The 138,892-nt window shown below is 42.6% G+C and overlaps 2 protein-coding genes and 1 non-coding gene across 4 annotated transcripts; 1 reads left to right on the top strand and 2 right to left on the bottom strand.

Annotated features, from left to right (window-relative positions):
* Window positions 1-6,401: 6,401 nt before the first annotated feature.
* Tmem217 (transmembrane protein 217) lies at window positions 6,402-6,974 on the bottom strand. The gene has a single exon (XM_027943510.2). The coding sequence runs from the start codon at window positions 6,972-6,974 to the stop codon at window positions 6,402-6,404; it is 573 nt and encodes a 190-aa protein (XP_027799311.2).
* A 32,919-nt stretch (window positions 6,975-39,893) lies between these two features.
* On the bottom strand, window positions 39,894-39,997 carry LOC114099439 (U6 spliceosomal RNA). Its single transcript, XR_003583899.1, has one exon. It is a non-coding gene; the product is annotated as a U6 spliceosomal RNA (small nuclear RNA).
* A 15,374-nt stretch (window positions 39,998-55,371) lies between these two features.
* Tbc1d22b (TBC1 domain family member 22B) lies at window positions 55,372-127,007 on the top strand. Of its 2 annotated transcripts, XM_027943676.2 has the most exons (13): window positions 55,372-55,574; window positions 68,482-68,538; window positions 78,962-79,269; window positions 81,656-81,835; window positions 82,318-82,388; window positions 84,395-84,523; window positions 85,760-85,825; window positions 89,729-89,843; window positions 107,471-107,577; window positions 108,050-108,125; window positions 110,599-110,726; window positions 110,995-111,090; window positions 124,972-127,007. In XM_027943676.2, exons 1-13 carry the CDS (start codon window positions 55,519-55,521, stop codon window positions 125,098-125,100), a joined length of 1,518 nt encoding a protein of 505 aa, XP_027799477.1. In that variant the 5' UTR covers window positions 55,372-55,518; the 3' UTR covers window positions 125,101-127,007. The 2 variants fall into 2 exon arrangements, with proteins under 2 accessions (XP_027799477.1, XP_027799478.1); XM_027943677.2 differs by lacking the exon at window positions 68,482-68,538.
* Window positions 127,008-138,892: the final 11,885 nt, after the last annotated feature.

Below are 138,892 nucleotides of genomic sequence, written 5' to 3'. Positions count from 1 at the left end.
TTTGAACTTGCGATCCTCCTGTCTCAGCCTCCTGAGCTGCTGAGATTACAGGCATGTGCCATTGCGTCTGGCTCTTTGTTAAATCTTGATAACACTACTAGACCACCTCATCCTCCACAGCATTTATCACACTGCATTAGAAGGTTTTTTTTTTCTTTTCCTTAATTTTTAAAAGTATCTTATTTATTCATTCTTTTATTTGTCTGGCTTCCACACTGGTGTGTTTGCCTATGTATCTGCAGTGCCACGCTAGGTCTCTGGCACCCAGTAGGTACTCATTAGATGTTTGCTGAGTGAAAGTTGAATGAATAGAATGCACCAGAGAAAATCTGCAGAAGGCAGAGAAAGAAGCTTGGCAGTTATTACAGTGTCCCAGGAGGGAGGTGTTGAGGGCAGAGAACAAGGCTGGGACAGTAGGGCTATGGAACTGAAGTGATTTATAAAAGCATCGCCTTGAAACTTACAACATAGGCATAAAGCAAAGAAGTGACACTGGGGTATGGGGCTCAATTTTTGGAGAGATCAGGCCAATACTCCATCTGTTTCTCTGGAAGCTGCTGTTTTAAGCAGGACAGATATGAGGCATGATTGGTGGGGGCAGGGAGGTATCAATTCAGCTATAAACAGCTAACGCATTGCCTCTTCTGCCTGCCCTGGGCTCCTCCAGATCTGGGGTACAGTGAGAGGCCTGTGTATCTGAAGTCATGCAGGGTCAGGAGGATGGTGGGAAATTAAGTGCAGGAATAACTTGGATGCACCTTTAAAACACTATACCAACTGGGCATGGTGGTCCACGCCTATAATCCCAACTACTCAGGAGGCAGAGGTAGGAGAATCTCAAGTTCAAGGTCAGCCAGGGCAGTATAATGAGACCTTGTTTGACAATAAAAAGAAAAGGGTTAGAGACGTTTTCCAGTGGTAGAATCCTTGCCTAGCATTTGCAGCATCCTGGATTTGATATCTAGTACTGAAAATAAATGAATAATTTAAAAAAAAAAGAGAGAAAAGAAAAGGAAGCATACTATTGTACTACCATAAGTTTCTTATATTAGATGTGGAGTAGCATAATATTACTTAAAGGTAGAATGTGATGAGTTACATATGTATACCACAAACCTTAAATCAAATACTAAAATAAGTCTGGCACAGTGGTGCATGCCTATAATCCCAGTGGCTCAGGAAGCTGAGGCAGGAGGATCACGAGTTCAAAGCCAGCCTTAACAAAAGCAAGGTGCTAAGCAACTCACTGAGACCTTGTCTCTAAATGAAACACAGAATAGGGCTGGGGATGTGGCTTAGTAGTCAAGTGCCCCTGAATTCAATCCTTGGTATCCCCACCCCGCCAAAAAAACCTAAAAGAACATAAAAATAATTATATTCCATAAAGTAAAAAAGATAAAATAGAACCATATGAAGTATTAAATTAATACAAAAGAAGACAGAAAATGAGTAAAAATAAATGAACAGATAAAGCAAATATAAAACAAATAACAAGATAGCCATTAAATGTAAATGGTTTAAATACCCAAATTAAAAGCCAGTGGTTGTCAGATTATATTTTATTTTTTTTGGTGTTGGGGATCGAATCCAGGGCCTTGTACATGCGAGGCAAGCACTCTATCAGCTGAGCTATATCCCCAGCCCAGATTAGATTTTATTTTACTTTTTTTTTTTAATTTTTTAATATTTATTTTTTAGTTTTCGGCAGACACAACATCTTTGTTTGTATGTGGTGCTAAGGATCGAACCCAGACCGCATGCATGCCAGGCGAGCACGCTTGAGCCACATCCCCAGCCCCCAGATTAGATTTTAAAAGTAAAAAAGCAAGTCCTGATTATATACTGCTTATACTAGGCATATGTTAAAAGTCAATTAGTTAATTTTTGGGCTGGGGATGTGGCTCAAGCAGTAGCACGCTCGCCTGGCATGCATGCGGCCTGGGTTCGATCCTCAGCACCACATACACACAAAGATGTTGTGTCCGCCAATAACTAAAAATAATTAAATAAATAAATATTAAAAAATTCTCTCTCTCTCTCTCTTTAAAAAAAAAAATTAGTTAATTTTTTCATTTCAGTAGTAGAGATTGAAAGCAGAACCTTGTGCAAATGCTAGGCATGTGCACTACCGCTGAGTCACACCTCTGCACAATAAGCATCTTTTAAATATAAAGACACAAATAAGTTAGAAGTAAAAAAAAATAGATAAATTTGTTAACACAAATCAAAAGAAGAATGGACTGGATGCATTAATACCAGACAAAATAAACTGTAGGGCAAAGAGTATTCCCAGAGTAAAGAATGTCACTTCAACCAAGTGCAGTGGCACAGACTTTAATCCCAGCTATTCAGGAGGGTAAGGCAGGAGGATCCCAAGTTTGAGGCCAGGGGATGGGGATATAGTTTAAAGGTAGAATCCTCCTGGGTTCAATCCCTGGCACCTCCTCTCCAAAAAAGTCAATTTAAATAATAAAGGGCTTATTTTTTTGTTATATCAAAAAGATAGAAATACTCTAAACATTAATGTACCCATTTACACTTCAAAATACACAAAGAAAAGGCTGCTAGTTGCAAAAAGAAATAAGCAAATCCATGATTATATTCAGAGACCTTAATACTTCTTTTTGACTAACTGATAGAAGTAGACAGAAGGGGCTGGGTTTATAGCTCAGTGGTAGAGTCCTTGCCTAGCATGTGTGAGGCACTGGGTTCAATCCTCAGAACTAAATAAAAATAAATAAATAAAATAAAGGTATTTTGTCCATCTATAATTAAAAATAAAATTAAATTAAAAATTAAAAAAAAGAACCTGGCAGAAAATTAGGAAAGACATTACAAGATTTGAACAATATTATCAACCAATTTGATCTAATTCACATTATGGAACACTGCATCTAACAATAGTAGAATATTCTTTCCAGGTTCACACAGAACATTTATCAAGATTAAATGTCATGGGCTGGGGATGTGGCTCAAGCGGTAGCGCACTCGCCTGGCATGTGTGCGGCCCGGGTTCGATCCTCAGCACCACATACAAACAAAGATGTTGTGTCCGCTGAAAACTAAAAAATAAATATTAAAATTCTCTCTCTCTCAAAAAAAAAATATTTAAAAAAAAAAAAAAGATTAAATGTCATAAAACTAGTCTTGGGGTTGGGTGTATGGCTCAGTGGTAGACTGCTTGCCTAGCATGTGCAAGGCCCTGGGTTCAATCCTCAGCATTGAAAAACAAAACCGAAAAACTAGCCTCAATAAATTTAAAAATGAAAAATGTATGTTCTCTGCTCATATTAAAATTACATTAGAAATCAATGATGGAGACGGGTGCTGTGGCACACACCTGTAATTCCAGCAACTCAGGAGGCTGGGGATCCAGGTTCAAGACCAGCCTTGGCAATTTAGCAAGACCATGTTTCAAAGTATAAAATAAAAAGGGCTGCAGATGTTGCTCAGTGGTGAAGCACCTGGGGTTCAATCCCTAGTGCCACTAAGAAAAGAAAGAGAGAGAGAGAAAAGAGAAGAAAAAATAATAAAATATAAAATAAATCTGACTATGATCATGAAGACTGGAATGTTGAAAGCTATAAAACATTACTGAGAGGAATTAAAGACTTGAATAAATGGGGAGGTGATATCATTCTCATGTATTAGAATTGAAAACATCAAGATTTGAAATCAAGATTTCAATTCTCCCTAAATCCATCTATGGATCCGGTGCCATCCTTCTCAACATCCCAGAGGGCTTTTTTTTTTTTTTTTAATTTATTCCAGCAGGCTTTTTAAAAATAGAAACTTCAAGCTGATTCTAAAGTTCCTATGGAAATGTAATTGGTGTGTGCTGTTGTTGGAATGTCTGCCCCTCCAAAACCCAGGTTGCAATTTAATTGCCGTCATGAAAAAGTGTCTAAGCTGGGAGCTTTGAGGGTCACAAGAGCTCCCCTCATGAGTGGCCTCGGGCTGGAACTGTGGGAGGGGCTTGCTGACCAGTACTCCCTCCCTTTTTTGCCCTTTTTTTGCCCATTTGCATCGTGAGGCCTTTCGTCATGTTTTGACACAGCAAGGCCTTTTCCAGTTGCTGGGCCCTCATTCCTACACTTCCCAGTCAACAAATTTCTGTTCATTTCAAATAACTCTGTATCAGATTTTCTCCTCCTTTTTTTTTTTTTTTTTTTTTTTTGTACCAGAGGTTGAACCCAGGTTCTTAACCACTGAGCCACATCCCCAGCCCTTTTTATATTTTATTTAGCATAGGATCTTGCTAAATTGCTTAGGGCCTTGCTGAGTTGCCGAGGCCTGCTTTGAACTTGTGATCCTCCTGCCTCATCCTCCCAAGTCACTGGGATTTACAGGCTTGTATCACTGTCTGCCTAACAACATTTTTTTTTTTTTTACTGTTGTTTAAGATGTTGAAGGACCTTGATTTTATTCATTTATTTTTATGTGGTGCTCAGAATCAAACCCTGTGCTTCACAACACATTTTTAATCGGCAAAAGATTTGAACAGACACATTGCCTAAGAAGATATAAAAGTGCTAAATCAGTGCATGAAGAAATGCTCAACATCGTTTGCTATCAGGGAAATTTAAATTAAAGTTGCAATGAAATACTCTTATATACCTACTAGAATGGCTTGGATAAAAAATTCCTGCCCATGTTAAACGCTGGGGAAGATGTGGAGGGACAGGAACTCTCATGGACCAGAGAGGGAATTTAAATGGGACAGGCACTCTGGGAAGAAAAAGAAGTTTCTTAAAAAGGGAAAATGGTATTTACTGAAGGTGAATGAAAGCATAAATCCATATAAACCTGCACACAAATATTTAAGTTGTTCTTATTCATGATTACTTAAAAAAAAAAAAAATAGGGCTGGGGTTGTGGCTCAGCGGTAGAGCACTTGCTTAGCACGTTCGAGGCCTTGGGTTCCATCCTCAACACCACATACAAATAAACAAAATAAAACTATTGTGTCCAACTAAAAAAATAAATATTTAAAAAAATAAAAGTAAAAAATTAAAAAAAAAAAAAAAAAAACTAAACAACAAGCCAGGCATGTTGGCACACACCTGTAATCCCAGCAGCTCAGGAGGCTGAGGCAGGAGGATCACAAGTTCAAAGCCAGCCTCAGCAAAAGGGAGGCACTAAGCAACTCAGTGAGACCCTGTCTCTAAATAAAATTCAAAATAGGGCTGGGGCTGGGGCTCAGTGGTTAATTGCCCCTGAGTTCAATCCCCAGTACCCCCCCCCCAAAAAAAAAAAAAAGTAAATAAAGAGAGTTGGAAGACAGGGATTACAGGGAAGTTTAGGATGATGTCTGCTCATGAACCTGATCTTGGTGATGGTTTTTCATGGGATGTACATATGCCAACATTTGTCCAATTACAGGCTTTTGTGTGTGTGTGACGGAGTGCACTTGAGTTGCAGACCGCCATGTTTATTTTTTTGAGGGGGAGAGTTTGTTGATCTGCAACAGTACATTTTATGATATGATTGGCTAATTGATTCATAAGTAGTAAATTAGTCTCTTCCATAAAGCTACAAAATCCTGAAGGTCAGGCTACACATCTTATACTTTTTTGGTAACTCCCACAGTGTACAGCACAGGGATAGTCATAGAAATAAATTTAATCACCTTTTAATTTTTTATTCCAGTACTGGGGATTGAACGCAGGAGTGCTCTACCACTGAGCTATGTCCCCAGTCCCTTAATTTTTTAAAAATTTTGAGACAGGGCTTTGCTCAGTTGCAGAGGTTGGCCTTCAATTTGTGATCCTCCTGCCTCAGCTTCACTGAGTAGCCATCGTGTCCCACAAATTTACCTCTTGTAATCAAGTCCCTTTAGTGCTTCTTGAATGCCAAAGGAGGGAAAGAATTCAAGACAGATTGAAGAATGATTCTCCTCTATTTTTATTGTCTTACTTATCTGGAATATAGTACAGAAGACAGAGGGGGAAACCATAGCACAAATCCACCCCAAGGCCAACAGTATCCTTTGTGCTACAACAATCTGAGTCTAAATACAGATGAGGCTAGCCTGAGATCACATTAAAAGAGCTGTGGGTTGAAGAGGAATGAAGACATACCAAAATAGAGCCGGCTGTTCAGCAAATCAGCTTCATTTCTGTACTTTTTCATTTTGATTTTGACTACAACAGAAAAGGAAGGCAGAATTCAAGGAAGGTTTGATCAATCATTAGGCCCCTGAACTCAATAAATGCCCTCAAGGAGCAGGATATGTCGTTTATGATCAGAATCACTTCATCTCTCCACATTCCCCTGGAAGAGTGGCCGTGGGGTCTGCACTTGCCAAACTGCTCAGCCAAAGGGGCGCGGGGAGAGAGCAAGAAAGGGGCTACCCTAAGAACCGGAGAGACCTGCCTCTTGGGGAAAGAAAGGCGCCCAGGTCATTCTTTATAGTGGTGGACAAAGCTCAGGATCTTTGACTTCTGCCGAGGAGTCTCTCTGCTGCCCATGGAAACGCGCCTGTTGTAGAAGACGATGTTCCCCTGGTTCTGGCTCTTGTAGATGATGTGGGCGTAGATGATGACGAAGAACAGCCCGTAGCAGTGCAGGAGGGTCCGCAGCACGAAGCCCAGCCAGCGCATGGCGCGCACCTCGGCGGAGCTGAACTTGTTGGTGAAGACCTGGACCACCAGGTTGACGGCCTCATAGAAGAGGATCCAGACCCCGTAGACCAGCAGCCCGCTGTAGATCTGCGCGTACACGGCGTACAGCAGGAGGCAGCTGAGGACGATGGTGACCGCGGACAGGCACAGCACGGTCGTGTAGCTCCAGCAGATGAGGAACTGCCTCGCGGGGTTGGGGCCCTCCTCCTGAAGGCTGATCTCGGAGCAGTTGCTGTGCCCCAGGTGCTTCCGCTCGAAGATGAGGTACATGTTGGTGGCCAGGATGGTGAAGACCCCCGACAGCACGGTGCCCATTTTGGCCGTCAGCCCGCACCACTGCTGCTGCTTCATGCCGAGGCCTCCTGCGGAGACAAACAACATGCCGGGCTCCAGGTCCTGCCGGTGCTGCAGAGAGCACACTGCCTGCCTCCTTCTCCACCGTGGGGATGATGGACACGGGGAGGCCAGGACACAAAGGCCGCCCGGGTGGTGGCTCCGGGCAGAGCGCTTGCCTAGTACTGGGGCACTGGGTGCCATCCTCGACGTCACATAAAAATAAATAAATAAAAATAAAGGTATTAAAAAAAAATGATTGTGGGGTGGGGAGGAGGGAGGATTCAGTCTGGAGCTGGGAGCAGCAAGCTGAGAAATTAAAGAGTGGTGATTCCCAGCCAGGCGTGGTGGCCATGCTTGGAATCCCAGTGGCTCTGGAGGCTGAGGCAGGAGGATCGCGAGTTCAAAGCCAGCCTCAGCAAAAGGGAGGTGCTAAGCAACTCAGTGAGACCCTGTCTCTAAACAAAATGCAAAAAAATAGGGTTGGGGATATGTGGCTGAGTGCACCTGAATTCAATCCCTGGTACTCCCACCTTACCCCCTAAGAAAGAATGGTGATTCTCAACCGTGGCTTGGCATTTGAATTGCTGGAAGTACCCACCCCAGAGCAATCAAAACTTCTCTGGGTTCAAAACCTCCTAGTAATTTTCATTTGTAACCAGTATTAGAAAACACCAAATCCTATGTGAGGCACTGGGTTTGATTCTCAGCACCACATACAAATAAATAAAATAAAAAATTTCATCAACAACTAATATATATATATATATATATATATATATATATATATATATATATATATTTTTTTTTTTTTTTTTAAATAAGAACATTGGGCTGGGATTGTGGCTCAGCAGTAGAGTGCTCTCCTAGCACTTGCGAGGCCCTGGGTTGGATCCTCAGCACCACATACAAAAATAAAATAAAGATACTGTATCCAACTACAACTAAAAAATAAAAAAAATAAGAACAATCAAAAAGTAGGAGAAAGAAAATAAACAGAAAGAACAGGCATCAATGAAACAGGAGATAAAGTAGAAGGACCTCTCATGGGCTAGATTATTTAATAGGGCAACTTGAGGCTAAAAACAACTAAAAAAGATAGTTTTTTTTTTGTTGTTGTTGTTGTTGTTTTGTTGCAGTGCCAGGGCCTCTAGCTTTCTAGGCAAGCACTCTACCACTGAGCTACAACTACAGTCCTGAAATAGTTTTTAAATATTTTAAAAGCACAGAAGTGCTGATCAGGTTTAGGACTTCAGCAAGCAAAACAGGGTATTTTGCTTTGAGGGTATTTGCCAGTTTGGGCAAACGTAAATTTCTTTTACCTTTTTTTTTTTTTTTTGTACCAGGGATTAAACCCAGGGGCAAACCACTGAGCCATGACCCAGCCTTTTTACTAAATTGCTGAGACTGGCTTTGAGTCCTCCTGACTCAGCCTCCAGAGTTGCTGGGATTATAGGCCTGTGCCTCCACGACTGGCAAATGTAAAAGGAATGAACAGGCTCCACCCAGGCGGCACATCTGTTGAGAGGTCTTCCCTCACATTAGCCATGGTCCTCCAAAGGGTACCAGTAAATCAAAAGTAAACTTGCCCCCTACATCTTTCTCCCGGGAGACTCTAAGTTCACAGTACACACTGAGCAGACAAGGGAAAAGTTCTTCTTGAGACTTTGTAACCATAACCAGTTTGTAAGTGCATGTGTATTTATAACCAAGTTATGTAAAGTTTTTTTTAAAACCCTTTCATTCATAAATCTCATTTACAGTTGTCTTGAACTAGAAGTGTCTCTAAGTGCCTGGCAGAAGCAAACTCAAATCCTCCCTGGAGGATGGCACCTCTTATGCTGGTCCTCATCCCAAAGTCACCATTAGCAATTTTTCAGGGATAATGACCAGAACATGGTAAAAAAAAATAACCAAGCACATAAGAACAAGGCGCTGTGAGAACCAGATGAAATACCATATAGCAGCAACAGAACTACAATAAATACAGATTATAAAACAATTCTGATATTATTTTTATTTTATTTGCATTATGGTATAATTGCCACTATAGCCATTTTTAAGAATTATTTTTAATTTTATTGAGTGATTGATTTAGACAGGGTCTTGCTATATTACCGAGGTTAGCCTCAAATTTGTGATCCTCCTGCCTCAGTTTCCGGAGTAGCCAGGATTGCAGGTGTGTGCCACCATGCCCAGCGGCCATCCTACCCATTTTAAGCATACAATTCAGTCGTGTTTATAGTTTATAGTTAATACTGTCATACAAACAATCTCTAGAACTTGTTCATCTTCTAAAATAAACTCTATACCTCTTAAGATATTCCCATTTTTTTTTCTCCCCCAGCTCCTGGAAACCACCATTCAACTTTCTCTAGAAATCTATATAAGCAAAGTCACATGGTATTTGTTCTTTTGCAACTAGATTGTTTCAATTGATATAATAACCTTAAGATTTATCTATGGGGGCTGGGCTTGTAGCTCAGTGGTTGAGCATTTGCATAGCAAATGTGAGGCTCTGGGTTCGATGCTCAGCGCCACATAAAAATAAAATGAAAAGGTATTGTGTCCATCTATAACTAAAATTTTTTTTTAAAAAATAAAAGATTTATCTATGCCATAGCATGTGTCAGGATTTCCTTTGATTACTATATTTAAGTAAATAAAAGGTAAAGTTGAAAATCTATATAGAGGTAGGAAACCATAGAAAATGATCTAGCAAGGGTTGAGGTGTAGCTAGGTGAAACAGTGAGCATCCAGCATGTGCAAGGCCCTGGATTCAATTCCCAGCACTACAAAAAAAATAAAAATAAAAAAATAAAAAAGGAAGGAAAGAAAGAAAAGAAATCTCAAAAGGATCCAGGGTTTTTAATTCAAAAGGAATCAAAGGAAACCCAAATCAAATGGATATGTGTGTGTGTGTGTTTGTGTGTGTGTGTTTGTGTGTGTGTGTGTGTGTGTGTATCAATATATAAATATAGGGGTTGGGGTTGTGGCTTAGCAGTAGAGCACTTGCCTAATACGTATGTGCAAGGCACTGAGTTCGATCCTCAGCTCCTTGTAAAAATAAAGAAACAAAATAAAAGTATTGTGTCTATCTACAACTAAAAAATTAAAAATAGAATTTAAAAATATATATATATGTAAATATATTGATTTTTTAAAATATATTTTTTAATGTGCTGCAGATTGAATTCAGGGCTTCATGTATGCTTAGTATGCACTTTATCACGAGCTACACTCCCAGCCTGGATTTATATTTTAATCATGGTAAAAGAAAACAACTGCCAACCCAGGATTCTGTAACCAGAAAAAATAAATAAATAATTTATTTATTTGTGCTGGGAATTGATCCCAGGACCTTGTGCATGTGAGGCAAGCACTGTACCAACTGTGCTATCTCCCCAACCCCAGAAAAAAATATTTTTAGAGTTTAAGGGCCATAGTATGATGATAACCTTTTCACAAAATTCGAAAACAACTAAAATGAGATAATATGTTATTTAGCCATACATATATATGTGGATAAAACTTTATTTAAAAAGCAAACCAGATAAGGTAACGTCTGCCTGTAATCCCAGGAACTCAGGAGGCTGAGGCAGGAGGATCTCAAGGTCTAGCAGCCTGGGCAACTTAGTGAGACTCTGCCTTAAAATAAAATAAAAAGTGACTCAGTGTTAGAGCACCCCTGGTTCAATCCCAGGAACTGAAAACAAAACAAAATAAAAGAGTGAGAGAATAATAAAGACCTCTGAAGTGTAAGAATCAGGGATAGGACAGGATGTAAAGATAACTGTAAGGGATTCTCAAGTCTCATCATAGTTTAAAGACACAAATTATTAAATAAAAGAATAAAAGTGCTGGCCATGGAGATGCACACCTGTAATCCCAGCAGCTGGGGAGGCTGAGGCAGGAGGATCATGAGTTCAAAGCCAGCCTCAGCAACTAAGCGGGGCCCTGAGCAACTTAGTGAGACCCTGTCTCTAAATAAAATGTAAAAAGGGCTGAGGATGTGGCTCAGTGGTGAAGCTCCCCTGAGTTCAATCCCCGTACCAGAAAGAAAAAAGAATAAAAGTGAGCCATACATGTACCAATGATGACTGCTTTTTATGACCTGGGATGATGAGTAATCCAACTCTGTACACCTAGTTCCTGAAGGAAAAAACAGATGGAAAAAAAGCCACGTAACCTAACCATGTAACCTAACCTTGTACTTTGCACCTGCTGCATAATTGCCTCATGTACCTACAATGGGCCGCAGACTTCCTCTTAGTCTTCTTTAGAATTCTCATAAAAAATTTGGGCTTCCATTGGTCCATCTCTGGAAAAGATTAGTAACTGTCTATCTGTAGCCATTTCCCTCTTCTCGCTTTTAGCTTAGAGACGTGGCCAGCCAGCCAGTGCTTAGCTTCCCTTGACTGTTTATGTGGCCCTGGGACCAAGGGCATGTGAGGGGAAGCCCTGTGTGCCACTTTATAGTCTTACTCATGAAAGAATCGAGGATGCGCTCACTTTCTCTCCTGCGTCCTTTTTCTTTCCTTTTGGTGCTGGGAATTGAACCCAGGCCTCAACCTGGGAGGCGCCAGCCCCTACCACCAGCTCCACTTCTCCAATCCCTCTTCCTTCCTATTTCTTAGCCATGGTCAGAAATGGTCAAAGAGCTGATCTTTGACCCAGACTTGGAAGCTCTTGCTGAATATGGAAGGCACCTTAATCAGTCATGGAGAATGGCTCCTTGAGAGAGAGAAGAAAGAAACAGTTGGGGCTGTGGCTCAGTGGTGGAGTGCTCGCCTAGCTCGTGCGAGGCCCTGGGTTCTAACCTCAGCACCACATAAAAATAAGTAAATAAAATAAAGATATTGTGTCCAACTACAGCTGAAAAATAAATATCAAAAAAAGAAAAGAAAGAAATTCTTCTTATAAATAATCTACTATCTTTAAACTTTTCTTTTTTATTATTATTTCTTACATACATGACAATAGTGGAGTGCATTACATTCTTAATTATCCATTCACAGCACAATTTTTTGTAACTCTGTATATAAAGTATGTTCACGCCAAATTATGCTATTATATATGAGCTCTCTTTTTTTGCATACAATTCTTAATACACCACCACAATTTTTCATATCTCTGTTTGTATATAAGGTATGTTGACACCAAATTCACATCTTCATACATGTATTTTATATAATGATGAGCATCTCTTTCCACTATCCTAGCTATTTCCCTTCTCCCTCCCTTTCCCTCCCACCCCTATTTCCCATCTAGAGGTAATTTTCCACCCATGCTGTCCCTCCCTACCCCACTTTGAGTCACTCCCCACCTTATATCAGCATTTGTTTTTTTTGGATTGACTAACTTCACTTAGCATAATCTTCTCTAATGCCATCCATTTCCCTGCAAATGCCATGATCTTATTCTTTTTTAGTGCTGAGTAATATTCTATTGTGTATAAATGCCACACTTTTTAAAATCCATTCATCCACTGAAGGACATCTAGGTTGGCTCCACAGTTTAGCTATTGTGAATTGTGCTGCTATAATCATTGATGTGGCTGTGTCCCTGTAGTATGCTGTTTTTAGATCCTTTGGGTATAGTCTGAGAAGAGGAATAGCTGAGTCAAATGGTGTTTGCATTCTCAGCTTTCCAAGGAATCTCCATACTGCTTTCCAAATTGGCTGCACTAATTTGCAGTATTTCTTTCTTTATTTTTGATACTAGGGATTGAACCCAGAGGTGGTTTAATGCTGAGCCACATCCCCAACTGTTTTTATTTTTAATTTTGAGATGGGGTCTTGATAAATTGCTTAGAGTTTTGCTAAATTGCTGAGTCTCACCTTGAGTTTGCAATCCTCCTGCCTCAGCCTCTGGGATGATAGGCATGCACCATGTCCGGCAAGGCCTTCTTATATACTACTATAGCTTAGCCTGTTCTTTAACATACTACTCCTTCACTAAAGAAATCCAATGAAGAGTAGTGACCCATTGGGATCTAGTACCTCCTTTTTTTTTTTTTTTTTGAACAACCCAGCAGATTTTTACTGTTTGCATTTTATCTCATTAGCCTATGCTTCTATTCACATTATTCTCATAAAGATGTTTCCTTGCTAGGTACAGTGGTGTGCACCTGTAATCCCAGCAACTAAGGAGGCAAGGCCTCAGTGTTATAGTTAAAGCTTCGTCCCAGGGTTTCATAAACTGACTTCCAGACCACTCACATATAATCGAATCAAGCCTTTATTGAAGCACACTGGTGGCGGCTGACCAGAACATAAAGCTGTTCCCCTGGTCAGCCCTGAACAGTTGCAAGGGCGCTCCTTATAAGCCTGAAAACCGCAAAAGGGATGTTCGAGGGTCCAGCCAATGCAAGCCAGCCAGGTTACAGAAGCGGGACAGTGCAGTCAAGCGGAGGGAAGCCTAACCAATCACAGTTAGCCCAGTCACCCCAGTTACAGAAACAGAGCCCCGTTACCCTAGTTACAGAAACAATACCCCATTAGGTAGTTCTGTGTTCTTAAAGGTTTCTATAGCAAAAGGAAAAGAACATCTTGCCCCAGTCATGACCCTTCCACTTGGCATAGTTGTTTTACAGGATGAAGTCATAAAACAAAATGGAGTCACATTTGCTTCTACTGTCACAGCAGCAGGAGGATTGCAAGTTCAAGGACAGCCCAAGCAACTTAGTGAGATCTTGTCTGAAAATAAAATAAAAAGGGCTGGGGCTATAGCTCAGTTGTAGAGTGTCCCTGGGTTGTTCAATCCCCAGTATCACCAAAATATATATATGTATGTGTGTATATGTATACATACGGGTATATACACATATATATGTTTCTCTTTGTTTTTTTTAGTACTGAGGATTAAACCCAGGGGTACTTTACCACACTGAGTTACATCCACAGCACTTTTTATTTTTATTTTATTTTAACTTAGTGAGACAGTATCTCACTAAGCTTAGGCTCTTGCTTAACAGTTGAGGCTGGTTTCAAATTTGCCACCCTCCTGCCTCAACCTCCTAAGTCACTGTAATCTCAGGATCACTGTTGTTTTTATAATTCATTTGATAATCAATCATGTATTGTTTTCCAATATCTTTTGTTTTGTTTTAATTGCTTTTTAAACATTTCATACTTACAATAATCATTTTAATACCTACTAATCAGGACATTAAGAGTTAGAGAAGCTAATTAATTTTGTCTAAAGCTGGTCATCTGCTCAGCTGCAAAAACAGCATTTGTGGTTGTTGTTTTGGTGTTGAGGATTGATCCCAGGGGCGCTTAACCACTGAGCCACACCCCAGCCCATTTTATAATTTATTTAGAGACAGGATCTGGCTGAGTTGCTTAGGGCCTCACTAAGTTGCTGAGGCTGGCTTTGAACTCTCCATCTTCCTGCCTCAGTTTCCCGAGCTGCGGGGATCACAGGCGTGCGCCATCACACCTGGTGCAAAGTCAGGATTTGAACGCACGTCTTGCTGGCTTTAGTCTTAACCCTCAACCCATTGTGCCTCATCTGTTCCTGAGATTCATGGCTTGCTGAGCTCAGAGACCCCCCCATCCCACATTTCCTGGGAATCCTTGGCTGGAGAAAGGCCTGTCTTTCAGTCACCTGTCCTCAGTTCCTTTCAGGTCCCTTGTGCTCCTCTCTCCTTCCTTTTCTCTCTCTCTCCTCCCCAGCTCTTCTCCTTTCTTCCCCTCCCTCCCTCTTCTTCCCTTCTAAGTGTAAACTCTTGGTCGTTCTAAGAGAAAGCAACCGTCTCTAACCTGGGAAAGGAGAACAGACCAGGAATTGAAGGGAACAAAAATTATCAGCCAGATAGATCCTCGAACATGTTTTGTTTGAACAGCTCGGTCTTTCAAAGGAACTGGAAATGATTTTGGCAGGTGGACACTGCCCTGTTGCTCCTGGCCCCAGCATTCCCTGTTACCTGAACACCTCTTGACTTTACTAATTCATCCTACTTGCCTGGCTCTGGAAGGCCTTGGATTTTGAGGTTCGTGCTTTTGAAATCTCCGTATCTCATTTGATAAAGCAAATGTGAAATTTTCTGTTATGTGAAAACACCATTTCTTCATTTTTTTGTGGTGTTGTGGACTAAACCAGGGGCTTCACACATGCACTGTACTACTGAGCTACATCCCCAGCCCGTGAAAATACTATTAATGTGTTTTTTCCTTTATTCCTACATTTGTGACTTAAAATCTTAATACTGGCTCATTTTTTTGTCCCTTCAGATTTATATCTCTCAAGCTATATGCAAGTTATATATACAGAGTCAACTTTAAAAAGTATGCTTTGGTGGGGCCTAGAAGCACACATCTATAATTCCTATAGCTTGGGAGGCTGAGGCAGGAGGATTAGAAGTCCAAAGCCAACCTCAGCAATTTAGGGAGGCCCTATCTCAAAATAAAAAATAAAAAAGGCTGGGGATGTGGCTCAGTGGTGAAGCACCCCTGGGTTCAATCCCTGGTGTGCCCCCCCCCCCCAATTTTTTTTTTTTAAGAGAGAGTGTGAGAGAGAGAGAGAGAGAGAATTTTTTTTTTAATATTTATTTATTTTTTTAGTTTTTGGCAGGCACAACATCTTTGTTTGTTTGTGGTGCTGAGGATCGAACCCGGGCCGCACGCATGCCAGGCGAGCGCACTACCGCTTGAGCCACATCCCCAGCCCTCCCCCAAAATTAATAAATAAATAGAGTTAGTGAGTGAGAGAGAGAGAAAATTATGCTTTAATGTCATAAATTAAAATATTTAGTGAAATTAAGTAATTATAACAGTAGTAATGATCACAATAAACATTTAGTGAAGCATTGTGTTAGAATTTACAACATTTTTGTTATATAATCATACGTGTTTATTTACTACTTGATAGTGGTGACGGAATGGGGGGTATTTGCACCTTTTATGCATTGAGACACCCAGATGTCGGTTTTTGCCTGTCAGGAGACGGATCACTCATAGTTACTGACAACCATTCAGAATTTAGCTGCAAGTTGACCTGAGCAGAGTGAGCTCCTGGCCTGTGGGAGGTGGCCCTGCTAAGTTTTTGATTCTTCCCTAGGACTTTGAAGACTGACTCATCTCCCTTGAAACTTGCAGTTTTACTAGTCACTTAATTTGATTCATTTTATCATTTGGCTCATCCTAGGTTTAAGGCAACTGTGGATTTGATTCTAGTACTTTTTCTTAATTTGTTGAATCTAGTTGGTTGTTAACTTGTTTTCCATTGCTGCTAGAACAAATGACCACAAACCTAGTGGCTTGAAACAATACAAATTGCCAGATGTGATGGCAGATACCTATAATCCCAGAGATTTGGGAGGCTGAGGCAGGAGGGTTGCAAGTTCAAGGCTACCCTTAGCAATTTAGCGAAGCCCTAAGCAACTTTGCAAGACTCTATCTCAAAATAAAAAATAAAAAAGGTCTGGGGATGTGGTTCGGTGGTAAATCACCCCTGGGTTCAATCCCCAGTACCAAACAAACAAACGAAACTTCCTGCCAATGTATGATTTCACAACTCTGTAGGTCAGAGGTCCCAGTTGCCTGAACACCTAACTGGCTTCTCTGCTCTAATTCCTGCTAGATAGAAACCAATTATTGGCTGGCTTGCTTCCAGCTCTTTCAGGCTGTTGGCTGAATTCAATTTCTTAAAGTGTGGGTCTAACCTCCCCATTCCTTATTTTATATTAGCTTATGGGCCACTCTTTGTTCTTAAGAATTTTATTTATTTGTTTGTTTGTTTTTTGAGAGAGAGAGAATTTTTAAATATTTATTTATTTTTTTTAGTTTTTTCTGTGGATACAACATCTTTTTTTTTTGAGAGAGAGGGGGAGAGAGAGAGAGAGAGAGAGAGAGAATTTTTTAATATTTATTTTTCAGTTTTCGGCAGACACAACATGTTTGTTTGTATGTGGTGCTGAGGATCCGGACCAAAAGCATGCCAGGCGAGCGTGCTACAGCTTGAGCCACATCCCCAGCCCAAGACTTTTATTTTTAATATATATATTTTTTTTGTTGTTGTAGATGGATACAATATCTTTCTTTCTTTCTTTCTTCCTTTCTAATGTGGTGCTGAGATTCGAACCCAGTGCCTCACATGTGTGAGGCGAGTGATCTACCACCAAGCTACAACCCCAGTCCCTCTTAAGGACTTTTGTTTGTTGGTTTTATGGTACTGGGGGTTGAACCCTGGGCCTTGAGCATGCTATAGGCAAGCCCTCTATGAACTGAGCTACAACCGCAGCCCCAGCCTTTGGTTCTTGATGGTAGGCTTCATGCTTAGCTCCTGTGACCTCAGGGCCAGAAGTGCTCCTTCAAACTCTTCTTGTGCTTGGAACTTCTCTGATTTCTCCTGCCTCTAGTTAGAAAAGTCCTCTTTTTCTTGGGCTCCTGTGAGTAGGTAATCTGGGATAATCTCTTTATCTCTAGTCCTTAACCTGAATTACATCTGCAGAGTCCCTTTTGCCATAATCATTGGTGCAAAGGTCAGAGGGTTGTTCAGGCTGAACTGCCTTTTCCCAAAATGTGTGTGTTGACAGTCCAAACCCCCAATGCCTTAGAATGCGATGGAGTCAGGGCCCTTAAACAGGTGATTAAGTTATTAGGTCATTAGCATCAGCCCTAATCAAATGACTGGTGTCCTTATTCGAAGAAGGAATTAAATCACAGAAGCATGACCATGTGAAGTCACTGGCCCTCTGCTAGCTAAGGAGTGAAGACCCAGAGGAAACCAGCCCTGCTGACACCTTGATCTCCGTCTCCAGAACTGGGAGAAAAACATTCTGTTAACTCATCAGCTGGCATTATTACGCAGCCCTAACCAACCTTCACAGGAGCCAGAATTTTGCCCTCTACAGTCACGCATGGGCTTTGAATTCTTCTTTGACCTGGTGAATCGCTTATTTCCGACTGGGCAATTATCTTACAAAAATTAAAACATATTTCTGGAAATGTATTTTAACAAAGTTTTCTACAAGTGCAAACAACATAACAACACAAAGTGTTGTTTTTTTTTTTTTAAATTTAGACTATGGGATTAAACCAAATCAATTCAAGAATCTAAATAGCTGTCAGAAAACTCTGTTTAATTTTTTTTTGGGGGGGTACAGGGGATTGAACCCAGGGGCACTTAACCACTGAGCCGCATCCCCCGGGCCATTTTATTTCTTATTTTGAAACATTAACACTAAGTTGCTTAGGGCCTCACTAAGTTGCTGAGGCTGGCTTTGAACTTGTGATCCTCCTGCTTCTGCCTCTCAGCTCATCGGGATTACAGATGTGGGTCCCTATGCCTGGGTGCATTTAATTTTAAGAAGTTGCAGAGCTTTCTTTTGGGTGTTCAGTCCCCTCCCTCCTTTTTGGTAGTAGAGGTTGAACCCAGGGCACTCTACATTCTCCAGCCCTTTTTATTTTTATTTTGAGACAGGGTCTCAATAAATTGCCCGAGTTTGCCTCAAACTTGTGATATTCCTGCCTCAGCCTCCAAAGTTGCTGGAATTACAGGTGTGTGCCACCGTGCTTACCTTGGGTATATGGTCTTTGATACCTATTATTTTCCCATTAGAAATGTAAATTATATTTTCAGGAGATGAGGCTGCTCTGCTCTTAGGTATTTTCTTTTAACCACTTCCAGACTATTATTCCTCCTCAAACCCTTGCTTTCTAGGTCTTCCTATGTATTTTTAAAAAGAAAACTTATGAATTGGATGTGGTGGCACATGCCTGTAATCCCAGTGGCTCCGGAGACTGAGGCAGGAGGATTGCAAGTTGCCAGCCTCAGCAACTTAGCGAGGCCCTAAGCAACCTAGTGAAACCCTGTCTCAAAATACAAAGGACTGGGGATGTGGCTTAGTGGTTAAGCACCACTGTGTTCAATCCCTGTACTGAAAAAAATATATAAAAAGAAAAAAAATTTATAGTGACAAAGACAGAACTCAATCTCCAGCCCAGACCTACTAAAATCAGAGTCTCTGGAGGTGGGACCCACACGAAAGTCCTTAGTTTGCATGAGCCTAGTTATTTGCCTTTTCATACCTAAAAATGGGCAGCTGAAAAAAAAAAAAAACTGAAGGAAAAGTCACATTGTAAGATATTTTCCTTTTTGCTTATAAAAGCCTTTTTAAAATTAGAGAACAGTGGTTAAAAAGGAATTTATTCTTGACTCTGGGCTAATATATTTGATTAACAGTTACCAAAGATACCTTGTTCCCAAAATAGAATTTTCTGGAACCGATGCAAATAGAATTAGAGATCACAAACAGAACAACACGCTGAAATGGCAAAAGCCAGAAATGCTCTCCACCAAAAGGCTCCTGCCCAGAGTGGATTTTCTATATACTTTTTCCAAACCTCCAATCTAGACCAAAGGTCCTACAAGAGTTTTGTGCCCCTATGAACTCATGGTAATGGATTTCCATTGGCCCTCAACACAGCTGGGAACTGGTGGTACCCGCTGGATGACATCTCCTATTCTCTGGAATGGCTCCTCCAAGCCGTTTCCCTCTGGACCCACAAACCCCATTTCCACATACACACCCCTTTCCTTTGTTACAGTGACAGAATGTCTTTTTCCTTCTGAGCTACTATTAACTGTGTTCCAGAGTCGGGTCTCCTGCCCTCTCAGGAACCTTCCGTTGACCACCCCTCATCCCCTCAAGCATATTTTCTTTGCTTCTAACTCCAACCTCACTTTGTTTTTTCTCTCCATCTCTGGCAACTCCTTTAATGGTTTCCTTCTGCTATTTATTTATTTAGGGTGCCAGGAATTGAACTCAGGGGCATTCGGCCACTGAGCAACATCCCCAGTCCTACTTTCTATTTTATTTAGAGACAGGGTCTCACTGATTTGCTGAGCACCTTGCTCTTGCTGAGGCTGGTTTTGAACACACAATCCTTCTGCCTCAGCCTCCAGAGCCACTGGGATTACAGGCATGGGCCACCACGCCCGGCTTTCCTAGTTCTTAAGTATTTGTCTTTTGACACTTTATATTATCTCCCAAGTAATCACTCATTTCTATTCTATTGCCATGTACTCTATGCCATGGTATAACTGCCATTGTACTCTACATCAATGATTTCCAAATCCAATCTGGTCTTCTATCTGGAACTTCAAACCAGCATATCCAACTACTACGTCTCCCTTGGGGAACTTTTTGTGTTGCTCTGATTCAAGATGTTCCAAACTGAGCTTATAGTTTCTACCATTTCCATCGCCATATGCTGTGACTCCATGTGTGTGTATGTATGTGTGTGTGCTGGGGATTGAACCCAGGGCAGCAGGCATTGCACATGCTAGGCAAGCCCTCTACCACTGAGCTACACCCCCAGCCCCTCCAGTGGTTCTTATTTAAGTAAACAATATCAATATGCATCTACCCATTTCTGCAGGTACCTTCCTCTTGCTCATCGTCTACATCCAAGAAAACTCATTGTTTGATCCACTTTACACCCTGCTCCTCCTGTCTCTTGGATTATTGTTTTTCTTATCTGTCTTAATCTGTTCATGTTGCTGTAACAAAATGCCAGAGCCTGGGAAATTTATAAACAATAGAAATTTATCGTACATAGTTCTGGAGGCTGGGAAGTCCAAGATCAGGGCACCAGCAGAGCTGGCTCTCCACACCTCCAAGACGGCATCTTTTTGCAGCATCCTCCCCTGGTGGAAGGCAGAAGGGCAAAAGGCAGCTCTCTGAGTCCTCTTTCACAAGAGCACTCATCTCCTTCACAGGCTGAAGCCCCCATAACTTTTCATTTCCCAGAAGGCTTCACCTCTTAACACTGTCACCGTGGGGTTTAAGTTCTAACATATGAATTTCGGAAAGAAATATAGATGCAAATCTTAGCACCCTCTCCTCTGCTGCCTCTCTAGATCAATCATGTCTCCTTTGGACTGCTGCAATTAACAATTTTGTGATGTAATCTTTTTTTTTTTTTTTCCTGTACGAGAGACTGAACCCAGGGGCACTTAACCACTGAGCCATATCCCCAGCCCTTTTTATTTTTTATTTATTTTGAGACAGGGTCTCACTAAGTTGCTTAGGGCCTCACTAAATTGCTGGGTTTGGCCTCAGACTCGTGATCCTCTTGCCTCAGCCTCTGGAGTCACTGGGATTACAGATATGAGCCACAGTTCCTGGCTACCCCAGTTTTAGTAAAAGTAAATGTATGAAAATATAATTATTTCATGAGTTCCTAATAAGTAGACTGTTAAATAAATACCACTGGCTTCTTTCATTCTGGTAGGACTTTTTTTTTTTTTTAATGCAGTATCTTCTTAGCTACAGAGATGATTGAAACAGGCAATGTGGAAGGACAGCAGGATAACTCTGTCACAGTCTAAACCAAGGGCAAACAACATTACTATGAAAAGTACTTAAGAATAGTGCAAAGCCTTTTTGGTTTATTTGTAAAATTTTCTGGAGAGGTACATTATCTCAAATGCAGATGCTTCTTGACTTTCAATAGGGTTATGGCCTGGTAAGCCAATTGTAAGTTGAAAGTATTCTAAGTAAAAAATGCATTTCATTGGCGCATGTCTGTAATCCCAGTGGCTTGTAGGCTGAGGCAGGAGGATCGTGAGTTCAAAGTCAGCTTCAGCAAAAGTAAGGCACTAAGCAACTCAATGACACCCTGTCTCTAAATAAGATACAAAATAGGGTTGGGGATGTGGCTCAGTGGTTGAGTGCCTCTCAGTTCAATCCCCAGTCCCCCCCCCCACCCCACAAAAATGCATACACCTAGCCCACTGAACATGATAGCTTAGTGACACAGTGCACTGCAGAGTCAGCTGTTTGTCCTTGTGGTTGCTTAGTTGACTGGGACCTGCAGCTTGCAAGAGACTATCATCCTACACATCACTGTCTTTGAAAAAGATCAAAATTCAAATTCAGGGAGTGGGGATGTATTTCCGATAGAGCCCTCTCCTAGCATGCATGAGGTTCTGGATTCCATTCAGCACTGCTCCCCAGAATAAATAAATAAGTAAATGTACTGTTTCTACTGAAAGTCTTTTTCACACCCTTGTAAAGTTGAAAAATTGTAAGTTGAACCATTGTTAGCTGGGGGCCAGTTCTACTACACAATTAGAAGTGATTCTGAGAGGCTGGGGATAGAGCTCAGTTGGTAGAGTGCTTTCCAAGCATGCACAAGGCCCTGGGTTCGATCCCCAGCACCACAAAAAAGAAAAAAAAAAGTGATTCTGACTCCTCCTTGGAATGTTAGTTCATTTGTGCTGCAATACACAATTCTGGTACAGTAGAGTACCACAGATAGGGTACTTTACAAAGAACAGAAATGTGTTTCTTACAGCTCTGGGACCTAGAAGGTGCAAGGCAGCCAACATTGGTGTCACATGAGGGCTGATCCTTGCTTCCAAGATGGCGCCTTTTTGCTGTGTTCTCACGTCTTCACAAAGCAGAAGGTCAAGAGAGGCTAAGCTAGTTCCCTCCAGTCTTTTTGTACAGCACTAATCCATTTATGAGGGTAGAGCCCTCACAACTTAATTACTTCCTCAAAGGCCCCACCCCTTAATATGTGGGGATTGAGTTTCAACACATTTGACATTTTGAAGGGGACAAAAATATTCAAAGCATAGCAATATATTTATGTAGATTTTCCAGCAAACTATACTGGAAAAAATAAAGTTAGAAAAATAAATATTCATCCTTTTATATCACGATTTTGTTTTGTTTGTTTGTTTTTAATACCAGGCATTGAACCCAGGGGTGCTTTACCAGTGAGCCATATTCCCAGCTCTTTGTATATTTTATTTTTAAAACTTTAAAAAATATTTTTTAGTTGTTGATAAACCTTTATTCACTTATTTATATGTGATGCCGAGAATCGAACCCAGTGCCTCACACATGGCAGGTAAGTACTCTGCCACTGAGCTACAATCCCAGCCCTGTGTACTTTATTTTGAGACAGGGTCTTGCTAAGTCACTTAGGGCCTTACTCAGTTGCTGAGGCTGGCCATGAACTCGCAATACTCCCGCCTCAACCTTCTGAGCCGGTGGTACTATAGGCATGGGCCACTATACCTGGCCCCTCTTTTACCTCACTTTGACAGAATTATTTTTGAACCCACAAAAGTATGTAATGTTTATTTTAAAATGCTCTTTGTTTTATAGGCCCTGAACCAAGCTTTTATCCTACTTGGGCAGATTTCACTTGCCAATCTGCAACTCAGTTTAACTCCTTTTGAATAGATTATTTTTAGGGCATGAGTGTCTGTATTGTTTTTGGTGGTAAAACTACCCACCTAGGTTCAATTCCTGGATTAGGGGAGCTAGTTAATTAGTCATGTTCTGGGTCGCCAAGGGCATCCTGAAAATGTAAGAAAAGAAATCTGTAAGGGAGGTGTCAAGCTTAAGAGTAGCAAGTTTTCAAGTCAAATGGTCAGAGTTTAGATCTTGGCTTTGCTGTTTACTGTAAATTTATTCTCTCCAGGTCTCAGCTTCCTCATCTTTAACTCAGTACCAGTTACTGTTTACTGACTTGCATAACAAATTACCCCAAAACTTTGTAGCACAAGACAATCGTTTATTGTGTGCATGGATCCTGTGGAGGCACTCTGGACAGAGCAGGGGGTTTGCTTAATTCTGTGCATGATGGGAATTTGTATAGGGCACACCCAGGATGACTTCTCACCGCTCTGTGAATTTTGGAGACTGCTGGAGGACACATGTGTCTGGAATGGCTGCTGGCTGTCAGCTGGGGGCCTCAATTCCTCTCCACGTGGTGTTTTCTGTATGTGGAGAAGGTTTCTCTGGGTTTCTTTTCAACCTGATGACTGGCGTCCCCTGAGTACTCTCAAGGACCAAGCCAGGGGAAGCTATCTCACCTTGTCTTAACCTAGTTTCCAAAGTTTCTCAGTGACACTTCTGCTACACTGTACTCTGGAAGCGAATCATCCAGGTGGACTCACACTCAAAGGGAGGGGAATTAGATTCTACCATATGTAGGACAGTGTTAAAGAATGTGCCAAGATTCAGGGAATTCTGGTTATGAGAGTGTTCATGATCCAAGTCCCATTTTGCCAGGTGGCCCAGGGAAGAAAAGTCATCACAACAAAGGGATATTCACCAATGAACACATAGTCTCTGCCTCTCCCTTCCCTCCAAAATTTCTCTTTACTGAACTAAGGGCTTCTGTGTGCATCGAGCTGCATCAAGTCCAAGTCTTTATTGATCAGTCTCTGCCAGGCAGCCCAATGTCGATAATTGACAACATACAACATAAGGTAAGTCATTTGCAAAGCAATATGGCAAGTCTAGCAGAAAATGTAGGCTCTCATGCCACTGTTAAAAAGCTGTAGGGAAACTGCTAGAATCACATGCAAAGTTATTAGAAAACGTGGATGTGACAGACCAGTTAATAGCTAGTAAAAAGAAAATCAATAAGAATGTAATAGGCACTTCAATAAGAATGGTTTGAACTATAAACTGCATATTTGCTCCATTGAACTATTAAATGATTGTCAAGATGAATGACTGTAGCCACACATAAGGATGTGGTAGATTTTGATAGAAGAAGACATACTGTTAAAACAACTACAGAGCCGGGCATGATGGTGCACGCCCATAATCCCAGTGGCTCAGGAGGCTGAAGCAGGAGGTTCACAAGTTCAAAGCCAGCTTCAGCAACATAGCGAGGCCCTAAGCAACTTAGTGAGACAAATGTCTCAAAATTAAAAGGGCTGGGGATGTTGCTCAGTGGTTAATCCCTGGTATCAAAATGAAACTAACTACACATACACACTTTTAAAGATAGACATAATAAAACAATAAAACTGTATGAAAAAGAAAATAAAGTAATAATAAACTCAGGAATCAGAATGATGATTTCTTCAGGCCAGGAGAGGAAGTAAAATGAATTATGGGGACTATAAAGTCATACACAAATTCCTAACAATATCCTAATTTTATTTTGAGTGGAGAATTTGAGGGTATCTGCTACATTAGTTAAAATAGCTAATATTTTAAAAGCAAAGAGAGAGAGAGAGAGAGAGAGAGAGAGAGAGAGAAAACTGTGCATAATAGACCAATGAGGATAGGTCATGAGCCAAAGATTATGTAAACCTAATTGTGAGTATATGAAGTATAATAAAAACACTAAGATAAAACAAAGATAATAACAACATTTACCTTATAAAGTTGCTGAGATATATTTGAGATACTCAGAACTGTTCCTAGCATTGTCCGATATAAAAGCTTTTGCTATCATTATTTTTACTTTATGCCAAAGAGTAACTACTATTTATTATGCATATAAAACTACTATTTATTTAGGTGTGTTGCAGTAGACACCATGAGCTTCCTTCTCAATAGCTATTTCTTTCTTCTTTGCTAATAGAAGTCTGCTTTTGTTTAGAATGGCAGTGAGCCCAGATCTGGGTAAAATATTTGCTTTCCCAGATATTGGTTTTTTATCAAGGATATCTATGAGTCACAATTGTAGCAAATGATATACAAGCAGAAATTTGCTCGGGGCTCTAGGAAGACTTTTTGATTTTTATGATAAAGACAATAATGTGACCAACACTGTTTTTGCATCTTCTTTTTTCTTGGCTTGAATGTAGTGTGATGCCTGGAACCTCAGGAGCTATTTATTACCAGACAAAAGGTGTGAAGACTAAAGCAAATTTGCTAAGGATGTCAACACAAAAAAGGAACAGTCTTATTTTGTTTTTGCGTTTTTCTTTTGACCCTTGAAGTTGAGGGTTCATCTAAGCATTGATGTAAAAAAAAATCAGTCAAGGACTGGAAATGTGGCTTAGTGGTAGAGTGCTTGCGTTAGCATGTGTGAAACCCTGGTTTGATACCCAGCATGGCAAAAACAAAAACAAAAAACAAACTATGTCTAAATAAGTCTGAAAATTATTTTGACTGGCAGAAAATAAAAATTCAAAGACCTGAGAAAGATTGAGGCATAATTTGATTAATTGCATTTTTTTCTCTCAACGGTATTTAAAATAATGGTGCATCTTGCAGTTGATGGCATTATAGATTCACTCAATTATGGTAAGAATTTACTCAGTTATGGTAAGAGCTTTACATTTTCAATTGCTCTCACAATTTGATTTGTGATCCTTGCAGAAGTTATCGTTGCCACTTCTTTTAACTGGGTCTCTTGCAACATTGGGTGAGGGGGAAGAAAGCAATAGTATGAGAGCACATGATAAGGCTTTACAGCCCAGATACCTTAGGCCTATAGAGACTGCATTTGGCTGTAGGGAAGAGACTCAAACAACAGTGGTTTAAATTAATAGAGGTTTATTTTCTTTTCATAACAGGATATCTGGCAAGTAACAGTCCAGCATTTGGGCAGTGAGTGGCCTCTGGGTGACTAAGAAGGGGTGGGACAGAAAACAACAGCTGTTTGGTTGTTGTTGTTTTTTTTCACTGCTGGGGGTCAAACCCTTAGGCTTGGTAAGCAAGTGCTCCACCACTGAGCTACATCCCAACTTGTTTGTTTGTTTGTTTTTAAGCCTTTAGGTATATTTAATTATTTTCCCCTGTCAACTATTTTATTAGTTATTTACTTCTCTGTAACAGATTACCTCAAACCTTAAATGCTTACGAGAACAAACATTTATTATCTCAGTTTCTAAATCAGAAGTCCAGGAGCGGCCTGGGGAGGTGACTGGCTCAAGGTCTCCCAGGAGGTTTTGGTCAAGCTTCAGGCTGGAGCTCTGTCCTCTGAAGGCTCTCTGAGGGGGAGGGAGAGCCTCCCTCTTGTCCAAGCCCGCTCATGTGGCCGTTGGCAGAAAGCCTCAGTTCTTTTCTGGATATTGGCGAGAGACCTCAGTTCTTCACCTTCTGGGCCTTTCTATGGGTTGCTTGAGTTTCCTTGGGACATTGCAGCAGGTTTTCCTCATTTCAAGCAATGAGGGGGATGGGCACCCCAACAGAAGCTGCAGTATCTTTTATAACCTAGTCTTAGAAGTGATGTCATCACTTCAGTTGTATCTGACTGGTCACACCTACTGACCCTGCATGGGTCTATGGAGAGTGACAATGCAAGTACATAAATGCCAGGAGGCAGGGATCGGTGACTGTAAACTTTGAAGCTAGCTACCACAACAATTTACAGAAAATTAATTTAAAACAAATAAACATTTTGGGCTGGGGTCATGGCTCAGTGGTAGAGCGCTCGCCTAGCACGTGTGAGGCCCTGGGTTCGATCCCCAGAATCACATAAAAATAAATATATAAAATAAAGATATTGTGTCCATCTGCAACTAAAAAATGTTAAAAAAAAAAAAACCCAAATAAGCATTTTTTTAACTAGTTTAAAAACACACCAAATGGTTGTTGCTAATTCACTCTTTCACCCAGAATAGCTATGCTTACCTATTTTAGTACAGTTGCTGGTATTTGATATTATTAAAGGTCTCTACTTTTTAATATATTCCCGCCATTTAACCTAGGGAGTAGGTGAAAATTATCATTTTCATTTTTGCATCTTATGATTACTCCTAGTGTTGAACATTTTTAAAGTATTTGTTAACGAGGTTTTTTAAAATACCTTTATTTTATTATTGCTGGGAGCCATTAGCCAAGTAGGTATGACAATTTCCTTGCCAGCGTACCCCATGTTGCTTAGTGGAAGGACTCGTGGAAATAGGACATTTTGCAGTGACATTGCAGTTAGGTGACCTTGCTCAAGGACCAGGGCGGATCCGGGATTAGGGTGTTCCCGGTTTAGGATAATCGGGTTTAGGGCGTTCCAGGTTTAAGATTATTCCTGCTGGGAATAGGGCGTATCCTGCTGCCTGAGTTCCCCTTGAGTTCTCACGGGATTCAGACAGTATTTTTTGGGAGATAGAAGCCCAGTGGAGGTGGATTTGGGCAGAGAACGTGGATTTCCCCAGAACATGATTGTAGACGGCTGGTGTGAGTTCGGGAATAAAGAGTTGCTGTTTGAATCTACAAGCTGTGTGGTGGCTCGTGATTTTGTGCCCAGCCAGACTGCGGCATTTGGTGGCCCATACGGGGAACATCTGAAACTTGGAGGTAAGTGAAATTGCTTGCCCCTGAGGGAAGGCGAGAGAATGGGTGATCAATTCAAAAAACAATGTGTTCCTGTTGTGATTTATTTTGTTTTTGTTTCAAGCTGCCTATCCCTAGAAATTTCTCAGGCAAACTGGGAAAAATGGTTGGCTAAAGGTTTGAAGTTTGTCAGCCCTGAGGAAGAGAAAATTGATACAACGATTTTTTATTCCGTTTTTGTTTCATTCAGTTTCGGTTTTGTTTTGTGTTATCTTATTGGGTTGTGTTATCTTTATAGTAGATTAGAAATTAGTAAAAAACAAACCGAAAAGATGTTAAGTAAATTGTTAGAGGTTCAGACCATGGAGAAAGACATTTTAGATCAAGCAAAAGAGAAGGTCTCTCGAGCTAGTCAGACAGAGGAAGAAAATTTAAAGGAAAAGGGGTTGTTAGGAAAAAGGCCACAACAGGAGGCTGTTACTAACTCCGTTTTATCACAAGAGGGCGTAATTCAACCAACAGCCCCACCGATGGAGACAGCTGAGTGGCCCTCAAACCCCGTAGTTGATAAATGGGATCCTGAGACAGGACCTCAAAGATTAGCATGCCCTGTACTTGAACAGGCAGGAGGGCAGCGAATTCACCGTGCTTTAGATTTTAAAACAGTGAAGCAGTTAAAGGAGGCTGTAACAACCTATGGTCCCCAAGCTCCCTTCACGGTAAGCATGGTCGAGTCCATTACTAACTTGGACATGACGCCAGCAGATTGGGCTAGCATGTGTAAATCTGTACTAAATGGAGGACAATATTTGTTATGGAAGGTTGCCAATGAGGAATTTTGCGCGGAGACAGCTAGGCGAAATGCAACAGCCGGTTACCCTCAAAGAAATCTAGATATGTTGTTAGGAAAAGGACCTTATGAGGGTCAACGGCAACAAATTGAATATGATCCTGCTATATATGCACAAATTGCTGCAGACGCAGTTAGGGCATGGAAGACTTTACAAGGACATGGAGATTTACAAGGTCAGCTATCTAAGGTAATACAGAGAGCTAATGAACCTTACGCTGACTTTGTAGATAGGCTAATTCAAATGGCTGCCAAAATTTTGGGGGATACAGAACAAGCAATGCCATTAATAAAACAACTGGCTTATGACCAAGCAAATCGTTGCTGCAGAGAGGTTATTAGACCATGGAGACATGAAGATTTAAACACATATATTAAATTATGTAGAGATATTAATGAACAAGGGCAAGTCTTGGCAGCTGCAGTACAACAGGCTTTAGATGCCAGGCCAAAAACATGCTATGATTGTGAACAAAGAGGACATTTTAAAAGGAATTGCCCCATAGGAGGAGGGTTTAACAAAAGTAGGTATCAAAGGAATAGAATACCGGGTATTTGCCCACAATGCCGTAGAGGGAGACATTGGGCTAATGAATGCCGTCTCAAACCACCATAGAGGGTACTCCCTTATCAAAAAACGGACAAAGACCAGGTATTTATCCACGATATCGTGGAGAAAGGCATCAGGCTCCATTGCCAAAAAACGGACAAAGGGGCCCAATGCTCCGGGGCCCACAACCACAAATATACGGGGCAGTGGAGGAACCCAGCAACACCATCAGGGTAGTGCCCAGGACACATTGTCCATTAAATCCCTCATCAGACAAACCCGAGGGAGCGCAGGGTTGGACATCTGCGCCTCTGCCAGAGCAGTATTAACTCCAGAGATGGGAGTTCAAATCATTCCCACAGGAGTAAAAGGACCTCTTCCCCAAGGAACAGTATGCTTATTATTGGGACGTAGTTCATCTACATTAAAAGGACTTATGATAAGTCCTGGGGTAATTGATCCCGATTATGTAGGTGAAATAAAAATTATAGCTAGTTCTCCAAGAGGTATATCAGTAATTTCACCTGGAGATAGAATAGCACAGTTGTTAATAATACCCAGCCTACATAATAAATTTCGTAGTTGTAGTGTAGAAAGAGGTTCCAGGGGATTAGGCTCCACAGGTGTAGATTGGGCTATGTTGTCTTTAAATTTAGATTCTCGCCCAATGCTAAAACTAAATATTCAAGGTCATGAGTTTAATGGGCTACTGGACACAGGAGCTGACCTTAGCATCATATCTCGTCAAGAATGGCCAAAACATTGGCCATTACAACAAGCCACTCAAACGCTTCAAGGCCTAGGAGTGGCGACTAATCCCCATAGAAGTTCTATGATATTAGATTGGAAGGATCCTGAAGGATGTGAAGGAACTATACAGCCATATGTATTGGATCATCTTCCTATAAATTTATGGGGACGAGATGTCCTAGATCAATTAGGTTTGACGTTAACAAATAACATCAATCCTAATGCGCCCACTACTAGGGCTAGACAAGGCTTTAGGAAAGAAAAAAGATTAGGAAAACAAGGGCAAGGTATAGCAGCACCAATACAAATAGATCAAGGAACAGACAGACATGGGTTGGATTTTCAGAAAGGGCCACTGAGACAATCGAAATTACTTGGAAATCAGAAAGACCAGTGTGGGTTCCTCAGTGGCCCCTGACTAAAGAAAAGACACAAGTAGCCCATGATCTGGTCAAACAACAATTAGCAGAAGGACATATACAACCTTCCGTATCTCCCCATAATACTCCCATTTTTGTCATCAAAAAGAAATCTGGTAAATGGAGATTATTGCAAGATTTAAGAGCCATTAATAATGAGATGGTTATTATGGGACCTGCTCAATCAGGGATTCCTCAATTGTCTGCTTTGCCAAAAACCTGGCATGTTTTAGCTATAGATATTAAAGATTGTTTTTTTTCTTTTTTTTTTTTTATGTTTTTCAGTTGTCTTTTATTTTGTTTATTTATATATTTATATGTGGTGCTGAGAATCAAACCCAGGGCCTCACATGTGTTAGGCAAGCGCTCTACCACTGAGCCACAACCCCAGCCCCCAAAGATTGTTTTTTTTTTCAATTCCAATTCATCCCGAGGATAGTCCACGTTTTGCATTTACTATCCCTGCATTAAATCATGAAGGTCCTGATCAGAGATATGAATGGAAAGTACTCCCTCAAGGGATGGCTAACAGTCCAACTATGTGTCAAATATATGTTAACAAAGCAATCCAGCCACTTAGAAATCAAAATCCTGAACTACAAATATTTCACTATATGGATGATGTATTATTGGCACATAAAGATAAAAACATATTGCTGGAATGTTATGCCACACTTACAAACTTATTAAAAAATTATAATCTAGAGATAGCAATAGATAAAGTACAATTAAATTTTCCAATTAATTATTTAGGAGTTCTATTATCCTCAACCATGGTCCGTCCACCAAAAATTCAAATACAAGTAGATCAACTCAAATCACTTAACGACTTTCAAAAGTTATTGGGAGACATAAATTGGATAAGGCCTTATCTAGGCATACCAACAGGAGAGTTGGGACCTTTATTTGATATTCTAAAAGGTCCATCAGATCCAAATTCACCCCGCATGTTAACTCCTAAAGCAAGAAAGGCATTAAAAATTATTGAAACATATATGGAAAATATGCATTTGGATAGAATTGATATAAGTTTGCCTTTATTATTTATTGTACTACCAACAAAAAATATTCCTACAGGAGTATTTTGGCAAGAAGGTCCATTATTGTGGATACATTTATCTTATTCTCCTAACACTATTCTTACTAGGTATCCTGAGGCTGTAGGACAATTAATACTCAAAGGAATAAAAGCAGCGAAGGGAGTGTTTGGAATTTCTCCCAATAAAATTATTACTCCATATACTATGGATCAAATTGATGAGTTAGCTAATGAGTTAAATACTTGGGCAATAATCATGTGTAAATCTAATGTTACATTTGATAATCATTTACCATCTAATCCTTTGTTGTCTTTTTGGTCTAAGCATCCTGTAGTTTTTCCTAAAATGACAAGAAAAACACCTATCATGAATGCTCCAAATATATTCACTGATGGGTCTAATAATGGTACAGCAGCAGTAGTTACCCCAGATCGAACTTTTACATTTTTAGTACCCAAACAATCATCTCAAAAGGTAGAGCTTAATGCAGTTTTACAAGCTTTTTTGATGTTTAAAGATTCTGTATTTAATTTATTTTTTGATAGTCAGTATGTAGTTAATGCTATAGTATCTCTTGAAGATGCTGGTAGGATTTCCCCTTCTTCTACTGTTTTCTCTTTGTTTTCCACTATACAAAGTCTAATCTGGGACAGAAAAGATCCATTCTTTATAGGACATATTAGGGCACATACAGGATTGCCTGGAGCCCTTAGTTTAGGCAATGATTTAGCAGATAAAACTACACATGACATACATATTTTCTCTACATTTGAAGAAGCTACAAATTTTCATAAAAGGTTTCATGTTAATGCTAATACTTTACAAAAGCGTTTTAAAATAACTAAGGAACAAGCCAGACATATAATAAAACAATGTCAAAATTGTGTGACATTTTTACCACAAGTTAATCTTGGAGTCAATCCTAGAGGACTGATACCTAACCATATTTGGCAGATGGACGTCACACACTTGCCAGAATTTGGAAAATTAAAATATTTACATGTTACAGTCGATACTTCTTCCGGATTTTTGATGGGCTCCCTTCATGCCAGAGAAAAATCTAAAGATGTTATAGCTCATTGCTTACAAAATTTTGCCACTGTGGGCGTTCCTAAACAGTTAAAAACCGATAATGGTCCTAGCTATACCTCTACCTCTTTTAAACAATTTTGCTCATCATTTGGTATTACTCATATAACAGGAATCCCATACAACCCACAGGGACAAGGCATAGTTGAAAGAGCTCATCAAACTATTAAAACATACTTATTAAAGCAAAAAGAGGGAATTGGAAAGGGGTATATATCCCCCAAAGATAAACTTAAAATAACGCTTTTTACTCTAAACTTTTTAAATTTGGATTCATCAGGACTTAGTGCTGCGGAAAGGCATATGTATCCAAAAAATGTACATAAGCCTAAAGTACTTTGGAAAGATATTCTAACAGGACAATGGAAAGGTCCTGACCCAGTGATTGTCTGGAGTCGGGGGTCTGTTTGTGTTTTTCCACAGGGAGAACAGCAGCCGATTTGGATTCCAGAGAGATTAACTAAAACAATTTCTACAGATCGAAAAGAAGATGATTTGACTCAAATCCATAACAGCTGATATCCAGAACTCCAGCTTGGCCATTCTTACATCTGCGACAGTGATTAACCAGGATGCTTTTTTTCAATAGCTATTTTATTATTGCATTTTTCCACATCATAAGGTTCTATTTTTATTTTTTGAGCTCATACAAACCTAGGTTAATGTTTTTCTGATCAGTTTTATTTTTTGACTGTGGAGTTTTTAAACATTGCAATGGAGATTTCACCCAGGTAAAGCTACAAGGCCTTTACTATTTTCTTATGTGTTGTACGTCTGTGTACACTCTTGTGTTTTGTGTTGTATGTCTGTATGTGCGTATGTCCATATTTCTTATATGAGGAGCGCTCATGAAAAAATGGATCCGAATTATTATTATTATTTTTTTTATTCACGTGATTTAAATGGTTTAATTTAAATTAGGTAAACAGCTGTTAAGGATTGTTTTTAAAGGTGGTTAACAGATCTGTTTGTTTACTAATTTAAATTAGGTAAACAGCTGTTAAGGATTGTTTTTAAAGTAGGTTAACAGATCTGTTTGTTTACTTTCACCTTTCCTTTTCATTATATTTAATAATTCTTTTCAGGATAATGTCTCTTTAGCATCATTGCCAGAATTCCTATCTTCATCCCAGTGCCGGTGAAGACAAAGATAAAACCAAACTACAGCTTCTATGATAGCTATCACAGTAAACTGTATAAACTGATGCATCAATGAATATAACTCAACAAGTAATGCTCAATCAAGGAGTCAACTTACTTTGGGAGGAAACGGATTTTGGGAGGAAATGGACATATTGATAGATTCCTCTGCTTTGAACTGCTTGCAGAACTTGCCTGGACTATGTAACTATCGTTTGGTGCAGCGAATTGTGGTAATGCTGGCATATCTTTGCTGATGGTGTCACCAGTGATGCAATTTTTCCCAAGGAGCCGTCAATTGGCTTGGTGTTGTGGCATTTCTGTATCCTCCTCCCTTCTGCTAGTGATGGTCTAAAATTTGGGGGCCAATGGTTGTATGCTGGACCAGTAGTCAGTGACGGGTATGATCCAATTGCAGTGGTATCAACCTAAGACAGGAGGCTGACGCCTAAAGGTCAGTTTTCCGATGATGGGTAAGAACCATATGTTGAATTGGACAACCTACCAGGCACGGTCCTTAAGCCACATTAACCTTACTCCCCCACTGGCACCAAGGCCAAATTTGGGGGCCAACAGAGGTGAGGCAAAGAACCTCACCCCCCCACTGGTGCATAGACCTATCCACAAGTATGGCTGTATGCTGGACCGGTAGTCAGTGACGGGTATGATTCAATTGCAGTGGTATCAACCTAAGACAGGAGGCTGACGCCTAAAGGTCAGTTTTCTGATGACAGGTAAGAACCATATGTTGAATTGGACAACCTACCAGGCACGGTCCTTAAGCCACATTGTTTGTTGTTTAATTAATCGGAAGGGGGGAGATGCTGGGAGCCCTTAGCCAAGTAGGTATGACAATTTCCTTGCCAGCGTACCCCATGTTGCTTAGTGGAAGGACTCGTGGAAATAGGACATTTTGCAGTGACACTGCAGTTAGGTGACCTTGCTCAAGGACCAGGGCGGATCCGGGATTAGGGTGTTCCCGGTTTAGGATAATCGGGTTTAGGGCGTTCCAGGTTTAAGATTATTCCTGCTGGGAATAGGGCGTATCCTGCTGCCTGAGTTCCCCTTGAGTTCTCACGGGATTCAGACAGTATTTTTTGGGAGATAGAAGCCCAGTGGAGGTGGATTTGGGTAGAGAACGTGGATTTCCCCAGAACATGATTGTAGACGGCTGGTGTGAGTTCGGGAATAAAGAGTTGCTGTTTGAATCTACAAGCTGTGTGGTGGCTCGTGATTTTGTGCCCAGCCAGACTGCGGCAATTATTATTTTTTTTATTTTTATGTGGTGCTGAGAATCGAACCCAGGGCCTCAGGCATGCCAGGCGAGTATGCTACCACTTGAGCCACATCCCCAGCCCCTTGTTAACCAGTTTTATTGCCTTTTTGCAAGTTATGTCCTTTGCCTAATACATGCATGTATTAGGATGTTAGTAATTTTTTCCCAGTGTGTATGAGTTCCTTATATAATAAATGCATCATTCTTTGTCAGAAAAAGAGAAAAGGAGAGAGAGAGAAACAGAGAGAGAGAGAGAGAGGGAGGGAGGGAGGGAGGGAGGAAGGCAAAAGGAAGGAGGGAAGGGAGAGAGAGAGAGGCAGATGGCTCTGGGAGAGGGAAGCGTGGAAATCCTACTTGCCTAGTGACAGGGCTCCAAGGAAGGAACGGGATTTCAAAGGGGACTTCTGGGCTTTGTATCTGGAGAGGGGAGTGGACCCCAGGAACTAGAGACTCTCTGCCCCCAAACTCAGAAGGAAAGTCTGCCACTCACATGGGGCCAGAGGCAGGAGCTAGTGGGTTTCAGGGCCCCATTCTATGGGCTGGCCTGGGATGGCAGTCAGCAGTCCCAGATGCCACAGGAGAGAGGCCAGCCTGTTTCTGGCACCAGATTCTGCGTCTGCATTCTGAGTGGTTTGTGGGATCCCAGGGAGCCTGAGTGATAGCAGAGATTGGATTTCCTTCTAGTCTGACACTATCAGGCCAATTTAATTAGATTTTTAAAAAATGAGAGTAGACATTTTTGTGTGCATATGAGCTTAAGTTCTTAGAGATATACCTTCTACATTTTCTTATTAAAAAATCCATCAACCTAAAAAAAAAAGCTACGGAGATAATTTATGCTCTCTTCTTAATTTCATTCCCTTGGTTCTATACATCATAGTATGAATTTACAGCATCATTGAACAACATAGTGCAAGAAGTGGCTTTATTATATTATATGTTAAAAATAATGCAAAATCTTGCTGGGCGTGGTGATGCACACCTGTAATTCCAGAGGCTTGAGAGGCTGAGGCAGGAAGATTGCGAGTTCAAAGCCAGCCTCAGCAACAGTGAGGCACTGAGCAACTCAGTGAGACCCTGACTCTAAGTAAAATACACAATAGGGCTGGGGATGTGGCTCAGTGGAAAAGTGCCACTGGGTTCAATCCCTGGTACCTTCCCGCATTCCAAAAACAAACAAATAAAAACAAACAAACAAACAAACAACAACAACAAAACAAAAACAAAAAGTAAAATCTCACTCACTTCCTTTCCTTCAGGAGAAAATTCTGTCTTAACAACCCCCCTTTCCCTATACCCTGTTTCTTGTTGGAATCACATAGAACCCCCAAGTTCACCCAACCTTGGAACCTTGGGGAATGGTCTGGATTTCAGGCAGGTGGGGTCATTGTGAGGAGCTCAATGTTCAAATTTCAGTGATCTCAACTCTTCTGGACCTGAAGTTGAGGCTCAGAGCTCAGCCCCCAGCCAAGTGTCCTCCTCTCACCCTAGGGTCTGTAACAGGGAGTCAAACTGGGGATTGAGCCCAGGGGCATTTTACTACTGAGCCACATTCCCAACCCTTTTTATTTTTTTATGTCAAGATAGGGTCTCACTAAATTGCTGAGGCTGACTTTGAACTCAAGATCCTCCTGCCTCAGCCTCCCAAGGCGCTGGGATTACAGGCATGCAACCCTGCACTTGCTGTAGGGGGCTGGGAACCATTCCCTTCTCCCTCAGTTTTTAAAATCAGAACTTCCTACTCACTCACATGTCAAGATCTCTGCTTTCATGAACCAAGATTTTCTCAAGTGGGGAAAGAAGGGGTAATCCTCTTAAACCTGCAAAGAAAAGGCCTGTCATGCTTTGGTGGTGAATCAGTTGGACAAGCAGGGAAACCGGCCCCAAAGCGGAATGAGGCAATTCTGACAATAAATCACACTGCTGTAAACAAAGTCCTCCTGATTTGACTGCGACTCAGCTTCCAGGGGCATTTCTCAGCGTTGTTTCCCGTGGGTGTGATACTTTCACTTCCTCAATATCTTTTCTTCCCTTCTCCACCTGCTTATCCCTCAAGGTCATTCAGAAAGGCGTCAGGGCTCTAGGCTGGCTACCTGTAGTTGTCTTGGCCTTTCTTTTGTGGTGTAAGTGGGCATCCCCCCCCAGGAGGGTTCCAGGAAGCTTGTCTCTTTCACAGCAGGTAAAACATTTCCTGGAAACCCCCAGCAGCCTTCCCCTCATGGTGTTGAACTGGGTCACATGGCCACTCAGCCACAGGGGAGGCTGGAAAAGCAAATTCCTGGCAAAGCTGAATGGGATTGCCAAAAACAGATTTAGACAAATGATTTAGGCCCAGGCTGGGAACAGAGTGGCCTCCCCTGCCAAAAAAAAAAAAAAAAATGAGCCCTCTTCACATGAAAGAAGAAAATGACTAACAAAGTCCACCCTAGAGATCTTGTTCCATTTATTATCTCCTCTTGAACAGGGCAGAGGCTACTTGTCCCTCATTCCACAGAAATAGTGTTTAGATAAACGCTTGATTGGCCTTAAAGTTGACATTTCCCAGCCTTCTTTGCAGCCCAGTGCAGCCATATGACCAGTTTCTGAGAATGGATTGAAAGAGGAAGAAACAAAGCTGACCATCTAGTATTAAGGATAAAGGTCATGTCCTCTCTTGTCCTCATTCCAGTGGTTGAAATGTGGATGTGTGGAGGCAGGGCATCTGGACCAACCTGACCATTTCAGACCTTCATGTCCTTATGTGACGGAGTAACAGAGAAGGAGCTGAGGCCCCTGAAGGTTTTGCGGCACAGGACAGCCACCCCAGCTCAGGCTTTCCCAGGAGAGGGACCAACTGTAATCTCCTGTCATGTTTCCAGCACTATTATTTTGCAGCAACACTTGTATCTGAACAGATCCAATTGCCTCCAATCCCATCTCTCCCCAGTCTCTCCCTGGGCCCTGGGTTCTCTCTCATTCACCTTCAGTCTTTCTCTGTGTTAGTCAGGGCAACAGATTCAACTCTTGGCTGATTTAAGTAGAAAAAGCAGTTTATAAACCAGTGGGGAAGGTTGTAGAGTCATCAGAATCAACCTCTATTGCCACAATAATGTCACATAAACAATCATCAACCTCAGCCGCATGTAACAGATGATCATGTCTTTTGTTCACAAGTCTGTGGAGTTCGGCTTCTTCGGGGCTGGGCTGATCTGGGCTGATCTCAGCTAGACTCATTTGAGTGTCTGGGATCAACTGCTGGTGGACCAGGCAGCTATTGATTTTGGCTGAGCTCATTCTTATGTCCCAGGCTGACTGGCTGTTGGCTGATCTAGGATGGCCTCTTCTGGGCTAACTCAGGGAGACTTGGCCTAGCTCCCTGTTTCTCTCATCATCCGGCAGGCGAGCCTAGACACGTTCTCACGGCAATGGCAGAGGGCAGCAGCGAGAGCAAGCCCAATTACACAAGTGCTTTTCAAGCCTCTGCTTGTACAATGTTTACTAGAATCCCATTGACCAGAGCAATCACTAGGGTGAGCCAGAAAGGGAAGGTCCAACGAGTTGAGGCCCTGCAGGGGAGAGCTGAGGCCGTTCCGCAACCAGTCTAGGGTGGGAGCCAACATCACACCGCCAAGCCAAGCCACTGAAGACGCTGCCACTGCCCCGACGGGCATTTGACTCCATAGTCACACCGAGAGTCCTTTTGGCACCAGACCCCGGGTGTTGTGCTGCCCTAACTGTTCTCCCAAACTGAATGCTGCTGTCACTCCTGGCACTGCCCATCCACAGGCAGACTCTTTCTGCTTCTGCTTCTTTGCATCACAAGCTCCTGCTGATTCCAAATGTAGAATGGGCATTTCTTTCTTTCTTTTTTTTTTTTTTTGGTACCAGGGATTGAACCTAGAGGCACTTAACCACTGAGCCACTTCCCCAGACCTTTTTTATACTTTATTTAGAGACAAGTTCTGGCTAAGTTGCTAAATTGCTAAGGCTAGCTTTGAACTTGCAGTCCTCCTGCCTCAGCCTCCCAAGCCTCTGGGATTACAGATGTGAGCCACTGTGCTCAGCTGGGCACATTTTATTAATAGAGTCCGTGACTTAGCTTTCACAGGAAGGGTGGGAAAGTGAGTAGCTGGTATTTTTGGCAGCAATACCAAGAAGTGAGTTCTGCTTCTCACATCGTCATAAGACAGGAACCTCTCCATATAGAGGAAAGGGGGTTACCCCACTGGAGCTCAAAAACCAAATCAGAACAACAATCATGGTGATGATGGTGATGGGGAGGAGGAGGAGGAGGAGAAGGAGGAGGAGAGGGAGGAGAGGGAGATCCTCCAGTCACTCATTCTCTTCACAGTCGAGCTCTTTTTTTTTTTTGCAGTACTTGTGATTGAACCCAGGGGTGCTCTACCACTGAGCTGTAGCACCTCCCCAGCCCTTTTTACTTTTATTTATTTATGTATTTTTGGTACCAGGGATTGAACCCAGGGTGCTTAACCACTGAGCCACATCCCCAGCCTTTTTTTATATTTTATTTTGAGACAGGGTCTCACTGAGTTGCTGAGGCTGGCTTTGAACCTGCGATCCTCTTGCCTTAGCCTTCCAAGCCACTGGGATTGCAGGTGTGCACCACTACACCTGGCTGAGAAGCTTGGTCTTTGTAAAGCAGTGGGACAGGTGATATAAGCAGAGGTGCATGCCATACAGTGATGTGTAAAGGAACTCTTGAGAAACACATGCCTCAGCATTCCCCCACCTATCTTAGTGCATTTTCTGTTGCTAGAGCAAAATATCTGAAGTTGGGTACTTTATACAGAAAAGAGGTTTCTTTTTCTTTTCTTTTCTTTCTTTCTTTCTTTTTAATATGAAACGCTTCAGGAATTTGCATGTCAGCCTTGCGCAGGGGCCATGCTAATATCTGTATCATTCCAATTTTAGTATATGTGATGCCAAAGAGAGCACCAGAAAAGATGTTTCTTAAGCTCACAGGTCTGGGGTTTCAAGAGCATGGCACCAGCATCTGCTCAGCTCTGATGAGGATTCAAGATAGATAGCATCACGGTGGCGGGAGCGCGTGCGGGAGTGGTGAGCAGAGCGCCAAGAAGGAGGTTGCCCGGGAGGTGCCGCGCTCCATTCTATCATCCTATTCTCCTGGGAACCAGCCCAGGCTCATGACAACTGCATTAATTCCCTCCAAGGGCCGTGCCCCTGTGACCTAATTACTTCTGCTAAGCTCCACATCTCAATGGTCCACCACCCCAACACCCCACACTGGGGACCACGCTTCCAGGACATGAGCCTTTGGGGACACACTGAAACCCTGTCCTAACCATAGCACCACCCGGGTGTTTACACACCAGCTTCTGAGGGTCATTGTCTGCGGGCAACTCCAGGGAGGAATGAGCTCCTAGGCATTTCCAGGGTGCCCTGAGCACGGGTAGGATAGTTTTCTTGGGAGCTGGGTGCGAGCCTTTGGGAAAAAACAATGTCCTGAGCACACGGAGAGGCTGAGGATGTGGACGAGGCCCCGACAGCACCGCCTACCTGGCTTCTCAGGTGGAACGTCTCGTGAACCTTTAGAGTTCTGGGTGCTTTTCATCCTCTGCCCAGATGCTTTTCTCTCCCTCTCTCCCTGGTAAACTCCTAATCACCCTTCAATACCTTTTGCAGCTTGCGGAGAGGAAGCTGTTTCCCAAGGATACAGCACACACCCATTTGCATTACTTGTCACACTGCTTTACCTTCCAGCAGGACATCCCTACTGGATTGTGCCCTTGTAGAAGGTGAAGACGGTTTGCTCACAGCCTACCATATAGTTTGGTGCCTGGGATACAGAAGATGCTCAATAAAATCTAGGGGGATGGGAGAATTAACAACTTCTTGCTACAGAGTATGGCACTTATCTAAGGCAGCACTGCATTAATCTGAGGCAACATTATACCAGCTTTTGTGTCCTTCTCACCTCTATGGCATTCCTCTTCCTTCATTCACCCAACGCCCTCCTCTTTCTCCCTACTGTAATATCTCAATCTGCTGCTAGATACTTCTCTTATCTCAAAGGAGCACAAGAAATAGGAAACCTGGTGTGATGTTCATCTTTGCCACTGACCAGCTTGGGGGACTCAGTCTCCTCATCTGTAAAATGAACTTGAATGTCTGTGTTCATTATCTATCTATCATCCATCCATCTATCTATCTATCTATCTATCTATCTATCATCTATCTATCTATCTTGCTTTTTGTTGAACTAGGAATCAAACCCAGGGGTACTTTTAACACTGAGCTATACCAACAACTCTTGTTCATTTTTTATTTTGAGGCAGGGTCTCCCTAAGTTGCCCAGCCTCGCCTCAAACTTGTTAACCTCCTGCCTCAGCCTTCAGAGTAACTGGGATTACAGGCCTCCACCACCACACCCAGCCTCTCTGTCAATTATTAAGGAGCTCTGAAGGAACATTTCTAGAAGGATGACACACAGAGAACTGGCAGCAGTGTTTGCCTCTGGGAAGGAGAAATTGGTGGCTATGGGCCAAGAATATGCGGCAGACAGACTTTCCCTTAATGTCCTGCATTGTTTCCAACTACCGCAAATGCAGTGGCATAAAAAACAAACAAACAAACAACAACAACAACAAAAAACAGAAATGTATTCTCTCGCAGTTCTGGAGACCACAGGTCCAAAATCTAGGTGTCAGTAGGCCACACTCTCTCCAAATGTTCAGGCGGGAAAGCTTCCTTGCTTATGCTGGGTTCTGTGGCTCTAGGAATACCCTGGCTTGTGACCACAGGACTCCAGTTCCTGCCACCAGGGCCACATTGCTCCATGCTTTCAGTCTGAATCTTCTTTTCTATAAGGACACTCACTGTCTTTGGATTTAGGGCACAAGTAACCCAGGATGATCTCGCCTCAAAAATCTCAATCATATCTGTAAGACCTTTTTGCAAATAAAGTAACATTCACAGGGTCTGGCGATTTGGATGTAGACATAGCTTTTGGGGCCACTGTTTAACCCACTGTGTACCTATTTGTATTTTTTTTTAACTTTTTAAAATTGATTCTTTTTAATTATACGTGACAGTAGAATGTATTTTGACATATCATATGTACATGGAGTGTAACTTCCCATTCTTGTGGTTGTACACGATGTGGAGTTACACTGGTCGAGTATTCATATATGAACATAGGAAAATTACGTCCCATTTATTCTACTGTTTTTCCCATTCCCATCCTCCCACCCATCCCCCTACTCCACTCTGTCCAATTCGGTGAACCCCCAATCCTCTCCCACCCCCCACCCCACCTATTTTTTATTTTTAATTTGTTCTGATTAGTTAAACATGACAGTAGAATGCATTCTGACACATTGTACACAGATGGAGCACAACGTCTCCTTCCTCTGGCTGTAGATGGTGCGTTCACACTGACAGTGTGATCATTCATGTATGTAGGGTAATAATGTCTGCCTCAGTCTTTCGTCCTTCCCATCTCCACTACCCCACCCCTCCCCTCACACCCCCATTTGTATGTCTTGAATTTGTGCCATACAAATGATGAAAGAAAGATTCACGTGCGACTAAATAGAGATTAAGATTTCAACTTTTCTACTTCTGTTCAACCCAATTTTGTTCTTTTCCAAGGATCTGACTTTGATTCACCTTTTCTCTGCTTATTTTAATTTACCATTGGAGCCATGTTATAGGACACGAAAATGGAACTCTCGTACCATGTGGGTGGACTTGGAAAGGAAAACAGACAATTCAAAAAGCACCTGGGCAGTAAATTGCAGAATTAAACATACGCCTATATAGTAAACCAGCAGTTCCACTCCTTTCATATCCTAGAGAAATCCTTCCACTTGTTCTGTTCTCTAGGAAGAATGGATAAGAATGTTCATAGACATAGAGTTCATTGTGGCATCAAGTGTGAAACCACCAAATGTCTGTCGATAGTAGTACAGATACAATGTAACATTTTAAAAGAGTATTATACAGCAGTGAAAAATGAGTTACCCTAGCTATGGTATGGGTAAAACTCAAAACCATGCTATTATCTAAAAGAAGGAAGCAACATAATAGCTACAGTGCAATATTATTAAAATAAGCAATATATTATATAAGGGTGCAAACATGGGAATGTGGAAAGCATAAAGAAAAAATAAAGGAATAATTAATACAAAATTTGACACAGTGTTTATATCTGATAGTGGAAATAAAGGAGCCATAGGAAGGGATTCCCACCAGGATGTCCTAGTAGTATGGGGAATGGGTACACAAATGTAAAAGTTATAACTGGGCACAGTGGCAAACACCATAATTCCAGTGGCTTGGGAGGCTAAGGAAGGAGGATTGCAAGTCTGAGGCCAGCCTCAGCAATTTAGCAAGGCCCTAAGCAACTTAGTGAGACCCTGTCTCAAAATAAAAAAATGAAAAATAAAAAGGACCAAGAATGTAACTCCACAATAAAGCACCCCTGGATTCAATCCCCAGTACCAAAACAAAACAAAAGTTATTTGTCAAACTGCATACTAGTTTTATATACTCGTGTGTGTGTGTATGATGTATTTAACAGCCCATGAGAAAATTCCACTATAGGTGAGGATATGGATCAATAGAAATTTACACTCACTGCTGTGAGGATGAATATAAATTGAAAAAAACATTTTAGAAAATATTTTGCAATATCTAGTAAAGTGGAATCTGTGCACATTTTATTAGGCATTCCTAGGTGTATTCAATCTGTGCTTTTCAAAAGTTCTCAGCACAGCCTTTTATTAACAATGCAGGGCTGGGCACAATGGTGCACTCCTGTAATACCAATGGCTTAGGAGACTGAGATAGGAGGATCACAAGTTCAAAGCCAGCCTCAGTAACTTACTGAGGCCTAAGCAACTAAGTGACACCCTGTCTCTAATAAAGAATATTTTAAAAAGGGCTGGGGATGTGGCTCAGTGGTTAAGCATCTCTGGGTTCAATTCCTGGTACCAAAAAAAAAAAAGTGCATTTACATGACCTCCAAGCACATTATCGGATGAGATTGGGAGCGTTCAGGGTGATATGACCATAGACGCTGAGCACATTACCTATCTATCTATCTATCTACCTACCTACCTATCTACCTTAAGCACATACACACATACAGGTGTGAAAAAGCTGAAACAAAAACTTTGCAAAAACAACTCTTTCCCATAATAAATACAGCATACTCTGATTTTTCTATTCCTGTCTGTTTTATTTCATTAAAGGCCTCAATTTTTAAGTTTATTTCAAGTCATTAATAGTTGATGCTACAGTTTGAATGTTTATGTCCCCTCAAAATTCATGTGTTGACAATCTGGAAAGCAGTATGGAGATTCCTAGGAAAACTTGGAATGGAACTACCATTTGACCCAGCTATCCCACTCCTCAGTATATACCCAAAGGACTTTAAAACAGCATACTATAGGGATACAGCCTCATCAATGTTTATAACAGCACAATTCACAATAGCTAAATTGTGGAACCAACCTAGATGCCTTTCAATAGATGAATGGATAAAGAAACTTTCGTATATATACACAATGGAATATTACTCAGCATTCAAAGAGAATATGGGCTGGGGTTGTGGCTCAGTGGTAGAGCACTCACCTAGCACGGTGAGGCACTGGGTTCGATCCTCAGCAACACATAAAAATGAAATAAAGAGGGCTGGGGATGTGGCTCAAGCAGTAGCATGCTCCGCTGGCACGCGTGCGGCCCGGGTTTGATCCTCAGCAGCACATACAAAGATGTTGTGTCGGCCGAAAACTAAAAAAATAAATATTAAAAAAAATTCTCTCTCTCTCTCTCTTTTAAAAAAATGAAATAAAGATATTATGTGTCCATCTACAATTAAAAAAATATTTTAAAAAAGAAATAAAATTATGGTCTTTGCAGGGAAATGGATGGAGTTGGAAAATATTATGCTTATTGAAGTAAGCCAATCCCAAAAAACCAAATGCTGAATATTTTCTCTGATATGAGGTTGCTGATCCATAATGGGGATGGAGATGGGCATGGGAGGAATGAAGGAACTGTAGATAAGGCAAGGGGGAGGGAGGGGAAGGGAGAGGACACAGGGTAGGAAAGACAGTGGAATGAGATGGACATCATCATCCCAAGTACATATATGAAGACATGAATGGTGCGACTCTACTTTGTGTACAACCAGAGACATGAAAAATTGGGCTCTGTATGTGCACTATGAATTGAAATGCACTCTGCTGCCATATATAACAAATTAGAATAAATAAACTAAAAAAAAATTAATGTGTTGAAACCTAAACACCAAAGAGTCAGAATTAGGAGGTGGTTCTCTGGGAGGTAATTGGGTCTGGAGTGAATTAGTAGGTACCCTTATAAGAGAAGCTCCAGAATTGGGCATGGCGGTAATTACACCTGTAATTCTAGTGGCTTGGATCACAAGGAGGATCACAAGTTCAAAGCCAGCCTCAGCAACTTAGCAAGGCCCTAAGCAACTTAGTAAGACCCTGTCTCAAAATAAAATTTTAAAAAAGGCTGGGGATGTAGCTCCATAATAAGTACACCTGGGTTCAATTCCCCATACCAAAAAAAAAAAAAAAAGAAGAAGAAGAAGAAGAAGAAGCAGCCTCAGAGAACACCCTGGCCCCTTCCACCACATGAGGACACGGCTAGCAGCACCATCTATGACCCTGAAAACAGGCCCTCACCAGACACCAAATCGGTCAGGCCTGGGACCTCACGCTTCCCAGCCTCCAGAACTCAGACTTGAATCTCGGTTGTTTTTAAGTTTCCCAGTCTATATTTTGTTGTAACAGCAAATTGGATAAAGACAATTGAGAGACTAGAATTTGAAGAAGGCTGCACTAGAGAAGATTTTGCTCAAGGTACTATGTAAAAGAATGTTGACGGAGCACTACTCAAAATGAAAATGACTGGAAATGAGAATTAAGGAGTATTCATGTAATGAAGCAGTATATCACCACTGAGATGCATAGACGAGCGCTCCGTTCCCAGGCTGGGGAGTGAAGAAAGCCAGTTGCTGAAGCATATGTACAGTGTGGTGATATTTATAAAGTTTCAAAACATGAAAAACATGTTGTTTATGGATACGCACATATGCAGGAAAAGTCTGTAACATGCACGGGAATGCCGAGCCCATAACTCAGGATTGTGGAAAGAGGGAAGGGTATGGGGTCAGAGATGGACAAAATAGGCTTTTGTGTTTTGTTATTATTTGTTTTTTCATATTCACTGTAGCAGCTGGCAAACTGTTACCTGTGGGCAAAATCTGATGTGTTATTTTTGTGGCCTGTGAGCTAAGAGTGGTGTTTACATTTTAAAATTATTATTATTATTATTATTATTTTAAATTTTTATTGTTGGTTGTTCAAAACATTACATAGTTCTTGACAAATCATATTTCACACTTTGATTCAAGTGGGTTATGAACTCCCATTTTTACCCCGTATACAGATTTCAGCATCACCTCGGTTACACATCCACTGTTTTACATATTGCTATACTAGTGTCTATTGTATTCTGCTGCCTTTCCTATCCTCTACTATCCCCCATACATTTTAAAATTATTGAAAAATGGAAGAATATTTTGTGACGCGTGATAATTACATCAAGTTCAAACTTCAATGTTGTAAATAAAGTTTTATTGAAACACAGCCATGCTAGTTTACCTACCTAGTATCTAGGGCCATTTTCACATTATACGGTAGAACCTGGGAACTGCAGCAGAGATTGTGTGGCCGGCAAAACCTAAAATATTTACAACCCGGCCCTTTATAGAAAAAGTTAGCTAACCCTGGTTTATTGTATGACACATATTTTATAATACAAAAAAAAAAGGATAGCATTAGCTCAACATGCTGCTGCATTCCTGTAATGTCAGGGACTCAGGAACCTTAGCCTCCTGAGGCCAGCCTCAGCAACTTTGTGAGACCTCAGCAACTTAGCTCAGTGTTAGCGTGCCTTGGGTTCAGTTTCCAGTACCAGATAAATAAATAAATGCAGCATTAAAGAAAAATTCCAGAAGTAAAATACCATCTACCAAAACTTGCTTTGTTTTTCCATGTGTTCTTCCAATCCCTGACAAAAATCCATATATTTTTATTGACATCAGGCTAAGATATTTTGCATTCTACTGCCCCCCCATGTACATCATTTCATACACACTTTTTTAAAAGTTTATATTTTTTAGTTGTTAATGGACCTTTATTTATATGTGTGCTGAGAATCAAACCCAGTGGCTCACACATGCTAGGCAAGTGCTCTACCACGGAGCCACAACCCCAGCCCATTTCATACAGCTTTTTGATGTGCTATGTGGCATCCAAATTTGTACTCTGTAGTGGCATAATATGGTTCAAATTTGCAAACCATATGCCATCTGTGCGAAACTGCTTTCTCATGTTTAAACCTTACACTGTCTTCATTCCCTCCTGTTTGTTATTGGTTACCAGGTAAAGAATTTTTTTTTTTTCAGGAACAAAAAAAATTTTAATAGACTTGACTTTTTAGAACAGTTTTAGATTTACAGAGAAATTGAGCAAATAGTAAAGAGAGTTCCCATATGCACCCCATACTGTCTCCTTTCTTTTATTTTTTAATTTATTCTAATTAGTTACACATGACAATAGAATGCATTTTGACACACTATATGCAAATGGAGCACAACTTCTCCTTCCGGTGGCTGAACATGGTGCAGAGTCATTATGTGTATACGGGCAATACTGTTTCCCTTCTGGCTAACATCCTGCATTTTAATTAGCATGGTACATTTGTTACAATTAATAGGCCAATATTGATACATTATTATTAACTAAAAACTATGCAATTCAGATGTCCTTAATTTTTACTTAATGTCCTTTTCCTGTACCAGGATAATATATATTATGTTTAGTTTTCATGTCTTCTTAGGCTCCTATTGGCTGTGACAGTTTCTCAGACTCCCGCCCGCCCCCCTCCGTGGTACTGAAGATTGAACTCAGGGGCACTCTACCACTGAGCTACGTCCCCAGCTCTTTTTATATTTTATTTTGAGACAGGGCCTCACTAAGTTGCTAAGACTGGCCTCAAACTTATCATCCTCCTGCTTCAGCCTCTTGAGTAGCTGGGATTCTACCATACCTGGCTTTTAATTCTTATTTTATTTATTTATTTGGTACTGGGGGTTGAACCCAGGGGCACTTTGCCACTAAGCCACATTCCCAGCCCTTCTAAATTTTTTTAGTTGATACATGGTCTTGCTAAGTTGCTGAAGGTCTTACTAAATTTCTAGGACATGAATTTGCGATCCTCCTTGCCTCAGCCTCTCAAGTAGCTGGGTTTACAGGTGTGCACCACCACACCCAACGTTTAAATTGTATTTTAAGTCAGGATCTTGCTAAATTGCCAAGGCTGGCCTCAAACTTTTGATTCTCCTGCCTCAGCTTCCTCAGTGATTGGGGTAACAGGTGTGTACCACTATGCCCAGTGACTTCCTTGTTTTTCATGTTTTTTTTTTTTTTTTGAGAAAACTGTAAAGCTTCATGAGAGAACTTGAAGTCAAAGATCCAATGCAAGAAGAGTTTCTGCTTGGACCGGGGTTGTAGCTCAGTGGTAAAGTGCTTGCCTTGCATGCATGAGGCCCTGGGTTCGATCCTCAGCATAAAAAGTAAATAAAAAAAGATTTAAAAAAAAAAAAGAGTTTCTGTGTGTGTTTATTTGAACCTCTGGTGGCCTTTTATCTGCCTCTGGCCCTGGAGCAGGCTCTAGGTTGACACAATCTCCCTCTTAACATCAAGACCATCTCCTTTTACCTCCAGTCTTTGCATGTGGCAATCCCTGGAGATCAGTTTCCAGATCAAGCCTTGGAACCTCAAGGGCTCCTTGTCTTCTCTCTCCTGACCAGAGGTCATGTCCTGACTTTCAGTTGGCGGCAGTTCTCATTGAGGTGGTTCATCCCCAGACTGATGGGTAACCACAGGCCCAACCAGTTGAGAAGATTCTGGTTCCTCTCTTCCTCCTTCTGGTTTAGATGTTATTCTTGCTTGCTCAGTTCCAAAAGAACAAATGAAGATAAGGCTTCTCCTGCCACGGCCTTGAGCACAGAAGGCGGCCCTCAAGGCCTTGCTGGTTTTGAGGAACACTGGGCAGGTGTGCTGTAGAATGTGCCTCTGCCGGGTCTGTCTGCTGTTTTTCTCACGTTAGACCATTAGGGTTCTGGTTTGCTGGGAGGAAGCTTACAGAGGTCAAGTGCCATTCATCACATCCTATCGAGGTACACATTATCAGCGTGTGACTGATGGTGACCTTGATCACCGGGCTGGGTGTTTTAGTCCAGTTTTTCCACTGTAAAGTTGCTCTTTCTTCTGCCCCTTCCTATACTGTATTCTTGGGAAGAAATGACTAAGGCAGCCTGCAGTAATGCTCCCCCTCCTGTAGGGAGGAGCACCTAGAAAATCTATTTGGAATTCTTATTCCCTGGAGATCTGTTTCTTCTCCCCTATTTATTAACCTATTCAATCATTTATTTATGTCAGCACAGACTCATGGATACTTGTTTTATACCTGGGGATATAATCCAATTCTACTTTACAAGGGTCCCTCCTCATCTGAGGGATTAGTTCCAGGACAACCCTGATGTGTGTCCCCAAATACCTAATCATCCCGTCACCCCCACCTAAACTCTAACCACTCTCTCTTCCTCCCTACACTCCAATACACTCCTGCCTCTTCAGTCTTTTGGCTTACTTCTTTGCCTTCTTTAATACACCCACCTGTCTCTTTTGGCCCTTCCTAGTGGTAATTTAAGTACTAAGAAAGCTTTCTGCTCAAAAACCCCAGCTTGACCTCACTATCTCCTAGTTGGTTCAACACTTGGCAGTGCACTGTGAAGCCTCCTTGTTCTAACTTATTAATTCTTCCTCTCATCACACTGTCCTCTTCCTCTCACTTCATTCCTTTGTTGAGGCTAAAGTCCATCAGTGATCTCTCTGTAGGTCTAAAGGTATCTCTCTCCTGCCTCCCTCTTCCTCTCTCTCTGATGCTAGGGACTGAACTCATGGCCTCACGTGTGCTGGGCAAATGCTTTACTATGTACCCAGTCCTTTTTATTTCGAGACAGGATCATGGTAAGTTGCCTAGGCTGGCTGTGAACTTGTGATTCTCCTGCCTCAGCCTCCTGCAGAGCTGGGATTAGTGTACCACCATATCCAGTTTTTTCCTCTATTTTTTGGGGGGAGGGTATTAGCAATTGAACTCAGGGCACTCGACCACTGAGCCACATCCCCAGCCTTATTTTGTATTTTATTTAGAGACAGGGCCTTACTGAGTGTCTTAGCCCTCACCATTGCTGAGCCTGGCTTTGAACTCGTGATCCTCCTGTCTCAGCCTCCAGAGCTGCTGGGATTATAGGCAGGCACCACCACGCCCAGCTTTTTCCTTTATGTTTATCTTCCCATTAGAGCTTCTGCTCTGAAATGAACTCCCTATTATTCTTCAGGTCTTTCTCTTTTCTTTCCTGTCCTTACTCAGGGATTATGGTTTTCACAGAATTTTCTCTAAGGGTAGGGATGTGCCTACCTCATTCAACCCCTGCACCTCTCATTCCCTTAACTTCAACCCCTGCACCTCTCATCCTTGGCTTCATTGTAAGATGTTGTACTCCCCTTTGAATGAAGATGAAGTTAAGGAGGGAAAACTTGCAGGCAGACAACATTGAGAGTCTTCTACTTTCTGTTTCAAAATAATCAAACTCTGGAGATAAATTCAAGGATCACATACTGCCGCAGTCCAGCTGCAGCAAAATAACCGGGGGGGGGGGGTGACGAGCAACTTGTGTATATTGATGCAGCAGGAGTGGGAGCCGTTTATTGTAGGACAGGAGGGGTATATATATCTTACACACAGCTTATCTTAATTAACATAAACTAGATACAGCAGTCAACCAATAAGGAATCTCCACACTTAATGGCTCGCTGGCGTTACTTCACAAACCACTCCCTCTGGCAAAATGCCAGGTGCCATCCTGACTTGTTTACAGACTCTAACAACAGACCACAACCATGCTAGTAGAAGTTCTACAAAGTGATGTCACAGATCAGCATCAGTGTCATCTAGAAATTTGCTAGAAATACACAGTTTTAGGTAAAACCTTTGAACAAGTAAATCAGAATCTAGTCCTTTAACATGATCCCCAGTGCTCTGGATATACAATAAAGTATAGGAAGCATTGCTCTATTGGACCAGTAAGTGCCTGTCATGAAAGAGCACCAATGCTGAGTGCAGTGACACATGCCTATGATCCAAGCTATGCAGGAGGCTGAGGCAGGAGGATTGCAAGTTCAAGGGCAGCCTCATCAACTTAGCAAGATCCTGTCTCAGAATAAAAAAAATAGATAAAAGGGCTGGGAATGTAGCTAGGTGTTAGAGCATCCCTGGGTTTAATTTCTAGTATTGAAAAAAAGGGGGAGGTCCAATAACCCCTGGAACATCAAACCAATGACTTTCACCTCTAGTTGGTCAAAGTTTGATGTGAGGGTGATCTGGCTGCCATAGCTATCATCCCTTTAATGAACAGGGTTGATTTAAAGGATGTCCTAGCTAGGAGTATGGCCTCCCTCTGTCATTATTCTAGGTACAGGTACATTGTGTTGAAGCTGTAACAGGGTTTGAAGAAGACACTCTTTTTCAAGAGGCAAAGACTTCTTCAACCAAGAGTGTAGAAAAGCTTATAGAATCTTTGGTAAAGTAAACCCATCTCACAATGGGTAAGAAAACATAATCCTTCTTAACAAAAAATGTGTATAAACAACATAGAACCAAAAGACAAGAACTGTTTATATTCTTCATTCGCTTACTCATTATAGGTATTTATTAAGTACCTACTACGTGCCTAGCTCTCTTGTAGGTGGTGGAGTCACAGCAGGGAACAAAACAAAGTCCTTGCCTTAGTAGAATTTACATTCTCAGGGATGGAGATAGACAGCAAAGGAAAACATAATACGGCAATATAATTCAATAATGCATTGAAGAGATATAGAGTGGCCAGGCATGGCAGTGCATGCTTTTAATTCCAGCAACTCGGGAAATGGAGGCAGGAGGATTGCAAGTTGGAGGCCAGCTTCAGTAACTTAGGGAGACCCTCAGCAACTGGCAAAACCCTTTATCAAATTAAAATATAAAAAGGACTGGTGATGTCATTCCATAGTAAAGTGCCCTCACGTTCAACCCCCAGTAAAAAAGAAAAAAATAAAATAAAATAAAGAATAAAGAAATAAAAGGAAAAAGAGTGGTGAAGCCTGCTATTAAAATGGCAGTTGGGGGGCTGGGGCTGTAGCTCAGTGGTAGAGCCCTTGCCTAGCAAGGGTGAGGCACTGTGTTCGATCCTCAGCACCGCTTATAAATAAGTAAATAAAATAAACGTACACATACAACAAAATATTTAAAAAAAATAATAAAATGGCAGTTAGGGCAGGTCTCTCCAAGGAGAAGACATTTGAGAATATCTGAATGAAATGAGGGAGGAAACCACCTAGATCATTTGGAGGGAGAGAATTCCAAGCAGAGTAAATGGATAATTTAAAGACCCGGAAGTAGGAACATGCTTAGAATGTTCGAGGAATAGCAAAAGAGACTTAGGAGTGTGGTTGGAGAGGATTAGGAAAGCGAATGAGATGAAGTTGGAGCTGTGAGTAGAAGGATGCAGGATCTCTTTGCTGCCCCCCAGTACTGGCAATTGAATCCAGAGGTCCTCTTTCACTAAGCCACATCCCCAGCCCTTTTAAATTTACTTTGAGACAGAGTCTAAGTTGCCCAGGCTAGCCTTGGACTGAGATTCTCCTGCCTCAGCCTCTCCAGTCTCTGGGATTACAGGCATGTGCTATTGCACCTAGCCCAAAACATGCAGGGTCTTTAAGAAGCTTGGGTTTTATACAAAGTGTGAGGGGAGCCATTACAAGGTTTTGAGCCCAAGAGTGACATGATGTGACCTACACTTTAAAAGGCTTCCCTTGGTTATTGTTTTTTGGAATAGAATCTAAGGGAGAAAGAGTAGAAACAGGGAGGCCTAATACAATTTGCTATAAGGCCAGGTGTGGTGGCGCACACTTGTAACTCCAGCTACCTGGGAGGCTGAGGTAGGAGGATCACAAGTTCAAAGCCAGCCTCAGCAACTTAGCAAGATCTTCAGCAACTTAGAGAGATCCTGTCTCTAAATAAAAAATATATCACAAAATAAAAAGGGATGAGAATGTGGCTCAGTGGTTAAGTGCCCCTGGGTTCAATCCCCAGTACCAAAATATAAAAAAGAAAAAGAAAATCTGCTATAAGAGTGTGATTGGTTTAGTTTATTAGGGTAGACATGGGAGTGGTGAGAAAGAGTCCTATAATCCTGGCTTCCCTATCAAATATTTATTTATTTTCATCTTTTCCTGATATTGGGGATTGAACCCAGGGCCTTGTGTATGTTAGGGAAGCGGTCTACCTCTGAGCTACATCACCAGCCCTACAACCAATACTTTAAAAGTTATCACTGGGTGCTTGAAGTGTTTGTTTTCTTAACTTGGCTGGAAAACTGGTTTAAATGTAGAAAACAAAGAAGAATAATAGAGTTTCTCTGGATCAAGCAATGATAAACACATCCCCTGGGAATCAGTGTTATTTAACATTTCATAAATGATTTTTAAAAAGAGATACTTTGAGACATCTATAGGTACACAAATTATACTTTCCTTTCCAGAGAATGAAATGTCAAGTCAATAGGGAGCATCTTCTGGAACATTTCTAAAGCTATGTGAGTCGGCTGTGTGGTGGCAAGTGTTTTGCCACATGGCCAAGTGTAAGGCAGCTCACATCAGAAAAGACAATTCAGGCTTTAAGAGAATGAACTCTGAACTGCCAATTGCCACCAAGGAAAGGGATCTAGAAGGTGAAAGAAATCTTTTCTTCAAGACCTCAGTTCTTCTAAGGTCCAAAAGACCAGTAAAAGTTCTGACCCCAGAATAATTATAGAAACATCAGCTCCAACAAAAACTCAGGACACCCATCTTAGAGCTCAGTACGCAGTGCTAATCACTGCATCCTAAGGGGTGGGAGAGAGAAAGGCAGGTAAACTGGGGGTGAGGGTTGTTTGATGGGTTAAATGTGTCAAAAGAAGACAAGAACAAAGTCTATAGACACATTAAAGATTCAGAGAGAATAACAATGACCCTTTTTATACCATCCTATAATTCTGAAATTAGGGACAAAAGAAACTTGAAAATGGGGGTAATGTCTATGTAGAAAGATACCATTGGACACCACGTAAAAGAAGGACCTTCTTTGGATGTGGGAGAGTGTTCCTTAAATATTCTCCAATGTATGGAAGGCCTTGGGCTAGTAGTAAGTGGGATGAAGTGGAGGGCAATCAACCCAAATTCACAGTCCTTTGTTGGAACAAAACTACTCTAGACTGGTGAGTCTCCCCTCAAATCATAAGGGACTACAACCACAGAAACTTAAAAAGAGCAAGAATCACTGACAAGATATTTATAGGATTCAAAAATCCTAATATTAGATCTCATTATGAGTCAAAATTAGATTGAAAATAAATTCCAGCGGTGAAAGATTTAAAATGTATCAATTAGGGGAATTAAGGATTTTGGGGAGGGGTACATCCTTGACTTGTGTGATTGATGCCATGGAGATATTCTACGTCCTCAAAAGAAAGGGTGCTTGGTAATATGAATTGGATGGAAAAAATAAGAACATTTCTTAAACTCTTGTTTGTCAGCATCTGGGTTCTCATAGTGAGAAAGTGAGAGTCTGAACTGAAACAGGGATTAGTTCATTTGAATAATACAGAGGAGAGGGAGATTCTGATGAACCAACTGTTAGATGTTGAACAGTCACCAACCCTGGACTGGGGAGCCGTAAAAATCGTTCTTCACATGAAAAAAAAAATATTGGGATTTTAACAGGATGAGAAAGGGTAGAGAAATAACCAGAGTGTCCCTGAATTGGGAGATTTTATAAATAGGCCAAAGATTTATATTTATAGAAATATATATATTAATGCTCTCTCCTTCCAAAACAAAATAATAATAGATTCAGGAACCTCCTTCCCCTCAGGGGCGCCTTTCCTTCCCCCGGGTCCCTCTCTTTACCTGTTTCCTCCTCCTGTGGTAGGAACTTTCAGCCCCGCCTCCCTGCTCACCAAGCTCCGCCTTCTTGGTCCACCTGTGTGCCCAGCCCCTGACGTTACCGTTGGGCTTCAGCGGCCTGCAGGATTCCGGCTTCCGATTGGTCCGCGCCGTCTGGGCCTGCGCAGCCCACCAATGACAGCGGCGCAGGGTTGGGGGGTGCCCACATCCAAGATGGCGCCCCCAGGAGCTGGGAGCGGGTGACCGGCGGCGGGGAAGCGGCCTGGGTTGGCCCTCAGATCGCGGGGTCCTGGGGGCATCTCGCCGGCCACCCCCCTGGCCCGCCTGCCAGGCTTCCCCCGGGCCAGAGCAATGGCCGCCGAGAACAGCAAGCAGTTTTGGAAGAGGAGCGCCAAGCTGCCGGGGAGGTGAGCCCAGGACGCTGAGAGGGAGAGGGGATTGGACCAAACCCTTCCAGATCCTAATCCCTCAATCCCGCGGGCCCGGGGTGCCACCGAGGCCGGAAGCCCGGTTTTGAGGGACCTAGGCTGGGAAAGCTGGGGCTGCCTGGCGGTGGCAGGGCAGCTGTCACGTTAAGGAGCGGGCGAACTGTGGGAACCGCTGGAAGCGGGATGTACACGGGGGTCTAGGGGCGGAGGTCTCAGGAGGGTGACTTCAACTGGCAGGTGGCCAGAGACCTGGTTTAAGGGGCAGTGGAGTTGGGTGAGTAGCCCATGGGTCCTGGGCTCGGAGGGCCATACCCAGAGCTGCTTCCCACTCTAGACAGGACTCCTTCTCTGGGGTCTCCACCAAGCACAGGTGGTTGCTTGCATGAGGATGGCCACTTGCCTTGGTCCCCCAGTCCAGCACCTACGAATCTTTTCCCCGCATTCTCAAAGGGCTCTGGTGGGCTGCCTGAGGAATTGGGAGCAGGAAAAGTGAGCAATTCCTAAGCTTGATCTTACTTTATCTTGAGTTGGCCTTTTTCCATTGAGAATTATTACAGGGTGACCACAGAATCGGGGTTATTCCTTTTTCTAAGGATTTTCCCAATCCAAAGTAATCTCTCCCTCCCCTACGTAGTTATGCTCTTTTGTGCGAATGCACCCAAAATTTTCATTCTTAAATTGTAGAGTTGGGGAGCAGACCTTCTAAGCTGTTTTCCCCACTTCTCCATGTGTGTTGACACTCCTATCTATTGTCCATTCATCAATCTACTGTTCGTTTACAGTTTGAATTTGTTTTGGGCAGAATCCTGAAAAGTCAAAGGAGCAGTGTGTGTTTCAGTTGTGAATTTAAGATTTCTGCCAGCCACAGATTACTTAGTGATAAAATTCATGTTTGGTTTGCCCCACATGCCACCTTTCCTAATAGATTAAGGTCTTTTCCTTCTGGGATAATCCTTTGACCTTGTGATTTTTCCTTCTTTCTTTAAGCAAAGAGATCTGGCTATGTAACTGTCTTATTACATTTAAGATTCTATTAGATATATGTTGAATAGGGTGGGAGTCAGCTTTTAGTATTATATTAAAATAATACAAAGAAAGACAAAGATAGCTTCAGATTAAAGTGCTGTGGAATAACAGTGTTAATATCAGTGCTAAAGATGTTCTGTGTTTTTAGATAAGCACCACTTCCTGCCCTCTGAATCCTTTTCCTTCCTGGTCTTGTGAGCTCTCCAGTTGTGCTAACTGTTGTTCTCTGGGGTTTTCCATAGAGAAATCATTAAATTTCAACAATCTAAGATTATAATCAGAATCAGTGGGAAAACTGTTAAATCAGGAAGCAGCAATAGGAGATATGGTTCGTGGCCTGGTCTTCTGTGCCTCTGACTGCTGCTTGTTATTAACTATCTTTTTTTTTTTTTTTTTTCTGATCAAGGATTGAACCCAGGGGTGCTTTACCACTGAGCCAAATCCCCAGTCCTTTTATGTTTTTTATTTAGAGACAGGGTCTTTCTGAGTTGCTTAGGACCTTGCTAAATTGCTGAGAGCATTAAGTTGCTGAGGCTGGTTTTGAACTCTAAATCCTCCTGCCTCAGCCTCCTGAGCTGCTGGGATTACAGGCATGGGCCACCACACCCAGCTTGTTATTAACTATCTTTTTTTAGTCTATATTTCTTCTACTGGATTTTAGGAATAGTCTTTTTTTTTTTTTTTTTTTTTTTTTTGGTGCTGGAGATTGAACTCAGGGCTTTGTGCACAGGAGGCAAGTACTCCACCAACTGAGCTATTATCCCCAGTCCTTTTTTTAAAATTTTGAGATAGGGTTTTTTACTAAATTGCCAAGACTGGCCTCTCACTCAGCCTCTTGAGTAGCTGAGACTACGGGCATGTACCACTGTGCCCAGCATAGTCATCTTTTTAAAAATACTACTTTTGTGAGATAGGAAGAAGATTTTTCAGTTTCTTCAATTTTTTTGGTTTCCTTTTTCATTCTGAAGAATATACAGGGCTAGAGAAGAGAATTTTTGAGGTCAGAACAACTTGGATTATTATTTGGGCTCTCTTAACATGTGTGACAAAGGACAGATAATTGATAATCTCTCCAGACCTCAGTTTCCGTATCTATGAAATTAGGGAAAAAATACATTCCTTGGGGTTACTGTGAGGACTAAAAGAAATATCCTATTTTTTAAAAAACCTAGGATAGTATTTTAGCACATTATTCACAATAAATAGTAATTTTTAACATTACTGTTACTATTAGAGCAATATACGTTTAAAAGAATGTTTCTCAGATTCTTATACCAGTACAATTATTTGTCTTGTTTATTCTAAGGCATTAAAATGTTGCCATAGTTCATAGTAATTGTTGGTCTCTTTGTTTATTGAAAAGAAATATCATTCAGCTGTGTATTTTTAGCAGGGAAACCCTGGGAGCTCCTAGTTAATGGAAAAAAACTAACGGTCTTTTAGATGGAAAAGTGCTTTTGGTTTAAGACATTTTCTAAAAGATAAAACTCTTACATCTGGACTCTTTCAGTCTTGAAAAAAAAAACTTTCTCCTAGGGCAGTGACACAAATGACCATGTGCTAGGTTCACGGCAACCTAGAAATGAAACTGATTTGCTCTTCTTTGCAAATTGAAAGGTAAAAAATCATTTGAGTGCAGTGATGTTCACCAGTAATCTCAGAGGTTCAAGAGGCTGAGGCAGGAGGATTGCAAGTTCAAAGCCAGCCTCAGCAACTTAGCAAGAGCCTATCTCAAAATTAAAAAGGGATTGGGGTGTGGCTCAGTGGTTAAGTGCCTCTAGTTTTAATCCCTTATACCCCCTCCCCCCCCAAAAAAAAGTCAAAGCAGTAGCGGGTTACTTTCACTTTCTTTGATCATGACTTTAATGACTTAAGTGACAACAAATAGGAATTTTATTAAACAAAATAGCCTAATTCAGAATGAATGAAACATTCTTTTAAAAATAACAATGTCATTGAAAATGCACATACCCCAAAACTCACCTTTTTAAAGTGTACAATTCAATGGTATTTAGTATATTTATTTAGAGTATAGATGGTTTTGTCTAACCATTACCAATTTCAGCACATTTTTGTATCGTAGCATGCATTAGTACTGTATCCTTTTTTATGACTGAATAATATTTCACTGTACAGAGATACCACATTTTGTTGATCCATTCATCAGTTGATGGACATTTGGGTTTTTTCCACTTAGGGAAACTATGAATAGGGCAACTGGAATTGAAAAACTTATCAGTTGTGTTGCTGGAACCCTCAGTGAGCTCACTGCAGAGAGGAGAACAAAACCACCATCCACTGTTAATTAGGTAGAAAGTTTATGGAGATACAAGCCTAAGGTAGGGCAGCTGTGGCTATTAGGTTTCATTAGTGATGAGGAATATGATTTTCAGCAAGGATTCTCAAACTTCAGACCTACCTGATTCAGTAGGTCTGGGGCGGGGGAATGTGAACAGTTGAGTTTCTCATAATACCCCATGTACAACAGCTGCTTGGTGGTGTAGGGGCAGCACTTTGAGAACCACTGAGAGAAGAGTCTTGAATTTGATTGAGCGAAATCTGAGTCCTGGTGCTTTTGTCATGAATCTTGAACAACTAATGCATCTGCACATGGTGGTCTAATAGGCCCCTCATACGTCACACATCCAGCCAGAACTCTGGATTTCACATCCTCCCTCCCCGCAACTACAAAGCTGCTTTTCCCATCTCAGTGGTCCCACCACTCACCAAGTTTCTCAGGCCCCACATCCTAAGGTCTGTGACTGTTTCCCTTCTTTCCACATCCAGTCAACAAGTCCTGTTGGCACATCAACATATATCCCAGATCCGAGTTGTTCTTACCACTCCTACCCCTGGTACCTGGGTCACACTGAGTCTTCTCCTGCCTGACAACTGCTGTAGCCTCCTGGTTGGTCTTCCTGCTTCCCTTCTTGCCCCTCTACAGACCTCCCATTTGTGAGAATAAAATTCAGATTCTCTGTCTTCAGGTCCTTCAGTTCAATGGTGTATTTATGTAGAGTACAGATAAATATACTAAATACCAATTTCAGAATGACTTGCGTCATTATTTGGGCTCTCTTAACCTACAAGTTAGGCAGAGCGTGGGGGCACATGCCTGTAATCCCAGTGACTTGGGACGCTGAGGCAGGAGGATCACAAGTGCCAAGGAGGTTTCTGATGTAGGTGGTCAGACTATGGTGTCAAAGCTCCAGAGAAAAGGCTAAGTTGTAGGATAAAGTACTGAAGTATTGCCTGCTGGATTTCCTTACCTCTGAAATTTGAGGCCAGCCCTGGGGGACCCTAAGCAATTTAGTGAGTCCCTGTCTCAAAAATAAAAGATAAAAAAGGCTGGGAAATGTGGTCAGTGGTAAAGCACCTCTGGGTTACATCCCTGGTACCAGAAACAAAAAAGCAACCCAAGTTAAGGACTCTGATCTTTTATTTATTTATTTTGAGGTTGATCAATTGGCTGACTGTATTGACAAGATACTGACTGGTTATATATTGAAAAAAACAAACAATACAAAATAGAGAAAAAGCTGGTTCCACTCCCTCCCACTCCCCCTGCTTACCCACCTACCCCCAAATACTCATAATGAGATTTGGTCAGAACAGGGCTTGGAGCCAAGGACTCTGATTTTAATCCCAAGAGTAGTAGGAGACCATGGTGTGGGGAGTTAACATGGTGGGGGGAGATTTGCATTTATAAAAATATCCTGCTGGCGATTAGTGCAATGGTTAGTGCAACTAGAGCCCAGTATGTCCAGCACCACAAAACCAAAACCATTCTGGCTGTCTGTGGAGAATGGTTTGGACCAGTGTTTTTCAGTGGCCGCAGGACTCCTTTTTTTTTTTTTTTTCCCCTGTGCTGGGGAAAAAAACAGGGACCTCACCCATGCTAGGCAAGCATTTCGCCAATAAGCCATATTCCCAGCCCCAGTGACTATAAAACATTTAACATCCCTGGCCCCTGCTCACTAAATTCCAGGAAGTCCCCCAGTTATTGGGACCAACACTCTTCCCACACACATTGCACAGTCCCACACTCCAGCTCCACCCTCCAGCCCCGGGGAGATCAGTGTGCGTGTGGGAGGCTCATTACAGGCGGCTGGCATCCAGTAGTGGGAAAGGTGATGCTGGCTTAGACCAGGGCAGTGATAGTGGAAATGGAGAGTGGCTCAGTAGGTCGCAGGGGAGAAGGAGGTGCCAAGAAGGTTTCTGAGTTAGGTGGTCAGACTGTGGTGTCAAAACTCCAGAGAAAAAAACAACTCCCCGCTGGATTTCCTTACCTCTGAAAGGTTTGGATTGAGCTCTGAGACCCCTACCAGTCCTGAAGTTGAGGGTTAAATTCAAATTCTACCAGCTCCGACCTACGTGAATGGATATTTCTCTCTTGCTCTGTCATGCTAGATGCTCCTATGGATGGATAGGCGGAGAGTTGAGTGGGTGGGGCTGAAGGTGGGCTTTTCTATTTTGTGCTTTTGAAAGTAGCAAATTAGATGACCTGGATGAACATCCGAGAGCCATGAAACTGTAGAATGTTAGAACTCAGGACTGATAAAGCCGCTACAGATGAAGGAACAGGCCAGAGAGGGAAAGTGACTTGCCCCACACCACAGTGCGGATTTCTTGACCCCTGCTGCAGTGCTCTCTGACTCTGCTTCTCCCTCCTCCTGTCTCTGCTAAGGTTCACACTCCCTCTGTGGCAGCAGCTCTTCCAGTCTAGGGTGTGGACATTTCCAGCAAAAAGATGGGGGAAAACACTTGGAATGGGAGATATAAATGAGAGCCTGGCTCATTCCCCACATTCTAATTTCTAATCCTACTGGGAAGGGCTTCTCCCTCTTTTCAAGCAAAATGTAATTCCTAAAGTCAAGAAAGTTGTATTAGCGTGAAAAAGAATTGAGGGCTGGGGGTGTAATTCAGTTTGCCTGGTGTGGGCAAGGCCCTGGGTTCTGTTCCCACCCAGCAGGATGGGCTGGGCAGGTGTTAAGAAAGTGGCTAATGTTACTTGAATTACTGAGGCACCATGTATTTTTATCAAAAACCTTCTGTGTTGCTTGGTCATTTTTCATAACATTAATGAATCTGATAATAGACTTAGTGCAATGGTCCCGGCTTGTATGGGCAGGTCCATTACAACATCTTCTTGGCCTGGAAGTGTTTTTTTCTGATAAAGTAAGTGACTAGAAGATACTAAATTACCACTGAGACAGCATACAGCCCCAGTTTTGGAAGACGTCCATGGAGCGCAAGTGTGAACCTGACTCAGTTGCCAACATGTTTGGCATTGAAATTGGATAACTCTCTTCCCATATTTGCTTTAGCTCCTTTGTCGGTGCCAAACAAATACCTGTTGATTTTTTCCCTACCAAGGTTTTTGTACTGTTGCAACTGGTAAAACAGCTATGCAAATCCATGGCGTGGTGTTGGTTTCATTAAAGAGAATGACAGAGGTTAAGCCTGACTTTTACTCCCTCTGTCGCCCAGGCGGCTCACCCAGGGCTTTTCTCTGCGGATGAAGCGCGGTTTCTCTGAGCTGCAGCGGACTCGCCTCTAATTTTCAGCTGTAGCTGGAGAAGAGTCAGCTTGAGCAGAGTCTGGGTTTTGTAGAATTCCAATTTTTACTCACTGACTATTGTGAAATGCCTGCTGGTGTGTGTTGTGCTCTGCCAGGTGGTGAGAACACTTCAGAAAAAGACCATGGCTTTCTAGAAGCCGAAAATGTGCTTGGCACCGTGGCTTCCCCTGGTGAAGACGCTGTGTATAATTGACTTTCCGGTTTTTCCACTAAGCATATGTTACTTTTGTAATCAGAAAAACTTAAAAGTGAAGCTGGGTGAAAACACATTGTTGAGTGAAAAAAAATCAAGATGTACAATATGCATATAGGGCAGGAGTGTAGCACAGTGGCAGAGGTTTAATCTCCAGCATTGGAAAAAAAATCACACATTGTAAATATGTATCAGAATGTCACACTGTATGCCACCAAATATGTTTAATTACCATGTGTCAATCAAAAATAAGAATTTTTTAAAAATTGTAACAAAAGATGGAAGGGATACTGGATACCCTTCAACTTCAGAAGAGTGGTTCTTGGGAAGGGAGTGAATGGGAATTGGACATCAGTGGTCTCTCTCGTGCTTTATATTCTGTTTTAAATTTATTTTTTAATTAATCAGTTAATTTATTTATTTGGTGCCAGAGATTGAAACTGGGATACTTAACCATTGGTCCACATCCCTAGCCCTTTTTTATATTCTATTTAGAGACAGGGTCTCACTAAGTTGCTTAGGGCCTTGCTAAGTTGCTGAGGTTGGCTTTGAACCTGTGATCCTCCTGCCTCAGCCTCCCGAGTAACTGGGATTAAAGGTATGCACCCGGCTAGTGCTTTATATTCTTAAACTAAATGTGACAAATGTTAACATTTGTGAAATCGGTGATGAGCTCATGGATATTTTTTGTATTATTCTTTGTACTTTTTTTGAGTATTCAAAAAATGTCAATTAAATGCTTTTATACTGTTTTAAGAAATTTTTTTCTTAAAACCTTTGTTAGATATCAGCCAGCCACCCATGAAATTATATAAAATTTAAAATAGCATTGTGAGTCGGAGTCAAAGTAAGTCATATTTACAGTGGGGTGGCATTAATATAAACTTTAAAAATATGCAAAGCCACCTTTTGTATTGTTTTGGGATACACACATAGAAAATAAAAAATGAGTGTGAAGTATGTCAGACTCTGTAAGTGGCTCCCTAGGGGGAATGGAGAGGTGTGTGCTAGGGGTCTGAACTCCATAGTTTCTTATTTGTGAAACTGGGTATTGATCACCTACATGAATGGGCCTTACATTAGGATTTAAATCTAGTTTATTTTAAAAAATGTATATAGATAAGCCCTGATTTATGTATGTTAAGGAATCAGAGAGTGCTTGGGTTAGTGGGTGCTATGTGGTTGGGATAGGGAGAGTCTCAGTGAGGTTATAGAATTTGAAGGGAATGCTGCAAGATGGATGCAGTTTTGAACAGGGATGTGGAAAATAGAAAAGCATCCAGGCATGTTGGTGCACCCCTGTAATCCCAACAGCTTGGAAGGCTGAGGCAGACAGATTGGAAGTTCAAGACCAGCCTCAACAACTTAGTGAGGCCCTAAGCAGCTTAATGAGACCCTGTCTCAATAATAAAAAGGACTGGGGATGTGGCTTAGTGGTTAAGGGCCCCTGGGTTCAATCCCTGGAACCAAAGAAAATAGAAAAGTATTTGGAATAGGGGAAAGAACCTGATTTGATAATTAGATTATGTTTGGAAGGTGGAGTGGAGACCAGTCTTTCCTAGAGTTGAGTTTGGGCTGGGGAGGTGTGGAGATGGAACAGGCTGATAAGTGAATTATAAAATCAGGAAATTGAGCATCTTAATTGTCAGGCTCTTTTAGTTTATCTTCATTTAGCCTCTGTGATCATTTTGGTTTCCTTTCCTAACTTCTTGCCTGGCCTTTTTGAGGTGCACTAAATTGATTTATTATACAAAGTGTTCCAGGTTCAGATTCATCATGGTTTAGTTCAGCAATGTGTTAACAAATTCAATTTGGGCTCTGATACCTTTGCTGATAAAGGCCATCATTTATCTTAGACTTTCTGCCTGTGCCAGCACATCGCTGACATCTTTAAAAAGTAGTCGAGTATGATTTTAAGATTCCTTTCCTAGGTAATTGATGTCCTCTGGCCCTTTAGCCTGCTCGGTTAGGTCTGCTTTTTCTCTGCATGTGTTACTGGCAGGTGGTAAGACTCTTTTTACAGAGAGCAGTTAAGGATCCTCTCTTATTTTTCTATCTAACTGAGCCATTGAGATCTTCTTGCAGAGTTTATCCCCTGATTTTATGTTTGACTAAGAAGAGGACTTGTGGACCTGGAGAGTTCAAGTGTACTCAGAGAATATCTGCAAATGCTGCAATACAAATCAAGGACCTTTTAGGTTTTTTGCATTGTGTTTTAATTTTTTTTTTTTTAACCTAAGTCCTCTCTCTCTCTCTAAGCCAAATTTTCACTCCTTTACTCTTTTTTTTTTTTTGATACTGGGTATTGAACTCAGGGGCACTCAACCTCTGAGCCACATCCCAGCCCTATTTTTATTTTATTTAGAGGCAGGGTCTCGCTGAGTTGCTTAGTGTGTCACTGTTGCTAAGGCTGGCTTTGAACTCAAGATCCTCCTGCCTCAGCCTCCCTCAAGCTGCTGGGATTATAGGCATGCGCCACAGAGCTCATCTTTACTCTTTGATTTCTTGTTATTTATTTATTTATTTTTAGTATTTGTTGTTATTTATTTATTTATTTATTTGTACCAGGAATTGAACCCAAGGGCCACTTAATCACTGAGCCACATACCCCGCCCTTATTATTTTTTATTTTGAGACAGGGTCTCACTAAGTTACTTAGAGCCTTGATGAGTTGCTGAGACTGGCTTCGAATTTATGATCCTCTTGCCTCAGCCTCCTGAGCTGCTGGGATTACAGATGCATGCCACCATACTTGGCTCTTATTTTTTGTCCTTTCCCCCAGCCTAGGAAACTCTTCAAAATCCATTAGAGTGGTATTGTTTGCTTATCAGAGTTTGTGTTTCTGTCCATAGTACTATAGATTACTTACTTCCAGAGAAATTTAAGGAGTAGAGATTCTTATAGCTAAAAAGGAAGGGGCAGTATCCAAAACTAAAGGTAATAGGTGAAAAAAATCCCCTCTGAACTTCATTTTATTTATTTCAGTGCTGGGAATTGAACCTGGGGTGCTGTACCACTGAGCTATATCCTTGGTCCTTTTTATTTTTTATTTTGAGATAGGGTCTTGCTGGTTTTCCCGGACTAGCCTAGAACTAGTCATCCTCCTGCCTCAGCCTCCCCAGGTAGCTGGGATTACAGGTGTACACTACGGTTCCCCTGAACTCTTAATAGAAATCAGTGTGAAAATGATTGGATTGCGTACATTTTTATTTAAAAGCATTTTTAGGATCACCTCTGTACTTGGTGAACTTGTTCTGTTTTCTAAATATTGGGTGTGGATTAAATTATAAAAATGAAAGGAGGGAGAAAGCCAACATTTTTTGGCACTGCGTGTGTGCTGAGTAGTGTTCTAAGTTTGCAAAGCTATCGCACTACCTGCTTACCATTAAGTGAATATTACCACCCACCAGGAATTGTGCTAAAGGGCTTTTGACACATCATCCCATTTAAACCTTCCAACCTTCTTAAGGTTGCTTGATTTATTTCTTGCAGAGGTGATACTTGTAGATGATACTGAGCAGGAAAGGCACAAAAGGGTTTGTAACACAAACCTAGTCTCCTTGGAGCCTGTCCTGTCCTTCAGTCATTAGACTCCTTTTCTTAACCGCTGCTACTGGTGTCTTGTATGTTCTGAGATACTCTAAAAATATACCCAACTTAATCATACATAATTATGTGTGGACATTTAAAAGATTTTTACAAAAATGGTATCATACCTATAGTATGCATCTGTTTTCAATTAATGTCTGAGTTTGTTTCATGTCAGTGGATTTAGAACTGCCTCATTCCTTTTAAAAGATGGACTGTGTCGGGCACAGTGAGAGAAAAAAAAAGGTTGGGCCGGTGTAGCTCAGTGGTTCAGCACTTCTGGGTCCAAGCTCCATTACAAAACAAAATAAAAAAGGGTGTGCTGTAATTTGATTTATTTTGTGATGCTGGGAATTGAACACCGGGCCTCATGTGTGCTTGGTAAGTGCTCTCCACTGAACTTCATCCCTAGCCTAGTGTACTGTAATTTATTTAACCAGTTCATAATAATCCTTTTCTTTTAATAGGTAACTTAAGCCCATTTATATTTATTGGAATAGCTAACATATTAGTCTTAGTTCTATTTTCAATATTTTCTTTAAAAAAAATCTTTTACTAAAAAAATCTTTCACTACACAGACTGTGCCTGTTTTTGTGGGGGCCTGTATATATCTATTCTGATAATTTGGAAAAATTTTTTAAAAATTTTAATGACTTTGTGTGTGTGTGTGTGTATTTTTCTAATGGTACTGGGAATTGAACCAAGGGGTGTCCTACCACTGAGGTATACCCCCAGTCCTTTTTATATATATTTTTTTTCTTTTTTGTTGGTGCTGGGGATTGAACCCAGGGCCTTATGCATGAAGGCAAGCACTCTACCAACGGTGCTATCTCCAGCCCCCATATACTTTTTAATTTTGATATAGGGTCTTTCTGTCCTCCTGCCTCAGCCTTCCGAGTTGCTAGGATTACAGCTCAGTGTCACCAGGCCTGGCTGTACTTAAAACTTTATATCATATTTCTTCAGACATTATCTGTTGATTCCCACAATGAACAATGATTAAATCCATAGTTATGTTTCTTGCTTCTTCTCTCCCCACCTACTTTCATTTCCTTATATTATTTATTTTATAAATTTATTTGCTTAAAGGCAAGGGTGTAGCTCAACAGAAGAGCAGTTGCCTAGCATGCAGAAGGCCTTGGGTTTGATTCTCAGCATCACAAAACAAATCAAACATAAACATACAATTATTTGTCTTTAGTTTTTTGTAGTACTGAGGGTTGAACCCAGGGGAGGGACACTCTTCCATGGAGCCATGCTCCTGGCCCCCCCTTTTTTTTTTTTTTTTCTTTTTTAAATTTTGAGACAGGGCTTCCCTGAGTTGCCCAGGCTGTCCTTGAACTTGCAATCCTTCTGCCTTAGTCTCCTGAATCACTGGGATTCCAGGAATGTGCTATTACTATGGTCTTGTTTCTATCTTAAAATATACTTAATGCTTCTGTTGTTTGAGCTATCAGCTTAAATATTTTGTGAGCTCTCAAAGATGAGAAAGTTAAGGTACTTATTTGTACTCATTTTCCTCTTTTCTATTTTAACATTTGTCTGTTATATTACCTTCACACTCTCTTCTACAACCATAAAGTCTCAAATTTGAGACTTAGTCCTGTACTGGTCCTTTTGCTATAGTTTTTCCACTTATTTCAGTTGAAATTTGTCCTTTCCTGGTTTCTTCAGGCAGGAGATTGTTGTTTTTTTTTTTTTTTTTTTTTTTTTTTTTGTACCAAGGATTGACACTAGAGGCATTTAACCACTGAGCCACATCCCCATACCATTTTTAATTTTATTTATGTATGTATATATTTTTTTGCTGGGGATTGAACTGAGGGGCACTCAGCCACTGGCCACATTCCAAGGCCTATTTTGTATTTTATTTGTGTGTGTGTGTGTGTGTGTGTGTGTGTGTGGTGTTGGGGATTGAACCCAGGGCCTGTGCATGCAAGACAGGCACTCTACCAACTGAGCTATATCACTAGCTCCCTATTTTGTATTTTATTTAGAGATAAGGTCTTGCTGAGTTGCTTAGTGCCTTGTCGTTGCTGAGGCTGGCTTTGAACTTGTGATCTTCCTGCTTCAGCCTCCCAAACAGGATTATAGGTGTGCACCATGCCTATCAAAAGACTTTTTAAAACATTAAATTTTTTAAAAAAATTTATTTCATTTTGTGCTGGGGAGTGAACCTAAGGCCTTGTGCATGTTAAGCACTTGTATTGCCACTGAGCTGCATGTACTGCAGCCCCCAAGACTACAGCGTGTGTGTATGGGGAGTGCTAGGCATTGAGCTCAGCCTTATGCATGCTAGAAAGGTACTCTACCACTGAGCTAAAACCTCAGCTCCCCACCCCTGCCATTTTTCCCCCCAGTAGATTAGTGTCTCCTGGTTGAGTTGTTCTAGGAGGTAACCTATTTCTCAAAGGTCCCATCCAATTTGGTGACAGATGGTACTCAGCCCACATGTGTGGCTTCTTGACCACCTGCTTCTTCCTGTTTCTTTTTTTAGTATCCAGCCGGTGTATGGAGCACAACACCCTCCTTTGGACCCCCGACTCACCAAAAAGTAAGTCAAGACATTTTTCCTTTTATGCTTCTACTTCTTGCATCACCCTCTCCTATTTTGTTGAAGTGACCATTTCCATTTTGTCCTTTTGTAGCTCTTTCTCTGCCCTATTTTGAACCAGGAGATGAGCATTTTTCTTATCTCTAAATGGTCCGTTACTAAATGGGAAATTATCTCACTTCGGAGGTTTTGTGAATATTATCCCTGAAACCTATGGATCGGTGACCACTCTCCCCATCTTCCAGCAGGAGATCTGGTTTCTGGGGCTCTCTGCTTCTGAATATAAGTAGGCCTGACCCGCCTCCCTCACACTGCGAGAACCAGGGCAAATAGCATGTAACTGTGGGCTGGTGTTCTTTAGGTCTTGAATTTGACAAATTCAAGGAATCCCAGGCATACGTACAGTAGAGTTAGAACCCCACTGGAGACTATGACTCTAGTAAAACTCTTAATATATTCTTTTTAAGTACAACAGAGACTGTGGTTTAATCCAAGTTTTGTGAGTATGTATCCATACCCCCAATTTTCACTTTATTACCCCTTTCTTTCATGGGTATCACTCATTACAGTGAATTTAAATGAGCTGGTAGGTCACCTTCTCAGCTTGGAACTTTGGCCTTTGTCTTTGGGTATGCTTAATTTTTGAACTTGTTTTCTAGAAGAGCTGTAGTGTGTGAGGAAAGCTAATGATTTGGGAAGTAAAGACCTAAGTTGTCACCCTCTTGGCTCCTGTGTCATAATATCCACCCTTCCTTCCTTTACAAAATCAGTGGGGAAGTAAAGATAATGTGCAAACTGTAATTCCAATTATATGACTTTCTGGAAAAGGCAAATCTCTGGAGACAGTAAAAAGATCACTGGTTGGTGGGGTTGAGGTGGAAAGAGGGATGAATGGGCACAGCACAGATAATTTTTAGAGTAGATACTATAATGGTAGATCGACATCATTATACATTTGTTTAAATCCATGAATGTTTGACATCAAGAGCGAAAACTAAGAAAAATAAACCATGGATTTGGGAGATGATGATGTGCCAGTGGAGGCTCATCAATTATAATGAATGTGCCTCTGTGGTGGCAGTGGGGGTGTTAGTAATGGGGGTGAGCTGTCTAGTCTGTTGACCAGTGTGGCAGGCCCTCTTGATTAGCTCCTTGGTAGTCTTTCCAGGTGACCCCACTTTTTCCTTTCGCAAAAACCATGATTTTATTCAGATGTTCCGTAAATGATGATGCTCTTAGGCAGTATTAGGGTTGGTGTAACCCTTTTATGATAATCCTTTGGTCATCCCAGTGACTGGCTTAGGGATGGTCTCATCTCATTGAGCATCTCCTGAGAGAGGGCTTGGAGAAGGGTTTTCTTTTTGGACCAGAGAGTAATCATTCTGAGAAGGAAGCCTGTTTTTGCCACCTGTTTCTAAATGTGGTAGTGTGAAAGGAAGATGCCATAAGTTGTAGCAGCTAATTTGTAACCTGAAGAAAAGGCCAGAGATTGTGGAGACACTAACCCAGCAGCCTAATATTGTGGTTTACTATCTAAACATTATAGTTGAGTATTCTGTAACTTGTAACTAACAGCATTCTGATCATAGGCAGGGGTTGTTAATTGGTAATACATCCATTTCAGCATAGTTTATAATTGCCTTTGATAAACATGTGGCTAACATATAAACCCATCTGTCTACCCATTCATCAGGCACTGAGGTATACTGTCCCATTTTATGTTTGGATCAGGATCACCATATCTTGTCAGCACCTGTCATCAACTGAGCTTTCTATATCTAGGACAGTAATACCACCATATCTCAAATTGTCAAGACAAACTTTTTTTTTTAACTTTATTTTGTTTATTTTTTTATGTGGTGCTGAGGATCAAATCTATTGTCCCACATATGCTAGGCAAGTGCTTCACCCCTGAGCTACAACTTCAGTCCCAAACTTTTTATACTCTTGTTCTCTTAGCTATTAATGATATAAAACCATGGATATGTCCCCTGATCACTCAGCAGAGTTGTAGTCCTACTTTCATTGGATGTAATCACTTAGATTTGAAAATAGGGAGGAATTAATTGTCACTGAATTAATTGCTTCCTTTTTCATGTATGTGGTGGTGGTTAATCCCCTACAACATGGGACAACACCTAGGTATGCACCAGACCGTTTTACAGTTCCAGATTGTTGCTAATAAAACATTTATCACCATTGTTTTAATACCTTTGTTGGGACATTTTTATTGTTTTCTCCGCTACATGATTGTCCTTCCATTTCAAACTGTCATTAATTACTGTGTGGTTAATCCCCATCATGGCAGAAGCCATTATATTGGGTCTTCAATTATCTGAACTACACGAGCACAGTAAGCCATTCCCTGTCCATGTGTATTGACTTCAATTTGCTAAATTATTACTGGTAGTGATAATATTGTCTGCAGTAATTTTTATAGCTCAAATAAAACTAGTCTTATTGCTACACAGCCCCATTGGCCACTTGATGGCATGACAAGCTTCTTAATATATTATTTTCTAAATTGATTCTAAAGTTTGAGAGGTCTTCTAAGTTATAAGACTGGTTCATATGAAGAAGCTACACTGTTACTAAGATGACTTGGATTTATTTGAAAGTTATCAATTTCCCCACTTGCTTCACATCACCTTTTCTAAAAATCTTATTGTGTCCCTATAAATATGTACAAATATTATGTGTCAACCAAAAAATTCTATTAAGGGGAATAACCATATTGGCCTAATAGTGTCTAACCTGTGGCCATTCATTTTCAAAATCTTCTTCACCAACTGTTACTCGAATGTACCATTTATTCTGTTTGAGTTTTTAGTGTTACCTGGATTTCTCGAGTGTCTTTTTCTTTGCCACTTGCTAGCTCCATGATCTCGGGCAAATTACTTAGCCTCTCTAAGCCCTGGTTTCCTCATCTGTAAAATAAAAATAATAAGCCTCACCTCATAGGTTTGTTGTGAGGCTCTCATGAGGTGAGGGAAGGAGCTGGCTTTCTGAACTATACTATGACGTCCAAGAGTGAGGTGGTGTGGTGAAAGGGCCCACCCAAGGCCAGTGTGACTAAACTTTGATATAGTTGTGTTAAATAATGTTGGTTAAATTTCAGGCCACACTGTGGCATTTTTGTATGTTGGGTCAGGGACTGTGTTAAAATGAGATAGCCTATAAATGGAAGGCACCTCCAGCTAGAATTACCTGGATTAACTTTTTGCCACTACCACTGGTGTCAACAGTAAGGGGAGACATTTCACTTCCAAGGATCACATCCCTAGATGTGGCTTCTTCTCTTTCAGGCTTCCTAAATCTGACAGCCCATTCTGAATAGCAGGAAGTTTCCCTACAAGGTGAGCGAGTGGGCTGTCAGCTGTGTGCATTCTGGGACATTGTAACTGGTGTGTGGCTCCGTGTACTCCGCCACTCCTCTTCCCTGGCTGCGTTGCCTTCCACACTTTACCCTTTTCTTTTTAACTAGTTTTTCTTGGTGGAGTAGCTCGAGAGCTCCTGCTGCTCTGGGATCACGCAGACCCGGTTTGAGCCTAGACTCCACTGCCTGCTGGAGACCTCAGCAAGTGCCAGTTCCCCCATCAGTCAGAGGGGAGTGGAAGGATGGCCTCATGGGCTCGTTAACAAGCGTTACATGAGAAAACAGTATATGTAAAGGCGAGCGCGGGGCCTCCTAGGGAGTAGCCCCTAACTGTTAATGTATTTATGTATGTGTCTATGGATTTACGTGTCTCTCTTGGAGAGATGACATTAGTAAACGTGACAAAGCTTCAAAGCCTTAGGCCTTCCCCACATTGTCCTTGGTCTGTAGCCGTGTCCGCCTTCATCCAGGGGTGACCCACAGTGCCTTTGCCTTCCTTGCTGTTCCCTTCTATCCTTGTGGGTGGTTCTCACTGACTTTGTTCTGTCCTTAGAGTCCCATCCTCTTCTGGTGATACCAACCCCTTCCTTTTTCCTTAGGACAAAGGTGATTTTGTAATTCCTGGGTTGATTCTTGGGTTTTGTAGGCTAGGTAGGTGTCTCTAAGATGATTTCTGGCAGCCTCAAAATGGTCTGCCTTAGGCTGGGGATGTGGCTCAAGCGGTAGCGTGCTCGCCTGGCATGCGTGCGGCCCGGGTTCGAGCCTCAGCACCACATACAAACAAAGATGTTGTGTCCGCCAAGAACTAAAAAATAAATATTAAAATTCTCTCTCTCTCTCCTCTCTCCTCTCTCCATCTTTGAAAAATAAAAATAAAAAAAATGGTCTGCCTTGAATCTTATACCTTTCTGTCTTGTAGATGACAACCCTTTCCTCCCTACTTTCCTCTTCATTGTCTCTCTCTCTCTCTCTTCCTTCGTCCCTCCCTCCATTTCGTTCTCTATTTCTCTCCCTCTCCCTGCCCCACCTCTCTGAGGATTGAACTCAGGGCCAGGCACAGGCTAGATAGGCATCCTTAGCTTTTTATCTTTAAATCTTCATTTGAGTAAATTCCAATTTTTCTTTGTTTGTTACCTGGGATTGAACCCAGGGGTGCTTAACCACTGAGCCCACATCCCCAGCCCTTTTTATTTTTTATTTTGAGACAAGGTCTCACTGAGTTGCTTAGGCCCTGGCTAAGTTATTGAGTCTGGCCTTGAACTTGTCAATCTTCCTGCCTCAGCCTTCCTAGTCACTGAGATTACAGGAGTGTGCCACCATACCTAGCCTCCAATTCTTCTTCTTCTTTTTTTTTTTTTAGTATTTATTTTTTAGGTGTAGATGGACACAACACAATGCCTTTATTTTTATGTGGTGCTGAGGATCGAACCCGGGCCCCGCCCGTGCTAGGCGAGCGCTCTACCGCTGAGCCACAATCCCAGCCCTTAGCCTCCAATTCTTACTCTACTTTATATTGAATAGTTATCTGTTTCAAAAATATAATGAAATATTCAAATGCATAAAAAGGTATGAATAAAAATACAGCAAATATCCTGATATCCACAATTCAGCTGATTGACTCCTGGTTTTTACTTTGCTCTCAGTGGTGTTAGGGATTGAATCCTGCATCTCATGTATGCTAGGCAAGTCTCTGCCACTGAGCACACCTCCAGCTCTAAAATTCACTTTTTTTTTTTTTTTTTGTATTGGGGATTGAACCCAGGGCATTTAACCACTGAGTCACATCCCGAGCCCGTTTTATTTTTTCATTTTTGAGACAGGGTCTCACTAATTTGCTTAGGGCTTTGCTAAGTTGCTGAGGCTAGCTTTGAACTTGCAATCCTTTTGCCTCAGCCTCCTGAGCCACTGGGATTAAAGGATAGGTATGATGGTGGGATTCCGGGCATGTGCCACCATGCGCCACCATGCCCGGCAAAATTCACCTTCTTGATTTGGTTTATTTGAAGTCTTCAAAGCTTGCAGTATTTATGCAGTCTGGATTTACATGTGGCCTCTAAGCAGGGAAACAACAATAAGGACACGTGCCTGTGCAGTGATTTGTGGATGACAGATCTTTCTTTCTCCTATGTAGATTTCTTCTAGAAGTGAACCCCCTGAGGTGGTACTATAAGGGGTGGGCCTTGGGCCTCTCCTAGAGAGGAAAAGTAGTCATAGCAGTCATGCTGCCGCACAGGAGTACTTTGCCTTTTTGCCTATAGTTGGATTTTTGTATCTGCAGACTCTTGTACTGCATTGCTTAGTTTTATTATTTTTTTATTTGATCTTTTGTTTGTTTCTCATTGTTCTTTCAATAGGTTTATGAGTGCTCGTCCTTTAGGGATTGATGAAGGCCAACAAAACAACCTATTCCACTGATTAATAAAAGCAGTATGCGCATTGTAGAACGCATGATTAATTCAGAGAAGCATAAAGGTGAAATTAAATATCCTTATAATTCCACAGCTCAAAGATAAGCACTGTTAACATTGAGGTATTTTTTCCTGTTCTTTTTAATGAATACCTTTTAAAAAAAAATACAGAGATCATAAGAAATATATAACTTGGGACCAGGCATGGTGGCACATGCCTGTAATCCCAGCTATTCAGGAGACAAGGCATGAGGATTCCAAGTTAGAGGCCAGTCTCAGTAACTTAGAGAAACTGTCTCAAACTAAAAACTAAAGAGTGCTGAGAATGTAGCTCAGGGGTAGTACACTTGCCAGGGATGTGTGACATCCATCCTGCGAAAAACAAAACAAGAAAGAAAAAAGAAATATATAGTTGGGTCTTTTTTTTTTTTTGCTTTTATTTATTTATTTTAATACCCTTCCCATATATGACTATTTTTTAAAATTTGTTCTAATTAGTTATGTATGAGGTAGAGTGCATTTTGACGTATCATACATAGATAGAGTATAACTTCTCATTCTTCTAATCGTACATGATGTAGAGTTACACCAGTTCTGTAATCATATATGCATATGGTGTAATAATGTCTGATTCATTCTATTAGCCTTCCTTCCCCAAACCCCCTCCCCTCCCTTCACTCCACTCTGTCTAATCCAGTGTACCTCTGTTCTTCCCTATCCACCACCCCCAATCCCCTTATTGTGAATTAGCATCTGCATAGCAGAGAAAACATTCAGCTTTTGGTTCTTTGGGATTGGCTTATCTCACCTCCCATGATATTTTCCAGTTCTATCCATTTACCTGCAAATGCCATAATTTCATTCCTTTAAGGCTGAGCAATAAGCCATTGTGTATATATACCACAATTTCTTTATCCATTTATCTGTTGAAGATCACCTAGGTTGGTTCCATAGTTTAGCTGTTGTGAATTGAGCTGCTATAAACATTGATGTGGCTGCATCACTGTAGTATGCTGATTTTAAGTCCTTTGAGTATAAACCAAGGAGAGGGATAACTGAGTTAAATGGTAGTTCCATTCCAGGTTTTCTGAGGAATCTCCATACTGCTTTCCATAGTAGTTGCATCAATTGGCAGTCCCACCAGCAGTGTATGAGTGTACCTTTTTCCTCACATCTTCACCATCATGTATTGTTCCTTGATATTCTTGATAATTGCCATTCTGACTAGAGTAAAATGAAATCTTAAGGTAGTTTTTTTTTTAAAGTTGTAGGTGACACAATACCTTCATTTTATTTATTTATTTTTATGTGGTGCTGAGGATCAAACCCAGTGCCTCACCCATGCAAGACAAGCGCTCTACCATTGAGCCACAGCCCACTCAGTAGTTTTGATTTGCATTTCTCTAATTGCTAGAAATGTTGAATATTTTTTCATATATTTGTTGATTGATTGTATTTCTTCTTCTGTGAAGCGTCTGTTCAGTTCCTTAGCCCATTTACTGATTGGGTTATTTGTTTTTTTGGTGTTAAGTATTTTGAGTTCTTTATATATCCTGGAGTTTAGTGCTCTATCTGAGGTGCATGTGGTAAAGATTTTCTTCCATTCTGTAGGCTCTCTCTTCATGGTATTGTTTCCTTTGCTGTGAAGACGCTTTTTAGTTTGATTCCATCCCATTTATTGATTCTTGATTTTACTTCCTGTGCTTTAAGACTCTTGTTAAGGAAGTCAGTTCCTAAGCCAACATGGTGGAGATTTGGGAGGATCCTATTTTTATCTATTTTGTGGAGATTGTTTTTTACTTTTGGTGGCTATAATTTAGTTAATCACTTCTATTTTTTTTTTTTTAACAGTACTAGCGATTGAACCTAGAGGCACTTAACCACTAAGCCACATTCCCAGATCCTTTTTAGTTTTTGTTTTGAGACAGGGTCTTGCTAAGTTGCTTAGGGCTTCTCTGAATTGCTGAGGTTGGCTTTGAACTTTTGATCCTCCTGCCTCAGCCTCCCAAGGCATTGGGATTACAGATAAGCACCTCCACTGCAGCCCCAGCCTTTTTTTTTTTTGTAAGACAGATTGTCATTAAATCACAGTTGCCAAGGCTGGCCTGGAACTTTCAACTCTCCTGCCTCAGCATCCCACTCTCTAGGATTTTGGGCATGTGCCACGGAGCCTGGCTAGATGGTTTTTTTTTTTTTTTTTTTTTTTGGTTTATAGGTTTTAACCAAAAGAAGTAGTGGGCTAGGGCTGGGGCTCAGTGGCAGAGCACCTGCCTCGCACATGTGAGGCACTGGGTTTGATCCTCAGCACCACATAAAAATAAACAAACAAAATAAAGATATTGCATTCATCTATGACTAAAAAATATTAAAAAAAGAAGTAATACTAGTATAAACTGTTTTAGATCATCTTTGTCTATGCCTATGATTATCTTTTTAGAGATAATGAACTACACCAAGACTCGTGGTGTATGTTACCAGATCATTCTCCAGAGGATTGTATGATACACACTCATTGTAGTACTAGAGGTCTAGATTCCCTGTATCCTGCTTTCCACTAAAAACAATATGTTATTAAGACTTTTCTTGTTTAATGGGTAAAGAGTTGCATCTTGTTTTCATTTACAATATCAAATATGTCCTTGGAATCTTGTGTTGTTCTGTATTATTACGATGTATTTTCCTTTATTCCGCCTGGGCTAGTGTTTGAAAGTAATGTCTTGTGATATCTTGTCCTCTTTTTTGGTATTCTAATGGGGGCATTTTGATGAGCTATGTCAGTTGTCAGACTATATGTGTCAATGTTAATTTAAACTGTCTTTTACAATAGGTAGTGGACCATATGGGTCAGCAGACCACGGACTTCTACCCAAAAAGAAGAAGTACCTCTTAGAAGTGGGGACTTCAGCTCTCCTGGCAGATCTTTGTTTACACTCTAGAATGGCCCTGCCTCGCTGCTGGGGGTGGGGGTGGGGGGTTAGACAGGCATTTTAATGATGTTTTGACCCTGTTGTGTTCCAGTCTCTGTGTACTGTAAACTTAAGATAAGACCATATCCTCTGCTTCCCTGTTAAAGGTCTGAGGGATGCTAGGTAGGGCTGAATTAGAAATGTCCTAACCAGATTGTCCTGGGGAACCAGAATAATGGCCTTCAGACACTAAAGGGGAATGGGACTTGGGACATAAAGAAAAAAATTCAGTAAGTAGGAATGATGTTATATGATTATTTTTCCTCAATGGGTTAGTCTGATGTTTCCCAACTTTTAATTATATACCATCTTTGTGAGTTTTTGCTATATCTTGTACTATTCTTTATTAAATACATTTAAAATTTTTAAAAAATTTTCTTTACTCAAATAGATTTATTTAAAAAAGTAAACCTCATCACTTCTGTAAATGAGAAACCAATATCATTTGCCATAAATAGAACGTAACTTTAAAAATAGATAAAGTAAGGGCTGGGGCTGGGGCTCAGCGGTAGAGCACTCGCCTGACATGTGTGAGGCACTGGGTTCCATCCTCAGCACCACATAAAAATAAATAAATAAAATAAAGGTATTGTGTCCATCTACAACTAAAAAAATAAAAATGAAAACCACACACGCACGCGCGCACACACACACACACACAAAATAGACACAGTGAAAAACATAACAATCTCATTAAATTCTAAGCCAGATCCTGTTGTTGGCAAACATGTTAGTCCTGAGGCTGCCTCTTGCTTTGTTTACAAAACAAAAAAACAGAGTCTTAAAAACAGTAGTATTGGGCCTGGGTTGTAGCTCAGTGGTAGAGCGCTTGCCTAGCATGCGTGAGGCACTGGGTTCGGGTCGCCAGCACCATATAAAAATAAAACAAAAAAATAATAAAGGTATTGTGTCCATCTACAACTCAAAAGAAAAAAAAATTAAAAAAAAACCCAGTAGCATCAAGCCTAGACTTTTTCTCCTCTAAGCTAGCAGAGGACTTTAACAGAGCTATTAAAAGGAACATTTTCATTTTGGGACTTAGTGTTTAATCCTACATATGTGCATATGTGTTGTGATTTCCTCTCCTTCCAGTAGCTTATGTCCCGTTCTAAGGGCTGGTTCAGGTTGTGTTGCCATAACAGATTAACTCTGAAATCTTAGTGGATTAATACATGAAGGTGCGTTTCTTGCTCATGTTACTTGTTCAAAATAGGGTGGGGTGGGATGGAGGCCAGACTGTGCTCACCCTCAGTTGCCTAGGCTGAGGGAGGCCCACCATCTGGAACCTTGCCAGTCACTATCACAGGGGGGAGTCGTGGAGAACTCACACCCGTGAGTTCTTTTATACTGTGGACTTGAAGTGTGTATATCACTTGTTTTCTCAGCCCATTGGCAAAGTCACATGACTTTGCTTAAGTGCAGGAGGGCTGGGAAATATAGAGGAGTACATGGCATATTTGGTGACCATTGCTGTCTCTGCCACATCTACCTGTGCTACAGAGGGCTGGTCTGGAAGCCTCTGGATGAGCAATGGATGTGGGCAGTTGTTGTCTAAAGAAGGTGATGATTGTGTAGGGCTAGCTTATTATATTGTTGATATTATAAAAGCAAGTAAATGAAAGTAGTCAGACATGCTGAACAGCCTCTTGGTAATGTTGTGTCTTTTCTTAAAGCTTCATTAAAGAACGGTCAAAAGTCAGCACAGTTCCTCTGAAGAATAAGAAGGCCTCAAGTTTTCATGAGTTTGCTCGGAATACCAGTGATGCTTGGGACATTGGCGATGATGAGGAAGAGGACTTTTCTTCACCTTCTTTCCAAACTCTGAACTCAAAAGTTGCTTTAGCAACTGCAGCCCAAGTTCTAGAAAACCACAGCAAGCTGAGGGTAAAGCCAGAACGGTCCCAGTCAACAACATCTGACGTTCCCGCCAGCTATAAGGTCATAAAGTCCAGCAGTGACGCCCAGCTATCCAGAAACTCCAGTAAGTCCCTTCTGCCCCCTCCACAGCCTCGGCCTTCTCAGCAGAGTACATTTTATTTAAAAATGATTTTTCTTTAAGGAATCACCCAGATCTTCCTGGGATGGTAAAAAGCAAGCTCAAGCCTGAGGTTTGACATCAGCGAGCCTAACTGGTCACTAGCTGTCCTTGCCCCTCCCACTTTGGTCACTGCCCAGCCCTGTGACCTGGGCCTTTGCTTCCTGACACCCAGATGTTGCCTGCTGTTCTCCTTCTCTTTTTCCTTTTTCTGTGGTGGGGTCTAAAACTTCTGTGGTTTGATTGCTTCACGTTGCGTTAGGTCTGCCAGGTTTATGATGTTGACTTACATCTTTAAAGTTGTAATGGCTGAAATGGTTGGCAGCCCTGATGGACTTCCTTAGCCCTGGGGAAGGCCACCGGTATAGGGTGGTCTTTTTCCTGTTTCTGCAGGAGGGAGCAACGAATGATGGAAAGCACCTGGTCACACCTCCCTGCCCATCTGGCATGCCGCCGGCATGGGTGGGACGAGAGGAAAGGCCTGTTCTGTTTCTTCTCAGGAAACTGGCCTCAATAACTGGTTGGGGTGATTGTGGTTTTATAAAATATTTGGGGACTTTCAGTGTACTCTTGTGTATCCATTGCTGAGAGTTTAACATGTCCTAAAGGGTTTTATGGAAGTCAGTTATTCAGAGCTGGGGAGGGAAGGACCGTCCTTCTAGTGAAAGTTAAAGTGGCTGACTGGTAATGGACAAGAAGGAAGTTCAATATCAGAGCCCTGGAGTGTGTCCTGGCTCATGTTCTAAGAGCATTTCATTATAGCAAGCTCTTTACACCATTCCACAGTCTTTTTCCATCTTGCTTCTGGTCCCAGCTTGAACCATCAATGCCATGCTCAGATGGGCACTTGGTGTTGACTGGCCTGGTGGCCACAGCAACAGGCTGTGGAAAGTGTCTGCACACTGTAATTGGGGGTGTAGTTCCCGGTGTGAGGAAGGCCCCCTCCATGATCACTGTTGAGCTGTCCAGGACTCTCCGGCATTTTTCCCTCATGGAGAGGTACTCTTCTGTATGCATCTGTAATATGCTGGCTGTTAACAGACAGATGCACACAGAGGGGAACCTCTGTGTATCTGCTCAGCTTTGCATTTTCTAGGTTCCACTAGTGACAGTAGGCATCCCAGCCAAGCACCTCGTGACAGTTGTTTCTGTAAACTTTCTAGTAGTGCTGGTTAATTTTGTTGTGATCATTACTTTTAAGGCCTAGATGTATTAAGAATATGAAACAGTCATGAAAGTCATGGCAGTCATGATTAAAAGCACTTCTCTTGGGCTGAGGATATAGCTCAGTTGGTGGAGTGCTTGCCTCCCATGTACAAGGCCCTGGGTTCATCTCTCAGCCAGCACCATAAAAACAAAACAAACAATCCCCCCCAAAAAAACAACAGCAAAACAAACAAACAACCCTCCCCCCCCAAAAAAAAAAACAAAAAACCCACTTCTCTTTGTGGTAGTAAAATACTTTGGTGTTTTGGAGTCAGACATAACTGAGGTGTTATCTTTGCTCTCACAATGACTTAACTTCCTCAGGCTGCCCTTGTCTGTAAAATAGTTATAAATTCTTGCCATATGTTGTAAGGATCAAGTGAGATCACTTATACATAGTAAGTACTCAATAAATGTTCGTTCTCTACTGCTTGTTCCTCCTACCCACCATCTTGACTTAGAATATCTGGGGCTAGACAGAGAGTTCCGTTCCTGTTACTTCTGTCGTATCATGGTGAAGCCAAAGCTGGTTCATTTTGGTGGGAGATGTGGGAGCACAGAGGAACAGTAGCTCCCCAGCATGGGATTGCCTTTGGCCACAGCTGCTTACCCACTGATTCCCTGGTGGGCCAAGGACAGGCTAGAATTGGGCCTGGGCTGCAGTCCTCTCATGCCTCAGGACAGCCACGCGGGGCCTGGGCTTGAGGAGAGCAGCCCCTGCTTTCATTACAGCGTGCTTTGAGTGTCACCACTTCTCCTGTGCTCTGTGATGTGGAAGCAGAGGAAAGCACCGCCTCAGACTGTACTCATCCTTAGGTGGGGTAGACAGGTGCCAGCCTGGGGTAAAAAGAAAACACTGGACCTTACTTGGAGGTACCATGCGTGTTCTCGGAAATTGCAGCAGCATCTGGAGTCTGTGAGCACATGAATGCCTTGGTCCTACGCACAGAACGCAGCCCTTCCTCTGGGGGAGGAGTGGAGCCTGGTGGGGTCTCCACTTCTTGCTGCCTCAGCTGGGCACCTCTGGCAGCACTTGCAGGCACAGCCCATGCCCTGGAGGAGGAGGCCAGTGCTGGACAGTCAGAGTTGAGGTTTTTCATTCTCTTTCTCTTTCAAATGATCTCAGGTGACACATGCCTGAGGAATCCACTCCATAAACAGCAGTCACTCCCTCTCCGACCCATCATCCCCCTCGTTGCCCGGATCTCAGACCAGAATGCTTCTGGGGCACCCCCAATGACAGTCCGGGAGAAAACGCGTCTAGAAAAATTCCGTCAGCTTCTCTCCAGCCACAACACTGACTTAGGTGAGTCTCTGGAGCCCAGGCCAGGCAGGAGCGCTTGGAGACCGGAATTCTCAGAGACCTGGAAGCTGTTGCTCTTTACTCTTCCTTCTTTTACTTTTCTAGTATCTCCTGACCTGGCGCCCATTGCAGCGAACCGCAGGTATTAAGGCCGAAGTAGAGAGTAGGGATGAGTGAAGTGGGATGGGTGTCTGGGGCCTGTAGACACAGCGCAGCTCCGGGCTCTTCTCCTTACGGGGATTCTTACTGAGACCCACACCCACGGTTCTCTCTGTTCCCCTCTGACTCTCGTCTTTGAGCTGTTTACTGCAGGGTTGTGTTCGTGGCCTTCTGCTGCTCTTTTCAGTTCTCTTCCCTGTGCTTGTAGGTGGCAGGTGGTGGTGACCTCACTGGGATGGTGGGAGGAGTCAGGCAGCGCTGGTCCAGGTTTGTTTTAGGGCCTTTGTGGGAGGACCTAATCCAACAAGGCTGTTTTCTGTTTGCAGATGAACTGAGGAAGTGTAGCTGGCCAGGGGTTCCCAGGGAGGTTCGACCCGTAACCTGGAGACTCCTGTCGGTGAGTTCTACCCACTGTGTAGAGAAGCGTGAGCCTCACACAGCCCTTCTTGCCTGATGAGGTTAGTCTGGACAAGTTGGTCTTACTCCATAGACTTCTCTAGTCCCACTGGATGTGACAGAGCTGTGGGGCTGCAGTCCTATTTCTGTGCACAGAGACACATTCTTTTTTTTTTTTTTGATACTAGGGATTGAACCCAAGGGTACTCTACCACTAAACTACATCCTTGGTCCTTTATTTTTATTCATTTTATTTTATTGATACTGGGGATTTAACCTGGGGCACTTAAGCACTAAGCCACACTCCTGGCCTTTTTTATTTTGAGACGGGGTCTTGCTAAATTGCTCAGGCTGGCCTCAAACTTGCCATCTTATCTCAGCCTCCTGAGCCACTGGGATTACAGTCATGCACCACCATGCCCAGCTGTTATTTTTTTTATCTTATATTTAAATTGTTGAGGCTGTCCTCAAACTTGAAATCCTCCTGTCTCAGCCTTCCTAGTAGCTGGGATTATAGGCATGTGCCATTGTGCCCAGCAAGACACATTCTTGAGAGTTTATTCTCAGTTGTGCACGGTGGAAATATATTCGTATTCCCAAACGTGGAGAGAAGCATGAGTTGGCTCCTGTGGTCACAGTCTCACTTTCTTAACAACGGAGAAGCAGAATATAGTAAGACAGAGTGATCCCACCCTTGCTTTTTTAAAAAATTGGGAATTGAACCCAGAGGGCATTTACCACTGACCTAAGCCCCTAGCCCTTTTTTATATTTTTATTGTGAGACAAGGTCTCACTAAGCTCTTAGGGCCTCATTAAATTGCTGAGACTAGCCTTAAACTTGTGATCCTCCTGCCTCGGCCACCCAACTCGCTAAAATTAGGGTGTGTGCCGTCATGCGGGGGCCCACTGCCCATGAGCAAGCTCTGACACTCCCTGTGCTTCACTTCTTTTTCAATAGGAAAAATAAAAGTGGTCAAAACCCACTCAGCTACTGTGAAGTGGGTTAGTAAGTGGGCCTCCCTCTGCAGCCATACTAGTCTCACTCCCCCTGTGCACAGAGCACTGTGGCAGCCACTGCAGTAGGAACACTTGGACTTGCTCAGCTTGTGATTTCATTCATTCATCCAGTAAAAATTTATTGAGGGCCTGCTGCTTGCCAGGCACAGTGCCAGGTGCAGTAGCATATTCAAAGACAAGCAAACCAGTATCCCGCGCTCCAGGCACTGACTGGAGGCATTGCCTGAATGTCTTCGAGAGGAAGTATCTCTTCCCTCGCTGCTCTCCCAGCCCAATTTTGCAGCCATATAATCATCACCTCTGCCACTTTGAGTAAGTTTGGATGCTGCTCAGGGCTGATCTGGTGAGCAGAAGAGGAAAAGGAGATGAGAGAATGGGAGTGGGATCGGGACCAGGATGAGAAGGAGAGTTGGCCTGGAGCTTGGGCTAGGAAGGGCCTGCTGCCAGAAGTTCTGTGTGGCATTGTAACTGCCATGTCACAGATCCCATTCAGCTTCCTAAGCTGCCGATTCTGAATGGTACACTGGAAAAGAGTGTGTAACCAGTACCAAGGGCCTTGGCACACTACTGAGATGCACCATAGAACTTGCCAGTTCCTTGTGATTCCCAGAGGTGCTGGCCTACACACACGTGGCCCTTAGAGGCTGTGACTCGGTCTAGTTCCCTCCCACTGACCTACATACACTGCTCTAGTCTGCCAACTCCAGGAGCCGTGGAGTGCTCCCCAGCAGTACGTGCTCCAAGCGCCGCACGGGGCCAGTGGAGTGAGGAACTCGGAGAAAGCTGGCCCTGTTTCTTCTGCCCACATGTGGACCTCATTGAACTAGGGCAAACACTGTGGCCAAAACCAAAAAGGGATTTGCTCTTGACCTCTTGGCAGTTTCCCTTCTGTTCCTTTAATAGTTTCCAAACCACTGCTCAGGCTAAAATAAAAATAAAGGACTCCTCCAGCCAATGTCTGTCCTCACTGATGGGCAGTCTTGTCTATAGGGCTACCTCCCTGCCAACACTGAGAGAAGGAAGCTGACTCTGCAGCGGAAGCGGGAGGAGTATTTTGGCTTCATTGAGCAGTATTACGACTCTCGAAATGAGGAGCATCACCAGGATACCTACAGACAGGTACGGTCCTCGCCTGCCGCCCCTCTGCCTATTTTGGGGTTCTTTAGGTGTGTCGCCTGGTAGCATTTCAGGCGGAGGTTTTCCAGGTCTTCAGGCTCTAGTGTACAGATTAGGGATGAGATTTATTTCCAGAATTCCTGCTTTTCATTCAGTGGCTCTGATTTTAGCCATTTTAAATAGATAGAACATTTTTAGCACTGGTCAGTGACAGTGCTTCCCAAACTTTAATGTGCATGAACCACCTAGGACCTTAAATCATAGTCCCCACCCGACGACTATGAGATAATGCAGCTCTTCAGTGAGGCCTGCCCTTCCAACAAGCTCCCTGGCAACACTGATGCTGCTGGTCCACAGACCACAGAGTGAGTGATGGGTGTTATAGAACATGAGAGGAAAGACAGCTTCACTCAGGAGTGTCCAGTCTCTCTGGACTGTGACATCACCTCTGGCAGCTGCAGTGCCCAGTGAGCACCTCCAGCTGCCTGTCCTTCTGCAGGAGCCATCGCTGTTAGGGAATCTTCCAGCATTGCCTGCAGAGAGGACTGTTGGCAGCTTCTCATGTGAAAGAAGGAGAAGAGGAGTCCAGGGGTGGTGGGCGAGCCCCAAGAACTGAAGTAGCCTCTGCTGCTGATGACATCATCTTTAGGATGTCATCCTAACTAGGGCATTGGGAAGTCCTTAAAGGCCAAACCAACCACGAGTGACCTCTTTGGTAACAGAAGTGAGATTTTCAGTTCCACTTCATGCAGACTAGCCCCCTGGTCCTTCCTCACTTCTCATGTGTCGAGATTTCATAAACAAGTCCTTCTCTGCTCCCCTGTCCTAGCGTGTTTTTTACAGTTACTGGAGCTCTTTTAGTTCTAGAGAACTGTTGACAAGTTAGCTTCTGAGAGAGGTGTGCACACTTTGGTTGTACTTGGTAAATAAGTGCCTTCCCAGAGTGAATCAGATTCCAAAGAATGGGGTAAGCACTGATTCCCTTAGGCCGTGAAGCAGTTGCTTGTTGTAAGTGGCTTGCTTGGGAAGGTGTCCTTCTGCTCAATGAATTATTGCTCTCACGGAAACTACTGCATACAGATTGGAGGGTTTAACTGACTTTTCTTCTGTGTTGGTCAGTTATTTCTAAAGATAATCTGCCTCTAACCCTTATTCCTTTGATTCCCATTTCTTAAGAAAATGACTTGTCAAAAGAACACACTGGCATTTGTGTTTTTGGATATGGCTTCTCTTTTTCAGATTCACATTGACATTCCAAGGACGAATCCTCTCATTCCATTGTTCCAGCAACCACTTGTACAGGAGGTGAGGGATTTACCTACCCTTCTTTGGTCCTTCTCCCCCATAGCCCAGGGCACCTGGCTGCAGTTCTGCAGCTCATCACAACGGTACCTTATGTTCACGTGTGAAGCTTTGTTTCGGAGCACTTTCTCATGTGTTCTCATTTGATCTTCATCAATGTGAGTGGAGAAGAACTTACTCAAGAGTCTTGGGGGCTACCTGGTAACAGGGTAAAGAACCCGTATCTTAGAATTCCTATTCCTGGGTTTGCTCTACTTTATCAAACTAGAAGTAGTGGTTGTTTTTGTTTTAATTTGTAGTAACACATATATAACATAAAATGTACCACTTTAGCCTTTTTTGGGGGGGGGGCGATAAGGGGGTTGAACCCAGGGCCTTGCTGGTAGGCAAGTGCTCTACTGCTGAGCTATATCACCGCCCTTTTTAAATTTTATTTTGAGACAAGGTCTCATTAAGTTACCCAGGCTGGCCTTGAACTTTCCATCCTCCTGCCTTAGCCTCCCAAGTAGCTAGGATCATAGGCGTGCCCCATTGTGCCTAGCCATTTTAGTGGACGGTTCACTGGCGGTGATTTACTGGATGTGTGAACATCATCATCATCCATTTTCAGATCTTTTTTTCATCTTCTCAGTTTGAAACTCACTACCCATTAAATAATAATCCCCCATTCCCTAGCAACTTGCATTCTGAATTCGACAACTCTAAGTCCCTCAAATAAGTGAAATTATATAATGTTTTTTCCTTTGTGACTGGCTCAATTCACTTAGTATAATGTCTTTCAAGGCTCATTCTTGTTGTAATATGTGTCAGAATTTCCTTCCTTTTTCAAGGCTGAATAATGTTCAATTGCATGTATGTAATGCATGCTGTTGATTTATTTATTATCGATGGACACCTGGATTGCTTCTTCCTTTTGGCTATTGTGAATGATGCCGCAGTGAACATATGTGCAAATGTTTGTTTTAGTCCCTGTTTTAAATTCTTCGGAGATTAAACCCAGAAGTGAAATTAATAGTGATATTTTGAGACCTAACAAGTTAATGAAGCACATGGAAGGTCAATAGGGCTGTTATCTTTTGGCACAAGTGATAACTATAAACTCCTTGAGATCAGGAATTTCCTTTGTAGCTTTGCAGTAGCCAGGACGCTGAATGCTAATGCTCTTTGAATTGACTTCAGCTCTCATAATAGGGATGATGGTAAAAATGCTCAAAAATAATTTCTGTTTGACTCTGGACAATATTCATGATTCTATTTAAACATAAGTGTCTTTACTGATGGGATTCCTCATGACTTACCAATATCATAAGGAATATTTTGAGGCTGACACCATTATTTTACCTAGAAGATTCAGTTCAAAAGAGGCTAAAAACATATTCCATACTTGTATAATTTTATCAAAATGGATTCTACTGTCATGTTTAACCAAGAAGAACCAATTAAAAAAAAAAAAAGAAGCTGAAAACATTTGGAATTCCTTTTAGGCACTCAGCATTCAGCTTCCTACTACTTAACCCTGCTTGTTCCTTTTTTTTTTTTTTTTTTTTGCAGTCCTGGGGATTGAGCCCAGGGACACTTTACCACTGAACTACATCCCCAGTCCTTTCTTTATTTTTTGTTTTGAGACAGGGTCTTGCCACGTTGTGGAGGCTGGCCTTGAACTTGCAATCCTGCCTCAGCCTCCAAGTCTCAGGATGTGTGTGCCTGGCTAACCCTGCTTATTCCTTATTTTAACTTGATGATATTCAGATACTTATCCTTTCTTTGTGCAAGCTTACTCTAACCTTGGAGATGGGAAAGTAGTTGTTCAAAAGGCTTTCCTACTGTGGAATCTGAAAATGGAAATTCAAACTTTATTCTTCACAGTTTCTTTCTTTTTCTTTTTTTTTTTTTTTTTTGTGTGTGTGTGTTTGTTTGTTTGTTATTTTTGTTGTATTTTTTGAGATGCTAGGGATTGAATTCAAGGCTACATGCAAGTTGGGAAGCACTTTACCATTGAGCTACACCCCCAGCCCTTTTTATTTTACTAAATTGCCCAGGATGGCCTCCAACTTGAGATCTTCCTATCTCAACTTCTGAGTTGCTGGGATTGCAGGTGTGCACCCCCCAGGCCCAGCTTTGTCTTTTTTCTCAAATCACCTTTTCACGATATGGGCTTAGGCAGAGTAAAAACCTCAACCAAGAAGCAAGAAGTAAGCAACACTGAATACTGAAAGGTTTGCTTTGTAAACCTGAAAGATAATTGAGAACTCTCTCAAAAGTAAGTCAGAACCACTCACACTAGCAGAGGAGCTGAAAGGAGACCTTCAGGCGTTATCCTGTCCCCTTCTGTCTGTAGGGCAGGATCCACGTCTTTTCCTGTAGCGCAGATCCCATGTTCTCCCGGGTCTCCAGGTTTGATGCCCTTCATATGCTTTTGCTCTACAGTGTGAGTGTGTGTGCATTGTCCCATCCTTACTACGGAGGCATTACTACAGGTCTCCATGCACTTGGCCATTGTAAAAGCCAGTCACCAAGGATCTGAGTATTCATTCACAAGGGCCCAGTAGTGTGGCATAGAAACCCTGGGAAGGCCCCAAGAAAGACTGCCCTGGGGACAGGCAAGTGCTGTACCGCTGAGCCACACTCCAGCCCCTGGAGGAGCTTTGTTAAAAAGGTGTCCAGACAGACAAAGGCCACAGAGGTGCAGGGAAGCAAAGAGGGGCAGAGAATTCTTGAGATTTTCTGAAATAATTTTGGTCTAGCTCGAGCTGTGTTTTCAAGAAAGGCGAGAGGTCATTTTGCAAGAAGGCTCCCATTAGTGTTGGGCCTGATATAAACGAGTGCCCCACACCCTTCCCCACACCACAGACAGCAAGCGGGTGAGTGTAGTGCAGGCAGAGGGACCGCTCACTTCCTGACAGGGCTTTGTTCTCACTGCATGGAGGCTGTTTCTCAGCCCTCTCTGACCCCACCATCCGACATAGGGGCTGAGAAACTGTCACCTGTGCCATTCCTCTGGTGTGGCAGCCCAGTCAAAAAAACATTCTCAAGAATGTGTCTGGCCCAGGAATTGTGGTCAACAGGACAAAACCAGACATCAGGTGTCTTCAGATGAAGAAAATAGGGAGGAGAAGCCCCGAGGGCCTAATGCAAGCAGAGGGGAATCTAGTTGGATTGGAGGGGGCAGGACTCTGATAAGGGGCTGTAAAGATGTTTTCTGTATCCCCGGCTTAGACATATGGCTTCTTGTGACCAATATACTTTACCCCAGAGGTTCTCCTATGGGGACCCTAGCAGTTTTCTCTTTTTCAAAGTCCCAGTGTGTGAGTCCGTAGAATTTGATTTCTTTGACTTCCTAACTCTAGCAGATGTCTGGCTTGCATCCTGATATAAGAAGGGACTTCCTGCATGTATAGTCTGTCACTTGTTCCTAGTCAGGCAAGAATGGAGCTAAATCTAGATCTCCTTCCTTCTCAGCAGGGTGAGGGGGCGGTGGAGAAGGTATTTCCTCTTTAATTTCTGTGATGACCAAAAAAGATTTAGAGAAAGGTATCAGACTAGAATGCTCTGACATCTTGATCCTGGAAATAGAGAAGCAGCATCCAGAAATGAGAATGTGCTGGCTTGAATTAGTGACATCCATAGTGAGCCTGTTTCTAAGTCATTTGTGTCACTATGCTATCCTTTTCCCAATTTTATGTCACGGGAACCAGATACTGAAAAAATAAAGGGCAATAATTTCCATAAAAACAATTAGTGCGTTAGAAACTCTGCATTTATATCTTCCTTTGTCCCACAGAATGTAAAAATTTCCTCCCAAATTCTACACCAATCCCGAGATAAACTGTGTGGTAGGTAAGTGGAGGGCGGGAGTGTGTCCCCGTGATTTAACACTCGCGTCTTCTTTCTTTCTCATTTTCCTAGATCTTTGAAAGAATTCTATTTATTTGGGCCATCCGACACCCTGCCAGTGGGTATGTCCAGGGAATTAATGACCTGGTCACTCCGTTCTTTGTCGTCTTCCTCTCAGAATATGTGGGTAAGAAGCACGAGCACCGAGTTGAACGAGCTGTCACTCTTTCTCATCTGCCATCTGTTTGTTTGTTTCTCCCAAGAGTGCAGCCAGTATGTCCTGCTAAAAAAGACAGATAGTGGCTTTAGAATGTTTAACAGTGGTACCAGCCTGGGATTTATCTCTTGAGATGATCACAGGTCTCACCTCAAAAGACCTGTTTTGTCATAAGAATGAAAAAGGTGATGTATTTATGTTCTGCCATGAACAAAATGGTCTGATGGCTTATTTGAGGTTGTTTTAGGATTACTTTGAACTCAGACACAGGCTCCCGTCCATAAGTGTTGGCATTTTGGGTTGTGCATCAGGCCTTTACATTTCAGTTCATGTGCTAGATCTTAGGAGCAGGATATGGACACATAGGGGACAAGAAGTTGGGGTATGAGAATCCAGCTTGTATTGGAGGAGACAAGTTGGGCCAGGGAGAACCCCAGGACCTTGATTCCTAACCTTCCTTCTTCACCTTTGCCCCACTGGGTTCCCCTCACTTTGGAGAATGGGTGATTTATGGTTGCAATGGTCCCCCCTAAATGAAGCAGAGTCTTGAAAGGAGTTGAGGATCTTGTTTCTCCTCTTTGGTTTCCTTGATGACTTGTGCTTAGAGGTTCACAGGGACACGGAGGCCTTGTTTCCTTAGTCAGGGCAAGAGAAGCTCATGTAGGAATAAGAACGTGGAAAGGGACTTGGAAAATCATCCCCTGCAGGCCCTCATTTCACAGGTGTGTTCTGAGGGCTTCTGCCTCCTTACTGGTGGCAGAACCAGAATTAGAACCTTTTACTTTAGGCTCTGGGGTGATGAGTTATTTGGGGCTTTGGAGGAATAGGTCCATCCAGTTCAGGTTTTCTGATGGGAAACAAAAGGATGGTCTTTGCTGAGACAGTCTCAAAAAGTTAAGGCAACGGAATATCATCCCTTCTTTTGCTTAAATAGCAGCAGCCAAGGTAGAACTGGTGGTAAGGCCTGGAATTGTGGCACACACCTGTAACAGCAGCTACTCAGGAGGCTGAGGCAGGAGGATTTCAAGTTGAAGGCCAGACTCAGCAGCTTAGTGAGGTACTTTCTCAAAAAAAAAGGCGGGGGGGCGCTGGAGTTATAGCCTCGGTGGTAGAGTACCCCTGGGTTCAGTCCTCAGTTCTACAAGCATGTGTGCATGCACGTGTGTGCGCGTGTGCGCGCACACACATGCACGGAACTGGGAGTGAGGGTGGAAGGTCATTCTTGTCCATTCTTTCAGGTGATCCTAAGAAGAAAGCACAACTAGTTAAAATTTAGCTTCCAGAAACATAAGAAAGCCTTTTCTAGAGCACTTTATCACTCCCTGAATAATAGGTCAACTTTAGGAGGCAACTTAATTCTACTGTGGTTTAAACTGTATTAGGAAAGTAGTTCAAGTCTGTCATGGTGGTGCCTGCCTGTAATCCTAGTGACTCGAGAGGCTGAGGCAGGAGAATCACAAGTTCAAGGCCAACCTCAGCAACTTAGTGAGCCCCTATCTCAAAAATAAAAAATAAATAGGGCTGGGGATTTCAGTGTTAAAGCATCCCTGGATCCAATACTCAGTAGCAAAAAAAGAAAGTAGTTCAGCTAATTTATTGGAATTTGGGAATTGTTTTTTGTAATAGTCATTGCTTTCTTCTTCTTCCTCTTTCCTGCTCTTCCTTCTTTTACCTTTTCTCCCTCGTCTCCCTCTCTCTCCCTCTTTTCCTCCTCTTACATGCTAAGAACACAGCTATAGTTTTGTTTTTTTTTTTATGTCTCTTGAGCTTTATTTATCTGCTGATATGCCCAGTGACTTTTTTTTTTTACAATGACCTTGACATATCATACATTTGAATCAGATGGGATATAATATCTCATTTTTCTGAGTATATAGGTTGCAGAATCACATTGGTCATGCATTCACACATACAGCTATAGTTCTGATTGGATATTTAATTACCTTGTTAGCCATCATTTGTATTTTCTACCAAGCTTCCCTTTACTTTCCAAGAATGCTCATCTCGCTCCTACCTAAACCCCATCTGTTCCATGAAGCTCCTGCCTTTCTGTGATAGATAGAACTGATTTCTGATCCTAGTATTTGACAATCAGCTGCACCTGTCAACGAGGGAAGCCATTGCTGACCTGTGGCATCTGCTCAGGGTGGGCCTTTCTGCTTTCCCGAAGGGCCAGTCTAGGCTAGCCTGCATAGTCTCACTTCTACAGCTCATCTCACATGGTCTTCAGGACCTCCTGACCTAGAAAGAGGGGCCCAAAATATCCAATCATGCTAAATTTCAAATACATGTAAAAATAGGAAAAAAAATCATATTTTATACCCACTATATCCATCACCCAACTCTAACAGTGTTTTATTTATCAACACTTTTGCCAATTCTCTACCACTTCACCTTGTAAATTATTTTGAAACAATAAGACAAGGAAACACAGCCATAATACATCTAAAAAGTAATAATAGCTCTTTAATATAATCTAATGTACAACCAGTGTCCATAAGTTCCCAGTTCTTATAAATTTATTCAACAGATTGAATAGAGTCCAGATTAGGTCCATGTGTTATATAGTTGGTTGATAAAGCTTTTTGAATCTCTCAGTTCCCATCCATCTTTCTTCACCTAAGGAATATGTCGCTTTAGCCCTTGTTTTTTACCCTAGGGCCTTGCCACCCCAAGCAGTAATAGCATCCTGATTTTTAAATCACTTTACCTTTTCTAAAGTACCTTGACAAACCTGATTTTATTTAGTAGAACCAAATATCTCTTTAAGGTAGATGTACCAACCTGCTTTACAGAAGAGAAATCCAAAGATCAGAGATTTAAAGAGATTCCCAAATTCAAATCTGGATTTTCTGACCTTAATACTTAATTCTTGGGCTGGGGATATGACTCAAGCGGTGGTGCGCTCGCCTGGCAAGCAGCCTGGGTTCGATCCTTAGCACCACATACAAACAAAGATGTTGTGTCTGCCGAAAACTAAAAAATAAATATTAAAAAAAAATTCTCTCTCTCTCTCTCTCAAAAAAACAACAACAACAAAAAAAAAAAACTTAATTCTTGCTATTTGACTTGGAGATATCTCAATTGAGATCTTTGTCCTTGCAGATCTAAAGGCTCTCCCTACAACATTCTCTGATCCAAAGTAGTTAAAAAAAAAAAAAAAAAAAGTTGAGGCCAGGCAGGGTGGCATACTCCCCTATCCTAGTGACTCGGGAGACTGAGGAAGGAGGATCATAAGGTTAAGGCTGACCTGGACAACTTAGCGAGACTGTCTTCTCAAAAGATAAAAAGGGCTGGGTATATAGCTCAGTGGTGGAGTTCTTGCCTAGCATGTACTGTGCCCTGGTTTCAATCCCCAGTACCACCAAACCAAAAAACGTGTGTGTGTGTGTGTGTGTGTGTGTGTGTGTGTGTGTGGAGGTAGTGGAGGCATCATGAAGTTGGTAATGCTCAATTATTTTTCACTTCCCTACATGAGAATTTTGATGGTTCAACCTAATATTTTTCCCCTGGCCATCATTTATCTCTAAATTTTGTTTATTGTGTCTTCTTATATGGAACTTACTAATTTTTATATAGTCAGCTCTCTCCATTCAGCAGGTATTTATTGAGTTCTCGCTAGGTGCCAGGGACTAGTGACTAAAGAAGACAACAGTGGGCCCTGTCTGTGGAGCCACACTATGATGAAGACTGTGAAGGAAAGATCTTCTTTAGGGTATTTGGATTGCTTAGGAAATCTTTTCTTCCTCACTCCAAGATTGTAAAAATACTCTACACTGTTTTCTTCTGATACTCCTGTGGTATCATTTTTACACTTAGCTTTTAAAATTTCCATTAATCATTTATTTTCTTGTGTGGCAGGAGTTGGGACTATTCTGATTGGAGGACTAGTTGTTTCAATACCATTAATAAATAGTACATTGTTTTTTCATTGATACAAAATATTTGTTTATAGTATTTATAATATATTATAAATTTATAAATTTATTAAAATCCAAGTACCACAGGGCTTGGATTTATTTGTTTGTTTTTTTATTTTTTAATTTTTTTAATAGCGTAGTATGGTAGGACACGTATTTATTGTTTTGCATTGTTTTTAATCAGCTTTTTTGCTGCTGCAACTTAAAGACCTTACCAGAACAACTGTAGAGGAGGAAAAGTTTATTTAGGGGCTCATGGTTTTGGAGGTCTTAGTCCATTAAGTAAGTGGCTGACTCCACTCCTCAGGGCTCAAGGTGAGGCAGGATCTTGGCTCCCAGTGCCCCACCTCCTCCAAACATACCCTACCAGCCTTCAGTTACCACCCTTAATCCCATCAGGGGATCAATTCACTGATTGACCTAAGGCTCTCACAACCCAATCATTTATTCTCTGAACCTTCTTGCATAAGCTCATACTTATCTAAAATGCAAAATATATATAGTCTATTCCCAAGAGTCCCCATAGTTTTAATAGTTCTGAGATTGCTCAAATTTCAAGTCCAAAGTCTTCTCTGAGGCTCAAGGCAATCTCACATTGTGAGCTCCTATAAAATTAAAAACAATTTACAAGTATCCAATATATAATGGCACAGAGTAAACATTTTCATTCACAAAATTAGGCACATAGAAAAAAGGGATAGGACCAAAGCAAGACTGAAATCCAGCTGGACAAACAGGTCCTGTAGTTCTGTATCCAGCATCTGCAGCACATGGCATGATGTCTTCTCCAAAGAGCTTGTTTGTTGTAGCCCAAGTGGCCTTTTTTTTTGGCTTATCTCTGTTCTACTCCTGCAGCTTTCTTAGGACGATTATTAGCACGTTACTGGCATGTCTTAATCTCGGGGATGTCCACTTTAGCTTCAGCTTTCTCCTCACATCTGCACACTTTGATTTCTCAGGGGGTGCCTGCAGGGACGCAGATCCTGCTGTACTCTGCCTGGCCTGCCAGGCCTTCCTTTGAAATCTTGGTAGAAGTCTCCATGACCCCCTGACTCCAGCATCCTGCATTCCTGCAGAACCAGCATCACGTTGACACCGAGGTCTGCTGCCATCTCAAGCAGTAGCCCAGCCTCCAGGGACCCTGGCTGCAGTAGCTGCAAAGTGTCTGAACATGTTGAAAAAATTTCCTAGGCCCCCTTGTGCAAGAAGGGGTGCCCCACTGGTCTCGAGAATTTTCACTTTTACTCCCTTGAACTTGAGTTGGGTGTGGTCTTGCCAGCTCCTGAGATGCCCTCAAGCCATCTTTCTCTTTGACTCTGGGCAAAGTCTTTAGCATTTCTTTAGTGGCAGTACTCTGTCTTTAACAATTACAACTTCCTTAGCCCTAGTTTTACTCTCATCATTCAAGTTCATGTTTTCCAAATCTTTCTGCTCCTGATTATCACAATAAATTTGACTAAAAGCCACCAGCACTATCCATGCCACTTCCTGAATGCTATGCTTCCTAGGAATTTCTTCTGCCAGATTAAGAAGTTCGTTGCTTTTAAAATCAGCCTCACAGAAAGTCTCAGGAGGGCAAAATGCAGATACCTTCTTAGGCAGAACATAACACAAATGGCCTCTACTCCAAATTCCGTTACAGTCCTCCTCTGAACCCTCTTGATCCCTCTCTTCCCTGTCCATGGTCCTATTGCCATTCTAATCTTCTGAGCTCCCACCAGAATCGGTCATTAAGCTCTGCTATTAGACCACAACACAAAGAAAAGACCACTGACTCCAGTTGAAATCAAATTAAAGCAAGCTTATAATTTCCATCTGCCAATGTGTCTCCCAAAAATCGCGGGAACAGAAGACAGCCCTGCAGCTCTCTAGGAGCACAGCTTTATAGCACAAAAAGTTATACAAAGGGGGGTTTGAGAACTTACAGTAACAAAATTTTGACAAGCATAACACTAAGCCTAGTTAATATTTTAGCTGGCTAGGATGATTATTAGCACGTTAGGGTATTTGGAAAGATGGATGGGAACTGAGAGATTCAAAAAGCTTTATCAACCAACTATATAACACAGAATTTATGAGGGTCATTAGAGCTTCAGAGAGGGTTGTTATCTGGTTAGGAAAAGCCAGGCATGGGTTTATCACCACTTACAACAGTCTAAAGCATTTCCAGCTTGCACTGCTAAGCATCTCAAAATTCTTCCCACCAATTCCAAAATGCTCCAAAAACTTATGAACCACAAGGTCAGGTTAGTCACAGCAATAACCCCACTTCTAGCTACCAATTTCTGTTATAGTCAGCTTTTCACTGCTGTGACTAAAAAACCCAATTAGAACAACTGTAGAGGAGGAAAGGTTTTGGGGCACTCATGGTTTTAGAAGTTTCACTTCCTAAGTGGCTGGCTCCATTCCTTGGGGCTCAAAGTGAGGCAGGACATTATGGCGGAAGAGTGTGGCAAAGGGAAGCCGCTCCCATGGTGATCAGTCAGTAGAGAGAGCTGGGTTTATTTTATCTTGTGGTGTGTGTGTGTGTGTGTGTGTGTGTGTGTATGTGTGTGTGTGTTTAAATCCAGAACTAGTCTCATCCTTTTTGTTGTTGTGCTGGGAATTGAACCCAGGGGCATTCAACCACTGAGCTACATCTTCAGCCCTTTTTAATTTTTAATTTTGAGACAGGGTCTTGCTAAGTTGTTAAGGCTGGCCTTACACTTGTAATCCTCTTGCCTCAGCCCCCAAGTTACTGGGATTACAGGTGTGCACCACTGCACCTGGCTCCACTCTCATCCTTTTTTGAAAATTGTCTTGGATCTTCTTTCAGATGAACTTTTTAATTACTTATTTTTATCTTTTTAAAATTTTACTGTGATAAAGAACATTTGACATTAAGTCTCTCTCTCTCTCTCTTTTTTTTTTTTTTTTGGTAGCAGGGGATTGAACCCAGAGGCACTTAACCACTGAGCCACATCCTTTTTTGTTTTTTATTTTAAGATAGGGTCTCACTAAGTTGCTGAGGGCCTCACTAAGTTGCTGAGGCTGGCTTTGAACTTGTGATCTTCCTTCTGGGATTACAGTGCCTCAGTGCCTGGCATGAAGTCTACCTTCTTGAAGATTTTTTTTTTTTTTTAAATTTTGAGATAGAGTCTCAAATAAATTTGTGATTCTTCTACCTCAGCCTCTCAAATTGCTGGGATTATAGGAATATGTCACCACTCCCTGCCTTCTTAATGAATTTTGACATGCACAATAGAGTATTGTCAACTGTGGGTACGGTGTTACACAGCAGATCTCTAGAAAGTATTCATCTTGCATGACTGAAACTTTGTACCCACAATATGGCAACTGCCTGTCTCCTCGCCCCTGGCAACCACTATTCTTTCCTCTGTTTCTGTGAGCTTGGCTTGTTCCAGCTGCTTTCTTAGTGCAATCATTAGTATTTGTCCATCTGTAAATAGCTTATTTCATTTAGTAAAATGTCCTCCAAGTCCTTTCAGAGGAACTTTAGAATCAGTTTGTCAAGTTTAGGAGGTGGGGGGACCCTGTAGAATTTTTATTGGAGTTGTAGTAATTTTAAATTAAATTTTATGGGGGTTCTTTGGTAGCTTTATTGAGATATATAATTCATATACCATATAATTCATCCATTAAAAGTGTACATTTCAGTAGTTTTTAGTGCATTTTCAGAATTGTATAACCACACAATCAATTTTAAAACATTTTATCACTTCAAAAAGAAACCCTGGGGCTGAGGCTGTAGATCATTGGTAAAATGCTTGTCTAGTGTGTGTGAGCCCTTGGGTTCAATCCCCAGCACCACCCACTACTACTCCACAGCCCCCAAAAGACTAAGCCACCAGCTGTCTCTGTGGACTTGCCACGTTGTGACATGTATTAATATTTCATTCCTTTTTGTGGCCAAATATTTCATGATGATGATATGCTACACCTTAAATTTATCTACTTATCAATCGATAGACATAAATTAAGATTTTTGTTTTGTTATTTGGTTTTGCTTTTTTAGTTCTAGGGATCGAACCCAGGGCCTCACACATGCTGGACAAGCATTCAACTGTGTGTGAAGTCAGTAGGATTTCTTCCCAGCCTCAAGGCCTTTCTTAACAGAAGTACAACATTGTTTGCTGTCTTCAACAATGGTTCTGTTGTTCGGTAATATTGCTGCTTTTCTCCACGTCTCTAATGGCACCACATCCTGATAAGGCAGCTGGTATACAAGGCTTTTTGCTTTGACCCCTCTGATGTGACCCTCCCTGCTGCAGGAGGCATTGGCTGTCCTTCCCCATGGAACACCATACAGCCACCCTGTCATCCTGTGCAGATGTCACTCCACTGCCCCATTCCACTGACCATGGTGTGGGGAATCGGCCCCAGTAGAGCTACAGGATCCATGTGCCCCAGGACATTGTTTGGTCTCTCTCATCGCTTTCCCTGTCCATTCTCTACAACCTCTATCACTTTTATCATGTTTGTTGTAAAATAGTTGAAAACGGGGAGATCTGGTGTCTCCCTTTTGAAGAAGTTGGGAGGGAAGTCTGTAGCCTGGCCCCCAGGCAGCTTCTCCATCTGCAGAAGGCAGCTGCTTCTGTGAAAGTGGCTCCTCTGCAGATAAATCAGCTGTGCCCAGGTTCACTGGTGAAATGCTAGAGGGTCATGGTGAAGAGAGAGTCTCTGGACTGGATCTGTGAGTCTGTGGTATACCTCTAGAGTCTCACCTCTGAGCATTTGGGCTTAGGTGTGTTATTGATCCAGCTCTGAACATATTAAGAGCCCGTGTGATTGACAGTGAGATCATCATCAAAATAAACTGCTTAACAGTAACTGCTAAGTGGTGTGCAGAGAGCAGAGCTCGTGATGTGTCCTGGTTTTAGAAGAGGAATGATGCCTGGTTAGTTTCTTTCAAGGCAAAATGTGAGACCAGTTGTGAAAAAACTTTTCAGATGCAGTAGCATAGTAGGGTTTTCACTGCGGGTTTTATTTAGAAGCAGGATAGCAGTGGAATTCCCAGGAGGGAAGTCCTTCTCAGATCTGTGACTGTGTCCAGTTCCCTGTGTGACACTTCCACCCACATATCTCATAGGGGATGGGTTAGGATTAGCACATTTACACACAACAGAGGATCCCAGATAACAGTGCTATAACTAAGATAGGAAAGTTTATTTCTTTCATGTTAAAAGTCCAGAGGAAAGTAGTCTAGGACTTAAATGCTGATCCAAGATATCAGGGATCTAGACTCCTCTCTTTTCTTGTTCTGCCATATTTAGCCATGTGGTTTCCTTCTCATGATCCAAGGGACTGCTTGTGCTCCAGCCACTGTACCTGTATTCCAGCCAACACAGAGAACAAAGGAAAAAAGTATACTCCTTCCATTTAAGAACATATCCCCAAACTGTACATGATGTTAGTGCCCAGGTGGCCAGTACCTAAGGGTCCTATTAAATACCCTTGGGGAGCTGATTAACAAGGAGGTAAGAAGGAACAATTTGAAGAAAACTGGCAATATTTGCTACCCCTCAGCTCTCCAACCTGTTTATCTCCTCTTCTTCCCTCACCTAGCAACCCTTTTCTCTCAATTGGCTATATTTCCTGTCACCAAATTCAGAAATGCTAAGAATTATCTATAATTCTCTTTTCTCATTTTTCTGTGTCAATTACAACACTCATGATTTTATGTCTCAAATCTTTTTTGAATCTGTTTCTTCCTCTCTGTTCTTTTGACTCCTTGGTCAGGTCTGAATTGCCAAAATGGCCAAGCAGATTTTTCTGTCTCATTTTGGCCCCTTCAGCCTGTCTTCCACACCTGCTTGCCCACGCAGCTCCTCTGCCTAAAAGCCCGAACATTCCATCACCTGCTGGTGAAATGCCCAGGTTCTCAGCAGGGTGCAGTGGTTCACACCTGTAGTTCCAGGGGGGCTGAGGCAGGCGGCCACTTGAGCCCAGTTCAGACCCAGCCTGGACAACACAAAGACCCCATCTCAAAAAACTAAAATTTTAAGCAGCGGGGTTCTCCAAGTTAGTGTGCAAGGACCTGTGCAGGCTGCTCCCACCTCGTTCCTTAAAACGAGAGCCTTGTGCTCCACCATTTCCTTATCCCTGGATGAACCCTCATGCATGTCTTAAGACTCTCCCTCCTCCTGGAAGCCTTCCCCCACGCCCACTCCGCCAGCACCCCTCATCTCAGGCGCATGCCCTCCTCCTACCCAGTAGCACACCACAGCCTGTTCGCTTCTCCCACTTCCCACACCAGGATTGTGCTTCCCTTCTGCCCTCTGCCACCAGACTATCATTCTTGGAGGCCAGAGACTATTTTAAGTTTCTTGATATTCCCAGTACTTTCATTTTGGTGTCTAAAATAGGCCTTCCCCACGTGTCTGTCTAGATGAATGAGAGAATGAAAATTCCATGGAAATGTTGCTGGACACTGAGTTTGTGACGCTTTGCTGGGCTTGGCCACTGGAGGGCAGTAACGACACTTCTCTGGGCTGAGTTGGCCAAAAGTTCTCCTTCCTAAGGGATGGAACTGGAGTCCAGCACACATAAGCAAGGGTTTGCTGGCACCTGTGCTGTGCCGGTGGCTGCTCTAGGCATTAGGGTTACGACCATAAACAAATTAGGCAAAAAGCTCTGCCTTTTACATTTAATTGTTTATTCAATGAAAATGAAAACCGATAGCCCCCAAAAGACTTGTTCAAGAATATTCATAGTGGGCTGGAGTTGTAGCTCAATGGTAGAGCAATTGCCTAGCGGGTGTGAGGCACTGGGTTTGATTCCCAGCACCACATATAAGTAAATAAATTAAATAAAGATGTCCATCTATAATTTTAAAAAGTTTTATTAAATATTTATTTTTCAGTTGTAGATGGACACAATACCTTTGTTTTATTTATTTATTTTTATGTGGTGCTGAAGATCGAACCCAGGGCCTTGTAAGTGCTAGGCGAGCACTCTACCGCTGAGCCACAACCCTCTAAAAAGTATTTTTTAAAAAAGAATATTCATAGCAACTTTATTCATACAGATGAAAACTGAAAACAACCCAAATATCCATTAACAACTGTTCATACCAGAGAATAGTACTCAGCAGTGAAAGACAAACAATTGATAGATGTAACAACACGGAAATCTCAGAAATCATTAAGCTGGACAGAAGATGCCAGATAATAAAAAAAGTACATATTGTCTGATTCCATGTATCTGAAGTCCATAAGCAGGCAGAACTAATCTATGGCGATAGAGATGGGGACAAAGGATGCCTCTGGTGGGAGGCTGACTGGGAGGAGCATGAGAAAACTTCTGGGGTGATGGAAATACTCAGTGTGACTGGGGGTGGTATTCACCACTGTGGGTGAGTGGTCTTTGGGCAGGTCGTAGAAGATTAGTTTGTGCTGGACTTTGCTCTTCCTTTGTGCCCTTAACTTGAACATTTATGTGTTTGGGCTCATAATCTGGGTCCCACAGCAGTGCCAAGAGGCTGACCTACCCAGGAGCTTCTAATGTTTACTGAATGAAAGCAAAAGCAGTATAGGAACCTAAGGAAAGTAAAGAGACTTGGAGGTGCATTAGTGTTTTGTTTTGGTACTAGGAATTAAACCCAGAGACACTCTACCACTGAGCTATATCCCAGCCCTTTTTATTTTTTATTTTGAGACAAGGTCTCTGCTAAGTTGCTGAGGCTGGCCTGGAACTTTCAGTTCTCATGCCTCAGCTTCCCAAATGGCTGGGATTACACCGTGCACCATCACACCCCACTAGTATATATATATATATATATATATATATATATATATATATTTTTTTTTTTTTTAGTTTTTTTTTCCCTTAATTTTATTTTTTTAATTCTAATTTGTTACATATGACAGCAGAATGCATTACAATTCATCTTACACATATAGAGCACATTTTTTCATATCTCTGGTTGTATACAAAGTAGTATATTGGTTTTTAAAAGTAATTTTAACCAGGGTGTTGTGACACAAGAACACCCATGCTGAATAGCCAGAGTTCATATGATTCTGAGTTACTAGTTGCTGCCCTGATTGACAGGTGCAGTGTCAGGAAGGTTCTATGGTCAGGTTTTTCCTTGTATCTTCAGAATCTCATGTCTCCTCTGACAGGCAGAAACATGGGCCTGGTGCTGCAGAGCCAGGGCCTCATAGTAAGCCTTCCTTCTACCCACCTCTGGAGCAACATCTCCTCTTCAGAAAGCAACTCCCCTGACATAGATGTCAGGTGCTTTGGCTTTCCTGGTTTGTCCAGGGGGCCACTGCACCCTGTTGTACATACTGAAGGTTTGTGGCAGTATTGCCAGGTCCTTGCCTGAAAGTGATGGATGAGCAGCACCAACAATAAGTGTGTATAGTGCTTGAACCACTTAGAAATTTTATAGAATTGATCAGATGAAGTCCTAGGCACTTCTTTTCTTTTCTTCTTCTCTTTTGTTTCTTACAATGCTGAGGATCCAACCCAGGACCTTGTACACGCTGGGCAAGCATTCTACCACTGAAATGCATCCTCAGCACTTTGGCACTTTTCTTAAAACTGTTTTCCCAGGGGCTGGGGTTGTGGCTCAGTGATAGAGCACTCATTTATCATGTGCGAGGCCCTGGGTTCAGTTCTCGGCACTACTTAAAAATAAATAAAGTAAAGGCATTGTGTCCAACTTCAAATAAAAATAAGTAAATAAAAATTTAAAAAAAATGTTTAAGTTTCTGTTCTATGAGGTTCTTTAGACGCATGGCCAAAAAAGATTTTATTTGTTGTTTTCCTCAGTCTCCTTCTGTGATTAGAAAATATTATGCAAGGTATTCTTAGGAGTCCAGTTTTTACTTAAAGAAAAAAAAAAAAAAGAAAAGAAAACAACGACACAGGTCAGGTAAATCCAAGGCTTTGGAAAACAAAGGCCACCTGCAGCTGCCAGCCAGGCAGAGTCACTGATTCACAGATCTGAAAATGGCCCTGGGATCTCAGGTGGATCCTAGAAAGTGCTTGAAGCAGTGAATAGGTGTTACTCTTGTCAGTTTGGGCCAAACCTGTTCTTCCCAAAGCTGTCAGGGAGTTTGTGAGGCATATATTAAGCAGCTTCAGGCCCAGGACTCAGAGTCCTCAGGAAAAATAAACAGTTGACTGGAGCCACCACTCAGCTGCCTTTTATCAGCTAATAAATAGGCATGTTCTCGTCAAGCCCAGAGTGGGCAATTTTATTTTTATAAAGAGCTTTTGGATTTCCTCCTTTTGGATGCTTTGCCTCTTAAAATAGCCATAAAATATCCCTTAAAAATCTCAGTCCCTCAGCCTGAGTCCTGGCTGCCGTATACTTGTCATGACAACCAGAGACGCTGCCCTCACTGGAGACTGCACGGCTGGCATGGTTTCCCATTTCAGCTTCAATTATGTGTTGAATTTCCTCAAGTGGACGCTTAATGATCCTTCTGAACAGATTGTTTATGCTGAATGAAGCCCTTCAGAGAGCATTTGCTCCTCCTGTTCTCGGCTGCTTCTTGCTGGTGCACTCAGCTCACAGTTTTTGACTGAATGAGTGAATCTTAACCTCCCAGCAGGCAGAAAAAGAGAACTCCCCCTCGCTGTCCGTGAGAGCAGAGGGCTGCTGGGCAGACGAGCCCCCAACTCGAGGCCCCAGAGTAATACTCCAGCACCTTGCCTGTTGGTCCCTCAGCTTCCTGCACAGCTGAAGGTTTGGAATTGGTGCCCTTACCGAGTGTGGCATCTGACCAACTGTGACCATATGTAATTAGCCTGGATTTCCTCTTTTTTTTTCCTTTTAAGATTTAGATTTCATTAGCTTTGTGTGTGTGTGTGTGATTGAACCCAGGGCCTCATATGTGTTAGGTAAACGCTCTACCAATGAGCTACAGCCTGCATTTCCTCCTTAAGACCAAAAGGTAGAAGTGGAAAGCTTTGAAAATTGACTGATTTTAAGGTACAATTTGGGAGGGTGGGTTTATTGTTGAAGATTAGATTTGGTGGCAAATAATAGTCTATATCTCAATTGTCAATATATTTGTATCTTGTATAATAACAATAATATAATGCCAGCTAACATTTACATAATGCATTTTTTTATCCCAGACACTATTGTCAGTATTTTCCATATATTAATTAACTTTTTAAATCCTTAAATATCCTCTGCCACTGGTACTGATATTACCACCTTAACAGATGACGACTTGAGACTTGAAAGGTAAAGTCATTTGTCCAAAGTCATGTAGCTGTGGGTGACAGAGCTAGGATTTGAGTTCTGCAGTCTGGCTTCAGAGTGTGCCCTCACCCAGGTGCTATTCTGTTTGACAATAAAAACCACAGGCTATGGGGACATCCCTCCTCCCCCTGTCCTCAGGGACCCAGGCTCTTCCTCCTCTGTGGCTCCACTTGCATCTCCACCGCAGCATTCTGGAATCCTCCTGGAATGCCCAGGTTGGGGAAGATCTTCCAATATTATGGACCTCTGGATCTTCCTTTGGGAAATGTATATCCGAGGAGTTGAGGGTGTTTTGTTTTGTTTTGTTTTTTAATCTGGAACCTTCCTTGTGGGTTTTACCTTTTTCTTGTACCCCCCCATTCTCATGATGAGGGAGCTACTGCCCAGCCTGGGTTAGTATGTGTCCCATGCTTACTGTAAGGAAGGGCTACTCCTTCCTCCTGCACTGTTGAGAGACTGGCCCAGAGAATGATCTGCCTAAGTCCAACCCAGAGCCATTCTTATACAGGCTCAAAGGGGACAATTCCTTGGGACATTGTAGTCTTGAGAGTTGGAAGCAATCCCTGCAGAAATGGATAGATAAAGGGTGCAGAAATGAGCTAGAGATATGTACAGCAACCTGGAAAGGTCTTAATATGAAGCAAAAAGAAAAAGGAAGATTCTGAGCTGAATCTTAAGGCTCAGTGTCATTTACCTAAATTAATACTATATATGGCCACCCCCCAAAACACTACATAGTAAATGTTGAAGTTAGGACAGAAAGGCAAATGGTATTTCTTGGTTTTGTTTTGTTTTTTAATGGGGTTCCTCAAATGGACTCTTATACATTCTCTAAATTCTTAGTTTCTGCAAGCTTAGTGTTGTTTATAAAATCTTATTTATTCTTTTTTTGGTGATAAAAGGCAAGTGTACTCAATTGTGGCTCTTTTTTTCTGAAATAATGCATTTGGGGGGACTATCAAAAATTAGCTTATTGTGGAAATTTTGAAAAGTCTAGTAAAGCTCAAAGACAATAAAATCCTTCATTTATACCACCTGGGGACTAAGCACTGTAAACCTTGTAATACGTTTTGTCTTTCTTCTGTGCTTATAGAAACACACATAAATAATGTATATACAGTAGTTGAAAGTCTACCATAAATAGTTCTGTTCCTTACTTTTTCCTTTGATACTGTGACATACTTTCCTGTGTCATTATACATTCCTTATAAACTTCATCAAAAATAACTCTAGTGTGTCTGTTGTGTGCCAGATACTGTGGTTAGCACTTTACACATTTATGTATCGGCTGTGGCCAGACTTCAAGCCGGACCTTTCGGTCATTCCCAGGGTCATAGTTTTTCTGACAAGAAACCCTCACTCTCTCCAAAAGTTATTTATTTATTTATTTATTTATTTATTTATTTATTTATTTATTTATTTATTTTGTTGTTGTTGTTGTTGTTGTTAATCGCCTTCAGTGTTCTTTAAGCAGAGTGAGAATTTCAGAGTTGTTACATCTATATGCTGTCATGAGAAGGTTCAGATCTAGTAATCATTCCCATAATGTAAAAGGGCAGGATTCTGGATACATTTTGTCAGTTGCCATGTCTCTCTGTAGCACAAGTGTCTGCCGTGAACATCTTGTTTTCAAAATAGGGCCTGTGGGCCTAAGGGAAAAGCTGCCTTTGGTGCGGAATTCAAGGGCCTGAACATTCCCATGTGGCCTCTGACAGGCGTGCAGTAGCCTGCCTTATTGGACAAGGAGAACATTTCTTACTACTACACCTCTTTGTGGCAGGAAGGGAGAGTTGAACAGGGGCCAGAAGGAAATATCCCAAGGCCTTTTCCTTCTTCAGATTGATTTTATTCTTTTCTTTCTTTCTTTTTGGTTTGTTTGTTTGCATTACTGGGGATTGAACCCAGGGGCTTTCTACCACTGAGCTGTATCTCTAGCCCTTTTTATTTTTTTATTTTGTGAGATAGAGTATCACTAAGTTGCTGAGGCTGGCCTTGAACTTGAGATCCTTCTGCCTCAGCCTCCTGAGTCTTTGGAAGAACAAGCTGTGCCACCATGCCCAGTTTCTTCAGGTTTCTTGAGGGTGTCTTACATTTTCCTCACTTTATCTCAGACCAGACAGCTTCTCAGTCCTATTGCTTACTGTGGGGTTCCTTTGAGAAGCTGATAGATGATCCCATCTAGAGAGGTCCCACGATTAAAAAGACTTGGGAAATGCTGGATAAACAAAGTTAAGCAAGTTAACTTAGTGCAGACTTTCATATAACTTCTCAAATCCTGAGGAGAAAGAGTTGTTGATCCCAATGGGATTGGTGTGACAAATGGCCCATTTGGTGTTGTAATGAGATCCTCGGAAACTTCCCTGGGATCCATTTGTCCCCCTGACAAGGGGAGGCAAGGGGCAAGTTCCTTGACATCAAGTTAGCCTGGTTCTTCCCTGGTCAGAATGTATGCTGTGATCTTGAGGAACCTCCAAGATATTTTGGGCTGGGCTTGTGGCTCAGTGGTAGAGCACTTGCCTGGCATGTGTGAGGCCCTGGGTTCGATTCTCAGCACCACATATAAACAATAAATAAATAAAGTCAATCAATAACTAATAAAAATATTTTAAAATAAATTAATAAATAAATCTCCAAGATGTTTAATGCAGTGTTTCTCAACTGCTTTTGTCTATGTAACTCCTTTTTTCTTAAGTGTCTTATAGAATTGATGTTTTACAGAACCCCTCTTGGGGAATACCAACTTGGTGGAATTAAATCCTAGAAGCCCTCACAGTCTGGGTCCATCCTCCCTCAGGCACTACCTTCACTTCTCAGTGACAGGACCATAGGTTCAGGGCCAGGGTATAGCTTAGTGGTGAACATTTACACAAGCTCAAGGCCCTGGGCTCAATCCCCAGTACTGCCAAAAATAAAAAGGAGAGAGAGAATGTATATGTGTGTGCGCGCTCGCACGCACACATGCATGCGCATGAACTGGTCTGCCTTATCAGCATTCAGGGATTCCATCCTCAAAATGCACTGTGTGGGCTATCTGATCCCAGCTGTTTTTGCTACGTGTAAGTGTGAGTGAGAGTGTGCAAAGACAGCTCACAGAATTTTTGAAATCAAAGAATTTTCCAGACTGTCTCCAGTGAGCTGGGTATAGCTCATTGAACACGAGACCTGAATTATCACTTTCTAAAGCTGAATGAATAAGTGCAGAGGAGGAGAAAGAGTTGTTGATCCCAGTGGGACTGGTGTGAGAAATGGCCTATTCAGTATTGTAATGAAACCCTCAGGAACTTCCCTGGGATCAATTTGTCCCCCTGACAAGGGGAGGCGAGGTGCAGTTCCTTGACATCAGGTTAGCCTGGTTCTCCCCTGGTCAAAAGGACCCTGTTGAAGACACTAGACTCTTTCTTTCTTCATTTTTAGAAAAGACCTCTGGACTTTCTTCACCTTTTGTTTTACAGAAGAGGATGTGGAGAACTTTGACGTGACCAATTTGTCTCAGGACATGCTGCGAAGCATTGAAGCTGACAGCTTTTGGTGCATGAGCAAGCTGCTGGATGGGATCCAGGTGAGCTGGTTCTTCCTCTGTGGGGACAGCTAGGTCCAGAGGCTCCTTCAGGCCTTCAGTGCCCTTATTGCTTTTCAGTATCAGACAGGGCTCCCTGCCCACCGTGGTTCCTCCTTTATCTCTTTCTGTTAGCTTTGCATCTGTCTAGTGTCCCTGGGAGTCTGAGAAAATCTGTGTGGTGCATGGGTTCTGTCCTCAGAGTAGGCCCCTCCATTCTGCCTCACACACACAGCGCCCTGTGGCTGTGCTCACACCCAGCAGGACTTCATCGGGCATTACTCATACCACACTGTTCTGGCAATTCTTTGTTCCCTGAAACACTGTGATCAGCCATTAGCAACAGCATTACAACACTGAACAGGCCATTCCTCACACAATAACTTGTACTTTTTAACGAGTTTCAGTGAACTTGAGAGGCAGGAGCACCACTGTTTGGGGTCCCTGTTCATCCTGGGCTCTGTATCGTCTGCAGGATAACTATACCTTTGCACAACCAGGGATCCAGAAGAAGGTCAAGGCACTGGAAGAGCTCGTCAGCCGGATTGATGGTAGGTCCAAAGGAACAGGAATTCTCTAGCAGTAGCCCATATGATTCTGACACAAGCCAGAATCCTTGGTCCCTCAGCTCCCTTCCTAGCCCTTCCCCGTAGCTCACTGCTGTCGTCAGCACCAGCACCCTCCCACGTCTCAGCAGGAAGGTAAGGGGAGGCCTCTGCGGGTATCTCAAGTTTTTCTTTCCTTTTTGTTTTCTGTCTCTGAGTTCTGTCGGTTCTCCTTCAGCAACTCTGTTCTGTATTTCCTAGGCACATCTCTGGTCCAACTTTTCCAGATTTCCACAGTTTCCTTCTAGAAGGACTTGCCTCCTCCATACTCTTTTTTCAAACCATCTATCATCTATTTGCATTCTTCTAAAGTACTATTCCAGCGCCTCCTCTTCTACTCAGGATCCTCCTGTGGCTTCCCATTACTGTTAGCTTCAAGCCTTTAGTAGGCTGCCCTTGTCCTTTCTGCAGTGATGTAACTTGGAACTCCCAGGCTTAATGCTGGATCCTCAGGTCTCATTGAGAACCTAGCAGCCAGGACTTGCTAGACCCGTGTGGCCTGGGGTCATGGAGGCACAGCTCAAGAGGACATCTTTGAGAGGCAGGATTCTTACAAGAGTGGAGTCCCAGCTCTGGCCTGGGGCACGGGATGGTAGAACTACAGGGCAATTCAGAAAGCTCAGCTGTTGACTCTTGAGGACCCCAAGGCCAAGGAAAGAACCAATATGAGATCCTCATAAAACAGGACCTTTAGCGTCAGTGAGGTTCTTTGGGATTCTGCCGGTCAGCACACCAACTAATAAACGGCATGCCCCACTTTTGTGCATAACCCAAAATAAAAGCCTCTTTCTTTTTTCCACACACAGAAGTTGGGTATCATTCTCTCTCCTTTCCCACCTTCTCTTTTCATGAAAACCTTCCTTGAGGGAGCTGGGGCTGGGGCTCAGTGGTAGAGCGCTTGCCTAGCACGCGTGAGGCACTGGGTTCTATCCTCAGCACCACATAAAAGTAAATAAAATAAAAGTCCATTGACAACTAAAAAAATATTTAAAAAGAAAACCTTCCTGATTGGTTCTGCTCACTCTTCTCTTCTGTCATGACTTAGAGTTTTAGTCTCCCAGCCTCATTTGTTTACTCACCGTTTCTCCTGCACAGTGCAGTGGAATGTTTTCCTGTGTCTTATCACCCTAACCCAGCTGTTGGCACCCATGCTGGGGCCCAACTGGCAGTGTCTGGCATCGCTCTTCCAGAGCTTAGCATGGGACATGTGCTGCCTTTTCCTGGGTTGCTACGCTGGCTGCCAGAGGCTGAGCAGCAGCAGTTCCAGAGGGCAGAGGCCGTGCTTTCTGCCACTGTCCACTCTTTTTTTCCCTGCCCTTATAATTACCTGATGAATTAAGGCCTGGCACTCTAAGATAGTAGCTTTTAAACGTATATGTCTCGTTACTTTGCATTTTAGAAGTATTACTTCCTCATTATAGAAGTTTAAACAATGCAGAAAAACACGTAGTAATTAGAAATCTATCTTCTTCCTTAAATTCTATTCCCCTGAAGTAAGCATGGTTAATATTTCTTTCAAGAACTGTATCAGGAGCCAGACTTGGTGGCTCATGCCTATAATTCGGTCTACTCAGGAGGTTGAGGCAGGAGGATCGCAAGTTGCGAGCCAGCCTGGGCAACTTGTGAGACCCTGTCTCAAAATTTAAAAAAAAAAAAAAAGGTATTAGGAGCTAGGGCTGTAGTTCAGTGGTAGAGCACTTGCCTAGCATCCTCAAAGCCCTGGATTCCATCCCCAGAAATGCAAAAAAAGAAAACAATCAAACCAAAACAATCCTAGTAAGCATTATTTGAAGGGATGTCACATAGAATGGAAACCCAGTTTGTTTTGACTTGTGTCAGAATACCACATGGATCCCAAGGGCTGGGAGTTAGTAGGTGGCTAGATTCTGTTGAAGTTGGTAAAGTGCCTTCTGATAAATCACTCAATAAATCAGTGCAAGAAGCTGCCCTTGGTGGGTCAGTGAGCCCCCTTCACTGGCAGTGGCACAGTCCCTGCTGGCTAGCCATCTGTCAGGGATGCTGGGGAGGAATTCCTCACTGTTGGGAGAATGGCCAAGGTGACCTCCAAGGTTCTTTTCCATTCTGGCTCCTTCTCTGATGAGTAATAAGATTCAGCAGCCAAGTGAACCGTATGTCTCCTGTTCTGTGGCCAGAGCAGCCCCGTGCAGGCAGAGGGCACCGAGAGCATCACTTTGGGATGTCAGGCTAGTTCCACGTGCTGGGCTCCCTGAGCTGCAGCATTGCTGTGAGAATCAGAATCAAAACACAAAGAGCCGTCTGATGCCTATTTGCCCCCCTGTGTCTGGCTCCCCGAGAGAGGGGTGATAAAAAATGGAATCTGCCTTTGGGGCTCCTGAGAGCTTTCAGGGCCTCATCCCCGAGGCTGTGCGTCAGGGGCCCACGATGCTTCCTGTTTCAGAGCAGGTGCATAATCACTTCAGGAGGTACGAGGTTGAATACCTACAGTTTGCCTTTCGGTGGATGAATAATCTGCTCATGCGGGAGCTTCCTCTTCGCTGCACCATCCGCTTATGGGACACGTACCAGGTATGACGAGACCCTTGCCCACTCCATGCCAGGCAGTCCCTGAGGTGCCCAGCTCCCTGCCCTGTGAGGAGTGCCCAGAAATTCCCATCACCTCCTACTCCTTGTGTCTGCCTTGGCCTCAAGAACAGGGCCCTTGCTAAGTCTTCTCAGCCTCTGGGTGCCCTGCCATGCAAGTGATGTCCTGCTGCTTCTGCAGCTTCCAGAAGGGTTGGAACTAAGAGGACTACAGCTGGCTCCTTGTCAGGGCTGTCTCTGTTTTCCTTCCCAGTCTGAACCAGAAGGGTTCTCCCACTTTCATCTCTATGTGTGTGCGGCCTTCTTGATCAAGTGGAGGAAGGAGATCTTGGACGAGGAGGACTTTCAGGTGAGTGGCCAAGAGTCAGCCCTCAATGGCTGTAAAACAGTTGGTGCCATAGCAGGTACCTGGGGTGGGGATTGGAAGGGAGAAAGGATGCTCAGGAGAGAGTGCCCGAGTGGCAGGAAGTCAGTGGGGTCCAGAGGCCTTGGGTCTGAAAAGGATCTTTGTGTCAGAAAGGCCGCAGAGTAGCTGCAGACTAGCTGGGCAGCCTAACATCTTTCATTCATTCATTGACAAGCATTTATTGAATGCCTGCCATGCTAGACACCTTTGGCAGTGTAGGATACAATGGGAAATGAAACAGAGGCCTCTGTTCTCTTGGAGCCTAAATATTAGTTGATGGGAGACATACAATAAAAGCATAGTAAATAGTAAATTTTTTAAAATGTTAGAAGGGGCCAGGCACAGTGGCACATGCCTATAATCCCAGATGCTCAGGAGGCTGAGGCAGGAGGATTGCAAGTTCAAAGCTAGGCTCAGCAATGGCGAGGCGCTAAGCAACTCATTGAGACCCTGTTTCTAAATAAAATACAAAATATGGCTGGGGATGTGGCTCAGTGGTCAAGCACCCCTGAATTCAATCCCTAGTACCCAAAAACAGATGGGAGTAAGAAATATATATTCTCTCTCTCTCTCTCTCTCTCTTTTTTTTTTTTTTTTTTTTTTTGGTAGTAGAGTTTGAACCCAGGGGTGCTTAGCCACTGAGCTACATCCCCAGCTCTTTTTATTTTTTATTTTGAGGCAGGATCTCCTAAGCCCTTGAACTTATATGTTTCTCCTGCCTCAGCCTCCTGAGTCTCTGGGATTAAAGGTGAGCACCCAGCCAAGCTGCAATTTCAAATAAAGTAGTCAGGATAAGCTCACTGAGGGATGGCATTTGAGCAAGGTGAGAGGAGGGTGAGAGAGCGAGACATGTGGGCTTCTGGAAGAATTGGAGCAGAGGGAAAAGCCGGTGCAAAGGCTCCAAGACAGCAGCACAGCTGGGCTGTTGAAGAATCACGTGGTGACCAACTAGGCCTGGAGCAGAGATCCCAGAGAAGAGCAGGAAGAGTGAGGGCAGAGAAGTCACAGGGACCCAGACACAGCACTCGGAGCCACTGCCAAGACTCTGGCTTTCACTGAGTGGAAGGGAAGCCACAGGAGGGTCTTGATCAGAGGAGGGACATGATCTGACTGGTAACCTTGGAAGAATCACCCTGCTTTTTTGTGACCTATAGGTGTGCATGGGGTGGAAGAGACAGCCAGGATGCTGCCATCATTCTCCAGGGAGATATGAGGGTGGCTTGGACCTGAGTGGTGACCGTAGGGTGTGAGAAGTTCCCAGGTCTGGGGTCTCAGGCTTTCCTGATGAATTGCATGTAGAGCATAGGTGGCAGAAGGGCATTCGCAGTGTGTGGAGAAGGCCGAAGGGGAAGCAGGTTCATGGGGAAGGAGTCGGGAATTCAGTGCTGAGCGTGTTGAATTTCAAATGCATTGGGTATCCAAACGGAGACGTCTACAAGACAAAGGGACATTGTGAGTCGCAAGTCTGAAAGAGAGGGGTCTCAACTGGACGCATAGTTTAGGAGCCTTTGGCTAGAAGCTGCTTAAAGCCGGGACACTGGGTGAGATCCCTGAGGAAGCAAGTGTGAGCCCTGGCACACCTACAAGAAGAGGTCAGGGAGGAGAGGCAGATGGAACAAAGGAGGCCGAGAGTGGATGCTCTGTGAGAGGACAGCGTCCTGATGGCCTGGGCGGGGACATGTTGAGTCCCTCTGAAGAAAACTCCAGAAAGGCCTAATCTAGGTGGTGGAACTCCAGGAGAGAGGAAATGTGGAGTGAGGAGAGAGGCGGCCAGGCTGTGCCAATGAGGGAGTGCAGCCTGGAGGTTGTTCCTGGTCACGATCTGGTGGGAGGGACATTTGTTTCTATGCTGTGTTCATTTCTGAACTGAGGGGGTTTGTCTGTCTTTAATGGGCATATAGTTCTTTTAAAACTGGGGGAGAAGCTGAATGTGTTTCTGAGTCCAGCCAGCGGCGTAGTTGTCGCCAAGAGCATCAGCATCTCCGTGTGACCCCTGAGCAGTCAGCCCTGTAATTGGTGTTAGGTGGTGAAAGAACAGATGTCTGTTCTGTAGGGAGATGGGAAGACAGGCTCAGCCTGCCCACGGATGGCTTTGGAGAACAAGGAGAGCAGATGAGCTGACTTCCCTGAGTCGGTGCTGGCTGAGGTGCCAAGGCTGCAGACCGCTGATTAAGAACCTGGCTTCTGCCAACAAGCAGCATATGTGACATCCCAGGATAAATGAGGACAAGGGGCTGGAATGGCTGTGCACCGGGGTGAGCTATCAATTTTGATAATGTGGTTGAGGTGCAGTAGGATATTGAGAGCATGAGGTCTAATTTAGTTATCATGAGCCAGGCTCAGAGAGCCTTGTCAGATGTGATCAGAGTGCCCCCCAGATTAGCTTAGAGAGGTGGAGGTGATTCCTGGAATGGCTTTTAGCAATTCACAATGTTGTCATGGAGCAGAGGACAATGCTCTATGACTTTAAGACTGTGTTAGTAACCAGACATGGTGGTGCATGCCTGTAATCCCAGCAACTTGGGAGGCTGAGGCAGGAGGATGGAAGGTCAAGACCAGCCTCAGCAATTTAGCAAGGTCCTAAGCAACTTAGTGAGGCCCTTTTCTGGGTGTGCCACATTAAGCAAGTCACTTGGCTCTCTATGCCTGTCTTAATGTAAATGATAAGAAGGGCTGGGGATGTAGTTCAATGGTAGAGCACCCCTGGGTTCAATGCCCAGTACCAAAACAAAAACAAAACAGATTGTTAGTCATAGTGACGTTCCTTACCATAGAGAGTGTTCAGTTATCCCATGGGTCTGAGGCCTTTCGGCAGAAACCCACAGACTAGCCCTGCGCTTTTTTTGCTTTTTGTCTGCTGCTTTGTTAACGCTTCAGTTGATCCTTCTGTGGTGGTGGTGGGGGACACTCCCTTCTTTCTTTAGACCAAATAGAATGGGCGATTGAACTGGATAATCTGCAGAGTTCCTTCCACCCCCACAGTTCTAAAGTTCTATGAATACTGAAAGAAAAAATGTGCCTGGCTGTTAGGCTAGACAGGTGGTAGCCTTCAGGAGAAAGAATCATGGCAGAAGTGTGGGGAACGAGGGCACAGCGCACTGTGCAAGATCGTGAACAGTTGGACATGACCTTTGCAGAGAAAGGAGACATGTGCATCCCCCCTGCTAAAGGGCTGCTGGTATTAAATCACCACAAAGAAAGCTCCACGAGTGAATTCAGAGATCACAGAAAGCCAGTTTTAGGGCTAAAAGCTCTCATAAGCAACACAAGGAAAAACCAGGTGAAGTGGTTGCTGAAATTAAAATGGGAGTTGTGGCAGTTTCCGGAAACCAGCCACTTGTCACCCCGAAGAGCTGGGAAGAAGAGCTTGGTGTAAGGGAGTTTCAGAGGGAAAACAGCCACCTTGGGGACAATGCAGAATAGGACATGGTCTTTGGAGCCAGACCACCTGGGGTCTAATTCTAGCTCTGCCACTTTTCCGGGTGTGCAACATTTAGCAAGTCACTTAGCTCTCTGTGCCTTGGTTTTCCTATCTGTAAAATGGGGATAATAGTACCTGCCTCCTAGGGCTCTTATAAAGATTAACCAAGTTCATGCATGTGAAGCAGTTGGAATAATGTACTTGGCACTTAGCTGTCAAAATAGTGAGCTTATTAGCCAGGCATGGTGGCACATGCCTGTAATCCCAGCAATTCGGAAGGCTGAGGCTGGAGAATCACAAGTTCTAGGCCAACCTTAGCAATTTAGTGAGATCCTGTCTCAAAAATAAAAAATAAAATGAGTAGAAAATGTAGCTGAGTGGTAGAGTCCCTGGGTTTAATCCCCAGTACCCAGTACCACACACACCAAAAAAAAAAAAAAAAGAAACAGCAGTTTTGTTATTAATATTATCTACCTGGAGGATGGCAAGTTTGAAGCCATCCAGGGCCTGTTTCAAAATAAAATAAATCACAAAAAGGGCTAGGGATGTAACATGGTTGTAGGTAGAATGCTTGGTTAGCACGTGTGAGGCCCTGGTCAATCCCCAGTATCAAGGTGGTGGGCCAGACACCCAAGTTTCCTACTTAATGAGTCACCATGCTGGGCTCATCCTCGGTGAAACTACCAAACTGGATGAGCAAACTGGACTGGAGAGGAGGTGTCAGCATACACAGGAGCAAAGGGCAGGGTCCCAGCTGTGGTGAGAGTCCCCAGGAGGAAAGACATCTGCTTCTTTCCCTCTGGCCTAGCAGCTGCCTACCTGAGGGAGGGACCAAACACTGACAAAGGAGCATCATATTAAGAGGTTTCCTTCCTGAGAGCCCTTAGCAAGGGAATCTGAGGCATGTCACAGGTACTTTGTGGGTAGAATGACCAGTCCTCAGGGACTCATGGGCTGCTTGAAATGAGAGCTTGTGACAAGGCTGGGCCAAGCCTCTTTTGTACTAGGAGGGGGCCCTTTGCAATTAAGTCCTTCGTCTGAGCTGGTATAATAGAATAATGCTAATGATGTTAGGTTGAATCATATGCAATTGCTGTTATAAGAGAAAATATTTGAATATCGACAATTTCATAAGGTTCCATATAGTAAGAGCTAATTCTTAGCACTTTTATTAAAATATTTATTTTTTAGTTGTAGTTGGGCACAATATCTTTATTTTATTTATTTATTTTTAAGTGGTGCTGAGGATCAACCCAGGGCCTCACACATGCTAGGCGAGCACTCTACCACTGAGTCCCAGCCCCAGCCATTAGCACTTTTAATGTATAGGCACTATCCTAAATGTTGACCTATGTTAATTCATTTAATTCTTGGAACAAAATACCCAGTAGTCTATAATTAGTACCCCAACTGTTACAAATGGGGAAAATGTGTCACCACAAGTAATTAGGTGAAGGTCACTGGGAGAGTGAGTGGTGGAGACCTGTGAACCACTGTGCCTGCTGCCACTCTTCCTGGGGCCTGGCTACATGCTTCTAGGCTGCTCACAGATAGGGCCTGCTTACTCCTCCCCAGGACTCCCCCAGCTGCCTCCTCCCATCTCCTTGGCAGTTGCTGGCAGACTCTCTCCTCACAAAGAAGTGTTGAACACAAAAATCGGTTCTTTTAAACCTGAAAAAGAATTTCTCCAAGGTCCTCCTTGTCCTATTCTGGCTTCTGGGTTTTTCTTCTTCCACTTTCAGAGGACCTGTGATTCCTGCTGCCCTCATGCTCTATGTCCCAGGTACCTGATACTACCCCAGTTCTCTGTGGGAGATGGAGGTTGTGAGCGCCAGTCACAGGCAGTCCCTGGAGATGGCTTGCTGGGCTCTGTCCCTCTCCTGGAGTCCTGGAGCCCTGCCCCAGCCTGGTGGTCAGATTAGCTGCTGAGGGAGAGCTGGTGGCTGGAGAGGAACAGGAGTCTTCTGGGCACAGAACAGTTCTCTGTTCTGATCTGGCTGATGGATACTTGGGCTTGTGTACATGTAAAGTTATTGAGGTGACGCTTAAGATGTGGTCCATGAGGCCACCACCACAAGATTGGGAGGAATGTAATTGGTGGAGACAAGTGTAACAACGCTAAGACCTACCTACCAAATACACAGTTGACCGTGCAAAAATCACCCAAAGCAAAATGGGTAAATGCTTCCTTTCTCGCTTTTTTTTTTTTTTTTTTCAGGGCCGAGGTCTGAACTCGGGGTCTTGCATGTGCTAGGCAGGCACTCTGCCATTGAGCTGAATCCCCAACCACACGCTTCTTTTCTTGTGTGGGAATGCTGAAGAGTAAATTATTAGACTCTTGGTACCAAGCAAGGATCTTGATGTTGTTGGCATCTTGGGTATTCAAGGGGAAAAGGGTGACTATAGGATTCAGGACTACCAAGTCACAGAACCAGTTGAATGTAGGGATGGTAGCTGTCAAGAGATTGCGTGGTGCTCAGCGTGCGGACTTCTCTCCACAGGAGCAGCAATGGTGGGAGAAGTCCCTGGCTGAAGGGAGGCTGTAGCCACAGTCAAACAAAGACATCTGCATAGGCCATGAGCACCGGAACCCAACCCCCTGTGCAGTTGTGCACCACCTAGGGGGTGAGGGGGCTTCTCTCACCAGTTGTAAGAACAGAGGGCTGTGAGCCCGAGGACAGGGCTGTGTGTCCTGAGGCCAGCATGGTCCTAGAAGCAAAGAGGACTCTTGAGGGAGCTAGGCAAGGACCAAGATACCTGCCTTCCCTACTCCGATTAAAGCCACACCAAGGACAGGCCCTTCTTGTGCATGTCTCTGGCCTGCACCTTGCTAGGTGTCATCTGCCAGGTAGAAGACAGGTCCTCACCATTGCAGCCAGCCATGGAAAGGTATATCCTGGCAGAGGAATAGCCGGACATAAGACCCTGTGGGAGTGAAAGTTTGAGGGGTTGGGGGAGAGTTTTTATTCCTGACTCATTCACAGAACACGCCTTTGAGGCAGATGGCAGACAGGGGTCTCTGGTCTGGGAAAGACTTTCCAAAGCAAGTTGATGTGAAACCCAGGACAGGAGTCATGATGAGTTCTCTGTGAGGGAACGAGTGGCAGGTCCTCTAGATCAGAGCAGCAGCACAGAGTGCACCAAACACAGAGGAGCTGCTGGGAGGGAGGGAAGCACCTCCAAGGGAAAAAATCAGCAGAGAGCACCAGTTACACTGAGCTGTGGGCACGGGGGCACAGCGGGCAAAGGATTCGTACAGGATCACGAAACTCACCAGAAGCCTGCGGACTGTTGTTCTCTGACCTGCTCTCTCTAGGAGGAATATGTGTGAGTCAGAGAGGACAGGCACCCCCAAATACCTGGTCCCTCTGCAGTCTAGGAAGCCATTCTGGGAAAGTACGTGGAGCCTACAGACATGTGAGAGCAGGTGCCAACACTCGGACAGCAGAGAAGCACCGCACATGCAGGGGACCGAGGCTTAGTAATCAAAGTCCCTTTAAATGTATAAAAAGGGAACCCACAAGGGAGTCATGTAACCATGCAGTGACTCTGCACCATCGAATCGAATCGGAGCATTCTTTGTTCTTTCTTTACTGGAGAGTCTTGGAGAGAGTCCTACTGTGAAGGAGGAGACAGGTCAGAGTTATTAAGTGAAATAGTGCAAGCCCGGGGTGCTCCAGGCCTCCATGACGGACTAAAAGTAAATAGATTCCTTGAACCAGATGGCACCACCCATGATTTCTGGGTGTGGTTGTGGAATTGGATGCAGGTCCTGTCTTTACAGACATTTGGTGAATTGCCAGTTTGAATCCTGCCTGTAAGAAGGGTTTGGAGGGAACCCAGAATTGAAGCTCCACTAAAAAAAAAAAAAAAAAAAAAAAAAACTGGTATGAGAAAGGGAATGACTCCTAGACATGGAAACAAAAATTCTATACAGCTTTCTGTAAGGGGGAAAAGATGCCAAATGCACTAGGTGCTTTGGTACCGGAGAAACCAATGGATACAAATTTGACTCTCAAAGTTTATAGGCAGGGACATGATTTTGAAACATTATATTGGGACCAGGGGAAATATTTTGTTACCTCACTGATTCTCAGAATAGGAGAGGTTTGTTTTAAAGTACTTACTTGACTAGGAAAGTATTTTTACACGCCTGAATACACTTTACAATTGCAAATAATGTTCTAATATTGCAAAGTGATTCTGCATACAATATCTTATTTAATAGTCTAATTTTATGCCACCTTTTAAATTCTTTAGCTGTTAATTATTACACATTCTATTTTTGGTTGTGCTGAGCCCTTATCACTGAGTGAAATTAGTCGACTCCGAGATTTCCTTCCAGCAGCGTCTCCTATGACTTGTTTTCTTATTGTTCCTTTTTCTTTATGCCTCACTTCTTTCTCCCCCGAGGGCTGGCAGCTCGTGGTATAGAAATGAGCGCAAGCTCTTGAGCCAGATTGTCTAGGTTTAATCCCAGCCCAGCACTGCTCTGTATCCTTGGGCAAGTTCCTTAACCTCTGGGAGGGTTTCCTCTTCTGTAAAGTGGATATATTGTGTATCTCATAGAGTTGATGTGAGGATTGAGTGAGTTAGTACAAAGTACAGGTAAGCATTCAGAGCCAGTCTGGTATGGAGTACGTCTCAGTAGGTGGTCACTGCCAGTCTAATTAATCTTGTTCTCCCTCTTCCTCCCCAGTTCTTCCTTAAGCATTTGCTAATGAGGTTCCCCTCTGCCTTTCCTTTATCAGAGTTTCTGTTCACTACTTAATAACCTTCTCCTCCTTTAGTCCCTTATCTAATTGTTTTCTTCCACTCCTCACACATGACTCAAATTCCTTCTCAGTCACATTGCCTTTTCCTTTGGGATCTGTGGATTCTCAGCAGGTCCTGTGCCAGGCCCTTTTCTTCTGTTTCAGCCATGTTTAGGCTTCTTCTGTAAAAGCCAGCTTCCCCCTTTCCATTAATTGAAAACTGCTCTCCATTGCTTGCCCTGCACGCTGCCTTCTCCTCCCGACTGTCTGCCATCGTATTTCATCTAACAGCATGCTCCTGTGGAACTGGCTCTGTAACAAATCTCAGCCATTCCCCGTAGTGGCTCTTCTCAACCCCTAGATAAGAGCTCCTGATTTGTGATTAATACCTTTGTCCCCCAGCTATGGTTATTCACCGTGCTATGTCTTTATCCAATGGACAGGGTTTCCCATTTTTGCAGCGCTAGGATGGGCTGCAGTGGGGGTGATGGAGGCTGGGGGTGGGGTACTGCAGTTCCCAGGCATTGACACCAGGTGGCAGAAGGGTTCCTTACAGCTAAGCCTTACTCTTCTTGGAGGAAATGAGAGGTTAACTTGTCCAGGGGTGGAATTATTTGGAAGCTTCCCAGAAGTTTCTGTTAAGCCTAGAAGAATTAGAAGTTATAGATATCTCCCATCCCAGCACAGTATATTCTCTTCTAGAGAGCTTAGCCTTTTGTTGGTTGTTTTTCTGTATCAATTATACAAATTATGTAACCATTATAGAAAAAATTTTAAACTCCAACAAGCCCAAAAAAGATAAAAGAAAAAAAAAATGGGTACCTGAAAATTTACCATACAGGTGTAGGGATTTCCCATTTAAAATATATTTTAATAGCTATATTATGTATTTTATGTATTTAAAATCATTATTCTGAGAAGGGATCCTTAGGCTTCACCAGACACCCAAAAGTCTAAAGAACAGAAAAGGTTAAGATCTCTAGATGAGTCTGCCCAACTGAGAATAAAAGTGGACTCCCAAGGAGGAGGTTGTCAAAAAGAGATAATACCTTTTCCAGTTTGTGTGGGGATGGGGAGACGTTAAGGAAAAGAAATAGGAAACAGGAGAGGAGCCCAAGGGGCCAAGGCCAAGGAATTCATGGGTATCATATTCCAAAGTCATCACCTAGATACACAGGAGGATCACAAGTTCAGGGGTGGCCTGGGCAATTTGGTGAGGCCCTGTCTCAAAATAAAATACAGTGGACTATAAAGCCCAGTGGTAGAGCATCCCTGGGTTCAATTCCCAATACCGTAAAAACAAAAAACCAAAAAAGGAAGAAAGAGAATGAGAGCAACCATGGAAGGGAGAGTGTAGACATATAGAAAAGTGTGTAGCCCGATTCTTTTCTCATGTCCTTCCTGTGGGTTCCCCACCATTTTGACTATAGGTTTTGAGTTCTGTTCGCAGCCTTGGGGATCTAAGGGATCATCACAATTAATGAGGTCTGTCTGTTTCAATGTGTATATTGGTGATCTATGGAAAAGGGTGTGCTCTTGGAGTACATTTTCTGGATGAATATTAGTACCTTTAAAAATTGTTTGTGCCTCTTGTTTTTGTTTTTTGTTTGTTTTCAGAACACAGGTATGCTCTAATACTGAGCTATATCCCCAGTCCCTTTTATTCTTAATACTTTGAGACAGGGCCTCACTAAGTTGCTAAGGGTGCTCATTCCACCCCCATCAGTACTGGGGATTGAACACAGAGCCTTGCACATGTTAGGCAAGCATTCTACCTCTGAGCTATATCCCCAGCCCTGAGGCTGGATTTGAACTTGCCATTCTCCTACCTTAGCCTCCAGAGTAACTGAAATTACAGACATTTGTGCCTTTTTTAAAAAAATATCTTTATTTTACATTTATGTGGTGCTGAGGATCGAACCCAGTGCCTCATGCATGCTAGGCGAGTGCTCTACCACTGAGCCACAACCCCAGCCACCATTTGTGCCTTTTGACACAGTAATTTCATTTCTAGGAATTTAGCCTTTAAAAAAAATCCAAGAGATGGATTTATGTACAAATGTGTTTATTATAATTTTATCATAGTGAAAAACCAGAAATAATTAAATATGAAGATATAAATTATGCTACATTTTACATTATGGAAAATTCTCTGGCTATTGAAAATGTCTAAGGGAATTTTTTTATTTTTTATTTTTGGTACCAGCGATTGAACCCAGGAATGCTTAACCACTGAGCTACATCCCTAGCCCTTTTTCTATATTTTTTTTAAGAGACAGGGTCTCACTAAGTTGCTTAAGGCCTCATTAAGTTGCTGGGTCAGGCTTTGAACTTGCAATTCTGCCTCAGCCTCCCAAGCCACTGGGATTTTAGGCATACACCACTGTACCCGGCTGGGAGTTTTTAATAATAGAGGAAATGCTTATGATTAATGCCAAATAGATTCAAAATTATATATAGAAAATATTTACTATGTAAAATGTTCAGGAAAAGGATTAGAAAGAAATATGCCAGAATGTTTTAAAATGCCTTCCTCTTGATCATGAAGTTATGAGTAATTTATTTTCTGCCTTTTTATTTTTGACTAAACAAAACTTACACTATATTACATGAAAAAAAATGTTTTATCACACATGTAATATACAGACTTTATTTCAAAAGATACAGAAGTATAATTAGAGAAAAGTAAAAGACTTCACTCCCCAAAGGTAACCACTGTTAAGAGTTCACCACCCAAGTTGTTAAGTACACACACATGTATGTGCAGATATGTTGTGTTTTCTTTTATCTAAGTGAGATCCTACTATAAATATTTTTTGCAACTTTCTCTTTTATCCATTTAAAAATGTCTTAGATATCTTCCCATGTTAGTCCAGGTAGAACTACTTCATTTGTCATAAACACCACCATTTCTCTTTATCTAACTGTTGCCATAGTGACAGACACTTTTCTCATCATGTGAAGCAATGATGCAGTGTATACCTTTGACCATGAATGTAAATATTTCCCCAGGATGGAGTTGCTAGATCAAAGACCATGTAGATTTCTTTTTCTTTTTTCTCCTTTCTTTCTTTTTTTTTTTTTTTTTTTTTGCCATGCAGGAGATCAAATTGACATCCTTGCACAAGCTAGGCAAGTACTTTTCTCCTGAGCTGTAGCCCTAGCCCACACACACACATTTCACTGTGCTAGTGGTAGTTCTGGAGATTGAACCCAGGACCTCACTCGGGCAAGGCAAGTGTTCTACCACCAAGCGAAATTTCCGGCCCTTTTTCTATTTATTTTATTTTGAGAAATTTACTTTATCTTGAATCGCCCAGGCTGGCCTTGAATTTGTGATCTTCCTGTCTTGGCCTCCTAAGTAGCTGGGATGATAGGAAAGCACCATCATGCCAAGCTCAACTATGGGCATTTCTAATTTGGCTAGATACAGCCTATATTTGTTAAGGTGATATGAAATTATCTACTGTCTACTATTACTGATGACCCCAAATAATAGTGACTTAAAACAAGATAGCCATTTACTTTCCTGAACTAACATTCTAAGAGCAGTCCAGGAATAATGCCGTGGTTCCAGAAAGGCAGGGACTCGGGGGTCTTCTATTTATTGCCCTGCCATCTTCAACATGTGGCTTTAGTCCTATGGTATAAGATGACTAGTTCCAGTTTTTCATTCATACCCTTTTTTTTTTTAGTTGTAGATGGTCACAATATCTTTGTTTTATTTATTTATTTTTGTATGTGGTGCTGAGGATCAAACCCCGGGCCTCACACATGTCAACCAATTAGCTACAAGCCCCGCCCCCATATCCATTTTCTAGGCAGAGAAGAAGCTGAGGGCAGAAGCTAGAAGTTACATGCGGATCATTTGTGCTCCCATCCCAGAATTGGCCGAGACTTGATCATTTTGGCTGCGCATAGCAATGATGTGCCATGGGCAACCATATGCCCAGCTGAACTTCTGTCACTAAAACAAAAAACCTCGTGAAAAATATGTAAGATCTTGACACTAAAAACTGTGAAGCACTGGTGGAATATTCAGATCAGCCTAAAGCAGGGTTTTTAGAAGTAAAATAAGTGTGTGGAGGGCCGTGGGCATTCTCTGTTATCTGTTCTCATCGCTCATCTGTTGGCTTACTTGGCTTCTTGTCTTTTCTTTCACTGATCTGTAGGTACTCGGTTTTTATTTTTTTGTTTTTGTTTTTGTTTTTTGTGTTTTTTTTTTTTTTGTACCTGGGATTGAACCCAGGGGCACTTAACTGCTGAGTCACACCCCCAGCCCTTTTTATATTTTATTTTGAAATGAGGTCTTGATAAGTTGCTTAGGGCCTCACTAAATTGCTGAGACTGACTTCAAACTCGTGATCCTCCTGCTTCATCCTCCCAAGTCACTGGGATTACAAGTGTGTGCCACCGTGCTCTGTGGTACTCCTTATTGATGTGGATATTGACCTTTTTATCTTTTATAGGTGGCATACATATTTTCTCCTAGTTTCTTATATTTTAAACTTGTTTTTAGTGTCTCTTGACATATCAAGAATCGTATGAATTGTATGTATTCAATCCTGTAAGTTTCTTATGGCTTCTGTATTTTGTGTCTTATGACTGTTACTTTTATAATTGGAAAAATAAGACTACCCAATTCAAGAAGAGAAAAATAATATGAAGCAGCAGCAATAAACAGCATGGGCAACTAAATTAGAGAGATAACCTAAAATCCCATTCATTTTATTCTAATATCCTCCTTAATAGGCTGTTTCCGTGGAGCTCTTTGAGAAAACTGGACTTTGAAAGCTGAATAGAATTTAGCTAGATGGAGGGGAAGAGAAAGTGTTCCAGATGAGAGGAAGAGCAGAAACCAGACCACGGAGGCACACACAAATGTGGCTGAAGCGGACCTGGCTGGGTGAGGGTGGGGTGGTGGACAGAAAGCTGGACAGGTAGGCTAAGGACAGCCTTAGAACAAGGGGACCTCGAGGACAGCAAGGAAAACAGTGAGGTTAGGAGAAGGATGTCCAGATGCCATACTGAGAGTGGTCCAAGAGACATCCAGAGACATGGAGTGGTGGACGCCAAGAAGTTAAGACCTGGGTGGTAGGGTGAGCTTTTTACAGCAGGAGTGTGACCCTCTCCGTATCTAACAAAGGGGAAGTGGCTGAGCAAATTAGGGTGTAGCCTGGATGGTCCGCCAGCTTTGAGACTAACCATTTGTGAAGGCTGGATTGAAAAGCATGAAAATTAAATTAAAGAAAGGTGATTAAAGTACATATAAAATTGTAACTATGATTACAACTATTTAAAGAAACACATAAGGAAGAAAGAAAAACTGAGACGGAATACCTCCAAAGCAGGAGAGCTATATTTGGATGATGAGTGATTATTTCTCTTAAAAGCTTTTTTGTTATTCTCCATTTATGGTTTTTAAAGAGGTGGGTGTTAGTGGATCAAAGCATCAGCAGAGGCTTTTCAAGGCTTCTTGGGGTGAGCTAGCGGCCAAGGTTGTGTGCAGTTTGGGAGGCTGAAGGCTGGACCCTGGGGGTGTGGGGCGCAGAAGGAAAGCCCCATTCCAGCCCTGAATCTTAAGAGGGGTCCTACTGGTTCTGTGGTCTATAGTGTGGAAAGCAATATAAGCCCTTTCTTGCCTTCCAGGGTCTCCTCATGCTGCTACAGAACCTACCTACGATACACTGGGGCAACGAAGAGATCGGGCTGCTGCTGGCCGAGGCGTATAGACTCAAGTATATGTTTGCCGACGCCCCCAATCACTACCGCCGATAGGTGCTGTCTCCCCCTGGGGACCCAGACTGCCCCCATCTCTGATGGCAATCTGATCACTGTGGCCACCGTGCGAGCCGTGGACCCCAGCCAGGAACCACTCCTGCTGTAAAAAGCTCACCCCACCACCCAGGTCTTAACTTCTTGGCGTCCACCACTCCGTGTCTCTGGATGTCTCTTGGACCACTCTCAGTATTCCATGCCATGTGGATGGGCCCAGCTCTGGGAGAGGACAGAAAAGGAGGTACAGGGTTGTCTGCCCCTTTAAAAAAAAACTGGACAAAAGAAGGGGAGGCTCAGGGTCTCACTCACATTGTCCCTGCGTGGACCGACATGGACTGGCTGGCTTTTGCCTCCAGGTCCCAAGTGATACCATCACTTTTTTTTTTCTCTCTCTCTCTTTAAACAGGAAGAAGAACCCACAGAATCTATTACATGCTTAAGGCATGGAAGTATTAGGCTTTGATACAGTTGCTTTTTGTGACTTAGTTTGATTTGATCACAGGTCAAATATGCCTTATGTTTTCAGAAGACTCCAGGCCCCGCCCCCTCCCTGGTTTCCTAATCCTTCTCCTGCCCTAGTCTGAGCCAGTGAAGGGCAGCTGCTTGAGACAGTTCTCAGATGGAGGAGGCACTGATGCTTTTAACTCTGGGAAGAGGCCTACACCCAAGGGCTAGGAATTTTCTTTTACTTTTTCTCACCAGATCCCCGAGTCTGTGCGTGTGAGTGTGTGTGTGCACACCCGTCAGCATTTCGTTACATGTCTGAATTGCTGTGTCCAGACTAGCCCCATCAGAACCAGTTGGGAAGGGCCCCGGTGACCAAGTGTACAAGCATCCTTGAGAATGACCAGGCGGGAAGGGAGAAGGGGCTTTTTACCTCTCCAAACCTTTGTTTCCATGATGACCCACTCCAAGATATTATGTGTAAATTGTGTTATTATGTATATGGGTGAAGATGTACAAATATATGTCCTCTTTGTAGCAGATATGATTTTATATTTATAATGTGTATCAACACGTGAAAGCAATCTAGGTCACTAGCACAGATGAGCTTGCCAGGTTGGTGGCTTCAGTGCCTCCAGGTTGGTTTCGGGGCACCCTCTCTGAAGGCAGTGGAGCAGGGTCTGCTAGGGCGGCCCGGCCTGCGTCAGTGTCTCAGTGTCTTTGCTCCCCTTTCTTCCCACCCTGGGCCTTTCTGGAACATCTGCCCTGCCCCTCCCCCTCTTCCGTGGCAGAGCTTCCCACCCCCACCCCCACCCCTGGCAGCCTCCCCCAGAAGGGACTGCGAAGACAGAAGCCCTTTCTCCGTGTTTTTGACCCTTGCCTTTCCCTGGACTCTGGGGAGGGCTTTCGTTTTCCCATGTTTAAGTCAGCGTTGGATTAAGGACAGAAGCTGTGACCAACTGGTCAGTGCCAAGGGAAGGAGTGTCCTGAGCGTCCCTGGGTTTGGGGCTCTTCTCAGAGAGCAACATTAGGTGTCCCCTACTGTCACCATCACACCCACACAGCTCGTGAGATGTGCGACCCATTTTTGACTTTTGGTGTTTGGCAGTGGAGAAGGGGCGGGGGCGGCAAGCTGTCATCCCCTTGGGAAGCCAAGCAGTGTCCCCACGGGGGCCACCCCAGGTCTCTTTGCCAGCGAAGCCCTCCGCACACCACCCACCCACACGTGTGCGAGGGTCTCATGAGCTGTTTCTCAGGCATTCTTCCTCCTCCTCTCCCCCTTTGGTGTGCCTCAGTAGCCTCCTTCACAGAGCAGGGGGGCCTCTGCCTCCCTCAACCAGACTAATTACAGAAAGACACTTGTGTTCCCAAGTGGTGGTTTTATTTTTTTAGTTTTTATGTTTGTATGGGAAATTGTGGATAAAGTGAACAAATTGTAAATAAATAGTGTATTTCCTCCTCCATCTGCTGCTTTTTCTCTGGTGGATTCATGTAACCTGGAGCCAAAGGTTCTCCTTTTCCTGGGTTTTTCTTGCTGATACTCATAAATGTGGGGCAGGCCTTCTGGAGGGCAAGCAGGGCCCCAGCTGAAGAGCAGCAGGCATTCTCCCAGGTTGGCAGACTCTGGGCACCTGCTCTGTGAAAGGGACTATAGAAACTACAAAAATGAGTGACATGTTTCCTAAAGATGACACGTGCCTCCCACGTGCTAAGCACTGTGGCCAGCGCTTTTCATGGAATATTTCAGGTGTTGAAATGGAGTATATAAACTAAAGGAGGTTGGAAAATGGACTGGAACCTCAGCGCTGGATGAAAGCCTGGAGATAGCTACTCAGCACCCTCCTGGTGCTCAGAGGAAAGCCCAGCCCTGGCCAGGAAGGCGGCCTCTGGGTCAGGGAAGTACGCAGCTCCTCCTGGCTTCCTGTTGGGTGTTTTCCACCAAACTAAATAGAACCAAGACTGGCTCTCCATTTAGGGTCCTCAGTTAGGCCTTCTGTTACAGGCTGTTGGTCTTTGGTGACCTTACCATTTGTCATCTACAAAGAAAAGGTTGGCATTGTTTTCCCACCCAGAAGTCCTTTCTAGGATTCAGATGAGACTGTATCTTGGTTTCTGTCATTAGACCTATAGAAGGATTCGACTTAGCTACATGAAACAGAAACAAACAGTGGTTTACACAAGTTGGGAATTTACTTCTCTCACATAAACGTCTAAAAGCGGGCCACCCAGGGCTGTTACGCTGATGAAGTCTTGGCAAGCTGAACTCTGTTCCTAGGAGAGATCGATGTTTCAAGGTGATCGCTAGCACTCCAGCTGTTTGTGTTGTTTTTTTGTTTTGCTTTTCTCCCCACAATTGGATATTGAAACCAGGGCCTCACACATGCCAGGCAGGCACTGTACCTCTGAGCTACATCCCCAGTCCTTTTTAAAAAAATTTATTTTGAGACAGAGTCTCACTAAGTCACCCAGTCTGACCTTGAGCTTGTGATCCTCCTGGCTTAGTGTCACACAAGTAGGCTAAGGGATCCCAGACATGCACCAGCTCTACTTTCCAAACCACAGAATGGATTAAAGAGGGGACAAAATAGAAGAAGGAGCCAGGTGCAGTAGTGCCTGCCTATAATACCAGCTACTGGGGAGGGGGAGGCAGGAGGATAGCAAGTTTGAGTCCAGCCCGGCAACAGCCATATCCTGTATCAAAATTAAAAAAAAGAAGAAGAAGAAGAAGAAGAAGGGCTGGAGGCAAAGTTCAGTGAAGATCTGCTTACTTAGCGTGCACAAGCCTCTGGGCTTGATCCCCAGCACTGCAGAAAACAACTTATGAAAATAAGTTGAAAATGGAGACAGACTTTTCCATAAGTACATGGAGGGAATTTAACTTTGAAATTCTAGTGACTATTCACAATTAACTTTAGAATTTAACTTTTGTCATGAAAACATGGTCACTCTTTCTACTTCATATTATTTGTACTGAGGCCATTCATTGTTCTTGAAGCTGAAAATAACTAATCTGAACTAGGCTTTATTTTAAAAAATCTGCTTTTCATTTATGCAGAAAGTCAAGCATCTAAAATATGTTTGATTCTGACTAAAAAATAGACGAAGACTTCCAAACTGATCCTGGCATACTCTGACCTGCAATTCATCCAATGTTTCTGCAATCACAATCTCCAGAGTTCTTAAATAGGCCCTCCCTCCGTTTTTATTCACCAGTGAAAGTATAGTATCACAGATTCCTCAAGTAGTGACCTCATCTTCTGGAGAAGAGAGTCTCTTGTTGACAGCAATGGCTTGGATTGGACTTCTGCATGTCAGTATGTCTATGTGAAGCTTTGTGCACTTGATGCAGAAACAGCCCCAGTAGCCCAGTCCTTCAGTAGCCAAGTCCTCTCTTGGGACTTGGCAGTACTCATCTCCTGGTAGAAGACAGTTTGGGAAGCTACCAGAGACACCAGAGTAGTGACTTTTAGATTCATGATGAAAAAGGTGAAATTCATACAGAATCAGAAAGCATGAATTACAATGCCCCAGGACCAGTATCTTGTGAGCCTGTGCTCATTTGCCAGGGTAGTTGCAGCACACGTACAGCTGTGTCAGATCAAAGCCATCCTCCCAAAAAGTGCATTCCCTGACTTTGGCAAAGGTTGAATTAGAATTCTTGGAAGTAAGGGAACCCCTGATCAGTTTGGTGCTGCAGGGGGTTTATGAGCTCTGGATTCTTGGGGTGAGGTGGGTGTGATAGTCCCTGCCTAAAGTGACAGCTGTGTGGGGAATCTTGAGCTAGTCCCTGGGTACATAGCTTATAGCCACACTAGCTCATTTCACTGGTGACCACTCCACTGTACCACCCAACCCAGGTGTCTAAGAGAAGAAAGCCCAGACCTGCTCTTCAAACACTGGTCTCCAATTTTTTTTTTGACCCTTTTAAGTTATGTGTGTCTTTAAGTTGTTACAATGGTGAAGGCAGAGATGCCAAGTGTCTTTATTTTAAGTTGTGTGTGTCTTTATAGTTAATGTGGATTTCTTAGAGACAAATAGAGCTGGGTCTTATTCTCCAATTCAGTCTAACAATCTCTTGGGTTTTTCTTTTCTTTTTTTCTTTCTTTCTTTTTTTTTTTTTTTTTTTTTTTTTTTGTTGTTGTTGTTGTTTTGTTTTTGGTGAATTTAGACCATTTACAATTAATATGGTTGGATTTAGGTCTATCTTTTTATAACCAGAGTCCTAGGCCAGAGACCTGACTTGGGCCGTTCCAACAAAGTAGGTTCAGCCATTTACCCCAAAAAACAAACAGAAAAAAAAAGAAAAACAGCTGTATTAGGAAGACAAAGTGAGATCAAGCATCTCGCCCTTTGAGTCACTGATAGAAGTTTTAGATTTGTTTATTTATTTATTTAGCAATACTGGGGATTGAACCCAGCAGACTCTACCACCAAGCAACAACCTTTTATTTTATTTATTTTTAAATTTTGAGACAGGGTCTTGCTAAATTGCTGAGGCTGACCTTGAACTTGCAATCCTCCTGCCTCAGCCTTGAAGTTTGCTGGGGTCGCAGGTGTGCGACTGCCCAGCTGAGCTTTATGTTTAAACAGAGGAAGAACTGGGGGCAAGGGAAGAGGTGCACATAGTTAAGCAGTCTTGGTCAAACTGTGGTCTGGTTGATCATTCTCTTAGTTCTGGTTCTGTGCGGTGGCTCTGGAGAAGTCCAGAGAAGTCATTATCACTTGAGGGAACAATTTTTACTCATTGCTTAGGATGTTTTATTTATTAAACCTGTGATCCTGGAAGGGGCCAATTCCCAGTTCCCATGAGATGACTGCTTCTATTTCAGAAGGCAGTCTTCTTGTGGGGTAATGTGCCTGCAAGTTCCCCTGTTCCTGGAAGGTGACTGCAGATTTAGGGCAATGACAGGAGACTCTAGACACCACTCCAGGGGTCTAAAATAGGGTGCTGTAAAAGCTGAGAGTCAAATGTACCTGTAAATCTTGCCTTAGTCTTAAAGGGAAGCAAGACGGATTAGGTAAAATTAGGGCTAATAAACCTCACATTACCAGTTTTTAGATGAATACTCCTTAAATGATGAATATGCCTATGTGCAGAGCAGAGCAGGGATCTGAAAACAGATACAAAATGAAGGCAGAGATGCCAAGTTCTATCCTGCTTTTAGTTGCCCATTGGGCATCTGCAGGCCCAAGAGTCACTGCCAAATTGATTGCTTGCTTAGTGTGTGGGGGAAAAAATCAACACACTGGTGTCAGAAGTAGTCTGATTGACTGGATGTGGTGGTGTACACCTGTAATCTCAGTGGCTTGGGAGGCTGAGGCCGGAGGATTTCGAGTTCAAAGCCAGCCTCAGCAATTTAGCAAGGCCTAAGCAACTCAGTGAGACCCTGTCCCTAAATAAAATATGAAAAAGGGCTGAGGATGTAGCTCAGTGGTTAAGCACCCCGGGTTCAGTCCTCAGTACAAAAAAACAAAACAAAACAAAATCTATGTTGCTTGTTGAGTGAGAATATAGGAGAACCTGACTTGGTTTTTTCCTACATAGTTGAATGAGTTCATCCTGTTTGGAGTTCACTGAGTTTTCTTTCTTTTCTCCCCCCCCCCCCCCGCCCCCGCCCACGCCCACCCTGGGGATTGATGCCAGGGTCTCATGCATGTAGGCAAGTGCTCTGCAGCTGAGCTATACCCCCAGCCCACACTGAGTTTCTTGAATCTGTAATTTTATGTCTTTTGCCAAATTTGAGAACATGTCTTTAGCTATTTTTTTCCTGCATCAGTTTCTTCTCCTTCCGCTGGGACTCTGATAATATGAATGTTAGGCCAGTTCTGAGACTATTCATTACTTTGTTAATTCCCTTTTCATGTCATTCTTCGGATTAAATATTTTCTCTTCATCTATCTTAAGTCATTGACTCTTCTGTCATCTCCATTCTGCTATTAAGCACATCCAGTGAATTTTTATTTCAGATATTGTGGTTTCGGTTCTAAAATTCCCATGTGTTTTTTTTTATAGTTTCTGTTTCTCTGCTGAGAAGGTCTCTTTAGCCTTTAAGTGTTTTTACTTTTACCACAGAGAACACAGTTATAATAGGTATTTTAAATCTATATCTGATAATTTCAACCTCTGGGTCAACTTGAGATTGCCCCAGATCATAAAAAATGTTCCTAGGTTCCTAGGGCTTAGTTGAAGAATTTTGGATTGTATCCAGATTTTTTTTTTTTTTTTTTGGTGGTGGTAGTGGAGCTGAGGATTGAACTCAGGGCCTTGTGCATGTGAGACAAGCACTCTACCAACTGAGCTATATTCCCAGCCCCTGTATCCAGATATTTTGAACATTTTGTTGTCACTTTGGGTCTTGTTAAAATCCTCCACAGCAGGCTGGGAGCGTAGCTCAGTGGTAGAGCACTTGCCCAATATGCACCAGGCCTGTGGTTTGATCCCTAGCACCATTTAAAATAAATAAATAAATAAATAAATATATATATATATATATTTTTTTTTTCTCTAACATACTATCATTCTCCTTTTGTTTTTGGTTTTTGCACGTGCTGGGGATTGAACCCAGAGCCTCAAGCGTGCTATGCTATGACCCTAGCCCGCTCTTGTTTTTGTAACTACTTTTCTACTGAAATACAGTCAAACCTGTTCATTTACATACTGTCTACAAATGCTTTGGCACTACAACAGCAGAGTTGAATAGTTGTGACAGAACTTCATGGTCCACAGAGCCTAAAATATTTACTGCCTGGGTGGGGGTGTAGCTCAGTGGTAGAGCACTTAATTGCCTGGCACATACAGGCCCTGGGTTCCATCCCAACACACCACACACACACACACACACACACACACACACACACACACACCAAAAAAAAAAAAAGGATGAGAATCATTTGCTTTATAACCTTGGATTATAGAACTCAAGGTTCATACGCATCTTATCTCCCCATCTTCTCCAACCCTGAACAAAGATGAATTGAATCAGGGAACTTTGTGATTTTTATAGTGCACAAATAGCCAACTCAGAATGACATAATTTAATATTAAATCAGTCCATGACTGAATTTTATATTAGGCACTTGATACTGTATATTACTTTCAAAATAAACAACCTGAAGCCAACTCTTCAGGGAAAGGAAAACAGGCAGTAATTATTGATGCTTGATTCCCCCTGCCTTCCTTCCCTCCCTCCCCTCCTCCTTAATAAAATCAGATGGGCAATAAACATTGGAACTGGATGCTGATCCTTTGCAAGCTAAGAGATATAGATGCTTACATAGCCAGGACCCAGGCTAAAAAGAAATTAGTCAAGAAGACAATTACCTACAATACTAATTATAAGCACCTTCTCAATGTCTATCTTAATTATCAAGATCTACAGATACCTCCAGAATATAATAATGATGACTTGTTATAACTATTTCCAAAATACAATAAACTTGATTAAAGGTATTATAAATATCTTACAGTTATATACTTGAAACCTGTGTTTACATAAAATAGCACTCAATACACAAGCCATCCAAAGCAGATGGTCCCTTTTTTTCCTCACTTTAAATTTGCTAGAACATTTCATAATCGAAAGACATCTTCCCCTGATTCCTTCAATATAGAGTGTGACATCCTTGGAGGTGGGTGAATAAATGGTAAGGAATAAAGGAGTTAGAGAAAAGGCAGAATTAACTAGAATGTGGAGCCATCTGCCCTTCACCCCATTCCCCAACCCCCCTTTCCCAGGGTGGATCATCCCAACCGGGATTACACTGCCTCAATCACCCTGCTGTGTGCCCCAAGCTTAGGGTGCCCCAAGCTTGGAGTGCCCAGTTCTCACTCTTCCCACCCTCTTCCTAAGATACTAAGCACAGTGACATGTTGAAAAGCTGACCTGTGGTTGCAAGATTAGAGAGTACTGAGTACATGGGACTTTGCTTGAGAAGGGTGGCACACGCTTGTAATCCCTGCAGCTCTGGAGGCTGAGGCAGGAGGATCATGAGTTCAAAGCCAGCCTCAACAATGGCAAGGCACTGAGCAACTCAGGGAGACCCTGTCTCTAAATAAAATACAAAATAGGGCTGGGGATGTGGCTCAGTGGTCGAGTGCTCCTAAGTTCAACCCTCAGTACCAAAAAAAAAAAAAAAAAGAAAGAACAAAAAAACAGCCCAACAACCTCTTTCCTCTTTGTTCAGTCTTTCAAAATGTAATGAAAAAATGTTCCATCTCACCTTGGACCTCACACAGGGGAATGACACTTCAAAGCGGATAGAAGAGTTATGGATCCACCTTTGCTCATAGGGAGAACTATTTGGTTTAGACTTTTCAAAGCCCCATCTTGCTTGGATATGGCTTGTAAAAGAGTCTAAAATTGCCTGAATGGATTTCTATCTTTATAGCCTTCCCAATGTAAAGAGGGGAAATATCTTATTTTTATGTGTCGTGGACAAGAGAGCGAAGAGTGGGCACAGAGGACAGTGTTTATGCTTGCAGGAAGTAGCTTCTGCAGAAGAACTGACAGTCCATTCTTCACAATAGTAGCCAACAGTAATTAGGGACTGTTATGGTTTGGATATGAGATGTTCCCCAAAAGTTCCTGTGTTCATGCAGGAATATTAGGTGGTCAAATGATTGGATTATGAGAGCTGTAACCCAATCAGGCCATCTGGGTTTGAATGGACTAACTGGGTGGTAAAGGGTGCTAAATAATAGCAGGTGGGGCGTGGCTGGAGGAGGGGGGTTACTGGGGGGCGTATCCTGAAGGGGTGCAGCTTCCCTGTGGTTCCTTCCTCTTTTTCTCTCTGCTTCCTGACTACCATGAATGGAGCAGAGTCCTCCACCATGCCTTCCGCCATGATGTTCTGCCTCAACTGGGGTCAGGGCGTGGAGTTAGTCCACCATGGACTAACTCTGAAACCTCTGAAACCGTGGACCAAAATAAACTTTGCCTCCTCTAAGATGTTCTTGTCAGTTATTTTGGTCGAACTGTTGAAAATTAACACAGGTCCCTGTTCTGCACCAGGCATAGCCATCTGACAGAATTAAGACACTGAACAAGTTAGGTGCTATCATTAGCACCACCTTTACCTTACAAATGGGGAAACTGAGACTTGGAACAGTCAAATAGCTTGCACAAAGTCTCTTAAAGTCTCTTATCTGTTAAATGACAAGAGCTAGGATTTGAACTTGTCGCTGGCTCCAGAGTCTCCGCAACTAACCATCCTGTTCAGCAACCATGGAGTTGAATGAGTTGGTCACATAAGCTGTGAAGTGAGCAGAATGCCAAGCTTTTACCCTGGAGATATAAAGAAAGGAGACTGGAGAGAGAGCTTTGTTACCATCGTCATTTTGATTTATTACCTTGGGTTCCAGTCTGGTAAAATTCATGCTGCCTAGCTGGGCACAGTGGTGCACACCTGTAATCCCAGCATCTTGGGAGGCTGAGGCAGGAGGACTGTGAGTTCAAGGCCAGCCTCAGCAACTTGCCAAGGCCCTAAGCAACTCAGATCAGGTGGAAGCCTTTTACGATATAGCATCACTTCTGATGGAGTCACATGCCCACCTGCACTCACTGGGAGGAATAACAGACTCCATCTTGCAACGAACGTGAAGAGGACTAAAGTCACATCATAAGATGTTGTAGGATGGGAGATCTTGTTTATGTTCATTCTCTTCCTCCCCCCACCCTCTGTCTCTTGGAATTGAACCCTGGAGTGCTTAACCACTGATCCACATCCCCAGCCCTTTTTATTTTTTATTTAGAGACAGGGTCTCCATAAATTGCTTAGGGCCTCAATAAGTTGCTGAGGCTGGCCTTGAATTTGCAACCCTTCTGCCTCAGCCTCCCAAGTCGCTGGGACTATAGGCATGTGCCACCATGCCCAGATTGTTGTAATCTCTTGTAAAAGTGTAACTAGCCACAGTTCCTTTCCATATTTTCTCCTCCTTTCCCCTTTCCTTTTGCCCTGTACTTCCTCCTACTTTTGTCGTTTTTCTTTCCTGCTCCCCAAGTGTTTGAGTCAGCTTTTCTCTGCTGTGACTAAAGCGCCTGACGAAAACAATCTTAGAGGAGGAAAAGTTTATTTGGGGGCTCGCGCTTTCAGAGCTCTCAGTCTGTCGGCAGCTGGCTCCATTCCTCAAGGCTGGAGGTGAGGCTGATCGTCATGGCAGAAGAGTGTGGTGGAGGGAAGTCGCTCACATGATGATCAGACAGCAGAGAGAGACCCCACTCTCCAGATAGACGCCAAAGGCCCGCCCTTGACCCACCTCCTCCAGCCACACCCTACCCACCCTACCCTGTTAATCCCTTTGGGGGATTAATTCACCAGTGGGGTTAAGGCTCTCATAACCCAATCATTTCTCCTTGAACCTTCTTGCATTGCCTCACACATGAGCTTTTGGGGGACACCTCACATCCAGTCCATAACACCAAGCCTCTCCATAGTCGACGCCAACATTCCTCATCTCTGTTCAGTTCCTATCAATTGAGCATATATAATGTGAAGGGCTCGGGTCCAAAGACACAGACAGCACTCCTCTTGCATTTTTGCACACTGTTTTCTCTTCCTCCATTTTGAGAAATACAGGGCTTCTCATCCTCAGCATTACTGACATTTTGGGCTGGATCTCTTATTTGGTGGGGGGGGGGGGCTATCTTGTGATCTGCAGGGCGTGTTGCAGCATTCCTGCTGGTCTGTACTCATTAGACATCAGTAGCACCTTGCCCCGGTCATGATAATCAAAAATGTCCCCAAACATTGCCAAATGTCCTTCAGGGGGAAAATCATTCCCCAGTAAAGAACCACTGTTAATAGGGAGTACACACAGGAGGTGGAGTTGACAAAACCCCAAATCTTAGAAGGCAGTGGTCTTCAGGCCGTTTTGATCATGCAGTCTTAGCTACTGGGTAGCGTTTGAGCACAGAGCCCAATAGATGCTTATTTATTTATTCATCAACAGTATACACGTCCTCCATGTTGTTCTTTTATATAATTATAAAGTATTCATAAAGGTGGACTCTTTTGAGGGGGGTACTTGGGGTTGAACCCAGGACTGCTCTTCCATTGAACTCTCTCTCTCTCTCTCTCTCTCTCTCTCTCTATCTCTATCTCTATCTCTATCTCTATCTCTCTCCACTCTCTCTCTTTTTTTTAAGTCCTGGGAATTGAACTCAGGGGCACTCAACCACCGAGCCACATCCCCCAGCCCTATTTTTTTTATTTAGATACAAGGTCTCACTGAATGCCTGAGTGCCTCACTGTTGGTGAGGCTGACTTTGAACTTGTGATATTCCCACCTCAGCCTCCCAAGCCACTGGGATTACAGAAATGTGCCACCACAACTGGCTCCCAGCTCTTTTTTAATCATTAATTTTTTTTTGAAACATGTTCTAAGTTGTCAAGGCTGGCCTCAAACTTGTGATCCTCCTGCCTCAGCCTCCTGAGTAGCTGGCATTGATCACAGGAATGTGCCATTGTGTGTACACAAAATGGACATTTTTTTTTAAAGGATAGGATAAAACCTAATTAACATCCTTTTTTTTATGGTACTGAAGATTGAAACCAATGCCCTGTTCATGTTAGGCAAGTACTTTGCCAATGAGCTACACTCTCAGTCCTTTTAAAACTTATTTTGAGCCAGGCACAGTGGCACATGTCTGTAATCCCAGCAGCTCTGGTGGCTGAGACAGGAGGATCATGAGTTCAAAGCCAGCCTCAGCAAAAAGTGAGGCACTAAACAACTCAGTGAGACCCTGTCTCTAAATAAACTATCAAAAATAGGACTGGGGATGTGGTTCAGAGGGTGAATGCCCATGAGTTCAACCCCAAGTACCCCCCCCCCAAAATTATTTTGAGACAAGCTCTTCCTAAATTGCTCAGACTGACCTCAAACTTGCAATCCTTCTGCCTCAGCCTCCTGAGTAGCTGGGATTACATGCCCAGCTGGAGGATTGATTGATTGATTTTTGTACTGGAGACTGAACCTAGAGGGGCTGTACCACCAATCTACATCTCTAGCCCTTTAAAAAAATTTTTGTAGTTGTAGATGGACAGAATGCCTTTATTTTATTTATGTTTATGTGGTGCTGAAGATAGAACCAAGTGCCTCACATGTGCTAGGCAAGCACTCTACAGTCCTGGCCCTCTAGCACTACCCCCCTATTTTTAAATTTTTTTAGTTTTTGATGGACACAATACCTTTATTTTGTTTATTTTTTTATGTGGTACTGAGGATCGAACCAAGTGCCTCACACATGCTAGATGTGCAACCCCAGTACTGCCAGCCCTTTTATTTTTTATTTTAAGACAGGGTCTCACTAAATTGCTGTGGCTGGTCTTGAATTTGCCATCCTCCTGCCTCAGTCTCCCAAGTTGCTGAGATTACAGGCAAGTGCCACTGGAGAATTTTTTTTTAGTGTGATGAAATTATTCTCTATTGATGGTATACTGGTGGATATGTAACATTGTGCATGTGTACACCTACACATGCAAAATGAAAAACAACTTTTTCAACTACAGTGCAGTATGCAAGTCTTTTGCCTTTAGTCCTTCAGACTTTGCTTATTTCTGAAGTTACTTAGATCATCACTTTTCACTCAACTCCTTCAGAGTTGTAAAACATCAGTATGGGCTCATGTTTAGCTTGGAGACATGTATAAAGTTGGCCTTCTGTATTCAAGGGTTCTGCATCTGCTGATCCAACCAACCAAGAATTGAAAATACTTTGGAAAAAATGTACCTATACTGAATATGTACAGACTTTTTTTAAAAAAAAAAAATCATTCCCAAAACAATAGAGATTTTAAAATAACTATTTGTATAACATTTACACTGTATTCAATACTATAAGTAATATAGGGGTGATTTAAAGTATTCAGGAGGATGTGTACATATTATATACAAATACTATGTTAAGTTAGGGTCTTCAGTATGCTCCAGTTTTGATACCCACAGAGAGTCCTGGGAACTGATCCCTCTGGAGATCAAGTAATAATTGTATACATACGTATAGAACATATGCACATGAATATGTGTAAGCATTCATAAATGTGTGTATAGAGGGGCTAGTTCACCTGTATATTTACTTGCTCTAACAGGTAAGAGGGTCTAGAAGCAATGACATCCCAGCAGCAACAATCATATCTAGTGCCCATATCTTGGTTTCTTAACCAAGGAACAAAGGCGCTCTGGAGAATTGGTTGATTTTAGGTCTGGATCACTTTGTGCCAGAAGTATGGAGGTGCTCAATAAAATACAAAGATGGGAGTATGCCATCACAGCCCACTAGAAGAGTGGCTAAAGCAAAAAAGGATTTGAGTAATATAGTAATAAAGCAGTATTGGACTATAACCCAGAGTAT

This window comes from Marmota flaviventris, chromosome 6 (genome assembly GCF_047511675.1).
Source record: "Marmota flaviventris isolate mMarFla1 chromosome 6, mMarFla1.hap1, whole genome shotgun sequence".
Classification (NCBI taxonomy): Eukaryota; Metazoa; Chordata; class Mammalia; order Rodentia; family Sciuridae; genus Marmota; species Marmota flaviventris.
Note: the sequence above shows the minus strand (reverse complement) of the source record. Positions and strands in the feature narration are given on the sequence as shown.

Bases quoted from the DNA above. Each gene is read 5' to 3' on its own strand.
- Tmem217 (XM_027943510.2), bottom strand. From the start codon at position 6,974: ATGAAGCAGCAGCAGTGGTGCGGGCTGACGGCCAAAATGGGCACCGTG.
- Tbc1d22b (XM_027943676.2), top strand. From the start codon at position 55,519: ATGGCCGCCGAGAACAGCAAGCAGTTTTGGAAGAGGAGCGCCAAGCTG. The intron at 110,727-110,994 runs GTATGACGAGAC...TTTCCTTCCCAG, and splicing joins GCTTATGGGACACGTACCAG to TCTGAACCAGAAGGGTTCTC. The intron at 111,091-124,971 runs GTGAGTGGCCAA...CTTGCCTTCCAG, and splicing joins TGGACGAGGAGGACTTTCAG to GGTCTCCTCATGCTGCTACA.